This window comes from Miniopterus natalensis, chromosome 11, assembly GCF_054644295.1.
Source record: "Miniopterus natalensis isolate mMinNat1 chromosome 11, mMinNat1.hap1, whole genome shotgun sequence".
Lineage (NCBI taxonomy): Eukaryota > Metazoa > Chordata > Mammalia > Chiroptera > Miniopteridae > Miniopterus > Miniopterus natalensis.
This window is the reverse complement of record NC_142091.1, coordinates 69,100,880-69,238,029: the sequence shown is the minus strand read 5'-3', so window position 1 is coordinate 69,238,029 and position 137,150 is coordinate 69,100,880. Positions and strand designations below refer to the sequence as shown.

The following is a 137,150-nucleotide window of genomic DNA, read 5'->3' as shown; positions in this document are numbered from 1 at the left end:
GTTTGGGTGCGCGTGTGGGTGCATTTTCATGCGCATGTTTGATGTATCCTAAATGGGGGGATAGGAGAGGGCTCAAGCGTGGAGAGAGGGGCGTTGGCTTCACGCGAGCTGCTCCTACTGTCCTTTAGAGAGAGGTGCGTCCTGATGCCATCGGGGCCCCTCGGGGCCGCCTTCGGGGAGATACCAGACGGCCAGTGGTCCAACCGTTTGCTGACAAAGGCGGCAGTGCCGATCACCCTGGCCTTGACGCGGCCAGCGGACCCGGCCCCCGGCCCTTGGAGGCCGTTCCGGTGCGGGACAGGCGCGGGGCCTCGGGGGAGCCGCTTCGGGGGCCGTGACCAGCGGGCGCGTACCAACGGGCCTGTGCCAGAGCCATCTGCGCGCAGCCCAGCCGGGCCCGCGGGAACGCGGGAACCCCCAGGGCCCCTCCCCGGAGCAAAGGAAAGGAACCCCTCGCCCCGCCGCCTCTGTCCGGCCCTCCTCTCCTGAGTCCCGCGCAGAGCCCGGCATACAGTCGGCGCTGTGTAAATGCCGGTCTCACTTCCCCGCTCCCTCTCTGCTCCACCCGCAGTTCCGTTCTCCCCTTGTTCTCACGCGATTCTTCCCATTTCCCCCCCACTCTTACTCATATTTTATGGCCTGCGTCTCCCTGTCCCCTCCTTCCCTCCCTCCCTCTCATTTCCTCCCTTTGTGCATCTGCCTCTTTCTGTCGCTATCTTGTGTCTCTCCCATTGTCTCTCCGCGCCTCTGTCGCTCCCCGGGCCCCCGTGGCTCCCTGCGTCTCCGTCTCTGCATCTCCGCGTCTCGCGCGCCCCTTTCCTGCCTCTACTTCCCACCTCGTCCTTTGGCAGGCTCCTGCCCGCTCGCACCTCGACGCTCGCGCGCCCCCTGCCGGTCCCAGCCTCCGCTCTTCCCGGCCCCGGGCCTCTGCGCCCCGGGTTTCCTCTCCCACCCGCCCTCGGTGGGGTCCGGGACGCGCGGAACAGGGGCATCTCTGGGGCCCCGCTCTCCCTCCCATCTCTAGAAGGAACGGGCCCCGCGTTCCCGGGACCCACCCGCGGAGGGCCCGCGCGGGGGGGGGGGGGGGGCGCCTGGAGGGGGCGGCGGGGAGGGAGCGCCGGGGGGAGCAGGGTGGGATTTGGCGTCCTTCCCCGGAATGAGCGCGGCACAATCTGTCGCCGGGTTTGTTTGCCGAGCTGCCTCCGGAGCGCAGTGGGGCTGGCTCCCGGGGAGCGAAATATCACAAGATGCGTAGACAGACGCTGAGGGGCGGGTGGGCGGCGGGCTGACTCAGGTGCGCTGTCATCGGCTCCCCGGCCCGCGCTCTTCTGAGAGGGGTGCGGGGGACCCCGGGTTCCCAACACAACAGGGCACCGGAGCCCCCATCCCCGAGTCAGCTTCAGGGAAGGGGGTGCATCTGACAAAAGCCCTTGGCTCTAGGTCTCTTGGTGAGGCCCTGGAGTCCCAGGGCACACCCCAACTTGGGTATGCTCCTGAGGTCTAGGAACCCCTCTGCTCACATCCCATTATAGGGGCCTCGGTTTCCTGTCGTTACCTGCTGACTCTCCGCTTTCCCCGCACTAGACTGCCAGCCTTTTGAGGGCCCGAGGCTCCTCTAGTCCTTCTGTCCCCAGCAGGCGCTCAGTGCGTACTTGGGGACGGATTGATGGTGGCGGCTGGCCTGTCTACAGGAAACACCTCAATGCATTTGGTCTTCCTGGTACAACATGCTGACCCCTTGGCCCACATTTGTAGCCCCCCTCTCCCCCAGGCAGGGAACTGGAAACAGCTCTCCCCGGGCGAAGACTGGAGTTCTCCAGGTGACCCTGAGCAAGTCCCTGCCCTTCCTGGTGTCCCCGTTTCCTCACCTGTGGAGTGTGAACAGGCCACTCACTCATAGGCTTTGATAAATCTCCGGTCCCTCAAGGTATGAGAAAGCGCTTTAGTAAAATGAAGTTCTGACCAGTGTCTGCGGCGGTGGTGGTGGTGGTGGTGATGGTGGTCACCTTTTTGGGGGTGATTCTTAAGATTTTCACCCCAGTAGAACCAGACGCTATGTTTGAACATGAGTTGAACTTCTGCAATTAGACGTTTTGAGATCTGAGGGACTAAGCTGATGGCAAAGTGTAACTGAGGGCTGTGCCACAGGGCATCCAGGTCCATCCCCGGCTGGACGGCGCCCCACCCTGGGGAGTGGGGGTCCTTCGGACTTGGCCATAGAGCTGGCCTGCCCTCTGGTGGCCGTGGATGGACCGGCAGCCCCACGGGAAGCCAAGGATCCCCAGAAATGGCTGGGGGACAGATTTTCCCTGAGAAGGGGGAGCACCTGCTGTGTGGCGAACAGCGAGAGGAAGTCACGTAGAAGAAGCGGGATATTGGCACAAACTAGAGGAGTCTCGACTTCCTCTGAGTTTCCACTTATGAACAGCAGCCCTACTCTCAGTGTGACACCTGAGGCCTCCCTTCCCTCTGGGGACCCCACCTAGGGAGCCCACAGGACAGTCCTTTGCTCCCCCTACTTGGCAGCCTCACTGCTTAGGACACTTAGCAGTTAGGGTACGAGGTGTGGTGGCTCAATGGTCAAGAGCATGGGCTTTGAGGGGTTCACGCCCTGGCTCTGCCGCTCACCAGCTAGATGACCTTGGACCTTGGAGGTGTTTCACTTTCTGAGGCCCAGTTTTCTCATCCAGAAAGCGGGAGGCAGGCAATACTATCCCATAGGGTTGCTTGAGGATTAAATGAGATAAAACATGAGAGAACCTAACAGAGTAACTGACCCTGTGTCAATAAACACTAATAATATTATTATTAACTTTTCCCTTTACTCTGACAGCACCGGCCCAAAGAGATGTTGTAGTTTAGGGGCAGAAAGCACAGCTATGACCTGAGGACTTAGGGTCGTGAGTGGCGGAGCCGGGTGTGGGAGTCGGTTCCTAGTTATAACCTCCTACCCGCTGTGTGTCTGACCCCACGCTGGCCCCCACTTCTCCACCTTCCCCTGGCTCAGACGGGGCTGCCCATTGTGACGAAAGCAATCTCCACCCGAATGAGAAGTCTTGAGTTCCAGCCTGGACTCTGCCTCAGACTGGCTGGGTCACCTGGGACCGACCTCTCTCTTCTCTGGACTTCAGGTTCCCCGTCATTGGACTTAGTCAATGCTCTTGAAAGTCTCACAGAGCCATGACTTTGTGACACCCTTGTTTCTCTGTCTCTCTGGAATTGGAAGCTACCAGAAACAAAGCGACTCCGCTGGATCCTATGGCTCTCCCTTTTCAGCTCTGAGGGTGTGATGAGAGTTCCAGGGAAGATCAGAATTTCTAGGAACCTCCCAGGCCCCACTCAGGGTTCCACAGCCCCCCAGTGGCCAGCAGGCCTGCCCCTGAGCTTGTCAGTGACCACAAACTCTGGCAGCAGGGGCTGGGTTTGAAGTCACCCAGAACCTTTCCCACAGTGAGTTCCTTGTCCTACTTCCCCAAGTCTGGTGGAGACATGGCTCCTTTCCAAGTCCTTTCTAAAACGGAAGAAAGCCTAAGGCAGATTAGTTTAAAGGGCAAGAGTTTCAGAGGTGTTTTCTCCTTCCTGCTTGGTTTCTAGAGCCTCTGTCCATTTATATTCTTTATAATAATAACTGGCCTTTATTAACCACTTACTTTATGTCATGAACTTATGTGTTGACTCATTTCACAGAGTAGCTCTATGGAGGAAGGTCTATTAATAGGCCCCTTTTACAGATGGAGGGACGAACTCAGAGAGGTAATACTATGCTTAGATTTGGACAAGGAGGGTCTTGGCCTGGGTCCCATGCCTTGGAGGGTTTTGCTCTGGGTCCTCTCCAGCCAATGTTCCCTCCATGGGGTGAAAAGTCCCTGAGACCAAGGGGATGTGCCCTCTGGGAGCCTGTACCACACTTGGGGTAGCCCGGACATGGGAATCTCTTGCTCAAATGGCGCAAGTCTACTTCCAGGACCTGTGTGGACATCTTCTCCCATCTACGTTTCTGCCAGTGTGTGCACCCCGGGCCAAAGGGTGGCTGAGGGGCAGCTGTTTGGAGAGGATGTGGCTGAAGCTTGGACATGTGAGTGGGATATTCCCATGTGTGTCCATGAGTCTTGGCCAAAGGTCAGAATTTGAACTCCCTGGAGGCCTGCCTGTTGGTTAGGAAGCTGGGTCTCATCGTATTTGCTCGAGCTCCTTTCCCAGAGAAGACAGCCTCCTTTTCTCTCTAGATTGTGAATTCACTGAGTGCAGGGTCCATCTTCTCTTTGACTTTGTTTATTTTATGCACCTGGCCCAGCCTTGGCCCAGAGGAGGCACTTGGCAAATGCTGCTGACCTACTGGGCCCAGGGAGGAAGATGCTAATCATGTTGATGTCCTGCAGATGGGGAAGGTCTGGGTGTGGGGACCGATTAGGAAGCACCGCCTGGGGGCACCTATTAAATGAGTTGCCTTTGACACGATTAGCCTGGGAATCCATTTTATGGGCTGTAGGGATTCAGAATGAGTCACCCCAAGATGTGCCTCTGTAGTATGAAGAGTATTTTGAGCTAAAGGCAACCAACATCCTGTAGGCACAAGAGAAACTTCTGCTCCTCCTCTTAGATACCTAGAAGAATTAAAACTAGGGGTCTTGCCGGCAGTAAGAGATCACCAGAGATAACCTTTCCCACCTATTTATACGGCAGGGTAAACTGGTAATTACTGAACATTGGATCTGCCTGTGTCCTGCAATGGCCTTCCTCCCCTCCGAAGCCCCAAGGTGCCCAACCACGTCCTCGGCTCGGGATGTTATAAATACCTCCCTCTAACTTTCTGTCCCTGAGCCTCTCATGTATGCGGAGTCTCTGACTCTCTCATGTACATGGGGTTCCCATATGTACGTATGTAATTAAATTTGGTTACTTTCTCTTGCTAATTGGCCTCATGTAGACTTAATTATTAGACCAGCCAAAGGATCCCTGAGGAGTAAAGGACAGTTTCTTCCTCTGCCATGGGGGGAAAGGCTCTGAGGATTCCCCCTTCCCTGCGGCACTAACTCTCCAGGACTCCCCCCCCCACCTCCTTGGAGACACCAGATGAGGAAGGGGTGCTCATGGCGACGACCCCTCACTGCATGACCCTCTATGGCAGCACTTTCTCGTTTATATAGTAAATGGACTGGAGAAAACAACACCTTTCCCTTCTAATTCTGTGGGCCAAAGCTACTGAATCTGCAAGGGAAAGTGAGTACCTGTGTGAGGGGCGTGGTGAGAGGCAGGGTGGAGGGTCACAAGCTCTAGTTCCAGGGACATGGACCCTCCTGTCCATCCCCATCGTCACTGTACAATTCAGGCCCCACTAGGGGGCCGGTCTCAGTAGCCTCCTGACAGATTTCTCTGTCTCACAGCCCATTTCCCTCAGTTAATCTCAAAATTTATCTTCCCGAGGTGTAGATGTGATCATGTGCCTCACAAACCTCCAGTGGCCAAATCTGGCTGGTAAGTGATTAATATCTATCGATCTAAATGCTCACTCAAACTGATAAGAAAAGCCTCCCAGCTTCAACAGGGAAACAGCTGAAGGCCGTGGACAAGCACTGCCAGCAGGAAAGCAGAGAGTCAGCACATACTTGGGAAATGATCCAACAGATAACCAGGCGAAAGGTATGGATAAACACTTCACCCAGGAGGCTAAGCAGAGGCTCAACAGATACTTGGAAAATAGTTCTACCCATTCGCGAGCCAGGAGGTGGGAATGGAAGCAGCGTGGGGCCGCATTTCATACCTGCTAAATGAGCAGAGCTTATGAGCGTCGCCCAGCACCGTGCGCGAGGCTGCGTGGAGTCGCTGCTCCTGACATCTCTGGAAGCAGCGTGTAAAACTATGGGAAAGAATCTAGGAAAGTGTAATAAGAGTCTGGAGGATATTTTTACCTTTTTTTTTGACGTATTAATCTCACTTCCAGGAATGGATCTTAAGAACAGAATTCAACAGGAAAAAAGCTCCAGGTGTGATCCTTCTGTGCTCCAGGCAGCGGGATGGTTGGGAAAACCATGGCTAATCCAGCCAGTGCAGAAGTGCAGCCACAAAACTGATGATTAGGAAGACCCTGCTGGAGCATGGAAGCCGTGTGTAGCATCACGTTTGTTGAGAAGAAGAACACAGGATTTGCACGAACGCTGGGACTGCAACCATGAACAGTCCGTGTTCGTGTTGACCAAGTCTGGAGGAGAGGACGCAAAAATGCAAATTACTTAAAACTGGGGGAATAGTGAGTGGCTTTCCTTTTGCTTAAGAGTCTTCCTTGTTAATGTTGAAATGCTATTTTCACGACAGAATGAGTCCTATAAAGACAAAGCCTCTCTCATGGCTGTAGAATGCAGTCTAAACTCTTTGGCCTCCTTTCCCTATAATAATGACCGTGATTACGCTTGTTAAGAGTTCATTACATTCCAGGCAGTGAGGTGAGTCACGTATGCAATTTCATTGGCTCTTTGTGACAACCCTGTGAGTAAAAACTACTGTTATACCCATTTTACAGATTAGGAACCTGAGACCCTGAGAGGTGAGCCTACCTACCTGGCTGTTCACGGTAAGTGGCCGAGCTGGGCTTCCACCTCAGGCTGTCTGACTCCAGGACTCATGCTGATTTCCACGATTGGCTTTGTGTGTTGACGTTTAATGAACTTCAGTCATTAATGTATCACCATCACAATTTGGGGGTGACTGGCTCACACACCAGGTGCTATGATTTTTCTTAATCTTTATATTGAAATCAACTCACTTTTTAAATACTCGAATAGCTACTCCAGCATTATCCTAAGCAAGAGCTGCCTTGGAATCATCTCCTCAATGTGTTGGTTATATTTCCCAAGGTACAATAAAACATAAAAACATTAATAGTATATAAAAATCACCTAAGATCATCTGGTACACTCCCCTTTGGGAAAAACTGAACTATCTTATGTCCCAACCTCCCATTCCAGTCTTACTTCCTCCACACCCCCTGCCCACTCAGGTACAGTCATCCCTGAGGCCCGAACCCGTCCCAGCCAGATGCCCTCTCTGGGCTCTCCCAGCCTCTCCCAGCTGGATGCATTCAGACCCGTCCTGTGTCACCTTCCTGTCCCCAGGCTCAGTGCTTCCCCAAGCCTTCTGACTCAAATCCAGATCAAAGCCATTAGCGGACAAAGAGGACACTCAGATTCATAAAGTTGCCCACCACAATAATTAATTCTTATTTATTCAGCTCCTACTGTGTACCTGGCACTATACTAGATGCTTTATTTACAGAGTATCTCTATTGGCTTTTTCCCCACCTGTTGGCCCATCTCTGGGCCAAAGTACATACATTAAACAATCCTTTTTATTTTACTGTGGTAAAGTACTTTATATAATATTTACCTTTTAACGGATTTTTGAGTACACAATGCAGTATTGTGACCTATAGGCACAATGTTGTACAGCAGGTCTCTAGATCTTATTGATCTTGCATAACTGAAGCTTTATTATTGGCTCCTTATAATGACCCAGTGAAATGGATATGACTCTTAACTTCTTTATATGTTAGGAAACCAAGGCCCGTGCAGGGTGAGGCATTTGCTCAGGTGCCACAGTGGTAAGCCACAGAGCCCGATTTAAGTCTAGTGCTGATGGGCCCAGAGTCCATCTCACCACCCTAGTGCTCCCTCAGCTTTATTCATGATGAGGGATCTATTACAAGCCAACGGCTCCCTCCTCCATACCCTCCAAAGTGGGCCTATGGATGTCTTGCCTCTCCAGGGTGTGGGGAAAAGAGACACTCATTCATTCATTACGGGTGGGGGTCTTAACTGGTACGATCCCTTGAAAGACAGTTTGACAACAGCTTTAAATTTAAAGTGCACATGCTCATTGACCCCAAACTTCACTTGTTAGAAAATTACCCTGCAATTATTCTTGTGCACAAAGACACATGTAGATCGATGGTCAATGCAGCCTTGTTTGTAGCAGCATACGATGTAGCACACACAACCCAAATAATCGTCAGGAGGGGCGGGTTACTTAAATTTCAGCACACCCATACACAGCCATCAGAAAGAATGAAGGACTATATGTTCTTATATGGAACAATCTCAAAGATACGAAGTTAACCAAGAGACACAAATACACAGGTAACATGCACAGACTGTCTCCGAAAGGACATCAACAGAACAGGTAAGAGGAGCTGCCCAGAGCTTTGTTGGAAGGACTCTGGTTGAGAGGCTTTGTCACAGTGCTTGTCCAGCCGGCAGACTCTACTCGGGTCTCAGGGTCATTTGAGGGTTTGGGGTAGCGAGTAATAGAGGCTGCCCCACCTCCATGCCCACAGCAGCCGCCCCAGCTCTGCCCCAGGTTGTGGGAGACTTATTTTTTTACTCTGTAACCTTTTGTACTTTTTTTTTAATTAAAAAAAAACCTCCCACCCGTGCATGTATTACCTCTTTAATAATTTAAAGTTTAAAATTAAAAAAAGAGGAATGTCCTGCCTGAGGCAAGACCCACCTAAGGAATGGGGACTGTTGGGGCTGCAGGTGGACCCAGGCGGAGGAGTTGAGATGTCAGGGCCCGAAGGCCTCTCCCCACAGCACGTGCAGGACCCGAGACCCAAGACCCTCTCCCTCAGTCTCTTTTCAGTGGAAGATTTTATTCTGTCCTTTCTCCCAGCAGCGGCTGGTGATGGCTTCAGAGGCAGATTTGGGGTCGAGATATGCTTCGGGAGCTTCACTGAGCCGAGCTCCGCCGCCTCTCTGGGACGTATCTCCTTGTTTGTAAGGTGGGGCGAGTCTGCACCTCACAGGGCTACAGTGAGAGTGAAGCCTGCACTGGGTGGTGCAGAGAGACAGAAAAGGGGAGGAAGGAGGACCCTCTGTGACCTCGGCAGAAAGGGAGAAGTTGACCCATGAAAGGTCAAACCAATGCGCAGTGCGAGTGGGAGGAATTCCCCAGCAGTTACAGCACTTTAGGGTGCAAGTTATAGAAGCCCCCAAACTGATTCAGGCACGCCTCTGTCCATCTTCAGGGGGAGGCAGGCCTTCCCTATCATGGGGCAAAAGCCTTTCTCTTCTCTCCAGGATGTCGGAGGTCAAACCCCACTTGAGACAAATAATTGTCACTCAGAGGATAACATATGCTGATCGACTTATGTTGGGGTTCCCAAATCTGTCTCTGGCAAGGAGTGTGGTACCCCCACGATTATCTCGGACTCATTAGGGCAGCCCTGCGGATGGGAGCAGATCCCGAGCCACATTAATTCTGAACAATGGGGAGGGGGAGGAGAGATTTGGGGAGAAGGGTCAACCACAATGACTACCTCAGCCCCCTAGGTCCTAGGTAATGGTGTCCTAGGTGGACATTAAACATAGCTAAAGAAAGACCAGCCTTCCATTCATCCACCCACTTATCTCTTTTGTAATTTATTAAATGATGACTGGGTGCCAAGCCTGGGGCCAGGGGCTGGAGGTTTTGCAGTGACCACAGCCCTCTGCCAAGAGCTTGCTTCCTTCAGAGCTCAGTGGGGACCAGCTCCCCACAGTGGCCCTTTCTGGATCAATCTGCTGGCCCTGATTCTCGGACCCCATGTGTTGGCATTCCTCCAATCCCATCACTTGCTTTTCACCTCTCTGTTTCCAGATTTCACTACAGGACTCTCCTCCTTTGCACCTTAATATGGTTTAAAGACTGACCCTATGCAGGGGGACCCTGCTGATCCACAACTTTGAGGTGCACAAGTTGTAGGATGAGGCCGGTCAGCTACAACTAGCCCCAGCAGCCCAGTGGACGGAGGGAAGTGGGAGCTGGAGGAAGACTGGTGAGTGAGGCGAGAGTGTGGGAGGCATCCCCCCCCCAGTCCAGGCTGTCTGGCTGCCCTGGCTGCCTGGCTTGGGTAGATAGGAGGCTCTGTGGCTGACTTGTGGGCTTGTACCCGGGAGGCAGGGGGAGATTGCAGAGAAAGCGAACTTAGCCTTAGGCCACCAGCTGGAAAATGGAGTCTGGGCATCACCACCCCACCCCTGCCTCTCTCACCTACTCGGGAGCTGGGCCTGAGCCCAATCACTTAATCTGAGCCCAGATACCTATCAGGTGTGGGCTGCTGAACAGCTGATAGCGTCCGTGTGGTTACCTCTGGGAGGTATCAGCTTCTTCTCACCGCGGACTCTGACACCAAACCCTTCCCCAAGGACTCTGCCCTTGTCCCTGCTGGCTGGTGGGGCAGGCGCCCGGGAGGGCCTGGGGAAGTGCTTTGTTTGGCAGGGTGTAGAGAAGAGTGTACGTATGGGTGCGTGATTATCCTGTCTCCTGCTTGTCCTCCGTCGGGAAGCCGCATCCGTGGCCCCTGCTCAACTAGGAAGGATGGAAACAGGCCAGGAAGGGGAGATCGAGGGACAGCGTCTTTGGGTGGACATTGGCACCGCTGTCTCCTCCACAGGTAGGTCTGTGCTCTAAATGGGGGAATTATGCTCATGCTGAGCTGGGTAGAAACTTGGGCCATTTGCCTCCAGGAGCCTTATGACCTTCAGGAGTTTTCTGCCTGGGGAGTGAGAGAGTCCAGTGCCTAAAAGACCAGCCCCGTTCACACAGGAGAGGCCGGCTGGGTGGTGTTTGGAATGTGGGAAAGTATTATGGAAACAAAGCTACGAAGCTACTGGGCACCTTAAAACCAAGAGCGATTCAGCGTCAGAGCTGGTTAACACACCTCCGGCACGGTCACCAGGAAGGAGCGTTGTCTAAGTCCCATGTTCACGGTGATGTTTGGACCAGGAATTTGCTTTTTTAAGTCCCAGAGAAGTAGGATTCAAGTTGGATGTTCTCTCTCCTTGAAAAAGTTGGTTTATGGCGGAATTCAGAAATAACTGAATTTGGGGAGTGCATTCGAGAAGAAATGAGTCACAGGGCGGAGTTCTCCCCAGAGTGGTCCTTGAACTGAGTCAGGACCATCAGGGCTCAGGGCCTGGGAAGCTGCATTTCATTTTAAATGACTGTGCATCACATGCGCGGCGAAGGGCACAGGCCTGAAGTGTGTATGGTCCAGTGGGTTTTCACACGTGAAAGAACTGTGACTACCACTCCGATCAAGACGCAGACCACTTCCCAGCGCCCCGGAGGCCCCACCTACCTCTTCTCAGTAGAGGTAATTAACCCGCTTCTCCTTTCTGGCAGTCACCAACCACTGATGGGGTTTTTATCACTATCAGCGCATTTTCTCTGCTCCTGAACTTCACACAAATAGGACTGTACATTTTATACGTACCCTTTTGTGTCTTGTGAGAAACTGAGTGAAGGAATAAAATGGAGTCCCTCTAGTCAAGCAGCTGAATTACTAAAATCAAGTAGGTCGGGGTGTGAGGAAATGATTCTGTTCTTGTTAAAATTTTTATTAATCTATTCTTGTTCTAACTAGATTGGGAACTTAAACGTTCGAACTTTCCAGTCCAGGGTCGGTGCCCAGGATGGCCTGCCTCCCGTTATCCGGTCCACCAGTCGTCTAGAGGAAACACCGTGGACCATCCCAGAGGCTAAGCTAAGAATGCAGGGCCGGCTCCTCTCGAGAATGTCCTTTTACCTCTAAGGGCCCTCAGCTAGTCTGTCTTCCCTCCAGCGCTCTGGGCACTGCCTAGTTGCATTTCCGGTTGGCAACCCTAAAACCCCAAATCAGCCTTCATCGTTTCCTCCTGTCTAAAGCCTCTCGACAATTTCTGAGTACCTTTGGCACCTGTTTTTTCCTTGCTCAGCATCACGTCTGTGAAGTTAACTATGTTCCGTTGGCCTGTCCCTTTTACTGTGGAGCAGTTTCCCACTGTATGAATATAGGACAATTTGTTTATGCGTATACTTATCGGTGGCACTTGAGCTCTTGCTAGTTTTTGGCTCTTATGAATAAAGCTGCTGTGCGTGTGTACATCTCTCCTGGCGAACATATGCACTCATTTCTCTCGGAGACAAACCTGGGGCGGGGTTGCCTGATCGTAGGGTAGGTGTGGTTGCAGTCATGTGCCAACCTGGCCGGGCTGGATTCCCTTTCTCGTGCGTTTCTGCTCAAGGTTGGCCACGTGGGAGAGTCTTGAGGGGATTCGGGGGCAGGAAGGAAGCGAGCAGCTAGTTGGTGGCTGGTGCACGTTGCAGCTGATCCGCTGACCACCGTGCTGGCAGGAAGCAGCAGCTGGTTGCCTTTCGCTTCTCCTCCTGCTGAGCCAGGCGTGTATTTGTTTGGCTCCGTGGTAGAAAGCCCTGGCTTCCACAGAACACCCACATTGTCAATGATAGAGGCGAAAAACCAAACGAAACAAAACAAAACAGAAAACCTGACATGAATTTCAGGGCTTTAGCTTATCTTAGCGGGGTTCCAGTGAGGGCTTTTGGGGTCCAGCCTGCTCTTGATGTCCCCCACATTCCGTCTACCTTCTGCTCCAACTGCCTGACCTGTGGGATTCAGTCTTCAACGTGAGATGCGAAGACAACAGCCCCGCGAGGTTGCTTGGCCGGCTCCCACACTGAGTAAGGCCCGATCCCCGCGGCAAACCCGTGGGTACGGTGGCTCTGCTTCCCGGGCCGAACCTGGCTGATGCTGTAGGTGTTTGTTGAACTCGATCAGAAACCGCCCAGCACATTCCAAAGTGGCTATTCCTACTTACTGCCTCCAGGTGAACCGCATATTTGCAGAGACCTCCTTACTTTCATTCTTTAAAATTTCACCCATGGGGGTGGGGCAGGGGAGGCTGTATTTTTAAACAAGCTCTCCTTCGGATTTCTAGGAAGGATCCGGGATAAGGAACGGGTTCGGGGAAAGACCTTGGCACTTGACGGAAGCCCGTTTGACTTGGAATTATATCTCCACCACTTCCTGGCTGTGCGATCCCAGTTGACTTTTCATCTTCGTGGGCTTCGGTGTTTTCATCCATAGAATGAATTATTAATGATCGCTAACAAGTATTGAGTGCTTACCAGATGCCAGACACTGTTCTAAGCACTGTATGTGCATTAACGCCTTGAATTCTCTCGACCCATGATGAGGTGGGTGCTATTGTTATCTCCCATTTAGAGATGGGGACACGAGCTTACTGGGATTCACACCCAGACCATCTGGCTTCCCTGGTTTTCTCCATCTGCCACTCCTCCGTCGCGACGCAGCATGAGGACTAAAGGATATCAGGGGAGGGACGGCTCTGCACAGGACAGGCAGGGACAGCTAGTACATATCGATTCTTCTTCAGTGGGTCTCAGCGGGAAATTGCCTTTTGGTCTTATCAAATATGCAGAAATTAATCTAAACAAACAAGCGAACAAAAAAGCCAGCCACCATCATGACAGATGCAGCCCGAAAGGTAGGATCTTTATAGGATCCAGAAAATCAAGCATTATCCGGAGAAGAGGGCACCCGTATGGCTCCCCGCCTTGGATATTTTGGCCCATTGGCAGGTAGGAGGCTTTAGGCAGATGTGTCAGCCTTCACCTAAGTGTCAATCCATCAACTCCCTTCGCCCTGACTTTGTGATGAACAAAGAACCTTCTGGTATTGATTTCCTTTCCCAAAAGTCTATCCTTCCTGAAAGAGATTGTGCTGACCAGCCAACCTCAGGATTCCTGTCGCTGGGTGGTTTCGTTTCTCGGTGTAAATTAATAAATTGCATTTCAGGTTTAGCAATCAGTCTCTTGTGAGTTTATTTAGTGTAGGTCATTTCCCTCACACCTAATCACAGCAACTAAGCTCTCACAGGGAGGCTGGGGAGGAAACACCGCTGGGGTAGTATACGCGAGATGTCCGAAGAATGGTGTGAAAACGTATACTGTGAGACTGAAGCCAACGATCCTTATGACTTTGATTAAATTTAGCTTTAAGTCCTAGTCATCGAAATCACATTTCTCTATATACCCCATCAGAGACCTAGCCTTTTTTCTGATAATCAGCAAGCTCCGAGGCAGCAGAAGATAGCAGCCAGGACCTAACTAATGGTCCCATGGTCAGGACTTCTGCAGGCTAAAGATAACATCTCGACCTAAGATATGTTTCTGCTCCTGAGCTCTAAGGTGTAATGACCCCCCAGGCTACTTTTGCATGAAACCAGACAGAGGGACGCTGGACCAGACCTTAGAACTGTCTTCAAGGCCTAAAGAAAGGATTCATCACCCTCAAGTCACCTCTGACCAGTTGCTCCCAGAACGACCCTGAATCCGTAACCCACGGTGTCTTGTGATTTTGCCCTGTAGAGTCTGTAACCTACATGCCGTCGGGGAGTTCCAGCTTTTCAGCATTAGCTTCCCGTTCTCCCAGATGGCGCCACTCATAACGAAATAGCCAATACTCTCCACTGCAATTCTCGGTGTTGGCTTTGCTAGTGCCAGGTGGACAAACTTTCTGTTTGATAATGAAACCAAAGAGGACAGAGAGAGGACTTCTGTGCAGGGAAGGTGTGTGTGTGGGGAGGGCATCAAGGAAGGCTTCCTGGAGGAGAACGACATTGGCCCAGGAAGAGGGACTTTATAGCATAAAAGTGGTTAAAACACAGACTCTGGAGTCTGCCTACCTGGGTTGGGAGTCTCTCTCTTCCCACTCACCAGCTGTGTGACTTGGCCAAGTTGCTTCCGCTCTCCAGGCCTCCTAGTCCTCACTTTTAACGTGGGGCATAAAGACAGCAGCCACCTTAGGGGTGGCCGTAAGGATGAAATGCTTCTCTGAGCACAGTGCTTGACCTACAAGCTACACTCCGTACATGGCGCTTATTACCGCTCCGTTATTGATACCCAAATGATTTTCATTGAAGGGAATTCTAGGAGAAGGGGACACGTTCGGGGCAGTTTTATCTCGAGGGAGTGAACGCCGAGCCTGTGTTTGCTTTAAGACTCAGAGGGCAGAAAGCTCTTTGCAGTCATAGGCTCGTTCCTTGAGGGTGGTCACAGCCCGTCTGTGGTTTTGCAGGCCACGCGGAGAGCTGCCGGTACAATCTATGGGAACCCATCAGCCTTGGGAACTTCCGTGGTTTCTGAGTCACCCTCACGCCATTTCAGCTTCCAAGCAGCAGCTGTCGGGGCAGAGTCACCATCCAGTTCTCCTCGGATAGGGGAGGGCGCTGCCCCACAGCAGGCCCCTGCTCCCCTTCCAAGGGAAAGGTGCTCAAGATCACCCAGCCAGGGCCTTCCAGACCCACCTCTGCTTCTCGGGCCAGTGTCCTGTCTGCAGATCCAGATGGGGCCTTCTCTAGTGTCACCATGAATTCGATCAGGCCAGTGCAGAGAGGAAGGGTAGAGAGGGACAGGGAGGCGCGAGAGGGGTGCTGGGGCTTCAGTCATACGTGTGCTCTCCTGGCAGGTGGAGAGATTCCCTTTCTCCCCCGTTTCTCCCTCCTTCCAGGTAGGCCCTGACACCCTCACCCTTCCGGCTGTGGAAGCTGTTCCAGTTCTGCCCGGCCCCGCTTCGCCTTTCCCTATAGCAAGGAGGCCGTGCTCCATTGGCCCCAGCTTTTCCTCTTCTGTCTTGGGTTTGTTGTGTTCGCTCAGGAAGCCTGTCTCCCCCACCTGGATCCACTTCCTCTTTTCGTGAGCAGGAGTGTGGGTGGGGTGGGTGGTTAGAAAAGTCCGGCCAGAGACACAGCCCCATGGCTGAATGAGAGACAATGTTCCTCTCTTGTTTTAACCAATGACACCTCTGAAAGGGGTGCCCACCCCCATTCCTATTCCTGATCATTGCTGCCCATATTAACCCAACTCAGAGGTCATGGCTGTCCAGAGCCTGGGGGGGGGGGGAGCTCAGGGAGGCTGGTGGGGTCCTGGTTAAGAACATGCAGGCTTATATCCCAGCTCTGCCACTGACTACCTCTGTGATCTTGGGGGAGTTGCTTAAGCCGTCTGGGCCTCAACTGGCCCAGATAATGGATGTTAATAACAACACCTGTCCGCACAGGATTGTTGTGAGAGTTAGTGAGAGTCAGCACAAAGCGCTTAGAATGGAGCCTGATAGGTGGTCAGCGCTCAGTGAATGTTAGGTCCTACTGTAGGTGTTATTATAGCTCTCAGGGTGGGGCATGCTGGGTGCTGACAGCATTTCTCAGCCTGGTCCTTAGCTTTGGGGGTTCAGCAGCTGTCAGTGCCCCCAGGGCACTCTGTTCCAGCAAAGTCTATGCGAGAAGTCAAGTTACCAATGAACGGTGTCTTGGTAAACGTGGACCTAGAGCTGGTGGAGGGCAATGAACAGCAGGAGGCTCATGGGGCCTCATTTCTATCACAGGAACTGGCCTGGAAGCTCCCTGTGGCTGGACCGGAGCCCTGCCCTCCCGAAAGCACATGAAAGGGAGGCTGGTCTGGTTGAAAACATCTGCTGACTCCAACACCCCCAGGGCTGAGCTGGTTGACTTGACTGGCTGAAGCAGTCCCCTCTCCCCAATACCTTTAGGGTGTCCTTTTGGATTCACCCTTGGTTAGAGAAAAGTCTCCCCAGAGCAAGGAGGCCTCATCTTCATTCAGGGCTATGTAGAGGCTCCTCAGCCCTGTCAGAACTGCTGAGCACAGCAGAAGATACCCTGAAGGGCCCAGCTGTCAGACTCCCTTCCTGTCCTGTCTGTCCTCTTAGGCTCTTGAAGAGACTTCCTTCCCACAGCTCACAGTTCAGACAAACAGGCCCCTGCTTTGGACAAACCTACTGATGTGGAGAGGTCACCCTGCTTACACTGCCGTTTGCTTGGGTGCTCCCTAGAGTTCAGTTCCCTGGGGTGTGATTCCTGATCCAGATGGCTGAGCTCATGCGTTATCGGGTGATATTTCCCCTCATTTGTTTCTTTTTTAGGTTAGGAGCATTTTACGACCCTCCTCAAATATGACTTCATGATTTCTGTTGTTTTTCAGTTATTAAATACTTTTTGTTAACAACAAAAACTGCATTTATTAATTACCTAGTGATTTTCTTGCATTATTTTTAATTCACACAGCAACCCAATTCCAATTTTATAGATGAGGAGACTGGAGTTTGGAGGGATCCGTAAAATCAGTAAATTGACCCAAAATCTGTGGGTGGTTTTTTTTTGGTATCGCCTCAAGATGATGGGTATTTTTCTTCCCAGTTGAAATGAAAAAATATTTGCATTTCCCTTTTGTCTTCAAAACGAACTCTTAAAACCCCTTTGAAGACCAAAGCTGGAAAAACCAGATATTTTGATTTGCATGAGCCCAGATTTTGCAAGGACAAAAAGTTTGTTTTGTTTCATTTGTCTGTTTGCTTGGCATATCCGAAGTCCAAGTCCTTTATCAAATGGGAACCGTGGAAATCAACAGCAGAAAGCCGATGGTTCGGAAGCAGCTAATATCCCGGTGAGAGGTGCCGCCTGAACAGGGCAGTGGCCAAGGATGGGTAGGAGAGAGATTAAGGGGTAGAATCAATAGACGCGATTGATTAACTGATATGGGCTGCCGCCCAAACGCCTTCACTTAGGCGCTCACCCCAGCCTCAGGTGTGGCCCGTCCCCGGCCGCGTCTGCACCGGGGATTCCTGACGGTTGTCGCGCCCTTCAGTCCCTGTGTTCCAGAACGCGCTGCGCTGGCTTCTGTCCGGACAACCCTTCCGTCACTCCGGAAATTTTGGGTTGCTTTGTCTGTCTCCCCAGCTAGAGAACGAGCTCCTTGAAGGAAGGTGCTGAATCTCTTTTCTCTCTCGGAATCCCTGGCACAGAGCCTCAGGCACCACGGGTGTTTGTTGAACTGATCAATTTACTTAAAGGACCTCAGGGTGGAGAGGCAGAAAGGAAACAGGAGAGAAGGAATGAAGACATCGGGCGCCATCAGGCCCTATGGCACTCACTCCTCTCTCTGATGTTACCTATTAAGTGAGGCATGGGGGTGATCCGAACAGCAGGTGCCTCTGCTGGCTGCCGGGACTCGAACCGGACCAAGCGGGGATGGTTCCGAGAATATCCCAACATTCTGTCCGAGTTTCCGTGAGACTGTCCCTTCCCTAAAGGCAGTGCCTTCTGCAGACATTGACGTGGGTGTGAGCTGGGGGGCACTGAGAGCTAAGAGACAGGTAGCAAGATGCGGCAGACAGAGCCCTGATGCCCTGTCCTGGGCCCTGAGCTCCAGTCCTGGATGCCCAGTTAGCCCCTGAGCTGGGCCTGTCTGGCGGCTCCTGCCAATTTACATTCTACAACCTCTCTGCTCGCTTTGACTTTTTCTGTTCCTTCCTGGCTTCTTCCACACTCACTGATCCCCCAGGTCCTCTGGAGACCAAAATGTAAGCCAGAGCAGGAGATAGGGCTTGAATTAATTTCAGTATCTTTGTGTCTTGCAGTAAAATAGAAAATCTTAAGTCCCGTTTGTCCTAGCCTGTTGTATTTTCTTACGGTCCTCCCGCCCCCACCTCATCACTTGATTCTGAAAGAAAAGACTTGTTTTCTCCAATGTTCAAATATTCTAGGTTAAGTCTGGTGGAGTCAGCACATAGGCTGGGAGTCAGGCAGACACTGCCACTTTGTAGAGCGACCCGGCCAGTTCCTGTGAAGCCCTCTCCCAAAGCTGGCTCCCTCTTCATTCTCGAGAACTAGAAAGCCCAGTCCCATTGTCGGTCTGGCTGCTGCCCATTGTACCTGCAGCAACAAGCTCGCCTCATCTTTCTTTTGTGGCAGGTACTATAATTAGGACACCGCAGTTCTCATCTCACAGGTGGGTTAGGCAAAGAGCTTGCTCAGGGCTGTGTAACTGTGAGTACCTGGGGCACAGGACCAGAGCCACCTGCCCCTACTCCATGTGGTCAGTGGCCTGGGTAGCTGCGCTTCCTTTATCTTTTGTGTTTTGGTAGCGATCTGGAAAGTACTCCACTCCCAGGTTCTGGCCTTCCACTGTCCTAACCTCTTATTTCTTCCCCATTAAAAAGAAGGGAGGGCTTGGAATAGCTTGAGTCCCTGGGATCCCTGAGGTGGGGGATCCAGGAGGCCGGGTATGGGGGTCTGCTCTCCCCCAATTCAGCTTTTGGGGAGGAAATGGCCAAGCTGGCAGTTCACTTGCTCTGGGCCAGAATGCCAGCAATGCAGCTGGTTCGGCTGGTGATCTCATGCTGATCACAGGCTCCGATGGGCAATTATACATGTCTTTGATTAATAAAAAATGGGGCGATAATGAATACTTAATCAACGCAGTCTGGCCGGAAGGCTGTTTCAGAACCTGGGCTGGGAGGTGAAGCGGTAGGGGATCCCCCAGGAGGTGGTCCTGGAAAGCTGTCTGGTCCCGGTCATGGGGTCTCTGATGGGTTCTTTGCTGGCAGATCTGCTGTGCTTTGGATTTGCTGGCCACCCTGGGCCCGTGAGATGAGGAGAGTTGAGCTGGTGGTCAAAAGGGGACAAATGTGTTCTGTGCCCACCCACATGGTAAAGAAAGCACAAGGAATAGGGTGTGTGTGTCCGCGTGTACGCACGTGGCCGTGTGTCCTCTGTGTGTGTGCTGTGAGTCTGTGATGGGTTTGGTTTTCCGTCGGTCTGCCTGTGCCCACAGTGGTATTAAAATGAACGTGGTTGGGAGGGAGGAGAGGCCGGGGAGCTGGGAGGTCGAAAGAGCAGCTGCTGGGGTTAGAGGGAGAGACAGGCGAGAAGATCCAAGGGCACAATCCAAAAGGATGGGAGAGACTGCCAGCCCGGAGAAGGAAGTGATGGAGAGTGGGAGGTGTTCAACCTCCCCAGACTCGCCCCGCCTGTCCCGGCCCTTCCGGCCTCCAGCAGGGGCAAGGGCCAGGCAGGGAGGGGCTGCGAACGGAGAGGCGTGAATCTCCAACCTCCCACAGACAGACAGACAGACAGCGGGACTGCCAGCCGGCGCCAGGAGGAGGCGGGTAGGGTGCGAGGAGGGGCCGGCCGTGGCCACCGGGACAGGGGGAGAAGGGGATGGGATGGGGGGGTGATGGATGGTGAGGCTGCTGACTCCTGGGGCGCCTCTGCCGGTGGCGCTGCGGGGTGGGGGTGAGGGCTGTGCCTCTGGGCGCGCTTTCTTTCGGGGCAGATGGTGATTAGTGGAGGGGCGGGGGGGGGGGGGACATGGGGAGTCCCAGCCAAGGGTCAGGGAGGGAGGACTGTTGGAGTTGGGATATTTTGGGCATTAGACCTGCCCATGTTGTGACTAGCTGACCCTTGTGACCTTGGACAGGTTGACAAAATACCCTGGAGACTTTGCTTCCCTATTAGTAAAGGGAAGCTAACAAAACATGAGGTCTGCCAGGCTGCAGCGAGGATTTGTGAGAACATACATAGAGTCCCTTCAGCCCCTGCAACTGGGGCAGAGTTGCTGCTGTCATTTCCATGGACAGTGTCCAGAATTTGGGCTCGGTTCCCACTTTGCCACCTGCTGCCAGCTGTGGTGGGACAGGGAGGCTTTTTGCAGCTGTTTCCAACAGCTGGCCTGGCTCTCCAGCCCACAGGAAAGATTCTGCTCACCTCTGCCTTTCCCTCCGACCCCCCCACCCCCACCAAGCAGCCTCCGCCTTCTTTTACAGCAGCCAGAGACACATCCACCGATGGTTTCCGCCCAAGCCCAAAACAGCCAGGACCTGAGTGCTCCTTGAACAGAAGGGCCTGCCAGAGGAATTTCCCGAGTGCTCCAGCGCCAGGCGTCGCAACTCCTGCGGTCAGCCCGGAGGCCACCAGTGCCAGTGGGCTCTGAGGATCTGCTGTTCCCCAGGCCATGCTGGGTCAGGGACTGCCCCTGCGCGTGGCCACCCTGCTGACCGGGCTGCTGGAATGCCTGGGCTTCGCAGGCGTCCTCTTTGGCTGGACGTCCCTAGTATTCGTCTTCAAAACAGAGCATTACTTTGAGGAGCTGTGTGAACCAGACCCCAGGCTGAAGGGCAATGCCACAGGCCCACATGGTAAGGGAGTGAGGGCGTCTCTAGGAAGCTGAGTCTGGTTTTAAGCGGTGGGAAGGGGTAGGAAGGACACCACCTCCTGCCCACCCTGCCAGCCTCTCTGTGGAGAAAGGAAGGGATTGTCGGCCAGCCTTCCTCCGTGTCCCAGTTTTAGTCTAAGGGGTGCCTAGGGAGGGAGGTACCAGCTTCTGAGGGGTAGTTACTCACCTACGGGAGAACTTTCCACCAGGCAAGCTGTCTGAGATGGCAGGGGCTGCCCTAGAGGGGAGCCAGGTTGGGTGCCCACCTGGCAGGAAAACCAGGGTGGCTGGAAGGTTGGCCCACCCACCCTGGGCTCCTGAGCTCTTCCTGTCTCTCCTCCAGACTGCAAGGCCCAGGACGAGAGGTTCTTACTGATCTTTACCCTGGCGTCCTTCATGAACAACTTCATGACCTTCCCCGCCGGCTACATCTTTGACCGTTTCAAGACCACCGTGGCCCGCCTCCTAGCCATGTGAGTCCTGAAGGCCCGGCCGGCCTGGGTACAAGGTGGGCAAGAGGGGAACCCGAGCCAGGCAACTGAGCAGCCCTGCCAGGCCCTGCCCCAGAGGCTCTGTCAGGAACGGCCCAGGGTGTGGACTCACCTTCTTCCCACACCCCTGCCTCCCTTTCCTCAGGCCCTGCTTCTGCTCCTTGGGAATGTGTTTGGCAGGATGCTCAGCTGAGCGGGAGCCCAGGCCTACTTCCTGTGAGGGCTGGCCTGACCAAATTAGCACTACCTGAAATTGTCACTCTGCTTCATCCCGGGGATCCTGGTCCACATCTCCTCACACCCAGGGGGCTCTGGCTTCATTCCCCTCCTCTTCTCCATCACCCCCCGAAGGCTTAGCTGGTCATGTCTCATGGGGATCCCCAGTGGTGGAACTTCCGCTCCCCTCTGACTCGAAGGGAGACAGTGGAGATTTCTCATGCACGAGAGCCAGGGAAGGTCGGGGGCTTGACCTTGTTCACACGGGGTGCCCCTGCAGCTGGCCAGGCTCAGCGATAGGCAGCGGCCTGCTGGGGAGCTGATAGGGCCTGAAGCCAGCGCCTCCTGGCCGGCATGTGGGAGATTAGTTGTCAGGCAGACGAACGGGAGGGCGGGCTGGGCCAGGAGGTAGCCAGAGAGTGAAGTCAGTCCCTTGCTCTTTAGGAGTTTGGGTGCAGAATGACTTTATCTCAGTTTCTTGGTCTTTGTCACCGTATCCCCTTCTCTTCCCTCCCCCCTTTCTTTGCCCCTCCCCCTTCCCCAGCCTTAGCATGTTAAGAAAATCTCGGTTTACCTTTCTGTGTGTCTCCTTTACTTTCATACAGAACACTTCACTCCTGACACTTCGGTCACCAAGTGTGTGGGTTTCCCATGCACAGTAATCCTCCGATGCCAGCTGGGTATCCTACGTTGTAACTCAATTCTGACACCCTCTGCCTGGAGCTAGCGTCAGGGCTCACAGGCTAAGGGCTCGGTCCCATGAGACTAACCCCCATTTCAGATGCCTCAGGTGGCAGGTCCCTCGTGAGGGAAATTTCCCCTCTTTCTACTCTTAGTTCTTCTGGCTGGTCTAATAGTCAAATTGACAAGAGGCAGGTTAACAGGAGAAAATAACCGAGTTTAGCTACATCTGCGCATACACGGGTTCCATAAGAATATGGGGCCCAGAAGCAGGCGGTTGAGGCTTATCTGTCATCTTGAGCTAAGGGGAAAGCAGGGGTGGGTGGGAGCCGGTAGTGGTTTGGGACTTTGGAGGGGAGGAAGGCCATCCACATGGAGGTGGAAAGCAGAAGTTTGGTAAACACACGTTTGCTGGACCATCTTGAACAATGGGAACAGAGGGGACTTTGATCAGACAAAGTTTCTCAGTTCCTCCCCCTCACACCCCAGTTCAGTTTAAAGTGTATTTATCTGTAGCTCCCTTCCTGGAGCGAGTCCCCCTCTAAATTGTTTTAGGCAGTTAGGGGAAAGGTCAAAGGTCCTTTCTGAGTGTTTTGTTTCTTAAAAACAACCAGCTTAAAAATAATCAATGCCCCAGAGAGGCCTGTTTTGTTTGGGGTGGCAAACTCTGCTTCCCTTCACCAGGCTCCCCTCAGCTTCTGGCCAACTTGGCTATGGATCAGAGGTTCCTGTGAGCTTGTTGTTCCCTTTGGGTTTATTTGATGGAGCTGCTTACAGAACTCAGGGAAGCACTTACTTAGCAGCTGATTAAAGGACACGCTACAGGGTACAGATAAACAGGCAGATGAAGGGACACATATTAGCCATTCTCACAAAACATCCAGGTGAAGGAAGTACAGCATCTCTGCATAGAGCCGGGAGGGTCCCAAGCACAGGAGCTTCTGTCCCCGCGGAGTTGGGGTGCTTCGCCCTGCTGGCATGTGGATGTGCTCGCCAAGCCGGAAGCTCTCTGAACCCCGTACTCTTGGGATCCTGTGGAGGCTTCCTCAAGTTGGCACGAGCAATCGTTAAGTCCAATTTTAGCCCCTCCGCCGTCTCCAGACCAGTGAATGGGGAACCAGGCTGAAAATTCCAAGCTCCTACTTCTGGCTGCGACTTTCTGGTGAGCAGCCCCATCCAGGAGCCAGAAGAGAGAGTCACCAAATCAGAACAAGAGATGCTCCGAGTGCTCTCATCACTTGGGAATTTACGAGGGTTTTAGGAGCCCTGTGTCAGGGCCTGGGGACAAAGACCAAATATGTATTTATTATAAAATCGTAGTATCACGGCTCACCCCCTGGTGTGGGAGCATGGATCCCTGATAGCAAAGCGATCATAAAGTTCAAAAGATATGGCACATTACGAATCCCATCCAGCCATTAATAACTATCCAGTCCATCTTCGTACCGTATGAAAATGTCTCCCAGGGCCACTCATGTCTGCAGGCTTCTGTTCAAACCTGCCCAGTTCCAAAGGCAGGGGTGGTGTCAGCAATTTAGGACTTCACCCTTCTAGGCAGCTGGTGTAACTGAGCTAAGAGATCACATCATTTCTTGCTCGGTGCCTCTTTGGAGGTGCTAATGTAATATTGGACTCCCCTCCCTACATAATGCACTTACTCAGTCCCTTACCTTCAGTTCTCTCCATTTATACCCCGACATTTCCACTGTGCTGGTCTGGATTGCGGGCAGCAAGTGCCCTCCCCTGCCTCAGGGCACTTCTGTTCGGATCGGGCCAGGCTAGCAGGTGCAGAGCTAGTGGGCTGTCTTGACCACGGGTGGGCCGTCTAGGTGCACTCACTGTTAGCCCCGAGTTTCGCCAGATGGGCTGAAGGCACATCCTGCCCCATCGGGCCCTTAGAAGTTGTAACATAAACGTCAACCACAGTTACCGTTTCTCGCTTAGGAATCCTCTCCGTTCCCATCCCTTGTAGTGGTCCTGTGCCCACTGCATCGGGAGGAAAACAAAGGGGAGTTGATGTGGGGCCGAAAGAATGCCAGCAATGGCCCTTCCCTACCTCTTCTTCTCCAGATCCACTAGAAAAACAGGGACAGCCATCCAGTGGGGACACTCCTTTAAGCCCCCTGATGCCGAATATGAGCGCACAGTCGTGTAGCGCGTAAGCCAGCCCATGATGCCTTCATCGCTGCGCATTTTCCACAACCCGCGTTCCAACTGCCTGTTCCAATCCTCTGTCAAACCAGTACTCTGAGAGCATCTCTGTCCATTGTTGGACATTATGGGCTGTAAAGGGTGTTCCTTGGTCTGAGGAAATGATGGTCAGCCATCCAAATTGGTACAGTGTTGGCTCTTTTATAGCACACTGAGCATTGGCAGCTACCACCGGTCAACAAAGCCCAGTCCAGACTCAGAGTCTATTCCTGTCGGGACCATTTGTAGCTGCCCAGGGCTTCCAGCAGCAGTTTCTCTGGCCAGCTCTGTTCAGGGCCTTCCCCCCAGGGGATCTGCCACATGGCCATCTGCGGTCTTTGTCTCTTTTGTTGGCAGGCAGAACAGCTCTTACTGGACTTTCGTGCCTCAGAGATTACAAGAGGACAATGCCTAGGTCCGGCCCATCTGTGCATTGCTGCAGCAGCCCCAGGTCCCCTCATTTTATGGACCCAGGTGACCACCTTGAGCGAGCACATCGGGACATATGCTTGTTGATTTCAGTCATTTTCTGAACCTGGGAAGGTGCTCTTTGGATGGACATCGAAGTGCCCTGCTTTAATGCACCGCAGATGCCCTAGTGATTTCCAAGGGCTATCCCCCCCTACAGGCATCCCTTTAATAGGCCAAGTTTCATTTCCATTGCCCTCCGCCTGACCATATGGCCAGGTCATTGCCGCTGCCTGGAATATCAGGCTCCGGCTGGTGGAGGGCGGCCAAAAATCGCGGCCTTTGTGCTCGATGACGGTTGTTTGAATTTTACTGGATTTGGTTGCAAAGGTCAATGTGTTGGTTACATTCCTGGAGTCTGCTTTAAGGTTCTCAAAGGAGCCAGTGTCTCTTTGACCTTATACGAAGGCAGGGAGGAAAAGCCACAATCCTAAGTTTTGACGATGAAAACACGGTGCTTTACTCACCTTACTCCTTAAAAACCGCTTAAAATTTCTACCCTGCTGAGACCAGTCCCTGGATTCTCTCCTCTGCCTTCCCCCATTCTCTTGTTAATTAAGCTAATCTAGTTATTAACATCTGTGAGACCCAGGAGGGGAAGCAGAGACAGCAACCTCAATGAGCCTTCCAAAACTGTTTCTGGTTTGCGGCACTGAGGTTATGTGGGGTGCCCACGTGAAAGGGCCCCTTAACCGCAGCATTCACCACGACCTGGGGAGCGGGCATATTCAGGGGGTGACTATCCCGGTCATCGTTACAGCCACTCCCATGTGGCTTGCATACAAAGCATAGCAGCTGCTTCCTCGGGGGTGCTCCACTTGGCAGAGATGGGGGACGATGACCTTGTGGCAGCTTTTATCAAGAGCACCAGGCTGGCCACTCCCTCAGGAACAGCCTCCTGGGTCTGGATCACACACAGCCATCCGTGATCCACAGTGAGCTGTGGGTCCTGTATCCACCCAACGTGCTCTTCTCTGCAGCGTTCAAGACCAAAGACAGCCCCAAATTACTCCCCCCCACGGTCCGTTCCAGTAAAGGTTCCTTGGGAAGCTGATGATAGCCTCACAATGAAACACCTCGGTCACACTGTGCCCTCTGGGTTCATTAGCATCCTGCTTTTCTCTCCTCCCTCACTGCCTGCCTTCGTGGTGCCCAGAGGTCTTGCTTTCTGCTGTCCCCGCATAATTTTTCCCTTGGCGGGGTGGCTTTGAGGCTAGCGGTGGCAGCTCGGGCTGGCACAACCCTGAACTCCGTCTCGCCTCCAGGTCTGACCCAGCACTCTCTTTTAATTCCATCTGAGCTAATACAGCGAACGGAGACCAGGAGATGCGTATTTCACGTTTTCCTTACAGTCTGCATTTTCTTATGCACGCAGCGAACCAAGTCCCCGATAGTGGGGTCCATCTCTAAATTCTTTCGGTAATTTTACCTCTAGTAACTGACTGTAACCCAGCTGCTGGTGCACACCCAGGGGGCCCACGTGGTTGCCCAGGAATCAGAGCTTCTTCATCCCACACCCTCTCATCTTTTCTCTTCCCAAGCCACGCGTTTCCACGAGCCAGGGTGGGTCTGGCAAACCCTGCCTCGCTGATACCAGCTGGTCAGAGACACCTGTAGCTCTCCGCTCTCCTTTACAAAACACTTCACTTTCCGTCACCAATATGTGGGCAGCTTTCCCACACCAAGCAAGTCTGTGACACTAGCTGGGTGTCCTCCAGTGTAACTCAATTCTGACACGATCTACCTGGAGATAGCATCACATCCCACGAGACTGCCCTGCCAGCGTGGCCCAGCGGTGGACTATCAACCTAGCACCCAGGAGATTGCAGTTAGATCCCGGGTTGTGGGCTCCATCCCCAGTCGGGGGCGTGCAGGAGGCAGCCAATCAATGACTCTCTCATCATTGATGTTTCTCTCTCTCTCTCTCCCTTCCTCTGTCTGAAATCAATAAAGATATGTTAAAAAAAAATCCCACGAGACTGCCCCCCAAGTTAGATGCCAACCAAATGGTAGGTCCCCAGGTTACCCACAACTTCTGTCCCACTGGCTACAGATTAGAGGTTCCATGACCCCCCCCCCTTGAACTTAATTATTTGCTAAAACATCTCACAGAACTCAAGGAAACACTAGTTTATATTTACCAGTTCATTAAGGACATGGTAAAGGATACAGCCAGCCAGAGGAAGAGATGCATGGGGTAAGGTCTGGGAGGGTCCCGAGCACAGGAGCTTCTGTCCCCGTGGAGTTGGGGTATGTCACCCTCCTGGCATGTGGATGTGCTCGCCAAGCCGGAAGCTCTCCGAACCCCTTACTATTGGGACTCTATGGAGGCTTCCTCACATAGGCATGATCAGTCACTAACTCCTTCCTCCTCTCTAGAGAAGCTGGGGGAGGAGGGGCAGGGGGTGAAAATTCCAAGCTTCTACTTCTGGCTGAGTCTTTCTGGTGACTGGCCCACCATCCAGGAGCCCACCCAGAGTCACCTCATCAGAACAGAAGATGCTCCCAGTGCTCCTATCACTTAGGGATTTACAAGGGTGTTAGGAGCCCTGTGTCAGGCAGGGGCTGGGGACAAACACCAAATATATATTTCTTATTATAAATCCCAATATCACACTTAGCACTACCTTTATTACCCCACGCTTTCAAGACTGTCAAACTGCTTAGAGATCCCCGTAACCTTGGGGTGTGGAGCTGAAATTATAGTGCCCTAGAACTTTAAGCCTGGGGTTTAGTCAGTCCAAACATTTCCTTTTATAGAAGAGGCTACTGAGGCTCAGAGAAGGGCAGTGCGGGCCCAAGGTCACACTGCCAGAGGAACAGGAGTCAGGTTCTGACTTGGAGACCAGGCACTAACCTGCTTCCCTAAGGGATTGGCCTGTTGGGAGGTCCCCTGCTCTGCCCCTCCCGGTTTCTCTTTTCTTGACAACACTCTCCCTTTCCCATTGTGTATTCCAGATTTCTCTACACTACTGGCATGCTCATCATAGCCTTCACCTCTGCAGGTGAGTGCTGTCAGGCGGGCGGGGGGCACCTGGTGGACGGGGCAGGTGCAGAAGGTGACGGCGGGACACACCGACCCCCACAGTTATGCAGAGATCCACAGACTTTGAGCTCGAAAGAATCCCTGAAAGAATTACTCCTGGCCTATGGAAACAGTTTGGTCTACTGAGAAGTGTTTGGAGGCATCGCTTCAGGGAGTAGAATGTATTAGAACGATTGCATTCTCCCTCTGGTATGTGTTAAAATGCTCTGTCTCTTTTAGAAATGAAATGAGGATGCGAGTGACAGGTGCTTTTGAAAACAGCCTTACTTAGCAGGGCAAAAGCTGACCACCCTATGGTCGTCAAAAGTTGTCTTTTCAAAATTTTCTGGTCTACAAACATAGAAAATTCCCCAAGTCTGGGAATTCCAATCTGGTTCATTACCCCCTTCCCCCATTAGAGGAGAAAACTGAAGCCAGAGAGAGACCCCTGGCAAAGACTTGCCCTGGGCCCTTGACTGGCCAAGAGATTCCTTCCAGCATTACTCTCCGGTGTCAGATCACGTGGCTCCATTTTTGGGTTAGTAACAGCACATAACTCGTGTGTGTGTGTGTGTGTGTGGGGGGGGTACCTGTGCTGAAGCCAGAAGGCGACGTGGGGTCATCCCCATTTTGCCCAGTTCGGACAGGCTGGGTGTCTTTGTCCAAACAGATCTCATGCGATAGCCCGGCACCTGGAGCCAGTTATTTAAAACCACTTTCCTCATTCAACCGTTGGCTTCTTCTTTCCTAAAAGCCTGTAAAGGATTTTCAAGTGGCCAAATGTGGAGAGCTGGCTGGGGATGCTTGACTCGTTCACGAATCATTTGAGCAACAGTTCCTCCTTCCCCCATAACATAGAGCTTTTTTTTGGGGGGGGAGGTATTGGGACCATACCCAGCCTATTGTGAAATAAATCACAACCAACCTTTTGTGCCTTAGGAGATCTGTACCTTTTAGAAAGACAGAAATTGAAAGGTAAACAGTTCAAACACTGGGCAATGGGCACTTTACCTGCTTCTCAAGGTGGAGAACAATCATTAATTACTCCAGAGGATATCAGGAAACAGCCAAGAGGGATTAGGACTCAAGGTTCTGACTTGGAGACCAGGCACTAACCTCTTTCTCCAAGGGATTGGCCTTGCTGCATTAACAAACACTGGGTCACCCACCTGGTGGAAAAGTTGTTCCCCTTTTATTTCCCTCTCGGTTCTCTGATTTCATGAATGGAGCTCTTGACGTGGGGCTGGTGTGATTTTAACATTCTGGCAGGAGCTGGTTTCTGGCTGTGAGCATTCCGAGGGCAAGTGCATTCATGCATCCAGTTGTAATTTAATAATATTGTTTTCCTTTCAGTGTATTTATTTTTGCAGTGACTTGCTATTTATGACACGCAGCACAGGTTTCTTTTCACGCACAATAGTGATATGAAGTTTCCTTTAAAAAATAATAGATTTCTTTTGGGTAAAAGTGAATCAACTTAAAAAAAAAAAAGTGTTAACAAATACTAGTGTTACCGGATGGGGACCGGGTCTGCAGCAGGTCTGCCTTGGGCTGGCCTGTAGTGTGTGGGTTCTTGTCTTCCTGCAGGAAAGATATCGCAATACAAGTCCAGGTGATTGTGAGAGTACATTTATTAATGCTGGGGACAATGAAAAAAAAGGAAGGGCTTAGGATAGAAGCAACAGGAGATAGGCTAGGTGGGGCTGCTTTGGCTCTCTAGAAGCGTTATAGGAAAGAAGTGAGCCAAGGCGAGGATGCTGTTAGCTCACTGGGAAGTCAGAAAAAGGGGCCTTGGGAACAGGGTCAGAGGGTAAGCCCCAGACGAACTGCCCACTGCTCCCCTGGTGGAAAGTCTCTCGGGGACACTTAGAGTTTAGGAGAAAGAAAGTAAAAAGCTCATGCCTGAGAAGAGGCAGGGGCGTGCTCCAGAGAGAGCCCGCCCTGGCATCCTTTGTCTTGAGGGTTTTTTTCTCTCTTCTCCGGGCAAGAATCTTAGGGGAGGGTTTCAGCAGAATATTCATCAGCTTTCCATGTGCATTTTTAATATGCTGACGCATCAAAATGAGCGTATAGGGGAGTTTGGGATTATTCTTTGGTCAGCTTTACTGTTTTACTTTTATCTTGGATCTGTCTGGCTTGAGTCGTGTTTCTGTTATTTGTTCCCCTGACTTCATCCGTCCTTGGGTTTGGCTGGCAAAATTGGCATTAATTGGGTCTCTGTTCTCTCTCTCCCTGACCAGGATGATTTAAGCTGTTAATGCTCCAGTTTGTTCTCAGGTGTCCTTGGTTAGGGAAGATAAGGTCTTACAGTTCACTAGCTGTCTGTAAGTTGTTCAGATTGTTTGGCCTTGTTTAGTTATTTTATCTCAAAATTTTCCCATTCCCAGGAACTTTCCTAGCTTCTTACATCCTGCCTCACTGGGATGGGCATGGGTTATGGCCAAAATCATGAAGGTGGCCAGAAGTTCGTGGTTTGGGAAAGACTAATTATTAAGCCCCCTCCTCACCTTGGCATATTAGTAGTTTTGCTGTTATCCAACACTTTCCAGACCTATTGTAATGATTTTTTTTTTTTTTGGCATGTCAGTCTTTTCAAGGGCAAGGAGTGTTCCTTACCCAACCTGCATTTCCAATGCCGAGCACAGTGCTGGCTTGAAGGAAGCGCTCCAAGTTTAATGAACAAGGAAGGACACCCATGGCTATTTTCTCCCTGAGAGCTCACAGGACCCACTGAGGCAGGAGGAGCGGGGGACTGAGCCACAGAGTCAGAGTCCATTCAAGGTCCTGCAGTGAATGTGGGGCTGGCCCTGGGGCTGAGTCCAGGCTCCTTGTCCACAGTGTCAGGGATGAGTAGAGGGCTGGTCAGGGTCAGTGAAGGCAGGGAGCAGTGGCTTCACTTCGAGTCGTCTGTTTGTAGGGATCCAGGCCTGCCACAGGCCAAGGGCCATCTTTGGTGAGGAAAAGGTGGCTCAGGAGAGGCCCCTCCGTGGGGACCTTTGGGGGAGCCCCCAACCAGTATTCTAAGATCCCAATTTCTAGAAGCCTGGCTAGAATTGGGGCCCTGCCTCCAGGGCTGTCGGGAATTTGGAGCAGGCGGGAGCCAGAGTTTGAGGCTCCGTGTTTGGGCCGCACTGTGAAGCCACCCACCCCTGTCTCTGATTGTTCCAGGCTCGGCGCTGCTGCTTTTCCTGGCCATGCCCATGCTCACCGTCGGGGGAATCCTGTTTCTGATCACCAACCTGCAGGTAGAAGCCCACCCCGGTGCTCCCCGCATCCAGGGCACCTGGCGGGAGGCTGAGGCGGGATGAGGGGAGCGAACCGCTTTCCTGTGTCAGCTGCCTCAATGGGGGCTGACCAGCCAGGGTGGTGGCTGCTGGCGGAGGGCAGTCGGGGAGAATGATGGCCTGGCACAGGCTTTCACGAAGAAGTGAGTGACTCAGGCTGGTCCTGTGCTCGCCAGGTTGGCAACCTATTTGGCAAACACCGCTCGACCATCATCACCCTCTACAATGGAGCGTTCGACTCTTCGTCAGCCGTGTTTCTTATCATTAAGGTAAAAATTAGCAACAGCTAAGCTTTATTGAACACTTACATATGCCAGGCACCTGTCTATGCACTTGGTGTGATTTATCTCAACAACCCTTCTGCAGCTAGTAACGTGACATTTGAACTTGAAACCAGGCCTGTCTGGTTCTAGAGCCTGAGCTCGTAACCCTTAAGCCCCTCCTCTAAACTTACATTGGATTTTGGGGAGAGGCTAAGGGAAGGCATGGCCATGATGCGCTTGGGCCAGTACTGGGCATAGGGTGGGGTCCCTTTGGAATGGGGTGTTTGCACTTGTGAGTTTCTTGTTTGGACAGGGAGGTGGCAGGTGGCTGGTGGGGACTGCGGGGGCAGACAGAGGCCTCTCCAGCTCTCCTAAAGACCAGTGCTGGAGTTCAGGGGGGTGGGTTGTTGTCGGGCTGTTGGTGGACCATCCAACAGCCGCACTACCTTCTTCATTGCGCTAAGTTTCATCAGGGCAGTGATGCGCCAAGCCCAGGGGATGACTCTTGATTGATTTAAGCCAACTGGTAATCCCTTTCCCCCTTGTTAGTAGTGGGTAGAGGTGGTCACATTATCCAGTCTTTGTTCATGAGATGAAAGGGGTATATACTGGGAGACTTTAGGGGATATTTCCCTCTCTGATCGAAGATGAGAGCAGAACAAAAAGAAAGCCTTTCTCCTTGGTCCCGTTCCCACCCTTCCTCTTTGAATTTATTTGGTGGGATGGCGTGATAGTTAGAATTGTGGCAGCCATACTGTGATTATGAGGCAAGTAGCTGGGACAAAAGTTAGTGCATTAAGGATGGGTGAAAGGAACGAAAGAATGTGGGTCTTTGACACCCCAACCTGCCAAACCTGGGACTTCCTTTTGGGCTTTGTGTCAGGCCAGAGGCAGCTGGCATAGCCTGTGGGCCATGGGGGAGGACAAGAGGGTCCCTGGGGGTCACTGCCCAGACGTAAGGCTAGCTTAGTCCCATGAGCACCTTGGCTTGAAGGGTCACCCAAAGACTGAGCCTCTAGGGTACTTACTCAAGCCTCTCTACCCCTGGTACAAGAGCCGGTTTCTAGGTTGTCCCTCCTTCGCCTGGATGTACCCCCCACCCCCACCCCCTCTTAGGGTCGGAAGAGGAGAGAGTACTAGAGCAAGAGCTGGCGTTCTCAGTGCAATCCGACCTTGCTGCCGCTTACCCTGACCTTGAGCAATTTGTTGTTCCTCTCTGGATCCCTCTTTTTTTTTTTTTACCTTCTGTAAAATGAGGAGGTTGGGCTAGATCAATGGCCTTCAAACTGGGTGTTGAGGAGCCCTGAAGGGTGCCCTTGGACGTTATGTCAATCACCAAGGAGAATGAGGGGAGGATGACTGGGACCCTCTCCACTGATGAATTGAATTTTTGTGTGAAATTTGTTTAGACAAAAAGACTTTGCTGCTATTGAAAAAAAAAGCCCTGGGTTAGAAAACCTCTGAGAAGCCACACTAGGAGGCTCTACAAGGCTATGGGAATGGCGGCATGCAGCCCAACCCCACCCCACCCCACCCCACCCCACCCCACCCCCTATCCCCCGAGGCTGACTGAGCCTTGGGGTGAGGGTGAGGCTATGTGTGTACCGGGTCCCCTTGATCAGCTTCCAGGATGGAGGGCAAGAAGGCCCATTCTTGGAAATAGGGGTTCCTGCCCTTGCTTCTTACATCGACATTTTTTTTGTGTATGATAAAATATGCATAACATAAAATTTACCATCTTAGCCATTTTTAAGTATGCAGTTCAGTGGCGTTAAGCTCATTCATATTGTTGGGCAACCATCACCGCCATCCATCCCCAGAATCCTTTTCAACCTTGTAAAGCTGAGACTCTGTACCCATTAATCAGTAACTCCCTGCTCTCTCTCCACCAGCTCCTGGCAACTACCGCTCTATTTTTTGTTTCTGTGAGTTTGTCTACATCAAGTACCCTATATAAGTGGAATCACATACTATTTGTCTTCTTTTTGACCGGTTTGTTTCACTTAGCATAGTGTCCTCAGGATTCACCCATGTTGTAGCATGTGACAGAATTTCCTTCCTTTTTAAGGCTGAATAGTATTCCACTGTACGCATGACCACACTTTGTTTATCCATCTGTGGATGGATACTTGGGCTGCTTCCACCTTTTGAATGTTGTAAATAATGCTGCTGTGGACATGGGTGTTGCACTGACTTTTCTCTCCTTTTTCTGCAGCTCCTTTATGAGCAAGGTATCAGCCTGAGGGCCTCCTTCATCTTCCTCTCTGTCTGCAGTGCTTGGCATGTTGCTCGTACCTTCCTCCTGATGCCCCGGGGGCACATCCCCTACCCACTGCCCCCCAACTACAGCTATGGGTAAGGACTATGATCTGGTAATTTCGGGCCAGAGCCCCTCAGGTGACCTGAGTTGGAAGCAGGGGGCAGGACAGACATGGTTGTAGTGGGGCAGAGGAAACCTGTCACAGAAGAGGAGGACTGGAACGGAGTGTATCGATTAGCTATTGCTGCATAACAAACAACTCCAAAACTCAGTGGCCTGAAACATTAAGCATTTATTATTTTTCACAAGTCTGTAGGTAGCTGGCTAGCTCAACTGATCGGGGACAGACTTGGGTGATCTTGACAGGGCTCGCTCATGTCTCTGATCATCTATCTGGTGTCCTAGCTGGGGGCTGGCTGGTCTGGATGATGGTCATTTGAGGTGGCAGGAGGTCTGGGTCATTTGGCTCTCACCCTCCAGAAGGCTAGCTTGGACTTGTTCCCATGGTGGTTTCAGGGTTTGAGAGAGTGCAGAGGTGCCTAAGGTTTCTCAAAGCTGAGGGTTGGAATTGGTACAGCATCATGCCTGCTGCATCTCCTTGGCTGAAAGAGCTGACAAGGCTGCCCAGGTTCAGGGGGTGGGGAATAGCCAGGGCTGCAGAACCATTGCACAGGGTGGGGAACAGAGGCAGTGAAGGAATGTGACCATTTTGCAGTCCGTCGCCACCGGCAGCAGAGGGAGGGCAGGCGTTTGCTGCTCACTTACTTTTTGCAGACCCACCTGCTCTCTGGTTTTGCCTTGTGATCATCCTCTCAGTTAGAGCCTCATCTCCGTTGTCCAAATGGGAAAACATAAGCTCAGAAGGGTTAAGTCTGAGCCACGTTGCCAGCTAGGAAGAGGCAGGGCTGGGACTTGAACCCAGGCCTGCCCTCTTCTTCCCACACTTCCCACACTTTGCTGCATAGGAGAATCACTAGGATCGCTTGGAGATCTTTGAAAAATACGGAAGCCTGGCTCCCACGCCCAGGCATCTGATTTCACCGGCCTGGGCTGTGACCTGAGCATCAGGGTTGGTAAAAGGTGACTCCACTGTGTCCTCTAGCCTGAGTGTCACGCTCCTGTCACTGTCCCTGGGCTGGGCTGATGGGGCTTCTGTTTCCACAGCCTGTGCCCTAGAACTAGTACCAGAGAGAAGAGGAAAGAAATGGCTGAGTCTGAAAAGCTGGATCTACAGACCAAGGGGTTCCTGTCACCAAAGGAAGGTAAGCCCCGCTGCGTAAGCCGTCCCCCCTCAGAGCCTGGCCTTCCCCTGTGGCTGACCTGGCTCCTCACCTCCTGAGCTCCTCCCTCCCCCAGGGACTGGGACTCAGGAAAGGCCAGGTGGAGACAGGACCTGTAGGATCTTCTCAACTCCCTCATTTTGATCAAGGGTCCAGAGAGGGGCAAGACTTTTGTGCCTTCTCTGTTTTCTGCCCCTCTTTCCTCTCTCATATCATCTCTCCTACCCCCAGAGTCAGTCTTCCATCATTGTCTTCCTTTCCCCCCAACTTCTCAGCTCCAAGTCTGGCTTATTTGTCCCCATTTCTGCAGGCCCCCGGGGCCTGCCCTCTCTCACTGTCCCATCTCCATGGCCGCTTCCTTTCCCTCCTCTATCGGTTTTGGGTCTTTGGTGCAAATGTCACCAACTGGCTAAGGCAGAAACAAGAACAGGATTCTGGGAAGCTCACGAAATCAAGGGGAAATGAGCTTGCCAGGCGCCAGGAAGCCCAGAACCAGGGGTCCCAGTCCGAGGAAGAATGATCGATGGGTCCACATGGGCTGAGGCACAGAACACTGGACTCATAGTCCCATTGGGACCATGGAGAGACGTCCAGAAGAAACCAGGATCCTGGGACCGAACCTAAGGGAGGGGATGCAGGGCAGCTGAAACAGCAGCTGTCCGCCACTAACCCTCTGCTCGCCTCTCCTGTTCTCCTCTCCTTGCCTTTCTTTTTACCTTCCTGGCTGAGAAGGAACGGGATAAAGTGTTAGTGCAAGAAGTGGCGGTGAAGCCAAGCTGTGAAAGACAGATGAGCTTTCAGCAGACGGAGAACACAGGGAGGGTCATGCACCGTGGCAGGGCCTGACGACAGGGTGGAGAGGTGGGGATGTGCAAGTTGTAGGCAGCTTGGAGCGCTCGCCTGCTGAGTTCTGGGAGCCCAGAACAGAAAGTGAACTTGGACCTCAGGCTGTCCCACTAGGGCCTCCACATTCTTGCCCATCCCAGCCCTCCACTAGCCTTGTAATTCATGCCCAGACCCTCCTTTCCCCAACAGAGATCCCAGGACCAGAGCAGCGGGAGGAGCCCCGTTCTTTCAAGAGCTGTGTTCTCTCCTGGCGCTATGCCTGGCACCTGGTGTGGCTGTCGGTGATACAGTTGTGGCACTACCTCTTCATCAGCACCCTCAACTCTCTGCTCACCACCTTGACCGGTGATGACAGGAAACTGGGTAGGTGGCAGGGCTGGGAGGCAGCCCATCTGCACATCCCACTGGGGACTTGGAACCTCTGTGCTCCAGAGGCAGGTCTGAGCAAGGGTATGGGGAGGAGGGTCAGGCTGGGGAAGGGCAGGGTGAGAAGGGTCCTCTCCTGTAAGGAAATCCTGGAAGTGTCTTAACACCCAGCCCCCCTCTGTCCCCCGCAGTCAGCAGCTACACAAATGCGTTTGCCATCACTCAGTTCTTTGGAGTGCTGTGTGCCCCCTGGAACGGCCTGCTCATGGACCGGCTTAAACAGAAGTACCAGAGGGAAGCGGCCAAAACAGGTGAGCCCTGGTCTCCAGAGGATCAGGGAATCAAGAGGGGAGAGGTCTTCATTTACCTCCAGGCCCATCTTCTCTTTTGTTCTTAATCTTTTTGTACTTGTATCCATCCATCCATCCATCCATCCATCCATCCATCCATCCATCCACCCACTCTCCCATTGGTCATCGAGTGCCAATCATGTGCCAGCCACAGTTCCAGATTTCAACAGTGGGCAAGACAGATATGACCTTGTTCTCAATCTAGAGGTTGGAGAAAGGTAGGGGCCGGCATCGCAGTCCATGAAGTAAACCCACAGGGGGCTCTGGGGACACGAAGAAGGGCACGTAACCTGGTCCGAGAGGGGATGGGACTGGTGTCAGGGAAGGCTTCCTGGAGGAAGTGGCATCTGAGCCGAGACCTGAAGGATGGGTAAGAAGTGAGGAGATGAAGAGGAGGGCCGTGGGAGAGTAGTTCAAGAATGCTGTGGGGTCAAGACAGTGAAGGAGGGAGCAAAACATTGAAGAATCCGGGGAATTCCAGAAAGCGATTCAGACTTGCCAGGACACAGAGCCCTGGGGAGTGGTGGGAAGGGCTGGAGAGAGAGAAATAAGAAGGGCAGGCCGCGTGCCATGCCAAGGAGCTTGGACGGGATCCTTGGGCGTGTTGGAGGAAAAGAGGAGCGCTGAGGCATTTCAACCTGTGGGGGTGGAGGGTGGGGAGGGGCTAAACTGGGGAGCAGTGTTTCTCCTACAGTTTCACCCACAGCCCTCCCCCACTTCCCAGCACTGCTCCGCCTGCCCCGCCAGATGGAGTCTTTGAAAGCCAATCTCACACATCAAATAATTCCATCGGTAAACACTTCAGTTAGTATCGCTATCAAATAAGGCCTCTTTTTACTTACACATTACTATAAATCATCACCCCTAAAACAACCCCAATAGTTTCTTGCTATCATCTAATATGCGCTTCTGTTCAGATTTCCCTAGTTGTTTCAAATAGGTCTTTTTACAGTTGGTTTGTTCAAATTAGGGTCCACACAGTGTATTTTTGTTTGGTGTACCTTTTTGGTCTTTTAAAATTCGTGTCCCTCTCTCGCTCCCCCACCCCTTGTTGTTTATTTGTTGAAGAAACTGGGTCATTTGGCCTGTCAGATTTCCCAGTTTGGGATTTGGCATCCTTTCCCTGTCGTTGAAAAAAAATGTCTCTTTGATTGGCTATTTCCTGTAAAGAGGCAGCATGGAGACTTGGTGTAATATTTTCTGGTGAGACTGAGTCAGCGGTGGAGCTGAGGGCTCACTCAGCGGGCCCCTGGTGCCTACCGGTGTCACTGTTTTATGAAGTTAAAATTGATCAGTGGGTTCAGACATCGTCCGTCCGATGGCCCATTATAACGTTTCCCATCAGCTGCCTGCCTAATGATTTTAGCAACCATGGGTGATCAATGCCGGGACCCATTATCGTATTAGGGTTACAAAATGGTGATTTTCTATTTCTATCTTCCCTTCCGCTTTTAATAGCTAGAATTCCTCTAGAAAGAGAAACTTTCCCTTATGATCTACTTGTTATCCTGAAATAAATGCTTGGTTTTTCCTCTGTTTACATTTCAAAATAGTGAAGTTGCCGTAGCAACCTCTTGGGCGACTACCCCTCATTTGTCTTTAAAAGTTTCATTTTAAATATATTTGAATGTGTTTCAATCCATGTCTATCAAAATTCTTCTTGATGCTTAAATTGTCCCATCTTCGGCCATTGAGAATTTTACCCACCCAGTACCAGTAACCTTTAGATTAATCCTATCAGCTTTAGAGGGTGTCCTTACTTTCTGGCATAATCAGGTGTTCAGGTCCATTTCATTGGGTGTGTTTCCTGCACCAGACCTGAAACCAGCCATTTTCCAAGTAGCTCGGGCCCCTTTAATGGAAAATGGTATTTAAAGACTGTAATCTGGATGCTACTGTTTTAGTTATCCTGGGTTGTTATTGCTTTTAGGCCTCGGATAGAGGTAAGATAGATAGAATATTCTGGACAAAAAAAATACATCATGCCTGGCCGGGCATGGTTCAGCGGTTGAGCGTCGACCTAGGATCCTAGGCGATCGGGGTTCGATTCCTGGTCAGGGCACATGCCCGGGTTGTGGGCTCGATCAATGACTCTCTTATTGATGTTTCTATCTCTCTCTCCCCCTCTCCTTTCCTCTCTCTGGAATCAATAAAGATATATTAAAAAAAAGAAAAAAAAAAAAAGAAAAAAAAATACATCATGAATACCTAATTTTTAAATTATTATTGATTTTAGAGAGAGGGAAGGAGAGAGAGAGAGAGAAACATCAATGGGTTGCCTCCCGCACATACTCTGACCAGGGATTGAACCTGCAACCTGGGTATGTGCCTTGACCGGGAATTGAACCTACCACCTTTCGGTGTATGGGAAGACACGCCAACCAACTGAGCCACACTGGCCAGGGCATTAACACCTAATGTTGATATTTTAACTCAAATTTTACTTCCTTGATATTACATTTGTATATCTTTTCCCTTCCTCTGGAAATGATGATTTCTAACAATATTATCTATATACATATACTACATATACGTACTATATACTATATATATATAGTATTTAAAAATATATTTTATATATAATTACTGGTTTACCAATATCAATAATTTTTTAATTGTGATTTTTCAATTACAGTCAATATTTAATGTTATATTAGTTTCAGGTGTACAGCATAATCAATATTACTAATAATATAATTGCTGCAGGCTGTTGCTCCCCCCTTCCCTCCTTCCTTCCTTCTGTTCTTACCCCTACGCCCTCGCCCATGAGAGATGTACAGACAAATGACTGGGTGTTACAGGCCACCAACCTGATACCAAGTTATGTTCCTCGATTTCATTTTGCTTCTGATTTTTTGGGGATTGCTTTGCTTGCTTCCTTCCTATTATTTTTATTTAAAAAACCTTTACATATCACACACTGAGACAAGACCTATTCAAAGACATTTGGTTTCCCTTTGTTCCCTGTACTCCATTCCTTCCCTTTTTGGTGATTATTTTTATTGCTTTTTCCTTAAAGAAAGGCTGTGGACATATAATTTCTCTCTTTCTTACATAATAGGCAGCACACTGCACAACCTGTTCTGCAGTTTTCTTTTCTTTTTTTTTTTTTTATATATCTTTATTGATTTCAGAGAGAGGAAAGGAGAGGGAGAGAGAGATAGAAACACCAATGATGAGAGAGTCACTGGAGATTGAGCTCTCAACCCGGGCATGTGCCCTGACTGGGAATCGAACCCTGATTTCCTGGATCCTAGGTCCACGCTCAACCGCTGAGCCACGCCTGGCCGGGCCGCAGTTTTCTTTTTGTATAACTGTCTGTCGACCGAGCGTAAGTGAATCAAGAGACTTTTAGAATTAAATGACAAAGTTGTATTCAGGGGTCTTTTTTTTTTTTTTTTTTAAAATCCTCACCTAAGGATATGTTTTTGTTGACTTTAGAGAGAGAGGAAGGAAAAGAGAGAGCGACAGAAAAACATCGATGGGTTGCCTCCCACATGGGCCCAGGGCAGAGACCGAACCTGAAACGTAGGTATGTGCCCTGACCGGGAATAGGACCCGAGACCTTTTGGTGTACGGACGCCGCTCCAACCAACAGTGCCACCCGGCCAGGGCCTCTCCAAGGGTCTTAAGTGAGTGAACTCCAATTCTGGAGGCACCAGGAGGCAATAGCCAAAGTGATCCAAAGAAGAAAAGGTTGAGCGTCTGTATGGCACAGGCCCATTCTTGAGAAGAGTCTGCCCTGCATTCCTCTTGGTCTGAGATGGTCTTCCAGACGTCGGGGGGTGCGGACACGTGAACACGCTTCCCTAAGTCCTGCAGAGGGTCGTCTGTAGGTTTATACGCACCCAGGCACTGATGCGCAAATGGGAAGTCCAGAAGTTTAAGTTCCCAGGCTAGCGTAAAATGAAATCTCTCCCCTTGCCTTTCAGCCCGCTCTGCTTTTTGTCAGCTTGACTATAGTGACTCGTCGCGTCCTCCCTCCTGGCTCACCCCTGTCGCGCTCCGCAGGGACCTGCCCTCGCGCCCTGAGCCGCCGCCTGGTTCCCTGGTGCGAGGCTGCAGCGGAGCTGAGGCGCCAATCCCCTCCTGGCGGCTGTTTGGGTGGCTTCCAGTCTTTGGCTATTACCTGTAGCGCCACAGAGAATAACTGGCTTTGGGTTGGAGGGGCCGGAGCAGATGCCGAGCCCGGCCGGAGGCCATCGTAATAATCTGGAGCGAGTCTGTGGTGGCCTGCAACCAGCATGAGCCAGTGGGGAAGGGCAGGAGTGGGTACATTGGAATGGCATTTAAGAGGTGGGTTACCCACGTTTATTGATGGGCTGGAGATGGGGACGTGGGAGAAGGTGGCTTCTGCCTGGGTGGCTGGGAGCTTGGTGGCTCCTCTTTTTCCCCCCACGTTCTTGCCCCCTCCCTGCCCGCCCCGGTGCCCCCTCCAGGCAGCCTCTCCTCTTCCCCCTTGGACCAGGTTCTTCGGCCTCAGTGGTGGCCCTTTCCTCAGCGGCGCCTTCCCTGGCCCTGACGTCTTTGCTGTGCCTGGGCTTTGCCCTCTGTGCCTCGGTCCCTGTGCTCCCCCTCCAGTACCTCACCTTCGTCCTGCAAGTGATCAGCCGCTCCTTCCTCTACGGGGGCAACGCTGCCTTCCTTACCATCGCGTAAGTGGGCTTGGGGAGCGTTACATAATGGGGGACACACTGGGGCAAAAAGAAGTGCGCTGGAGGTGAGAAGTCAGGAGGTGAGCGCGGGCCTGGAGGTGGTCAGGGGAGGGAGACAGGGTCTGGGAGCAGGTGGAGGGGGTGACGCCCGGAGGTGGGGGCTGGTGGGAGAAATAGAGTGTTCATGGACTTGACATCAGCTCTCCCCTCTGCCTCCTCTGTCATCAGTCCAGCGAACTCCTCTTCATCCTGCAGAGCCCACTTCTGTTCCAACTCTGCCAGGAAAGAAAGTGTTTCTTTCTTTGTGCCCTTGGCACTCAGCCTAGTCTTGCCTCCTTGGTGCATGCATCGCCCGGCATAGAGTGATCTGCTGATGTGTCTGTCTTTTCCTTGAGAGCTCCCCGGGGCACAGCTCATATCTGGGTCCCTGCTATTTTCCCAGGGCCCGGCACAATGCCTTCCCTGTGTTCCCTGGTTTGAAAGGCTGAGCCAAGGCAGAAGGGGAAGGACTGCATGGGGTAGGCGGGTGAAGGCAGGCCTAGGACAGGGGAGTTGGGAGCAAGTGGCTGACAAAGGCCTACAGAGGCCAGACCCCTACCTAGGGGAGGGGCCCCCAAGCTCACCAGAACCCCCTCGTCTCTCCCCAGTTTCCCGTCGGAGCACTTTGGGAAGCTCTTTGGGCTGGTGATGGCCCTGTCAGCCATCGTGTCCCTGCTGCAGTTCCCCATCTTCACTCTCATCCAAGGCCCCCTCCAGAACGACCCCTTCTATGTGAGTACTTGGAGACATGGGGACAGGGGGTGGGGGTCCTGGCCTTAGACCAGCAAGGACATCCAGGCTGGGGCAACTCTGTGGGGCCCCAGCGGGGGCAACCCCAAACCTGGCAGCTGCCCGATCACTGCACGGCTCTGTGGTCCTCATTCAGAAGGATCAGCAAAGTGCAGGGCAGGAGTTCCAGTCCGTCACTGGGAGAAAAAAGGGCTGAACCCGCGACTGGGGAGAACTGCCAGGTTGACACTGGACACCCCTCACGTGACGGTCAGGGGACGTGTGTTCTAGCTGGGCCTCCACCCACCCTCCGCGTGACCTTGAGCAGATCACCGCAGGCTCTGGAGGCCTCTGTTTCTTCCCCCGTGAAATGGGCGTAAGATGCCCCCCCCCAGGGCAGAATGAAAAATAACCACTAGTCCTTCCTCGGGCACCCCGGGTCTGAGTGGAAAGCGGAAGATAAACCAGGCAGAATCCTGGTCCCTTGGCGGGCGATGGGTGCTGGGCGCCGGGGCTGCGCCGCTGCTCACCCCCCCCCCCCCCCGCAGGTGAACCTGGCGCTGGTGCTCCTCACTCTCCTGACCTTCGTCCACCCCTTCCTGGTGCACCGGGACTGCCGGCGGAGCGCAGCGGCCCCTGCGGCCACTTAGTTCAGAAGCCCCCCGTCCGGCCCTTCCCCTGCGGTCGCTCATCTTGCTTGGAGCACCCCGTGTCCGGGAAGAAGCTACCCGCCCAGGCTACTGGTATAAAGTAGCCATTGTAATCTCTTAAAAAGAAAAAAAAATGTGTGTAAGTACCAGCCGAGGCTTGATCAGCAGGAAGAGCATCTCAGTCGCCAAGCTGATTGACGTGGAGGAGACCCGGGCGAAGGCGGGGGCAGGTTCCCTCTCCTCGGTCCCAGAGCAGGGAGCCCACGGGGGAAGTGATGTGGGGCCTGGCCCCGGAGTGCGGGCGCTGGGCTCTGCTGGCCCGTGGCTTTCAGGCGAAGAGCAAGGCCGTTGTGACCTCGGCTATGCCACCTGCACCTAGAGGTGGCGCCCAGCTCGCCCACAGGCACAGCCTTGGTGAGAGGATGGCCGCCAGCCTGGGAGAAACAGCAGCCGACCAGAGAGGTGGGGGCCCTGGGCCTACGTCCCAGCTCGGCCACTCATGCTGGAGAACCTTGTGCAGACCCTTGTCTGGGCTGAGCACAGAGTCTTCCCATCTGGAGGCTCTTCCTGAGGTTCTGGAAGCTTTAAGAACAGTGACGGTCAGGCCACCAAGGAGCCTGGGGAGCCAAGGAGCCTGCTGGACCCAAGGATTTCAGGGCCTGTTTTTGCTTTCGAGAAGGGGGATGATTGTTTACTTTATTAAATAACAATTTTCTCTTGGGGGATAATTTTGAGATAAATAAAGCCATTTTGAGATAAATAAAGCGTCTCTGCCTAAGGTAGCTACTGCTCCAGCTCTCCGGGCTTTAGGGCCATGTGTGTGTGCATGTGTGTGCATGTGCATGCGTGCATGTGTGTTCCTGCCCCTTGCCCAGCCTGGGGCAGTCAGATTCCTCTACCTCTTCCCACATGGAGGTAGAGGAATCTGACTGAAGCATCCTGGTGTGGCCGCTGGACCCACAGGTGGGACAGAAGCCCTCAGGCTGGGATCCACCTGCCTGGCCCTAGGACCTGGGCTTGAGACCCCCCCTACCCCGAGGAACCTTTTCCTGAACCTCCCCTTCCCCTCCACCCCACCCCCACCTCAACACTGCACACCCCCTGCTGGGAACACTAGGTGGGGTCCGACAGTCCCTTGTGTGTCTCACTTCTGCCACACAGCAGCCGGGCAAGTCCCTGTACCATTCTGAATCACGATTTCCTCACCTGCCAAGTGCAGTTAGTCATTTCTATCTCTGAGGGCGGTGGTGAAAGTTTTAAGTAATTGCTTAGCACGTGGTGGGAGCACATGAGTGTTTGTTCCTTTATTTGCACATGGCTGGAGAGGAGAGGGTAGCAAGCAGGGAGAGGGTGAGGGACCCAGGGCGAGAGATGGCAGGTGGGTGAGACGGGAGAATCTGCAACACATTAGGTGTTACATTCCACTTAGCCAGGAGAGGGGCCTGGAGAGGGCAGCGAAGCGGGGGGGCTGGCAGTCATCCATCCATCCATCCATCCATCCATCCATCCATCCATCCATCCATCCATCCATCCATCCAACAACCTCTTATTGAGTCCCTGCTGCCTGGTTCTTGGGAGCCCTGTTCAAAATGCCATCTCCTCTAAAAAAAATCTTTCTTTCCTTGGGCTCTCCAGCAGCTCTGAGTTCCCTGCGCTTGGTCACACCCTTTCTGGTGACAGGCATCTGGCTCCTTGAAAGACAGCCTCTCCTAACCCGGGCAGCCAGCTTGAGGCTGTGGCTCTGGGTCTCATTGGCTCAGTGACTAATGCTTGGTGCCAGTTAGGGCTTGTGGAAAACAACCGCCAGGGGAGCGGATTCTTTCTTGTTCTGGCCTCAGAGCCAACTGGAAGGAGAGAGCAGAGCACTGGGTGGTGGGGCAGGGCGGTGCAGAGGGAGAACGTGGAAGGGCCAGGACGACCTTTTTCATCCTAGCTCTGTCACTCGTGTGACCTTGGGTGGGCCACTTCACCTCTACATCTCAGTTTCTTTGTCGGTGGGATGGGAGAAATAGACCCGCCTCCCTGGACTGTTGTAAGGATTAGAAATTAGGTAAAGTGCCCACAGATGGTAGGTACTCAACAGGTCACAGTTTTCATTGCAGTTAATATATTAAATTCAAATAGGATGCCGGATGCCCACCAAGTGGTGAAAGGAGAAATGAAATTCGGTAGATCCGTGCCATGGAACATTCCTCAGCAATGCAAAGGAATGGAGAACTGATACAAGCCGTGACGTGGGCCGACCTTGAGAACCGCATGCCGAGCGGGAGAAGCCAGTCACGCATGACTGTGTGATTCCATTACAATACGATTCCATTTGGCAGTGAAACGTCCAGAATGGGCACATCTCCAGAGGCAGAAAGCAGAGTAGGGATTGCCGGGGCTGGGGGAACAGGTGATGACAGCTGATGGGGAGGGGCTTCTTTCTAGGGTGGTGAAAACTTTCTAACATTGATAGTGTGTCTACAATTCTGAAATATGCTGGAAACTATTGAACCAAACACTTTAAATGGATGAATTGCTTGGTATGGGCATTATATCTCAATAGAGACGTTATATATAAAGCAAAAAGATGCCTGGATTCCTCAGGAAGGCCAGAGGACATATATCCAGAGATGCTTTCTGGGCAAGAGGAGTAAGCAGGGAGGCAGCCCACGTGCACGGTGGTCTATTTTTGTCCGCAGAGCCTGCCTCCCGTAACCTCTTCCTCAAATGGGACCAACTGCTCTTTCAAAGGAGGAAGGAAGCGACCCAGGAGTTTCACAAGTTTTGATCTCACTGGGCACAGGCTCCCAGTGCAACCCTCCTCTCCCCTACCAGCCTGGGCAGAGAGAGAGAGGAGCAAATGTGTCCCCTCGCAGGCCACCTGCCAGGCGGGGCCTTCTCTGGGCGCAGAGGACACTTCAGGAGCTGGAGAGCAACTGCCACTGAAAGGGCAGCAGAATCCTGGCCCGTGTGGCTCAGCTGGTTGAACGCCATCCCACGCACTGAAAAGTCACTGTGCATCCCAGAGGCAGTTGATCAGTGTTTTTCTCTCACATTCATGTTTCTCTCTCTCTCTTTCCTTTTCCCTTCTTCTCTGTCTAAAATCAATCAAAAAACATATATTTTTTTTTAAAAAAAAATAAAGGACAGCTGATAGCATGAGTGAGGGACTTTGTGTGACCATCCCTGTCATCAGCCCCAGTTTGCAGCTTGGGCTCTGCAGTTGGACTGGTCAAGACCAACTCCCAGCTCTTCTCTACGAAGGCTCTGGGATTTAGGTGCCTTGGTTTCTTCATCTGCAAAATGGGAATAACAATAGGAATCCATCATGGAGCTGTAAGGACTGAGTGAGTTCGTGGACCTAAGGCACTTCCAGTCTGACACGTGCCCCACCTGGCAGGCGGCAGGTGTTGTACCAGCTGCCATTGCTGGGGGTGTGGGGGAGCAGAGTGAGGGATGCCCACATTTCACCCCCGGTGGAATGTCGTTGCCTTGGTTCTGGGCAAAACCACCCTGTGAGCATTTGCCCCAGCTTGTTTCTGTTTAACAAAGCAATACAGATTCTCTGGTACTGTTTAGAACTGGAAAACATCAAAGGCAAAATTACCCAAAGTAGCCAAAACTGGTGAAACATGCCAAACTTCATACTCGGTTTTTGTGCCACTCTTTGTTTCCCCAGCAGTCCATGCAGACAGCCCGTGAGCACTGACCTGGCGATCACCAGGGCTGGGACTGTGTGATCCGGAGCCAGGGGCCAGGTGCAGAGGGGGCTGGGCACCTCTGTTCTCACCTCTCATGCTGTCTGTCCTTCATCGAGTCTAGCCTCTCAGTGCCATGTTCCCTCACCCGAAATGGGGGTTAGAGTACCTACCTCCTGGAGTGGTGAGGATAGATGGGTCCCCACATGAAAGGACTTGCTCCCGGCACACAGTAGGTCCTTAATTGACAGCAGCTATTAATAATTATAAAAAATGCAAATTCACATTAAAGGCCAAGTGTGCTATTTAAAAGTGAACTGGTCTGCCCTAACCTGTTTGGCCCAGTGGTTAGAGCATCGGCCAGCAGACAGAAGGGTCCCTGGTTCGATTCCCGCCCTTGGTTGCAGGCTCGATCCCCGGCCCTGGTTGGGGCTCGTGCAGGAGGTAGCCAATCGATGCATCTCTCACATTGATGTTTTTGTCTCTCTCCCTCCCTCCCTTCCACTCTCTTTGAAAAGCAAAGGAAAAAATATCTCTGAGTGAGAACTAAAAAAAAAAAAGTGAACTGGTTTTACTTTCTTAGCTGGGAATGCATCTCTCCCAACCACTGGTTAACTCCTACAGTTCCTTCTGCTTCCAGCTCAGATCTCCCTTCCTTTCTGGCCTCTTACCTAGTACAGGTTTTCAAAGCACTAGTTACCTCTCCCTCATAGAGCTTGTCACAGGGGCAGTTTACATATGATTTTAAAAGAAATTATTGTCTTCCATTAGGCTGAGAACTCCATGTGCACAGCAACTGTGTCTTTTATTACCCACTGTATCCCCAGAATTTGTCACCCTATCTGGCATAGAATGGAGGCTCAAGAAGTAACAGGCATATAAGAGAGAGGGGAGAGAGAGAGACAGAGAGAGAGGCAGAAAGGGAGGTAAGAAGGGAAGGAAGGAAGGAAGGAAGGAAGGAAGGAAGGAAGGAAGGAAGGAAGGAAGGAAGGAAGGAAGGAAGGAAGGAAGGAGGAAGGAAGGAAGGAAGGAAGGGGGGAAGGAAGGGGGGAAGGAAGGGGGGAAGGAAGGGGGGAAGGAAAGGAGCTTCCTTAGCCCTACCACCCTGAGATTTCTGGTCCCCACTCACAGGGACTTGCTTGCAGAAACTGCAGGGCAACTTGAGCCAGGAGGCCTTGCAGAAGGTTGGGTATTTTGGGGGTGTCACATTGGGGACGAGATGAAAGGATGGACGATTTGAGTGAGAATGCTGTTCCCCTATACCTGGCCAAGAGAGGATGGCCTACTGAGGAGGAAGCCCTGGGCTACCCAGCCCCTCCCCTATGGGTCCCCTCCGTCATCTCGGGAGACTTCCTGTGGTCTGGCAGAAGCTGCCTAGGGATGCTGTGTGTGGCCAGCCTGGCGCTGAGACCAGCAGGCCTGAGAGTCCAGTCCATCAATAACCAATCCAGCCTGCCTTTCCTATTCATTTCCACCTGCCTCCTCCAAATGGGCCAGTCAGCTGAAATCCACAGGCCCTCACTGAGCAGACACAAACCTCCCTGTTGTGTCTGTGCGATCCCCATGCCTGGGTTCTTCCCACCAATTGAACCTCCAGCCCCATCTCTGAGCTTCCAGCTGGGGGAGCAGACTTGTAATTCCAGGTGCTCATGACTTGGCTCCTCTTGGGGGGGGGGGGGCTGTGAATTGTCCCAGGCAGTGATGAGTATGTAGAATGTGCTCAGAAATCTCCCCTCGTGGATGACGGGTGTTTCCAAACCTCACCACTTGATAGTATGTGAAATTTGGAGCATCTCTCTCTCTCTCTCTCTTTTTTTTAAACATATATTTATTGATTTCAGAGAGAGGAAAGGAGGGGGAGAGAGAGATATAGAAACATCAATGATGAGAGAGTCATTGATCGGCTGCCTAGCCTGCAATCCGGGCATGTGCCCTGACCGGGAATCGAACCCCGATCTCCTGGATCCTAGGTCGATGCTCAACCGCTGAGACACGTCCGGCTGGGCTGGAGCACCTCTTAACCTTCCTAAGCCTTCCTCTCTCTGTTCCTAGAAGGGGGATAGTACTTAGGAGAGTTCGTCGGGCCTACCACGTGTCAGGTCTTTGCACAACCAGCTTCTCAATTCATCTTCCCCAACCCTGTGTAACTTAACTCTCACATGGGCAAAGGGAGCCTGGGCGGTGAGGGGCCTGCCTAGCCAGAGTCCTTCAAACTCCAGGAGGCGCGCTCTTCATGCTTTCCCCTCATCACCTGACCCCCTGACGTCCAGGGGCCCCATGAGTGTGCTGTCACCCATCCCCCCCCTGGGGAGTGGGGTGCGGACGGCAAGAATGCAGCTCTCCCCTCAAATCCTGCCTTCGCCGCTTACCTGGCAAGAGCCTTAACCAGTCTGAGCCTTGGGCTTTGTGTCTGTCATTTACGGATGAAAGTCCTACTTGCCTCAGAGTTGTTGAGAAGATTAAATGATGTGGAGAACCAAAAACACTTAGCATGTAAAAAGTGCTTCCGAAATATTAGCTGCTGCTGTAATTGTCATTAAAATTCCTGCCTGAGATCTCATTTCAGGGCGCATCTGCTCGGCATAGTCTGTGGCGATCTCGAACAAGAACTGTGCTCTTCCATCACTCGCTCCCCTCGGGGTTCCAGGGCGTGCTCTTTGAACCGTGGGGGTTCCTTGGTGGGAGCGTTGGCTGCCTCCAGGACATGACCGTGCGGGAATGGAGCACAGCGGGGAGCCAGGCAAGCTCCCTCACCCTTGGGTACATCTTGGGGCACAGGACTCCAGCCCAGCTGGAGATGAGGGATTCCCAATCCCAGGGGAGGAAGGAAGGCAGTAACTGTATTACCCACTGAATCCTCTAGGGAGATGGGCAGAAAGTCTGGGGTCAATGCCTGAAGCCCTCTTCCTCAGGGACTCCTCAAATTCAGAGAATTGGAGACGGGACCAGGGTGTTAGAGGCAAATGAAGAACTTTAATTTTCTGAGTGTGACCCATATCGGAGAACCTACTTGCTCAAGGCTGCACAGTAAGTTGGGAAAGAGATAGAAATCAAACAGGCTGCCCGTAGCTGCACAGCAAGCCGCTGGTTTCAGACGGTGGGGTTCTGAAACCAGAGCTGGGGTACGCCCTGTGCTGGGTGCTGTGCAGGGCGAGGCTGAGTACAGCGGCCCCCTTGCCCTCAGGGACTTCATATCTTGGTGTGGGGAGGCATTGCTTCCCTTTATTCAAATATTCATAATAAAAAGCAATAAAAACTCCCATCTATCAAGCATTTACAGGGTGCCCGGCTCTGTGCTAAGTGGTGGGTGGACTTTGCCTTGTCCCTCATAAACCTACTGCTGCGGGGGGAAGGTGTTGTGACAGAAGTGTGACTTCCAGTCCGTAAGGATCCCCTTTGGGGCATTAATGTCAAAAGGGGGCACGGCCCTGGCCTGTGTGGCTCAGTTGGTTGGGAGTCGTACCCTGCACCAAAAGGTTGCTGGTTCGATTCCGGGTCAGGGCACACGCCTGGGTGGCAGGCTTGGTTCCTGGTCAGAACACGGGCAGGAGGCAGCAGATAGATGATTTGCTCTCACATCGATGTTTCTCTCTCTCCCTTCTTCTCTCTCTAAAAATCAATTAAAAATCTAAAAGAAAAAGAAAGAAAGAGGCACGAAGGAGGCATCTGGGTAACATTCTGTGTCTCGATCTGGGCACGGTTATGTGGGTGCATTCATTCTGTAAAAATTCCCTGAGCAGCCCATCTACTTTACCGGATGCATATTATATGTCCACAAGAAAAGTTTAAAAAATGTAAAACTAATGAAATAAGGGGACCGGCCTTACATCCCTGAGTATGGGCTTTCCCCCTCTCCAACGAGGTGCTAAGTTCTGGAACTAAGCTCCATCTTCACAGCGGAATCCCTGGGGTTCCTGACGCCAGGCCAGCGCAGAGCGGGAGCGCGAGCGAACCCAGCGTTTATTTGTGGACCTGGGCCCCAGCTCCAGTCCTGGCTTCCTGACAGGGCCACCCCAGCCCCAGGTGCCAGGCACGGTCCTGAGAACGTCACTGGAGCCAATCAGAGGTAGGATCCGTCCTTAGCCTCAGTTCACAGTCAAGAAAGCTGAGACTTGGAGGGGCTGGCTCTGGGACGAGCCATTCATTTGCGTCACGCTGCGCTGCTTCTCCTTCATTGCACCGCATCGCTGCTCGATGTGGGGCTGAGACAAGAGGCAGAGGGAAACCCCTAGGAACATAAAAGCAAACAGTGAGCCAGGCAGGTGGAGTTTCACCGATGCTGGAAACGCCGGCATCATTGGACAGACTGGGAGTCATGTAGTCTGTTTAGGGGTATCCAAGACGCAAGGACATGGGAGTCAGACGTGCCACTCCTTTCTAGTTGTATGAACTTGGGCAAGTCATTTACGCTCTCCGAGCTTCTGTGGTAGGCATGTAGACTAGAGGTGGCAATCCCCAATTCACAGGATGAGAGTAAAGATTAAGTGGGGTAATGGATGTCAGAGCCTTCATGTGGCCTAGAGTTTGGTCTGTGGTGGACTTTCAAAAATGTTATTTTCAGTTTTAAATCAGACATCACTGTGGTCATTGAAACCATTGGAATATGTTTGGCTGGGGTTTGGGTGCAAAGAAGATGGGGGAAGAGGCAGGCCATAGAGAAAGGGAGTGAGTGAAAGGAGGCAGAGGACAGGCCGCCATGGGCGGGGGGCGGGGGGCAAGAAGCTGGAAGACCTGCGTTTAGGCCTGTCTCTGACTTGCTGTGTGACCTTGGGCACCTTGTTCAAGGTCTCTGAGGTACCATCTCCTCAACTATAATACACAGCTTTTCTTTCTTTCTTTCTTTCTTTCTTTCTTTCTTTCTTTCTTTCTTTCTTTCTTTCTTTCTTTCTTTCTTTCTTTCTTTCTTTCTTTCCTTCCTTCCTTCCTTCCTTCCTTCCTTCCTTCCTTCCTTCCTTCCTTCCTTCCTTCCTTCCTTCTTTCTTTCTTTCCTTCTTTCTTTCCTTCTTTCTTTCCTCCTTTCTTTCTTTCTTTCTTTCTTTCTTTCTTTCTTTCTTTCTTTCTTTCTTTCTTTCTTTCTTTCTTTCTTTCTTTCTTTCTTTCTTTCTTTCTTTCTTTCTTTCTTTCTTTCTTTCTTTCTTTCTTTCTTTCTTTCTTTCTAACATATCTTTATTGATTTCAGAGAGAGGAAAGGAGGGGGAGAGAGAGAGATAGAAACATCAATGATGAGAGAGTCATTGATCGGCTGCCTAGCCTGCAACCCGGGCACGTGCCCTGACCGGGAATCAAACCCCGATCCCCTGGATCCTAGGTCGATGCTCAGCTGCTGAGCCACGCCAGGCTGGGCAAACACAGGGCTTTTCAAACAAAAGTGTGTGTAAATCTCATTGTAGGGCTGGCTCTTGGGAGCAGCTGACCATCCCAACCAGCAAGTGATATGATGCCCCTGGCCTGGGCTCTAGGAGGGAGGACAATGCGGGAGGCATCTGTCCACCCCTCCCCCACCTGGCAGATCTCCAGCTTTAAACCCAAGACCAGGTTTTTGGGCCCCCAAATTGGCCAGTCCCCCAACTATCACCACGCATGTCAGGTAGATAACCGGAGGGTCTGGTCCGTTGGAACAGGGAGATAACAGCCAAGACGGTTACTCTGCAATCAGGCGCAGAGATGACCTCTCAGAAACTTCTCTATTTGTAGGTCCCCTGAGAGAGGAGAGGAAGGGTAGGAATCCAGGCCTTTTCACCCTCTGGGCTACCTGTCCCTGGTGCCCTGAGCCCTGGAGGGCTGGGCTGGGGTCTGGGGAAGAAATATGACTGCCCAGTGAGAAGATCACAGAGTCTGTCACCCACCCTGCCAGGGCCACTAGCTCCTGCCAGGGATAGCCAACAATGTCAAAGACTCAACACTTGCTGGCCTCTCTTTGGACTGCAGTGGATTTGGCTGGAGCTTGGTTGATTAAAGTTTTGACACGTTGTTTGTCACAGATGTTTTTGCATTTATTTTGATTTTCAAGAAAGATTGCATTAAAGTATTACTTATCTTGACTACTGAATTCTTTAGTGCCTCCCCCTTAACTTTTACACCTAAGGCGAATGCCTCCCTCACTGCCCCTAGTCCTGACCCTGGTGGTGACAGAGGGTGATGGGAGGTGGGGAGTGGGGGTGGGGAGAGGAGGTTGGCCCACAGGGTGACTGAAGGATTCTGTATGAAGCTTTCCATTGCAGCTGTCACCTCTTTGCCCGAAGATATTCCTTGAGGTTGGACAAAATGGCATATTCTAGACCAGTGATCCTCAATGGGGGCACCTTTGCTCCCCAGAGGACATTTGGAAACATGTGGAGACGTTTATGATAGTCTTTGGGGGACAATCAGGTAGACTGGTGCAGGTGCTCCTGACATCCAGTGGGTAGAGACCAGAGATGCTGCTAAACTTTCCACAATGCACAGGGCAGCCCCTCCTCCAACAGAGACTTATTTGACTCTAAATAGTAATAGTGAAAAGGTTGAGAACCTTGATCTAGATCCACAGTATAGAAGAAAGAGCATAAGTTTTCCCCACATTAAAGATGAAGAAAAGAAGAGGGGCAAGTAGAGAGAGAGAGGGAGGGAGGGTGCAGGGGGAGGGAGGGAGAGCGAGAAAGGGGAGGTTTGGGAGCCAAACAGATTTAGAAATCCCAGGTCCCCCACTTCCTGTGCAAACTGGGCAAGTGGCTTGCCCTCTCTGAATCCCATTTTCCATGCCTGTGATGTGAGGGCCGTCATGCATTCTCATGGGGATGAGGTGGAGGTGAGGCGTCTGGAATGCGACGCACATAAAGTCCCTGGTCTAGACCAGCACTCAGGACGTGAGGCCCCCTTCACCTCTCCCCCCTCTCCTCGTGGTCCCCCAACATCCTGGGACCCTCCATTTCACTGACTGGGACATTGGCCAGAGGAAGGCCGCTCCTGGGTTTAAGGCGGGGGCACTTTAGGGGTGCTAATAGTAAGTATGTCTGGGCAGTAGACATCTGGTGTCCTCCCCAGCACTCCAGGGGGTTGGGGACCATGTGTGTCAGTAGGCTCCAGGAGGCAGGTCCCTGCAGTCCCAGCAGGGAGCAGGTGAGAGAATTGAGCAAATGTCTGATTATCAGCTCCACTGCCTGGCACCCCAGCCTGGGGCAATCATCCTGGTCTCTTCCCACTTCCCCAAAAGCCCAGTATAAGGGCTGCTTCTGGGGCCCAGCAGCCAGAACCACAGAGAGTGGAGGCCACAGACTCTTGGGAGGTGAGTGCTCCCCCAGATGCCCACGGTCGAGGGGTCCAAGGCTTGGGAGGAAGCCAACGCCTATATAGCAAACACCCGGGAGGCCTCTCTCTAGGACCATATTGCCCCTGTCCTTCCCCTCCTTCCCCTGTGTGAGTGAAATCGGTCCTGACCCTGAGCAGACCTGTTTCTGCAGGGACAAGGGTCTGGGCCAAGTGCTGTCCCAGGGGTCAGTGATGGAGTGCTCAGGTAAAAGGGACTTTTCCTGACTCTCCAGGTCAGGGTCTGTTCATCGAGGGAGAAGGCAGCTCTCTAGTTTGCCCTTTAATCAACTAGTTAAACAAACATTGCATCTCTGTTATGTGACAGGGCTTGCGCAGAAACACAGGACACCCCCAAGGAGGAAAGGTGGAGCTGTGTCCCTGTCACAAGGCCAAGTGGATATGAAGCACTCCCTGCTTCTGCCCTTTCTCCTGCTGGGGACAGTTGCTGCTCTCCATCTGGGTAAGTCCCCCCTTCTCGTCTCATCCAGCTTTATCTTTTCCCCTCTTTCCTGCACCTCTTTGGCTCTCTTGGAGCCAGGGTCACAGCTTTCCTTCTTCAGTTGGCCCAGCTCTTCTTGGGGAAGATCTCCCCTGGACTCAGGACTGTGGCCTGAACGTTCTCTCAGGGCCCCTTCACAAGCAAACACCACCCGCCTTCTCAGAGGTGCTTCCCCCAGGCCCCGAAACACACACATCAGCCAGCGCCAGGGTCTCATCCCCGTGTATGAATTTTCCCCTCACCCAACACCGACACCACGGAGATCCCTGGGGGTCTAGGCTCCAGACAGCTGCTCTAGGAAGGCTTAAGGGTGGTGTCAGCTGTCCATGGTCCTGGAAAAAGGGAGCGCCTGACCTGATAACAGGCTAACTCCTCTTTCCAGGGAAACATGCCCCCCATCTGGACAGCCAGGAGACACAAGCAGACCTGAGCCAAGATCTGGAAGGTTCAGGGGAGCAAGAGGGAGAGTCATTCCTGCCTGAGGAGGAGATTCAATCCGAAGAAGAGCAGATGGAGGAGTCCCTCTGTCAAAATGCCCTTGAGGATGAGAAGATCATGGAGTCGGACCCAAGTGCCCTAGACAAGAACTTTCAGTGCCCTAGGGCAGAGGACACGGTTGAAGTTCTGGGCAGCCCTGGGTGCAAGACCTGCCGCTACGTGTTGGTGAACAGCCCCAGAGTGTTTTGGTCCGCTAACGTAAGTGGCAGAGAGGCTGCTGTGAAAGCAGGACCGGGGGCAGGAGAAGGGAGTGGATTCAATCTCCTGCTCCCTCTTCATTTAGACTAGTGGTTCTCAAACCCTAGTGTGCAGCAGAGTCTCCTAGAAGTCTTGTTAAAACAGATTTCTGATTTTGCAAGTCTGGGGTGGGGCCCAAGAGTTTGCATTTATAACAAAGTGCCAGGTGGTGATGATGTTGGTCTGGAGACAGTCCTTTTAGAATCACTGACTTGAACAAAAGGCTTTGGTATTAGACACAGCTGTGTCAAACCAGGGCTCCACCTGTCATTGGCTGTGTTACCTGGGCAAGTCACTCTACATTTCAGAGCTTTGGGATCTTCACTTGTACAATGGAGATGCATAGTACCAGCCTCCTAGGGTTGCAATGACGGTTAAATGAGATAATACATAGAAAGCATTTGGAGTAGTCCCGGGGTCATTGTAAACTCTCAGTAAATGGTGGCTAAGATTATTCTGAGTGCTATTATTATTTCCTGCAAGAAGTTCCTGATGACAGATAAAGGAGCAAGAGATGGGATTAAGGGGGCAAGTAGATCCCTGATTTCTGACCTGACAAGGCTCAGGGACTTGAGAGAAAACTGACTTCTCTACCCGACCTCTTCCTTCTGCAGATAGTCTGCAGGTGGTGCTACAGAGGCAACCTCGTCTCCATCCACAACGCCCATATCAACAGTCAACTCCAGGTCTTGGCTAGTAGAATCAATCGGCCCCAGGTCTGGACCGGAGGCTTCCTCGGGCGCTGTGTAAGTGAGGGGCCAACTCCCAGGTACAGGAAGTTCTCGCTGATTCCCTCGAGGGAGCACCTGCTGGCGTCAGACCTTGTTCCAAACGCCAAGCGACCTTAGTGTGGGAGGCAGCGGGGGAGCTGGCTCGTGCTGGCTAAAGAGAACCGGTGATTGTGTGCTTCTCTTCCCAACTCCATGTTCAGTGACTTCATGTTTGTAGCATGAAATCTGCCGTGGCTGGTGTATTTACACCAAGGAAATTGGCAATTGTTACAAATCAGGGTTCCTCCCACCTTCTGCCTTCTCGCCTTCCCCCAGAGCTGGTTGTTAAACATTTACCGGCAAACCACTGGAGTCAGGAGAGAGGTTCTGTGGGCGTTTTCTGGAACCTCTGAATCTGTCTATCTTCCCGGACCTCAGCTTCTGACCCAACCTATCACTTCTCTTGTTCCAGGGCCGGAAATTACGCTGGACTGATGGGAGCTGCATAAATTTTAAAAACTGGGCCCGAGGGCACCCTTGGGCTGGGCGCGGCAGATGTGTGACCCTATGCACCAGAGGTGAGGGCGACTGGGCACCAGGGCAAAGGGAAGGGATGGCGAGGTAGACTCTTACAGATTGTCCCTTTGAGCTGCCTGAACACGCCTCCCCAAACTCACAGCCTCCCCTCAACTGGAGAACCAATGTCCTGTCTGTGGGGAGGGCTGAGATGTAGGGAGAGGGGGTGCCCTATGTGTGGGCTGGATGGGGGCTCTCCATCCTCACAGACAAAGCTCAGCTGGGGGTCTGGGGGCTCCTTGCCTTCCTCTGCTGTGAGGAAGCGAGTGATGTGACAAATGAGAGTAGCCTATGTGAATGAAAGGTATTGGTGAGGGCTTGAGGAGAGATGTGGGATTAGGAGCGGCTCACAGCGTGAGTGCAGCCGTGACGGAGCTCGGGACTGTGGCTAAGGCCTTACGTGCTGGAGTAAGGCTGCCACAGTCTCACCCCGGCTCTGCCACTCGCCTGCTGACATACAGGCAGGCGCTTGCCCCTCGAGCCTCAGGCTCCTCATCTGTGCAATGGGAGGTTGGCAGCCCCTCCCCCTGGGAGTCACTGTGAGGATTAACTGGGGGCCCACCGAAAGCACTCAGCACGCTGCCTTCCCTGGGTGAAAGCTCAACACCCACGAGCTGGTGGGGATGTGTGGCAAACATACCATGACAATTGGTGACAGGCAAAAGGAGACATATGAGGTGCCTGAGGAAGACAAGGGGGGGCACGGCCGCACTCTGACAGGCGGCTGACATCACTGTGCTCTCTGTGCTAGGGGGTAAATGGCGACGACGACCATGCAGAAAGCGTCTGCCCTTCATCTGCTCCGCCTGAGCCAGCGGCGGGGAGACCGCTTCCTTGCCTCCTCCCCACCCCCTCCTGGCCGCCCCTGCACTGGGCTGGGCGCCCAGCCTCTCCTGGGAATAAAGCGATGCTTCCCGCTGCATCTCCTGACCCTGGTTCCTTCCTCGCTCACTGCAGGACTCGCCGGGGGTGGGGTGGGGAAATCCTGGACGCCCTCGCTCCTGCAGGGTGGGCTCTGGGGAAAGTAAAGAGGGCCCAGCGCTCCTCAGGGTGGGTGGAGTGGGGGTGGGCGCTGGAGGGTTGGCCTGCAGCACCGTCTGGGGGCGGAGCCCGGACTAGGTGGCTCTCCCAAGACCCCCTTCAGCCCTGGCTGGGGGATCCCACCCCTCCTCTCCATAGTGGGGGGGGGAGTTCTCATTGGGTGGGGCGTGGGGAACTGGCCCTCCTGCTTTGTTTGGATTTAGTAGGGGTGCAGGGTGAGGTGGGAGCGGGGCAGCTTTCCAAAATGAGGGCGAGTCACTGATTCAAGAACTGGATGACTGTTAAGAACCAAAATTCAACTGAGTACGTTTAAAGATGAAATTGGCTTTATTCAACGATTCATGAATCAGGCAGCATCCCATCCAGCGACTAGAAAGGAGCTGTGAGAAGCTGTACAAAACGGGAGGCGCTTATAGGCAAAAGGGGGCAGAAGGAAGGTTCTAGCAAAGAATGCATTGTTTTGGGTGAGGTCACCTTTCTTTGGAAGGGGTCTGTCAGGAGGATTACCTCACTAGTGCTGACCAGGTGATTTCAGATTGACTCCTTAAAGGCGACATTCCTGGGGGAGGCTGAGACTGCAGTGAGGTTAGGTATTAAGTCTTGGGTTGAGTGGCCTTAGCACAAGCGACTCTATTTTGGGCGTGTTGTTTCTTTTTTAACAGTAGTGAGATCCCACCTGTTGTAACCACATGGGAGGGAGGAGAGAGTAGCCTTGTCTAGCCCTGTGTCTTTTTGGTCTGATACTGGCCCTTACTTTCCATTCTCCCAGCCACCTGCGGGTGAGTTCAGAGGCCCCAACTTCCTCTGATACGAGTTCCCCATTCTTGGGAGGGTAACCCTACCCCCAATCCTTCTCCTCCCAAACCCCAAGCCTACCCTCCTGGAAGGGCCACATTCTCAGGGGCAGCTCCCTCCCACCAGGAGGGCCTTGGGGCCAAAGTCAGGGCACCTGGTAACACTGTGGGTCCCATCTCAGTTCTATAGCCCAGGCTTCCCCTCCTGTCCCTCACCCCACTTTCCCAGACCCTGGGGACATTGAGAGGGAACACTTGCTACTCTTTGTCCCAGGTGGGGTGCTGGGGTCCAGGAAGGCTCTGGAGTTGATGAAGCGGGAAGTTCAACCCGAGACAAGGTTTTCAGAGGGTAGGGAGCGCTGGGCTGTAGTTCTACGCGGGGCTCAGGGACGCCCTTGTGCATGTGTGAATATGTATCTTAGTGTGCACACAAGTCATTTTTGTATACCTGTGTATATGGGAATCTTTATTTGTAAATGTGCACAATCTGTGTGTCAGTGTGTATTTGTGTGTTGTTTAAGTGTGTGTACATTATATGCATCTCTGGGTATTTATGGATAGGCCTATATGTCGATGTACACCTGTGAGTGTGTATGTCTGTGAGCTTTGCACCCTTACACACTTGAATCTCTGTTCGTGAATCTGTGTGTACCTGTATGTCTTTGGCTAGTATGTTTGGGAGTGGTATATGGGCCAGTGTGTGCCTGAGCACATCTGTGTACTGGTCTATGTCTGTACATGTCTGTGCACAAGTGTGTTTATCTGTACAGGCATCTGAGGGGATGCGGAGTTTCAGGAACAAACAGAACAAAGGACCAGAGCACCAGACGTGCTTTGTTTCTAAGGCTGCTGGAGTTGATGGAACAGGATGGGCTCGGAGCACCCCAGGGGAAGGGGTGGTGAAGCAGCAGCAGGGACGAGTCCCTTGTACATGAGCAGGCCTCTGTCAACAGGATAGTGGGTGTTGGCATTGCCACGAGCCTCACCAATGCTGGGCCCCAGCGGCTGCCTCCAGGTGGAGACCTGTCCTCTGTAGAAGGTCTGTCCATCTGTCTTGGATGGAGGTTGGGTCAGGAAGCTCCTAATCACAGCATGTCAGTCTCCTCAACAGCATGGGAGGAGAGCTGCCTGGGGGGGGGTGTGTCAGCCCCCGCCCCCAGGCCCCTGCCACAAGCTAATCTCGATGTTCTGCTTCTAAAAGAACAGCAGAACCTGGCTGTGGGGGGTGGGAAGGATGAGCAGCTGGGGAAGCTCTGCATAGACAGCCCTGGGACTGGTATTTCAGCTGAATGGTAAACCCCCTTTTATCAGCTTCCGCGTATCTCCTTGATGGGAAGTGGGATCTAGCCATATCAGTAGCTCAGTATCCTGCCAGTCAAAACCAGAGATAGAGGGGGAGAGGGGAAAGGAGGCAGAGGTGGGGGGGAGGGGAGGGGGCTCAGAGCCCTTCAGTCTGAAGCTTGCATGAGGCAAGCCAGGGTAGATAAAATGTCCCTCAAACATCTTGTGCTATTATTGGTCCTCAACTTCAACCATTATATATTTATTCCTTTGGCTGTTTAAGGCCTTTCAGGATTGAATAGCCCTTGATTAAAAAGCAAATACTCTTAAAAGAAACTCCTGAGTGTGTTATTTATTAATACCTCTGGGAGATTGATTGGTAATTTGCCGAGAACAAGGTTTTGAGAGAAGGAACACAGAAGGGAAGGATGTTTGGGAACTGTCCGTGGGCATGGGGAGGCGGGTTGTGGAGCAGAAAAGCCATTAAAAAGGAGATAATGAAGCAGGGAGTGCTGTGTTCACCATTTCCTCTTCCTGAGGACTCAGGAAGACTATTATTTCCTGGAATTCCTTGTAGTAAAGTTGGGCTTTGCACCATGTGACTGCGTCTGGCCAGTGCCATGAGGTTCGAAGCGATGCAACCACTTCCAGGCCTGGCCTTTCGTGATCCCCTATGATCCACCCATTCGCACTTTCCTTGCCATGTGCCTCTGATGGCATAGCTACCCGATGGAGGGGGCCGCCTGACTTACTGTGTCATGTTAAACCTTGAGATTTTGCAGTTCACTTGTTACTGAGGCAAAACCTGGTTTAGCCTAACTAAACTCAGAGAAAAGACGGTGCCAACAAATGTCCTAATTTTTCCTAGGCAATGTAGCACAAAAGCCAAGATTGCATACTTGAGTCATAAAGCTCTGGGTTTGAGTCCCAGTTCTACCATATCAGTTTCTTAACCTTACTAAACCTTTGTTTCTTCTTCTGTAAAATGAGGGTTGAATTAGACAAATCCTATAGTGTATGGAGCCCATTGCTTGGCCATAGCAAGTTCTCACGAAATGTTAGCTTTTATGCTGAGTAATTAAAGAAGCAACGTAGTGTTAAGAATGAACATGGGTTCCGGTTCCAATTTTCACATATAGTAAGTTTCTTTTTCTATTAAACAGGATTAATGAAAGACCACAGCAGCCTCACCAGGGTGTGTGTGTGATTATGTTGGTGATTGAGCTGAGGACCCCATGAGGTGGCAACAATAGCGAGTTCGCTATTGTTGTTACTGCTGATATAGCCCTAAGTCCAGCACACAGAAGCGGTCACTTCCTTCAGCTGTGGGGAAGACAACGCCAGGCTCACACTCATGAGTTCACACAGCGGCTGGCAGGCCCAGGACCACCTCAGCCTGGAGGAAAGGGAGGGGTTGGAGGAGAGGGTTCCTCCGGGACACAGCTGCCTGGGCCTCCGCCTCAGAGGACATCCCTGTGACCCCAGCCTCAGCCAAGCCTCCTGAGAGCTGGGTGCACGGGGGTGGGAGGTGCCTGTGGGTCTCTGGGATGGAGAGCACGGTGCTGCCTTCACTGAGGTCTGTTGGCCAGATCTCCAGACACTGCTGATTCCCAAGGCTGCCCCTGGGGAGGTGTCATCCCACCATCCTTAGGATGGGACTGGGAATGAGGCAGAGTGGGGGAGGGGCCCCGTGTGGGGGAATCTTACCCCTTCGCCCCCTGGGGTGGGGGTGTCACTGGGGTGGATTCTTTGAAAGTGCCCACAGCCCTATCCTCCTAAACCGCTCCCAGAGCCCCCTCACTTCCCCGCACCACTGGGGAGGGGCCAGCCCTCCACCTACAGTTCAGCTCCTTTCTGCTCGGACCTCATGGTCCTGCCCACTCTCCAGTTCCTCCAGAGGCGGATTTGCCTGGAAGCTGGTGGAACATACTTCAGGCTGCTCCCTTGCACGAGCTCCTTCTAATACCTAATTTTACATTATTTTTTAAAAGATGCCCCAAGTTGTACATGCTCCAGGCTTCATAAAACCGAGGCCTGCCCCCGAGCTCTGCCCAAGGGAGGGGGAATAGAGGCTGGGTGGACCTGGTGCCCTCTCCACAGCCCTGCGGGCTTCCCGTCCTTGCCTCCTCCCCGAGCACCAAGGCACAAACTACGAGACAGTCATTTTCTGGTTCCGGCCTCAGCTCGCTCATCTGTAAATAGGAGAGTCAGACAAGATGGTTTCTAAGACCCTTGAGTTTCCAACATTGGAAGACTGGCCGCCTTATCAGGACCCTGTGGGGACAGGCCTGGCTGAGCAGCTGCTCGGAGGGCACCAAAGCTCACTGGGGCCTTTTCAGCAGGATTTTCAAGGAGGACAGCTGGCCTCCTGGAACAGGGCCTCAGGTCTGGAGGTCACACCCCACCCTGGGTGGCCAAATCCTGTTCCTGCGATGAGGTGGCCCAGATGTGGGCATGTGCAGGGTCCCGGAGAGAGAACAAGGATGGCCCCTGCCCTTGGGGACAGAGCTGTGTAGTGAAGTAAGGAAAATTCACTGACAGTCACACCTCCTGTTTCCTTCTGACCCGAGTCAGAGAAAGAGACCCCCTGCCACCGTCTCATTGGTCTCCCCTAGAGTGGGGCCTGAGTTCCTAGGGCCAGTGTGGGGCATAGTCTTTATTAAGCTGAACCTGATCACGGTCAGGGTGGAGGGGGCTGAAATGTGGGGTGTGGATGATGGAGACCTGGGTTCAAATCCCAGCTCTCTCACTGCCTGGCTGTGTGGTTTTGGGCAAATGACTCAGTCTCTCTGAGCTACAGTTTATCATCAAAACGGGAAACCTAATATCTACCTCCTAGAATTATTCTAAGGATTAAGTGAGATAGTGGTGGGAAGTGAGGTACTTGGGGGACACTCATTATTACTATTATTATCTCTACTCTCTGGAGAGGGGAAGACTCACATGCTGCTGCCCTGGGGGGTCCTGGGAGGCAGACAGGGGTGAGGCAAGGGGTGAAGGTGAGATTAAGGTCTCAACAGGGGGCACTGGGAAGCCCAGGCACCTTCTGGCTGTGGCCTCATGGGGTGAGCAGCAGAAATGGGAGCCCTTCCCCTCTCCCATCCCCCCTTGCTCTGGGGGGTGTGTGTGTGCCCTGTTGGGAGGCCCAGTGGTGAGCGTGGGGCCCTGGGCGGGGGCCCTAGTGGCCGATGGAGTAGGCCCCCGAATCTGTGGACTGCTTCTCCTCTGTGGTGTGGTCGCTGGGGTACATTGGGTTGGCAGAGGCTGTGACCTTAAGCGTCGTCTCGTTCACCTGCAGGCAGAAGGCTGGCATGACCCTGCTCTGACTATGGGCAGGACCCCAGTAGATAGACTCAGCAGTAGGGGCACACGGCCTGGTCTTTGGGGGGTGGCTACAGCTAGTCTGTGTGATCCCAAAACTCTACCCATGTATCTCAAGGGCAGACAGAAACCAGAGCCAGCCCATAGTACGATTTATCCCACCCAGAATAGAAAGGGGAGGATCAGTGGTTGGGGATGGTGACAGCAGCCACCCACAGAGCCCCATGGCCAAACTCACAGAGCCCACTCTTGGCCAAACTTACTCTTGTCTGGACCCCCAATATATACGGAGGCCCAGTGGACTTCCCTTCAGAAGCCCCTGGAAGGTGAGCCACTGAGAGTCCCTGGGGCCCAGTGGCCCTCCCTGCCCTGTCCCTGCTACCTCTCCTGGGCCCCACTCACCTCCTCAAACTTCTTGGCTTTGTACTGGTCGGCCCCCTTGAGGAAGTTGAGCAGGATGATGTCGCAGAGGACAGTCCCCTAGAGGAGGAGAGGAGAGGCAGGACTGGCCTGGGGCACACAGCAGCTCAGGGTCAGGGACACACGCCTGACTGAGGCTTCCTCTTAGAAAAATGCCCAGGGGCTTTGTGGAATGCCTTCTCCACATGCCTCCTCAGCTCCTGGGGTGACCCCAGAGCAAAATGCTGGGGGAGGACTTGTGGGAAAAGCGGAGGGACTAAGGGTAGGTCCCTGGGGACAGGGCTCTGTCCTCGTGGAGGCACTGCAAGTCTCCGTCCACCTTCATGGTAAAGAGCAGGAACCTTGCAGGCAGGAGGCTGCCGTGGAGGCAGGGAGCTCCCGATGACCCGGAGGTGATCTACCAGGGGCCAACCAAGCAGGGAGGCAGTAGAGACCGAAGCAGCAGGCAAGAGGCTGGGCTTTTCATTCCAGGCTGAAGCAGGGCTTACTTGGGTCATTACCCTGGCTTACCTGGCTCAGTCCCCCCCCCCCCCGCCCAGCCCTGCCAGCAGGGTCCCTACCCTGATTGGCCACCTGTCTGAGCCCGGAGGGGTGGAACTCACCACTCCCACGGAGGTGAAGGCTGCCACAGAGCTGATGATGGTGGGGATGATGTTGAACTTGCCAGCCTGTGTACACAAGACCAAGGCGGGTGGGCAGAGAGTCCAGCAGGGCAGGGGGGAGGCCAGAGGCTGAACTTGGACTCCCAGCTAGAGAGACCTTGGAGCAGTAGGCCCCACCCTTCGTGGCACAGCTGAGGAGACTGGGGGTGTGACCAGCTGAGGGCCTCAGAGCTGGTCAGCGGCAGGACCCTGCCCATCCCTCCAAGGAGCCTCCTCCGGCCCAGGGTGGGTCTGGGCTTCCTCCCCTGCCCACCCAGCTGCCAGGCCCGAGCACTCACGTTCCCATACACCAGCACATCGAAGCGGATGCCAAAAGCCTTCAGGAGAGTGCGGTATTCGCTGCCATTCTCCAGCTTGTAGTACTTGGCAAACCTGGGGCCAGAGGAAGAGGTGGGTTCCACTGTGGGCTCCTGCCTGACCCTACAGGGTCCTCTGGAGCCTGCGACTATCAGTTCCTGAGCAGCCCTCACAGATGGTTCGGTGGGACACCTGCCAGGGTCCTCCCTGTGTGACTGCCGACCCCCTGCACAGGCCACATCTTGGGGGCTGGTTAACAAGGCAGATTCCCAGGCCCCCCCCTGAACCTATGGAACCAGCATCCCTATGGGTAGGGCCCAGGATTCCGCCTTTTAAATAATTTCCCTCAATAATCCTGATGGTTTCAAAAATTTGAGCCAGGCTGGACTCCATGCTTCTCCAGTTCTATCTGTTTGGGTGCCCTGGGGCCTGGCTCACTGCAGGTGCTCCCTGCTCCACAGGCTTCTCAGCCTGCTTGGGTTCAAAACCTGGCTCCGCCACTTACCAGCTACCCGATCCTAAGAAGCAAAGGCTTGGAGGAGAGGGGCTAAGCCATCCACATGAACATGGTCAGGAGGGTCTGGGGGTGGTGGTAGTGGCAGAGAGTGCCCCAGGCCAAGGCAAATGGTCCAAATTCAAGTTGCACCAGCAGGAGAGGAGGGTGGAGCCCAGAAAGGAAGTCGCTTCTAGAAAGATGAGGCGACCCAAGAGCACAATTCTCCAAGGAGGCCTCTCAGGAGAGCTTAAGGAAGTTTGCAAAACCAGCATTGGGCTCGGGCGGAAGGCTCCGGGAAGCCCTGCTGGCTTCAGGTTGACCTGAGGCCTGAGTATGACCATCACCACCTGCACACGCACCATGGACAGAGCACCCAAAACATGAGCATCTCAGTGAATATCAGGGAGAAGACACCTGTGACCCATTTTACAGGTGAGACAGGTGAGAGGTAACTGGCCTGAGCTGGGACTCTGATCCATGTCGGCAGCTCCAAAGTCCTTGCTTTTAACTCCTGACCGTCCTGCCTCTGAGCGCCCAGTGGCCACTAGGGACCTGGGCAGCCCTGGCGCCTGACCTCAGAGCCCTTCTACGTCCTGTGCTTTGGAGAATCCAGGCCTGGAGGAAGATCATGCATGGGCAAGAGTCACGCCTGTCTGAGATGTGGCAACAGATGCCCATGAGCACCAGGCAGGGGTGGGAGGGTGAGCCTCAGACGTCTGGGGGGGGGGGGCAGGGCAGAGGCCAGGACTGCACGCCTGAGGTCTGTGCTCCTGGCCACAGGCTGCAGCCACGGAAAATGCTCTGACACCTACCAGAGAACAGAAAGCCGGCATCCTGGGCACTGCCTCTCGGAGCGAGGGCTGGCTAAATTTATCTTGGGAAGCAATGGGGAGGGAATGGGAGGAGAACCGAAGCAGGCTTGGCTCTCCCCCAGCACCTGCCTTCCAAGAGCCAGTAAGCGTGATAAGATCATTATCTCACCCACCACCCACCCTCGGAGCAGGCTTGGCAGGGCCCCGCTCTCTTCTTGGTGGGATGGAGAGAAGGAACTTCCAGCAGGGAGGGAGGGGAGAGACAGGCTGCAGACAGAAGGACCCAGGAGCCCTGACTTTGGAACTCCAGGGTGGCCAGTGGGGGTGTGTGTGTCACAGAACATGACCTAACCTAAGGCAGTGAAGGGCTCAGGGATCACCGAGGCTGGGTCACCTTCCCTCGTGGCTCACGGCCTGACCATGTTTTCCAGCCCCCTTGCATCCAGCTGGGTCCCCAGGATACTTCTTGCCAAAGGAATGTGAAGGCTGGGGCAGCCTGTGACCTCCAGGCAGGGCAGTGGATCTTCCTCACCCCCTTTTCCCCCCAGGGCTAGCTGCTCAAGAGCCAGGGGAGAAGTCAGGGCCATAGGGGCGAGGGAGTCAATAGGTGGCAGGGGCCCAGATTCCTGAAGACTGCGTGGAGCCCCCGCCCCCACTGGCCCGCCGTACACTGTGCCAGGAGCAAGCTGCCAACCTCCGCTGGCCCCCGGGATGGGGTTGTTTGTTACGCAGCGAGCAGTATTTACCCTGTTGCAAACTCCCGTGATTCTGCAGCCAAGAAGCCTGCGCCCAAGAATGAGTTAAAACTGGGGAGTAATTAAAGATGAGAGAGGGAGAGAATCCCGATGACTCTACATCCCTGTAAACCCTCTAGGGAAGTCCTAGGGGCCTGGGTGCGGGTCTGCGCTGGCCTTCACTAGCTTTTGGCCCCACGCACGTCACTCAATATCCCTGAGTTTTTTGTCTCAACTGAGAAGTGAGAGTGAGGAAGACCAGACAAGATAGTGCCCAGATAAAGTAATTAAAGCAAGATCTGGTAAGTGCTTAAAACGTGGTTTCTTTCTTACCCTAAGATCAAGATAGAGTGAACTAAAAATCACGTTTTCCTTCACTACCATCCCTGCCTCCTGGAGATAACAGCACTAGCAACAATAACAGACTGCAAACACTGGGTGCTTACCCTGTGCCCGGCATTGTGCTAAGTGCGTTGCGCATAGTAACTCAATTAATACTCACAGCAGCCCCAAGGAACTCAGCGCTGTTGTGATTCCCATGCTACAGATGGGTCATCAGGATCAGAGAGGTTAAGCAACTTGTCTAGGGTCACAAAACCAACAATCAAGTGAGCAAGGCTGGGATCCAAACTCAGGTGGTCCAGTTCGACAGCCCGGACTCTGGGCCACCATTTGAGATGGTTCTTTTCGTTGCCTGATTTCTGTTAGGTCCTGGCTCATTTCTTTCAGTTCTCTAGCTGGGGGTCCCCTTATGCATTTGCAGGGTGGGTCTCTCCACCCAGAGTCATTGGTTGGGGGCAGAACAGAAAAAGTAGGAGAGCCATGATGTGTCATAAGGGGGACCCCCAACCTCCTCATCTGAAAAGGGGAAAGGCTGAGCTACACCTGTCCAGGCTCCGATTTCTCCCAAATGCTCCGATTCCTACCTCTCTAGCTTTGCTTTTCTTGGTTGAGAGATGGGGTTGGTGAAAATGACACCACCATCCCACACCTTGGCTTGTACTACAAGGCCCCTGCCAACCTGGCCCAGTCCACCCTCCTAGCTCGTCTGCAGAACGCCCTCACTGCCATGCCCCTCAAGTGCCAGCCACACCACCTGCCTTACTGTATCTCCTGCACATACTTCCTAGATGTAGACTTCTGGGTCTTTGCCCATGCTGTTCCCCTCTTCCCCTCTTCCACCTTGCAAACTCCTATTCACCCATCAGGGCCCTGCTCAGTGACTTCTCATTCTTTCAAGATTTAACAAATATTTAGAGCACAGCGACTCTATGCCAGGCACCGCATGGTAGGCACTGCTGATACACCGGCAAGCTCTGCTCTCATGAGAGGGGGAGAAATATTAACCCAACCACCCCATGAGTAGCTAAAATTGGACTTCAGGGCTGGGAAGGAGAGGAGCACCTTTCTCAGAGCACAGCTAAGGAAGACATTGACCTAGGCCGGTGGGTCAAGGGTGTAGAGGGTGGAGAGTTAAAAGTCAGAAAGCCAGAGGTGGGGGCCGCTTTCCTACCTGAGGGATCCATAGGCCCTCTCAGAAGGGCATAGTGTTTCTGGGGAAGGGACAGCACACCGGTCCTGGAGGGCGCAGACTATGGAAGTGGCGCGTCTGGTCGGCCTCAGCCCGGCTGGCAGAGCCACGTGTGTGTCTCTTCCCAATTCCATGTGCAGTGATTTTACACTTGCAGCTTAAAAATGTCCATGGTGGAGTATTTACACCACAGAAATTGGCAAACACTACAAGTTGGGATTTTGTTTTCTTTTTTCCTCCAGAGAACTGGTTTCCCAGAGCTGAGGCTGTGAAATTCCTCTGGCTTCCTTTCCTGTCTCTATGAGGATCTGGCCTCTCCTGCAGTCCCCGCCACACCAGATTGCAGCTGATAACTCGGACTTTTGACTGCTAGCCAGCTCTCACTGTCTCTCTTTGCCCAAGGGCCCAGCACAGTGAAAGCTTGCGGGAGGAATAAATGAGTTTTCAGAGAATCCTGACGTCTCCCAGATTGAGTTGAGCAATGCTGGCCTCCAGGGTTCCTCTCCCTGACTGGCTGCTCCGATTTCACCCTGTGTCTCAGGTGGAGCTAATCTACGGGGGTAAATGACAGGCTGTTTGTCTCCCAAACAGAAAACATCTGGATCTGGCAGCTGGCTGCGTGGGAAAGTAGCTGCTATTGGTTCCTACCACGAGGAACCAGCCCCTCGGAAGGGAAATGGGGAAAAAGTAGGGACAGATGGATGTGGAGCCCTTACTCCTGCTGGGCCCCCAACAACTCAGCTGAGGCACTGGTGGCTTAGGGCCCAGTTCTGGGCTTGAATCCTGGCTTTGCAACTTGAATTCCTTTACTGACCTGGGGCAAATCACTTCACCCCTCTGTGAAAGGGAGAGGATGGCAGTAGCTGAAGGGCTGTTGAGTGGACTCAGTGAGTGGCTGGATATGAAGGCGGAGGAGCAAGTGCCAGGCACAGAGCTCTCAGTGTATCATCTAGTGATCATCAGGTAACATTGTCAGACTATAGGCTGAAGAGAAGCACAGCTGGGACTGGAACTCGGGCTACTTGAATTCCACCCCTGCTGCTTCCCTGCAGAGGAGCAGGGCAGGGCCTGTGGAGACACCTGAGCAGCTGAGGAAAGCACATGGCTGTGACTGCGATCAGGCCAGAACTATCAGAGAGAACAGAGCATATATATATATTTTGGTATGGACACATTTGTTATTTGGGTTCAGGTTTATCATTTGCGCTAGATTAAAACTTCCTTAGTCATAGGATCTGATCTCGGTCATCTCTATATTGGAAGAGCTCTTCAGAGCCCTCCTCACAATAGCCACAAGAGGTTTCCCGCCGCTGCTTGATTACCTCCAGTGACAGGGAACTCACTACCTGTATGAGTGGCCCGGTTTCAGCTTTGGGCAGCTCCAACTGTTAGAAGAGCTTCCCCACGCTGAGCTGACATTTGCAGCAGGCGGCAGCCCTAAACGTTTGCTGAATGGAGGATAGTTTTTATCACGATGTACAAATCCCTTGGAAGCTCTCAGACATCTGTTTAGAAACGATCCCATAGAGTGGTGGCAATTCCTTCCCAAAGCAGGGACACGTAACTGTTACAGCAGCAGGGAAAACAGCAACATGCTTGGGGGATCGGGTTGGACTTGCAAGGGAAAACTTGGGCCTGGAATTTGGGTTTCTCAGTAAAGGAGGTGGTGTTCTCAGCAAGCTTTTTGCCTGGTGGGGAATCATTCTGCCAGACGAAATATACTTTTACAGCTGATTTTCTACTGATAGGAAAATATCTCCTGGCAGACTCACTGCATGGGGGTTGGGCAGCATCCCTGAGCAAGCTGGGACTCCTCCGAGAGAGAAGGGCCCCAAGCCATATTTATTTACTCATAATCTAGGAACCGATCAACCTCAAAGACACACACTTCAAAAATGGTTTGTCGTTGATCTTTTTTTTTTTCAATGTTTACTATTAATTTATCTTTAACGAGGCAGGGAAAGATCAATGGAAGCAGAGCTAGAAGATGTGCCTGAGAGTCAGATTACTAGCTGTCTACTCCACTGAGTCATCTTTTTGGCCTCAGTTTCCTCATCTGTGAAATGGGGGCAACCACACCCGTCCTAGCAGAATACTTGTGGTTGTGAGCACAGGCTCTGGAGCCAGGCCACCAGGGTTTGGGTTCCAGCTCCAGCATTATTTGCTGTGTGGCCTTGGGCACATACGTGAAGCCTCTGAACTTCCGATTTCCAGCTGTGAAATTCTCCCTCTCCATTCATTGAGATAATCCACACAGAGCATTAAGTCCCTGGCTCAATAATGTTGGTTGTTGTGAGGACTCGATAGCCATAAAAATGATGAAGGGCTGTATAAATTGAGGTTTGTTCTAATGGCCTGGCCCCCCACTGTAACCTAAAGGAAGCGAAGAGGAAAACAGATGATGGGGAAAGGAAGGGCCTTGGGACGCTCCTGTGGGGTGGGGGGAGCGGCTGCTTTAACAGGCGCCAGGGCTCCTGGAAGGAGAGGAGCCCCGGCTGCAGCAGGAAGGCTCAAAGCTTCCGCTCCGCCTCTGTCGACTGGCCTAACATCTCGCTGATCGGCACTTTTCCGCGTGGAAGCTGCTCAGCTGCCAAATCTCGGCGCTTCGGGGAAGCTGCTGTGGGTACACTTCCAACGCGGAATGCTCACCACAAACCCGCACAGCGCGAGGAGCACCTAGCAGCTGAGCAGCTGAGCAGCTGGCAGGCGCCAGGGGAGGAAGGCCAGCCCGGCATAGCCTTTCAGGAGCCGAGCTGTCCCAGGAACTCTCGGGGTCACGGGAGTCAGACCAGGCTAGGTGCCCAGGGTGCTCCTCTCATCATCCCAGCAGGCACTGCTGGCTTATCTCCTATAGCTGCCTCTTGTTTTGTTTTTTTTGCAAGTGATGTGATGGTGGGAGGTTTGCTAGAAGCAGGGGCTATAGATCAGGCTCCTGGGTCTGAGTCTTGATGAACCTCTTAATTGGGCTGTGTAACCTTGGGCAAGTCGCAAAATCTTCCTCAGCCTACTGGGGCCTCAGGGCGGGGTCAGAAGTGAGCTGTCAGTCCTGCCAAAAATAGGCACGAAGGGGCTCTAGGGGCTCCAGGGGCTCCTAACCAGAGGTCCAGGGATAGGCTTTCAGAGGTCTTCAAAGTCTTGGGATTTTAGGCCGCATAAATAGAAATGGAGAAGGAAACTGACCACACTGTCCTGGATGCTAATTTCCTGCAAGGGAGCAGCCAGAAATGAAAAGAGTTTCCATGTCATTACTCTATATTTACCTGTTTTTCTTGGAGTTATTACTCTGAGGATGTATTTATATCTTATTTGTAAAAATAAAGTATCCTTTAACAAAAGCAATTGCCTGCGGCATTGCTCATGGCTGTGAATACCTGCATTTTTCTTGGGCCCTCAGTGGCGCCTGCTTCTGTCAGGGGTGTAACGAGTGGGAGACCTCCAAGAGTTAACGAGGGGCTGTCATTTCAGGAATGAAGGTTTTGGGGGCTGGTACTGGACATTGGTGCTCCTCCCTTCCTTCCACACTCTGCAAGGGCTGCTTCCGCCTGCTGCCTGGATTCTGGCTGCTGATGGGGTCCGACTGGGTCACAGTTTTTGACAGCCTGTCCTGTCCTGTCTCTGTCTCTGTCTCCGGGTCCCAGTAACTGCTTCCTCTCCTCACCCCTTCAGACCTGAGCAGTCACCAGGGTCCTGCTACGGGCTCCAGGCACTGCAGGATCCTTTCATGGTCTCCCTGCACCCTGCCCACACTTCAGCAACACTCCCTGTATTAAACTCTCCTCAAATTACCCAATTTGCATGTGCCATCTGTTTCCTGCTGGGACCCTGGCTGATACAGTATTTTTAATTTGTCTTCTTACCATTTCTGCCTGAATACTCACCCCCCCCCCCCATCTATTCCCTGACACACACACACACGCATTCACCTGCTCACACAATGGACACTCACAGCCACTCACAAACACATTCCCACACATTCCCACAATACTCACAACAGTGCCTGCTCCCAGCTCTGGGAATGGAGCACTCTGGTCAAACTCCTGTTTTGGTGAACTGAGGCCCACCTGCGATGCAGGACCCGACCCCTGCGGGGATGCCTTTACTGGGGTGCCCATCACCTGCCTACCATAGAACTGGTGGCTTTTGCTAGTTCTTATTTATAGAAATGCTGCACTTTGCCCACTAGTAACCCAGGCAAACACACCAACTGCACACTCTCAGGGTACTTGGAAAGAGACTTCATAAAAATACCAAGTTTTTAAAAAACTCACAAGTTAAAGCAGCCCCAGGCATCGTTAACCATGCAGAACAGACTTAGGAGTAAAATAAAACGTTTCCAGCAAATTTTAGGTGGGTAGGGATGATGGAAACCTTCAGATCACACAAACAAAGGTCAGTCAGATGGAATGACACCAGGTCCTTTGGGTGGGGGTTGGAGGGAGACATATTTTGGCTCAATACAAGTCATCTTTCCAATAATTGGGAGCCATCCGATGACGTACAGGCTGTCTTGTGAAGCAGCCCCTAGTCTAGGGCTGCGTTACAGAGAGATGGATGGAGGAGTTGGGAGCAAATGACCCCTAAGGCAACTCTAAGATGCACTGTGACCTTGGGCACTTCACTTCCCCTTTGAAGTTCCCGCTTCCTCTTCTGTAGAATGACCACCTCCCTCTAGGTGTCTCCAAGGGGCTTTCTCCAGCTATAGCTTCTCTAAATCTCTGATTCTGCAGGCACAGAGCCTGGAAAATGGGGGTGGGGTTGGAAGGGAGCTGCAGAAGTAATTAGCGATGGAAATGCGAATCTCTAGCTGCCTCTGGATGTCTGAGTTTGCATATTAAAACAAGGCTGAATCTTGGCTGAAGGATTCCAGTCCCTCCAGAGCAAAAGGCAACGAAAGGAAGGTAGGACGTTAATAAACCCTGGCCTCTGTTGGAGAGGCAGATGCATTTGTTTGGGAAACAAAGGGCCAGGCTGTGACCTGTGCCTCCAGCAGACGCTAGCCATTTAACCAACAGTCTGAAGCACACAGGCCTGTTTCTGAGGACCAACAAGTGCCAACGTCCCTAGCCTTCCTGGTTGGGGTGAAGATCGTTTGAGAAAATTTGTCTGCATGCAGGCTCCCACGCTTACTGGCTCTGTGACCTTGGGAAGCTTATCTAAGTCTGCAAGCCTCAGTTTTCTCACCTGTGAAGTGGGGGATTGCAGCACCTCCCTTGCGGGGTGGGGTGGGAAACAATGAACCAAAGAACACAGACACATGGCACTAGGTCCCGGTATCCTGCCTGCTAACAGGGAGCGTGTGGGATTCTCAGGAGCAGCACACACTGTACCCTGTCATGGGAACTGCCCGTGGCCCACACTGACCCTGGCTGCGGTCCTTTCCCTCTCATTCCAGGATCAGGAAGGTGGCCCCACGTGGGCTCTTAGCTTAGCCTCAAGTGTCCATGTGGTGCCAGTAGCTTGAAAGCAACGTGAAGGTGGGTGGGTGGGCACCCAAGGGAGGGACTTCCAGGATCCTGGGCAGAGCCCTCTGCTTGCCAAGGCCGTCAGATGCTCCCCACACCAGCGCTATTCCTCTGCAAAGTCTTTTAAACCCCGAGAATCAAATTGAGCAGCTCTGCCCCCTCATATCTGGCCTGGGGGCCTTTGGTTGAGGGGGTCACTGATGTGGGGCCCACACTTCTCAGATGGTTTCCGGAGGCCCCCGGGGAACTATGCTCCCAGGATCCTTAGAGATCCTCTGATCTGTCTCCCCAAAGACAAGCTTACTTAGCACCAGGTCTACCGCATGTCCTACTGTGCCCAGGCGAGGTGTGCATGCGCGTGCGTGGGTGTGCCATAGCACACCAAACTGGAGACAAAGAACTCCAAACCGATTCTTTACATGAAAGACGTTGCTCTAAAACTGTATGACACCGCTAGCCGGGGTCTTCCTAACAGTTACATTCTTCATAAGCTTTCCTGCCAAGTAAGTTATTTGGAGGATTGGAGAATTCCCAGTGGCCAGAGGGAAGTTATGAAGATGAAAACTTGCAGTTTAGATCATGAGGATTTTATTAATATGTTTCTATTTTAAGCCGTCATACAAAATCCTTTGTATTGATTTCAGTGTGATGTACCCGACTGAATAAATATGCCAATTTCTGCCAGGGAGCCAAACAGTATTTTTAAACTACTTTAAAATACGTGTTGTTTCCTATGATTTTTTAGAGTTTGGAGTTGATTATGAAAGCACTTTCAACTTTTAAAAAATCCTTCTTTCCAGAGATTATACATGCATGTTTTTTTAAACTATTAAATATAAAGCTTAATGGGGTGGGTAATTACCTTCTCAAGCTACAAAGAAAGGTAAAGAAAACAAAGAGGTGACAGGATTTTTTTTGGCTCATGTGTGTCGTTATATTGGGAAATACCACTACAACAAAGGAAATTTGAGTAGTGGTTCTTTGAACATATAACTGAAACATATTCTTACACGGGTTTTTTTCCCTGATCACTGCCTAGTTAGTTAATTAGCCTGTTTAGTGTATAACACTGTGTCCTTAGGGCCCTGCCAAAAACGTCAGGATCTTCAAAAATTAAGGGGAAAAAACAGAACAGAGCGCTAGAGCTTTTCAGATGTTGACTGATAGGATCCTGGAGATGATAGCAACACCCTTGCCCTTTCTCCGTGGGAATGTGGGGAGGAGGAGGTCCTGGGCTTGCTCAAGGGCTCTCAGCTGGTTCCAAAGAGCTTATCCCAGATTCTTCTCTTTCCCTTTCTTCAAAGTGGGAGGGGGGAGGGGGGCGATCCCTTGAGTCTCAAGGCCATGGGGGATATCACTGAGATGGTGTTAGAGACTGGCTTGAGATCTTGTTTGGAAACGCACTGAAGAGCCAATGACTGCTGTAATTGCTATTTGTGGCTCCTGTGAAATTTCCTAGTTCTGGACAGAAATACAAAGTTCCGTCTCAGAAGACCATCGCAGCTATTGCCCTCGCTCTGCCAAAGCCCTTAGAAGATGCAGGCGCAGAAGGGATGCGGCTGCCTGGGAGTGGCTGAGGCACATTACAGCCTCAGAGCCGGAGGCGCAAACGGGCTCAGAACCACAGAACCCGGCACCCCCGGAGACCTTGGCCACCTGGCCTCACTGCAGACCGCCCGCCAGCATGAACCCTTGGCGTGGTCCCTCCCTGCGACCGGAGCCACGGTCTCACAGGGTGCCGGGCCCGGCTCCGAGAAGCTGCCTGCTGGAAAGTCCTTCCTAATTTCGAGCAGAAACCTGATGGGGGAACGTGGGACCTTTTCTCCCCAATACGCATTGCTGCTTCAGGTGTAGCTCTTTAGAACAGCCCTGGCCTCCTTTCCCCGGTGCCCCGGCATTACCTGAAGTTGTAGCCTGGGGAGACGCTGCTCTTCTCGGAAACACCGTCGAGTCGGGTGAAGGAGTACTTGGGGATGCACTGGTCCCAGGCCTTGTCCAAGTCGCACACCCAGCCGATCTTAATGCCTAGGACTCCGCCCTGGAGAGAGGGGCCAGGTTTGAGCTCTGCCACAGCCCCCCAAGTCCCTGTCTTCACCCAGGGGCGGGGAGTGGGGGACGTGGCAAATAGACAAGTGATTTCTTTGCATCCTCGAGGAGCAGGACACAGGTGGGAGAATGAAGAGTGATTTGTCATCACATGTTGCTTAGTAAAGAAGTCCTGTAGCTCAGGGTGAGCGCCCTCGAGCCACTAAATCCTGGTATCTCCAGTCCCTTACTGACAAGACGGGAGAAAGTGGCCACAGATCCAGTGCTCAGCGCCCCATCTGGAGGCCTCTCTGTCTGCTGGTGGAGTGTGAAGACCCGAACGGGGCTCGGGGGGAACCGTGAGGAGCCAACACCCCTCAGGACAGGTGGGTTCTGGAGCCAAGCCCGTGGCAGGACTGGGATGCTTCCACCAGGTGGCGCTGCCTCCTGCCGCTCCGCTTCCCCGGCATCCCCACCGCCCGCTAGAGGGTCCCCAAGTCCCTGGAAGGGTGTCTAGGTCCTCACCGTGCTGGCCAGTTTGGCAAAATCCTGCCCCGCAAACTTGACCACATCCCCCACCCGCAAGATGGGGCAGAAGGGGGCCTTGTCGGGGTGGAAGCGACAGGTCTTCATGTCGGCAGCGGTCAGATTGGGAAGGAGGTTTCCCCTGGGGGGAGAAAGAGAGAGGCGAGGCCCAGGGCTGAGGGGAGACACTCCTGCTCAGGTTCTCTCCAGCCTTCCGGGGCCCAGGGCCCTTGCACGCCAGGCGGGGGATCTGAGACCTGGTCTCCTGGACGCTCGCCACCTCCCTCTCCTCTGTCCCTGCATCATTCTTGTAGCTCCCGTCACCCTCTGTCCTATCTCAGGGTCATGAGTGCTCATGTCTAATGTCCCTCAGCTCCCAAGCTGGGGCTGGGGGTGGGAGGGGGCTGGCAGAGAAACTGCCCCCGGAGTCCACCTGATCCTCGGGGGTCAGGGCTGGCTGGGAGATCGGGTCGGGAGAAGGGAAGCAGGAGCCCCAGGGAGACGGAGGCGGTGGGAACCCTGCGACCGGGCACCTCTGCTCCTGAACACGCGGCCCGTCGCCCTGCTTCTTGGCTTCAGGGAGGAGCGACCACTCACTTCTCAAAGTCGAAGAGGGGGAAACGGATGCTGTTCTTGATGAATATGGTGAAGTTCTCGGCTTCCCTCATGATAGGCCTGCGGGGGCACAGAGGAGGAAGGGGCCAGGGAGCTTTCACCCTGGGGCCGCCCTTCCTGGTGGACAGCTCCCAGTGGGCATGTGGTCAGGAGGGTGGGTCTCAGGGTCAGAGGACAGGAGGGCGGCAGGTGAGATGAGCTGGGGAAGAGGCTATCCCGAGGCCACTCCCCGCCCCTGGTGGACACGACTGGGGTGCCCGCAAGACCCCCTGCAGGCTCAGAGGTGCAGAGCTCCCCGGGGTGGGGCCTCTCTCTCCCCGGCGGGCTCAGGTGCTCACATTTCCACCGTGTCCACCTCAGCCGGGCACCAGCCCTGGATCTCACAGGTCCGGATCTCAGAGCTGTAATTCACGCAGCGGCCCGTGAGGATCCCTGCGAGGGTGGGGACACACTGCTGGGTGCTTGGCTGGCCCTTTGCCACGTGCTTCCCCCACCCCACCCCTGCTCATCAGAGACACCCCTAAACATACACGCAGGGATCCTGCAGCTGGACAGAAAGGAAGGCAGGGCAAGGGAGGCCCAGCGGTGGCACTTTAGCTCGGCAGAGCTCTCCGCCATCATCCCCGGCCCCAGGCAAGCCCAGGGAGGTGACAGCCCTCCTCTCACAGGTTCCACGTGTCCCGGTCACAGCATGCTCTTCCCGGCCTCAGAGCCTTTGCCGCCTCTGTTCCTTCTGCCTAGAATGCCCCCTTTTAAAGCCCCTCTATCCTGCCAAATCCTACCCATCCCGCGGGGGCCATCTCAAATGTCGCCGCCTCTAGGAAGCCATTTGAGACCAATCTCTCTCCTCCTGGCTCCCACAGTACCTCCCAGACATCACTCACCACCTCATTGCATGGCTGTCTGTCACCCCCATCCCTGGATTGGGCACCCCTCTGGGGGTCCCACTACCACTTTGGGGTTGTGAGGGGTGGGGAAGGGGTGCCACTCACCCCCACCTGGGAAGCGCTCGGGCCCACACTGGCTGTCTGACACACAGCGGTACTTGTCCTCGCTCTGTGGGGAGACAGGTCCACGGGTGGGTGAAGGACCCAGGGCTGGCGCTGGGTGAGCCCCTCAGAGCCCACCGCCACCCCACAGCCGGGGACCTCTGGAGGGTGGGAGTCGGTCCCAGGACACAGCTCCAAGGCCAGACCTTGCACCTCTGCTCCCCCCCCCCGCCCCCCTCCCCCTCCAGTGTCTTCTTCCTTGACCTGCTCCACCCAACCTCCCATTCTCCCTCCCTCCCCTCACCTCTGGGCAGAACCCTTGCATCTGATTTTCAGTAACGATCATCTTGGTGATGATGACAAAAACAGAGGTGCCCTTGGGAAAAGAATGGAGAGAAAGATGCCCCACAGTGAGGTGGGGACTCCTGTTACCCCCACTCTGCGTAGGAGGAAACGGAGGTTCCGGTTAAGAGATCTGGCCAAGGTCACAGGGCTAAACGGGGCGGTCGTGGGGTCCAAACCAGAGTCTTCCAACTACCCACCTGGCCCCTGTGCTCCCCCGTGTCGTACTCGATTACAGGACAGGTTGTGGCAGGACAAGAAAGGACGCCCAGTGCTGACTCAGGAGGGCGGCCCGAGCCCCCATCCCGCACCCCGGCCACCCAGGAAGGGCTGCGCTGGGTCTGTCACTGATGCCCAGGCTCTGGCTTGGGGATTCCCACCAGCACTCTCCCCAACAGCCTGCCCAGGATCTGGGCATCTACACAGCCGCCTGCCATGGGGGGACCGTACCTGGGGTGGCGTCACATAATCAGACACATCCATGACTCTGTTGGCATAGCGTCCAAAGCCCTTCACCTTGGTCACCACGGAGGACTCAATGGCTGTGTCCCGCACCTGGTATGCCTTCTCGTGCAGGAAAACCCACCTGGGCAGGAGAGCGGGATGGAGAGCGAGAGAGAAGGGGGTGGGCCCATCAGACAGAGGCCCAGAGGAGTTGCTTTCCTTCGGTCATGGGCCACAGGGGCCTGGTGGGGGCGGCCTGTGCTGGGGGGGTGGGACTCCACAGTGAGCCCTGGCTTGGCGGAGATACTACGTCTCCATCCTTCCCCCCAATTCCTGGCTAGAAGCGTTCTTAGGCTTTTTGCCTAATTGTCCCCCCTCCATGAAATTTTAACACTGTACACACCAGTTTTTGCACTGTATGTATACTTGTGCTTTACACATAGAGTGAGATATTTGTTATTCTTCAGGAACCGATTTTCACCCCTTGAGGGCGACATCACCCGTTGAGGACGCATTATGGTTCCTGCTGATGACAGAGGCCACCTCTCCGGCAGGAATCCAGAGACGGAAGGGGCCGAGGCTCCTAGACTCTGTGCACCCCAGGCTTTGTTCAGGGCTGTATCCTAAGTGCCCGCGCACAGTAGGTGTTCGATAAACAAGTCAGTGAAGATGCTTGGGAACTGGGCACCTGGCAGAGTGCCCGTCTGTGCCAGCGGCGAAGGCTGCGGGAGGAAGGGCGGGGCAGCAGCTGAACCCGCACCTGGCAGGTAGAGGGAATCTGGCTGCGAGGGAGGCGCCGCCAACTTTATTCCTTGGATTGTGCTGCCACCTAGTGGAAGCGCAATTCACCTGTATTGGCTTCTTCTCGCTGCTTCCAGCCATTAGGGGGTCTCTGGGATCAGGGAGGGGCGGGTCTCCCCAGACTCTTGCAGCCTTCCCAGCAGCAAGAAGGGCCTGCAGACGACTCTTCCCTCGGCCTTTCTGGGAGGTGCCCACCTTTCCATTAGAAACCACCCATCACAGCCCTCAAGGCTCAAGCCACTGGGCCTCACTATGATGCTTCCAGCAGGAGGCGCAGTCCCGTTTGTCCCTGACAGCACAGTGGGAGGCCGAAGCTGTTCCTGTGCCCATTGTACAGATGAGAAAACCTCATCTGATATGCTTGGAAATGCTGCGAAGTCTCAGTTCTGGAGAAACACTGGTGGCGTCTCGTGGAACCCAGGAGCGTGCTTTGGGGAATGCTAGGTTAGGGTCATTTTCTGCATGTTAGCCAGGGTGGTCCAAGGTGAAGATGCGGGAGATGCTGGAGGTGGTGTAGGGCAAAGAAGACAAAGCTGGGGGCCAGAAATCTGCTGAGGGCAACACTGAGGACTTTATAAGGAGGGGTCAGGACTTCAAGCCCAAGAGCTTTCTCACCCCGAGAGTGGGCTGAGCGGGCTGCTGTGGGCGGTGGTGAGCGCCACAGGCTGGGAAGCCTCAAGGAGAAGCTTGCCCTAGTTGGTTTGCCCAGTGGTTAGAGCGTCAGCCCTCGGACTGAAGGGTCCAGGGTTTGATTCTAGCCAAGGACATGTATCTCGGTTGCAGGCTCGATCCCTCACCCCGGTCGGTGTGGGAACAGGAGGCAGCCAATCGATGTGTGTCTCCCCCACATCAATGTTTCTCTCTCTCTCTCTCTCTCTCTCCCCCCCTCCCCCCTTCCACTCTCTCTGAAAAGCAATGGAAAAAATATCCTGGTTTGAGGATTAAAAAAAAAAAAAGAAGCCTGATGCCCATCTTCCGGGGGAGGTTGGACTGGATGACCTCTGGGGTCCCTCAATGTTGGAAGATGCCAGGGTGGAGGGGGTGGAGAGCAGCTCTGGGGCTATGCTCGGGGTCAGTCGCTTGTGGGATGGCACCTGCCCATCAAGCTTATTTGAACACAGGATGACATTTGCAAGCGGCTACCTGTTCAGTTCTTGGGGAGAGGGTTCAGGGTTGCCCCACACCAGGCCCCCCTCATGGGCCTGAATCCTGCCTCTCCCTCTCCGCCTCCCTTGGGGGAGGAAGGGTGAGTTCCCAGCCGGCGCTGGCAGATGGCTCCCCGCCTGTCACCTTTTTATTGTTGCGGCCTTACAGCAGGCCGCATCCTGATTAATGCCAGTTGAGAGCTATTCGCAGCTTGCGAAATGCTCTTACGAACGCCACGCCTCTGTGCAAGTCCAAGGAGCTGTGAGCTCTGCTTCCTCAGCAGTTTCTTCTTTTCCTTCTGGAAGGAAAGGGGGTGTTCATCAAGGTCCGGCGAGGGAGCGTGGCTCACGCCGAAATCCCACCTGCCGGCGTGTGCCCCAGCGGAAGGGAGGGGGCACCCTGTTCCAGAAAGCTACCAAACGAGCTTCCCTCGCTCCTGGCCTGGGCCCTGCGGAGCCGAGTGAGGGAGGTCTCAGCCCAGCTCTCCACTCCCAGCTGGGACAGCTGCTGTCACTGCTGTCCCGTCACCCGAGTGGACGTCACAGCCACAACACACCCTCGGGAACCCCAGTGTGCCTGCCTGGCCACGGGGTGGAGACATCCCTGAGCGTTGATCTAATGAAATGGTTTCCTGAGCCCCCACCCCCGTCTTTAAAGTACGGGAACATTTGCTGATGGGAAGCAGGGTTCACGTTATTAATATCACACAATCAACACGGCACGCTAAGTGCTGTGTGTGTGAAGGACTCACCAAATCCTTACTGCAGCCCAAAGACACAGCTTTGTTATCACCATCACGCCAGGAAGAAGGAAACCGAGGCACAGAGTGGTGTCCCGGTTCTGCAAGCTGGCACGTGGGTTCCGACCAGGACAGGCTGCTCCCAACAGCCTCTCCACAGGGTCGCCAGCTGTGTCCCAGGTCAGGGCCCAGCCACGCTGGCCCCCTGAACTGGACCCTGGTCATTGTCCTGCTGGTCCCTGCCTGTCCCCAGGGGAAGCATCTCCTAGCTTAGGAGCGTCTCAGGAGGAAGGGCCCAGGGCTCGAGGGCTCGGGGGAGCAATTAACCGATGTCTCTCCCCCTCCACCTCCTTCAGGGCTCCCTCTTGGGCCCAGTGGGGAGGCGAGGCCACATCAGACTTTTCTCTACGCGTTAAATAACAAGCGGAAGAATTCTAGTGGCCCTGTGGGGCCCAGGACGTCATCAGGGCAGCTAGAAATAAGGGTTGCTTCATTTCCAGAACGGAGGCCTGAGTCCATCCCTGGGGGCCAGGGCTGAGGCGATGGGGCAGGACAGAGCCTTTAATTCTTGGCATTGATTCTGCTGCTCTGACTTATTTTTTCTCGTGTTCCTGGTTTATTATTTATAGAGCAGAAGGCGGTGGCATCCTTGGCAGGTGGGGTGTGCAGGGAGGAGGCCGGAGTGGCGTCCCAGCACCCTCCTGTCCACCCCCAGGGAGTCGGGGGAGGCCAGGGGGTGGGTGTGAGGAGGGTGAGCTGTGTGTGCCAGTGTGTGGGGGGCCGGGGTCTCTCAGGAGGGTGTGAGCTGGGCAGAGGGAGATGGGGAGGCGTGATGGGGAGTCTTTGCAATAATAACAGTTACCATCTATTACTGAGTCACCCAGCTTGGGCAAGGAACCAACACAGGTTACCTCCCCTCTCCATAACTCCCTGGGAGAGGCATTCCTGGACCCGTTTTCCAGATACAGCGACTGAGATTTAGAGACATGAGGCGACCTGTCCGGGCCCCACTCCTTGCTAGTGTCAGACGAGGCTTCTAACCAGGTCCCTGTCCCATGGCCTCCCCATCACGGGGCTGCAGTGAGGGGAGACAGAACAAAAGCCACTCCTCTCTCTAAACCCGCGGTGGGTTCCCCAGCATACGGTCAGCTGGTGTGCCGACCAGGTGCCCCAGGCTGCTACCTTGGGCTGAGAGGGTGGGGTGGGGGCCAAGAATGTGGAAATCCTTTTCTTTAAACTGGAGTGGCTCCCCATTTTAACAGCTCTATGTGTTGTGCTTGTATATAAGATTAGACAGGAGGCTGAATATTACGAACCAGAGAGGGTGGCTCGGGCCTCGCAGGGGGCGGAGGGCGTGGAGAGCAGGGCTGTGACCCGTGAGAGGCACCATCAGCCACCGCAGGTCCTTCCGATGGCTGGAGCATCAAAGGGCTGGGACCGCCCACACCATGAATTTGGGGAAACCAAACTCAGGCCTTGCACCTGTCAGTGTTTCTGGGGACTCAGGCCCCAGGGATGTCCTTCTATTTCCTCCTCAGGTCCCCACAGGATCCAGAAAAGAGATTGGCTCTTAGGAAGTCCCGCCCCATAGAGGAGACTGGATTACCATCCGGGCCCAGGAAAGACAATGGGAGAGACAGCAGGTAAGTCCCGGCCCCTCTGTGCACCTGGGTGGGTGAAGAAGCTGGCGCTGAAGTGGTGCCAACCACAGACAGGCAGCCGGGGCTGGAGGCGGGGCGAGAGCATGCGTGGGGACGGCTAGGCGGTGTGTTGCTGTGAGCGCACAAGAGGAGCAGCGGGCTCCTGTCACCCCCGGCCTAGGTAAGGCTGTGCATCTGGTCTACCCCCAGGCACACCCCGGGAGAGATTCAACCAGTAGTGTTAGTTAAGTATTAACGCCACAGCTTTACAAATCCTTTCACGTTCTGTTGAGCCCAAGCCACAGTTGTCGCTCTCCATTGCCCACCTGTTAACACATTTTGCTGCGTCCACTCCACCTATTCCAATCCCTTGGCGGATCAGCCGCCAGAGCCGTCTTCCCAGCACGTATCTCATCCTGTCTGTGTGTCTCTCTCAATCTCTCTCGCTCCCAATCAGTCGCCCTCAATCACTCACACACACACACACACACACACACACACACACGTATGCTAAAACGTTTCAGCAGTTTCCCATCCATTCCTCTTCTATAACAAGGAAAGATCTGAGGTCTGGCGTCTACCCGGGACCCCGCCCCATCTTATACCAGTGCCCCTTGCTCCCTCTGCTCCAGCCATGGAGACCTTCTTTTCTCCGCCCCATCGGCCAGGCCCTTTCCCTTTGCAGAGCTGGGCTCCTCTGACTTGAACTCTCTCCCTTCCCTGGGTTGCTCCTACTTGTCCTTCAGACCTTGGCTTGAACACATCTGCAGAAAACCTTCCTCAGTTCCCCGACCAGGTTGACTATCTGTGTGCTTGCTGCTCCCCTCACACAGAGTGCCTCTTCTCCGAACCCTGACCCCCAGCTGGAATTTTACATTTGTTTGCAGAGATTATTTGATTAATGCCCATGTCTTGCACCCACGCTCCATGGGAGGGAGGCCCCCGTCTGCTTTGCTCACCGTTCTTGCCTCGGTGCACAAGCCTGGCACGAAGAGGCGCTCAGTCACGTTTTGCTAAATTAATGGACCCACGAAGACCTAATAGCGCCCGCATGGCTCAGGTGCACAGAGCTGGGGCACAGGCCGGGGGCTGGGGGGGGGTGCCCAGCGCACTGATGCAAACGGAAGGAGCTGCTCTTGGGGGAGCTGTCAGGCCGGGAGATGGATGGGGTTGGGTACCAGGACGCCATCTCACGCTGGCTCCACAGGCCAGGCTCCAGCACCGAGGGTCGGCGCATCAGACTGGATGGTGATGCGGGACAGACAAGGGCAGTGGGTTCGAGCAGGCTGGTCCAGGAGCCGGCTGTCTGGACCCTCCCTCCATCCATCTCCTGCCTGGAGCCAGCAGAGCCCGGCCAGGCTGGGAATGTGCTGAGGCAGCTTCTGGCACCCACCTGGACCAACATACTGTCTCGTGGCTACGAGTAAACAATCACAGCGTCACACGTGCCCGCGAACGCGGACCTTTAAGAACCAGCTCTGAGCCAGGCTCCGGAGATGCGGACGTGGAACATTTGCAAACATCTCACCAAACCTCAAACTTGGAAGGTTACGCCAAGGCCCTTCAATCCTACCCCTTGAGCCCCATCTCTGGTGTCCCCCGGGCAGCACTGGATGTGCAGCCTTCTCCACAACATCCGTGTGACCAGAGTGCCTGGCTCTCACCAGGCACGCGGAGCCCCAATCCCTTAATCCAGGCCGGCCCATGCACACCCTCCTCCCGCTGCAGCGACCCTGGGCAGGGAGGCCCCTCATGTGCAGCTCCAGCCGCGCCGCGCAGGATGTCTCCTTCGACTTGCTTGAATGAACTCACGACAGCCGTCAGTGGCCTTCTGTCTCTCACACTCAGACCCATTGTCTCAAAGAACAGCGTGAACTAGACACCCGCACACCAGGAAAGAAAACCCTCGAGGTTTCCGCCTGTGTTTCCTGGTGCCCGCCAGTGTGTGTGAAGGACCATGAGAAAGACTGGACCTGTGTGTCTTCCCCAGTTGTTGTGTGTTCTGTGGCCTTTTGTGCATGTGTGTGCGCGCATATGTGTGTGGGTGTGTCTATGTGTGTGTATGTCTGTGTATGTGAGTATGCATGTCTCTGTGTGTGTGTGTATGTCTGTGTCTGTGTATGTCTCTGTGTGTCTGTGTGTCTGTCCGTGTAGGTGTTAGTTGGGGGTGCCTTAAAGAGGTGGGGGCCGAGAGGGGTGTTCAGACCTCTCTGGCTCTGAAGTATCTCCCTGGGTGGGTTACATGGTACAAAGTCAGGTAGAAGTAGGGAATTGACAGCTTCTGACAAGGGGTGTATTTCTCACTTCGTGGTGAGGGACACCACACCATGCGCAGAACAGCCACTTTGCTCCTCAACAACTCTTCCTTGAGTGTTATTGGTGTCCGTATTGCTCCCCTCCAAGGGAAAGATACCCCTGCTTTGTCTGACCCTCCAGGAGCAAGGGTTTCCCCCCTTTCCACGTTCTCTCCCCCCCACCCCAGGAGGTGATCCCTCATTCTAAAGCCGGTACAGTTCTCTCCTTCCCTCCCCCACCTGCCCTCCTTCCCATCCTGCAACCAGCCTGTCACCATCTCCCTTGTTTCAGTGACTTCTATCCCCTTCTGTCCCCCTTGTCTTCTTGAGACCCCGGAGAGTTGATCAAGGTCAATGGGCAGATGTGTGCTTGGGGGGTCTGTTTTCTGGTTGAGGGTGGGGATGAGAGAAGGGAGAGGGGAGGCGGTCCCCTGGGTCCTCTCCTGGCGGAGGGTAGTGCCCGGGCAAGGACTCCCCTCGGAGTGTGCGTCTAGAGATCACTCTCCAACTCTGGGGGATTTACTGGGGGGGTGTAACTCATCTCAGGACCAGATCCTTGATGAGGGCGGCGGGGGCCAGTCCTTGGGACACGGCTCCACCAGAAAGACCGTTTCCCCAAGAGAGGAGAAGCTTAGGAAGCTGGACAGCAACACGGAGGGGAGAGGGGGGCCAGGACTGGGCAGCCCTCCCCTCCTGGGACCTGAAGGGCCGCAGACTCACCCCACAAAGTAGGAGATGATGAGAAGCTGAACTGCCCGGTTGATGATCCCGATGGTCCAGCTCTTCACAACCACAGACTTGGTGGTCTCGTAGGTGAAGAAATCTGACACGCAATTCATGCTGAAAGTGTCACGGGCTGCTCAGAGGGACCCAGTGGTGGCTCACAAGGCAGAGGTCCCCAGACAGGGAGATGGGGCTCAAGGGGGCCTGGAGTGGGCAGCTTAGAGGGGCTTGTAGAATGGGGAGCTTGTTCCTTTAAGTCGGGCAACCCTAGCCTAGTGCCCAGGCTCCCTTTGCTCTTGACACTCTGGGCTGCCAAGAGTCCAAGACCAGGGCGGGGGACCCCTTTTTGTTCGTCTCCACCCTACTCCCCTGTGATGTCACTGCAGGGGTGGGGTCTCCAATCCCAGGCTCCTGATTGCCTGGGATCCAGCTGGCGAGGGCCCTCTGGGACTCATGCTTTATCTGCACTCTGTCTACCGTTTCTGTTCCGTTCTCTTATGCTGCATCTTCAGCCCAGCTCACCAGCTGCTTTATGCTCTCCTAAAAGCCCCTCACAATGCCCCACCCCCAGCCACCTAATAGCCTGCCTGGTCTGATTACCCCCTTCACTCCCGTCTTCCTCAAGCCACTCAGTTCTGCAGCCACCCTCTCCCTTCCCAAGTTGCCTCCAATAGGATGGGTCAGGGGAGGGGTCTCAGTGCTCTTGGTCTCCTGGGAGGGGGTGAGTAAGGAATCCCAGTTCATATGTCTTACTCGAGTTGGTAGTGTCTGAAGCTCTACCTGTGGCATAGCACCATCACATTGCGGGGGGGGGGGGGGGGGGAGAGGGTGTGTATGGTCTTTTTTTGGTTGTGTGTGTGTTTTTTTGTTTTTACTGTCAGCTTACTTATCTGAATCATTTGTTAAGAGTGTACGCTCCTGGAAGGCTGGGGCTGCTTCCATCTTACTCACTAGTTTCCTTAAATCCTAGAACTCTGTTGTTGCTCAATGTGTATTTATTGAATCCCGTTGAACAGGTGTAGCTAGTGCTGCAGAGGCCATTACCCAGAGGGGAAAGCCAGGCCAGTCCCGGGAGCAGCCGTGCGTGCTGGCCGCCTCTCCCCCCGGTTCAGTCGACAAGCTGGCCTGGCTGCTTTAAGTCGGATTGTCAGAGAAATCTTGAGTTTGAATATTCTGTCCCTACGTCTTCAAACGGACACATTATCAATCACCCTGGACGGACAGTCACTGTGCTTACGACAGAAGAGAACTGGACTGGGGTTTGGGTTCTAGGCTCTGGCTTTACGGCCAATTCACTGAGACCCCGGGCAATGCCTCTTTGGGCCTCAGTTTCCCCACCTGCACGAGGAGGTTGGAGTCGACAAAAGGAAATGTGTCTTCCAGGTCTGGCCTCCTTTAATGTTCAAGGCGCACCCCAGGACTATCTGGGGGGGGGGCATGGCTTCGGCGGTGCCAGGCTGATGCGGTTTCAAATCAGTGTTGGCTCCAAGGTGCGTCTGGTGCCTCAGACGCCAGCACTTGAACTTGACACCGGCTCCTCCAGGGGCCCCCACGTTGCGGTTGGAGAAGGAGGCGCTGGGTGCAGACGGTGGACTCATTTCCAAAAGGGCCAGGCCCACGTGACCAGGGGGCGGGGCGGGCAGAGACTCCAGCACCTGCGTGCACCTCGCAGCCGGTGGGTGGCAGGGGCCCTTTCCCGCCGCGATCCTAAGTGTTTCTCCCGGTCCCAGGGACCCCTTCCCACTCCGCAGAAGCCACTACTGTGCAGGAGAGGGGCCCACATCCATCTAACGCACGTACGCGCGCATCTGCGCAAAGTCCGCTAAAAGAAAACCACACGACTTCTCTTTAGACCCTCGTCCTCCAGGGAACAAGTGTGTAATTTTTAAAGAGTCCCACGCGTTCCCATTTCCTTGTCCGATGCCACGCGGGTGGGACGTCCTCGCCGGCCCGCTGCCCTCAGGTCCTCCAGAGCCGCCGACGCTCTACGCGACCGCCTCGCAGCCAGCTCGCGTCTCTCTAGCCAGCTCGTCCTCTCTATGGTTCGAGCACAGCTTCCGGTGGCGGGACCCTGGGCGGCGCACGCGGGAAAAGCTTCCCCAGTGTTCCCCCCTCATCCCCTGTGTCCCCGCCCCCCCTCCCCCGCGTCCCTCTGTGCGCCCACCGCCCGCACCCGGGCCGTCGCGAGGCTGCAGCTTGAGGAGGTGGGTGGTCACCGTCCCCGTGCCCAAGGAGGACCGAGTCCCGCTCCCCCCGCGGGACGCTCCAGATGGGCCGTTCCGCGTTCGAATCCGCGGGCAGCGGGCGAATCCATTTTAGGGGGAGGGGGGAACCCGGGTCTGGGGTCGCGACGCGCGGGGAAGCGCTGGGAGGGGAACCCTGCGCTCTGAGCTGGGCTTGGGCGCGGGCGAAGTGCGGGGTCCGGGCAGGCCCTGGGGTGCCGCTGCTCGTTGCCATGGCGCCCGGCGGAGCGCCCAGGGTCTGCGCTTGGTTGGGGTGTAAGCGCTGCTCCGGGCCCGGCTCTCTCGCAGGGGCTGGGCCCGCCCTCGGGGTCGGCAGCGCCCGCCCGCAGGCGCCCGGGCGGCGGCGATCCCGGCGGCCCGGCGGACCCGGGGCGGCCGCCCGCCCCATCCGCGGGCAGAGCGCGCTGTTGTCTTTCGTGCTCACGTGTCTCCCTCTTGAATTCAGATCCCCAGCCTGCCGAGTATCTGCACACCCATCCAGGAGTTGGGGCCCAGCTCCCAGGTGAGGCCAAAAGGGGCAGGTCAGCATGGCAGAAACGCTGGAGTTCAACGACATCTACCAGGAGGTGAAAGGCTCCATGGTAAGCAGGGCTTGGGCTTTGGACGCGGGTGGAGGGAGGGGAGGGGAGGGGAGAGGAGTAGACTCTCTGAGGGTGTTGCTACTTTGGAAGAGGAGTCAGAGTATCCCATGTATTTGGTGTTTCCCCAACAAAGGCAACAGTGAGAAGAGTACAAGAGTTACAGGCTCTCAGGGTTTGAAGGGACCCTATCTGCTGCTCAGTCCTGAATCGTGAAACTGAGGCCCTGCAAGGGTTCTGGATGCCAGAGGCAGGAGTAGAATCCAGGCTTCCTGGCTACTTGTCCCGTTTCACTGGCCCCCGCCACTTCAGCTGTTGTTTCTGGATTGATATCTGGCCAGCCTAGAATAGGGTGGGTGCTGGGCGGCACCATACCCCATATGGACTGTGTGCCTTCCTTGTGCATTTGGTCCTATTTTTCCAATAGAATGATGGTCGGCTGCGGTTGAGCCGCCAGGGCATCATCTTCAAGAACAGTAAGACGGGCAAAGTGGACAACATCCAGGCTGGGGAGCTGACCGAAGGCATCTGGCGCCGCGTGGCTCTGGGCCATGGACTTAAACTGCTCACAAAGAACGGCCATGTCTACAAGTATGACGGCTTCCGAGAATCGGTGAGGTGTCCTGTTGCCATAAACTCCCTTTTAATGGTGCCATCTTGTTTAATTTTAATCTTCCAGAGAGAGTTGGGCCTCCTTCCTCTGATAACCGTGCGGTTACTTGTTTGGGCTTCGTAGAGCAGAGCCATTGAGGCCATTAAGCAGTTGGCGGTGTTCAGCTTTGGGTGTCAGTCTCGGAGTGTCTTTGTGCCTTGACTTCCAGAAGATTTTCTGCCATTTTGGTTTTTGGGTGGTTTCTGCTTGTTGCCTTTAACCAAGTGCAGTCTTAGCTTGATGCTTTAGTTTGGGTTTTGCTTTTCCATTTTGAACTGCTTGAGTTAAAGACTTTACTTAATTTTAATGTCCACTTCATTTTAATGTTCACTTTCATTAAAGCAATACCTACACAAAGACAGCACTGTGAGGCCCATAACCACAAGCTGTCAGTTCCTCACTCTGCTCTTCCCCTCCCAGAGATCCAGTCCCCAGAAACAACCTCTTTCAACATCCTTTTAAACAGTTTTATAGCTGAGACCCTAAGTCAGCATGGATTTCTGATAAAAGGTATATTGGGGCAATTTCTCAGAAATAGATAATCCCAGAATGTTCAAGTTTGTGTTAAAACCACCAGGGTTACTGGGATTGCTCTCCCCACTCCACCCGCAGGAGTTTGAGAAACTCTCTGATTTCTTCAAAACTCACTATCGCCTTGAGCTAATGGAGAAGGACCTGTGTGTGAAGGGCTGGAACTGGGGAACGGTGAAGTTTGGTGGTGAGTCCTGGGTCAGGTTGAGGTTTGGGGAGAAGGTAGGATAAAGGGTGTCAGCCTTTAACTTCTTTTGTTTTCTGTCACTTGTCTCTAATTTACTCTCTGTTTATAATTCATCATGTATTTATTGAGGACCACTGTGCCTGGTCTTGGGGGTACAGTGTGAACAATGTGCCCCGTCCTCAGGGCACCTACGTCTGGTGGGAATGTGGTTTATGCAGACTCAAGGGGAGGAGCTGTGGCTTGATAGTCCTTTCCCCACAGGGCAGCTGCTTTCCTTTGACATTGGTGACCAGCCGGTCTTCGAGATACCCCTCAGCAATGTGTCCCAGTGCACCACAGGCAAGAACGAGGTGACACTGGAGTTCCACCAGAATGATGACGCAGAGGTATCGCTCATGGAGGTGCGCTTCTATGTGCCTCCCACCCAGGAGGATGGCGTGGACCCTGTTGAGGTGAGGCCTCCCCTGGTCAGTTTGGGGGCAGATGGTGCCGAGCAGGCCTGGCTGGCCCGGGAGTAGGATCTGCCGCTCCATTTCCGGTGTGTGCTTTTGCAGGCCTTTGCCCAGAATGTGCTGTCTAAGGCGGATGTGATCCAGGCCACTGGAGACGCCATCTGTATCTTCCGGGAGCTGCAGTGTCTGACTCCCCGAGGTCGGTACGACATTCGGATCTACCCTACCTTTCTGCACCTGCACGGCAAGACCTTCGACTACAAGATCCCCTACACCACGGTGCTGCGCCTCTTTCTGCTGCCCCACAAGGACCAGCGCCAGATGTTCTTTGTGGTGAGCAGACACCACCGGGGGTGGGTTTACCTGGATTCTGCCTGAGTCATTGGCAGATGGATTTCACTGGAGTTTAGTTAAGCAGCAGGTTCCCGTGGGGCACCCCCCGGTGCTCAGGCTTGTCGGCCCTCCCTTCCCAGATCAGCCTGGATCCCCCCATCAAGCAGGGCCAGACGCGTTACCACTTCCTGATCCTCCTGTTCTCCAAGGACGAGGACATTGCCCTGACCCTCAACATGAACGAGTGAGTGCTCCTTGGACTCGTGCCCCCTCTGTCGCCAGGAGAAGGCGGCTGTGCTTGTTACCGCCTCTTTCTGTTTGTAGGGAAGAGGTGGAGAAGCGCTTCGAAGGGCGCCTCACCAAGAACATGTCGGGGTCCCTCTATGAGATGGTCAGCCGGGTCATGAAGGCACTGGTGAACCGCAAGATCACGGTCCCGGGCAACTTCCAAGGGTGAGCGTGCAGCCCCGGTCCTGGGCTGTGGGGGTGGGGCGTGCCACGTCTCCTTGGCAAATCCCTCTGGGACGGGAGCGCAGCCCCTTACGGGCCTGGTCGAGTTGTATCTTGATGGGGTCAAGTCACCCGCGTCGGAGCAGCATTAGTGAGGTTCACTCGCTTGAGGGCCTGAGCATACGTGTTCCTCCCGAGAGATATACCCTGCGGCTCCGTGACACCTGCTGCTAGGCAGGCACTGACTGGGCTTCCTGCGCCCTCCTCCAGGCACTCCGGGGCCCAGTGCATCACCTGCTCCTACAAGGCAAGCTCTGGATTGTTGTACCCGCTGGAGCGGGGCTTCATCTACGTCCACAAGCCACCCGTGCACATCCGCTTCGATGAGATCTCCTTCGTCAACTTTGCCCGTGGCACCACCACCACGCGTTCCTTTGACTTTGAAATCGAGACCAAGCAGGGCACTCAGTATACCTTCAGTAGCATCGAGAGGTGAGAGCCTCTGCCAGTCACTTCCTGGGCATCCTGGTCTGATCCAGCCGTGACTGGGAGGCCCAGGCCCCCTCCTGGCCTGTGACTTGTCCCTGACTTCAAGCCTTGAGCAGAATTTGTCTCTTGCTTCCCTGGGATTTGGTTCTTCTCCTTGAGCTGCTCAGCCTTTGGAAGCCTCTGTGTTGCTTTCTCTCTGTACTTAAAAAAGAGTTGTTTTCCTTATTACTAAAGTTCTGTGTTCAGTACTAACCCTCTCCACTCCCCCCCATGATGGAAATGCTATCTCTCTCTTTCCTGGAATGAGCTCGGTGCCTGAGAACACAGCAGCTGATGTTTATCGAGTGCTCACTGTGGGCTAAGCATTTCACAAACATCTTCACGCTAAGTCCTCATAACAACTGTGAAATGTGAAATGGACCAGTAAAAAGATGAAAAGTCCCCTTCTCTGCCATCCTCCCCTGCTTGGTGCATGTTTGGTAACTAGGTACACACCCCTCCCCACTTTTTCTTCTCAGACCTCTTGAGAGCTGTACAGGTTCCTCTTTGAAGAGCAGTGTCAGACTCTACCACTGTCTTCCTAGGGTCTCTGAGCTCTTGGGTTGGATAATGTGGTCAAGAGCTTCAAGCCCCACAGTCTATCCCGGCCCATGGTGTCAGAACAGCGTGCAGTCCCCTCTTGTTGGCCCTTTCCGTCTGGTAACTCTGCATCTCCCCTCACAGGGAGGAGTATGGGAAGCTGTTTGATTTTGTCAATGCAAAAAAACTCAACATCAAAAACCGAGGATTGAAAGAGGTACCGCTGTGTGTGGAAAGGAGGAGCCTCTCCTGTTCTTTCTGTGGTGGGGAAAGGGGCAGGGATTCTTCTGGCTTCTTTTTCACTCTCTCTTCTTTTCTTGCCCTTATAGAAGAAAGAGGTGCGTGTGACCCTTCCCCCTCCTGGTGCAGGTTTCCTCAGCATGACCTTAGATCAGTCTCTGCAGCCCCTCAGGAGCCCCCAGTGGGATTGGGAGAGGGAGGGGCTTGGGCTAACCCAGTTGGCAGGAAGTCTTCGGGGCATTGGCCCTGCACGCTGGCTGTGTGTGGACAATTCAGCCCCAGAGTCTTCTGGGAGCTGCTGCTCTGATCTTACTCACAGGCATGGGGGAGCGCTTTTGAGTGTGCAGGGGCTCTCGCACCAGGGTGAGTTGGCCCTTACTCCCATCTCTCCTCTGGGTAGGGCATGAACCCAAGCTATGACGACTATGCCGACTCTGATGAAGATCAGCACGATGCCTACTTGGAGCGGATGAAGGAGGAGGGCAAGATCCGGGAAGAGAATGCCAACGACAGCAGCGATGACTCAGGAGAAGAAACCGGTGGGCTAGCCTGGCAGTGCCGGGGTGTGGGGGTGGTCAGACTTCCCAGTGTCCAGAGCCGGTGTCTGGGTAAGCGGGCGGGATTTCCACGGGTAAAGCTGATGAACCCTGTGTTCTTTTTCAGATGAGTCATTCAACCCAGGTGAAGAGGAGGAAGACGTGGCAGAGGAGTGAGTTTTGGTTCCACCTCATAGGGGTGAGGTGGTGGCATGTGAGCTTAAACGAACCACAGATTTCTGCACATTGCTTGTGTCCCAGCATAAGCTACTGACCTTCAGTGAGGTGATAGGTGGAAATGCTTCAAAAATGGTCAAGGGCTCTGTAAGTGCAAGGCATGTCCTGAAGCCAGAAAGTGTAGTGGGAGAGGCTGGGCTGAGACTTACCAGTGGGAGTTCCTGGGCCATCATTGAATTTTAGCTTTTTCACCTGTGAAACAGCAGTAGTGCCCCTGTATGGATTGAGACTTTTGATTGCCAGTGTCAGAAATATGACTCAAGTTGACTATAGCATAAAAGGGAATTTTGTGAGTTCATGTAATGGCAGTCCAGGGATAAGATTGACTTTAGGCATCTGTATTGAGGTGCTCAGCAGCTGTGGGGAATCTGTTTCTGTTCCTTTGGATTTCCTTATTTTTAGGTAGGTTTACCCCATGCAGTGCCAAGTTACCCTCAGGAGCTCTGGGCAGGCTTAATCCAATTGGTTTGACACCAGGAGTGCCTCTCTTCTCAGGGCAGTAGTAAGCAGCCTGGTTACACAGCCCTTCCGAGTCTGAGTTACGAGCATGTGCTCTCATGGGCCAGATTTAGGCCATGTATCCACCCTTAGTGCCTACGGTTGGGTGAGCCTGTCCTGAATGGTGGCACAGTGGTTTCCAACAGAAAATTGGGACTCTTTTAATCCAGAAGAATCAGAATAAATGTTGGGGAGAAACAGAAAAAATCTAGAGGAGTCCACTATCTCTCCTTGCCACATGCTTGTTCATAGTGAGTCAGTAACGGCTTATGAAAATGCCTTGAAAACTGTTCAGCACCATGCAGGTCTAGGTAGTCCTACTTTCTGCGGAGTTCTGTATGTATCAGATAGGACTGTTAATTACATGGTTATGTACTGGGTTAGGCTGGAGCTCTTTCCCCCTACGTTTTTTTAATAACTATCTTTTTACCAGAAACACTATAGGGTAGACTAAGATGGGTAACTCAAAGGAAGTGGTGAAGTAGACTTGGAGCATGTTGATGAGACAGAATTTCTGTCCCCAGATGCTTGGGGATGGAGTGGGACCTGGGTTAGACTGTGACTAAGGAGAGCAGCTGAAGCCCGTTTGCTTTTCTTTGATGCATCAGAGAGCCCATTGCTGTGGCTGGGTCTGGAGAAGGGATGGTGGAAGCCACCTCCGTGAAGGGGAGGAAGCAGAGTTGGGGATGGTGGTGGAGGCTGTGTGGTCCTCCTCCCACTTCCCTTTCTCAGGAGGTGTCTTTGGACTCATTTTCTACCCGTTCTGGAGCCATGGGGTGCCATCCTCCCTCCCTGAGTCTCAGGCCCACTCCTCTTGGCAGGTTTGACAGCAATGCCTCTGCCAGTTCCTCCAGTAACGAGGGTGACAGTGACCGGGATGAGAAGAAACGGAAACAGCTTAAGAAGGCCAAGATGGCCAAGGATCGCAAGAGCCGGAGGAAGCCTATGGAGGTGCGGCCTCTCTTCTGAATGGGAGGTTGCTGGGTGGCCATTCTCGGCCTTCTGCTTACCACCAGTGGGGCCTGTCGATTGGTCCTCCTGGGGCTGCTTTTTGTAGCCAGTGATTTTGGAGTATCTGCTTGGAATTGCTCCTCTCTGGTGCTTGACATAATTAGCTTCTGGGAGGTCTGAATTAGGGGACAGGCTTCATTTGTTCCAGGAAACCAAAGAAAGGGGCCCCTAATGAGCTGGGCACTGGGGTGCAGAGGAGGGGAAGACATGGGTCCCCGCCCTTAGGGAGCTCTCAGTCCAGCTTGATGCTGTTTAGTCCTTTCTCCATTTCTTCACCAGGTAGGTGATCCAAATAATTCCTTTGGGAGAATGTAGGGGTCTGTGGGATATAGATGGCTGAAAGCATTTGGGTGGTTACGCAGGTGAAGAAAGGCAAAGACCCCAATGCCCCCAAGAGGCCCATGTCTGCTTACATGCTGTGGCTCAATGCTAGCCGAGAGAAGATCAAGTCAGACCATCCCGGCATCAGTATCACAGATCTTTCCAAGAAGGCAGGTGAAATCTGGAAGGGGATGTCTAAGGAGAAGAAAGAGGTGAGTAGCAGCAGAGAGGAGAGGTGGCAAATCTTGTAGCTAATAGAGGGGGTAGGGGGCCATTGGTAGAACTTTTCTGTATAGGTTTTGCCTGCATCAGGGAAGAAATCTCATTCTCTTCTCTTTCTCTCTCTCTCTCTCTTTCTCTCTCTGTGTGTGTGTGTGTGTGAGAGATAGGAGTGGGATCGAAAGGCTGAGGATGCCAGGAGGGAATACGAAAAAGCCATGAAAGAATATGAAGGGGGCAGGGGTGAATCTTCTAAGAGGTGAGTGTTGGGAACAGAATGGCCTAGTAACTGCTTTTTTGGCAGATATTTTTGCAGGTCCAAGTTGAGAATTGAGATGTTAAAGATAATAGAGATGCCTCCTCTGACTGCAGGAGAGCAGTGCTTCCCAAATCTGGCAGGCAGTTGCCTAAGTATGGGTAACATGCTAGGGAATTCCTGGTCACTGGATAAATATGGCCCATTTTCCTAGAGGGTCAATTTTATTTGAAGGTATGGGATAATTAAATATATATATTACTATTGATCATCCTTCATATAAATTTTTAAAGGTAAAGTAAGAGATGTCAAATATAAATGTTTTGCACACGACTAGGACATGACCCGAGTCTTCTGGTGGTTCATTATGATGCTTTTCTTTGGAGCACTTGGGGTTGGCATGACTTGCTGTTGACATTTATAGTGCAGGGGGCAGTGTGCCTGGGACCTAGAGAGGCCCTGTTGAAGCTGGGGGGAGGTTTGGCCTTGATGATGGGAGCCTGAAGGCCCAGCCACTGGGCCCTCTTGCTAATGTAGGGACAAGTCGAAGAAGAAGAAGAAAGGAAAGGTGAAGATGGAAAAGAAGCCCACACCCTCTAGGGGCTCGTCATCCAAGTCATCGTCCAGGCAGCTCAGTGAGAGCTTCAAGAGCAAAGAGTTTGTGTCCAGTGACGAGAGCTCTTCAGGAGAGAACAAGAGCAAAAAGAAGAGAAGGCGGAGCGAGGTACAGCAGGTGTTTGGGGGCTGTGGGCCTGGAAGGGTGAGGGGCATCTGAGTTCAGGGTGGGAGGTGGCAGGTATTTCTGGGTCGAGGTTTGTGGCTGGTCCGTAAGTTATAGGATGGAGCAGATAGGCAGAATTCTGGGTTCTGAAGGCTAGTGTTGGTTTAGGGATGGGGATAGGGAACTGGGGGTCCTTCACCACTGAAAAGCACTGATAGGGCAACCGGGATTATACCTTTCCCCTTAAGAGACACTTGGTTTTCAGGACTCTGAAGAAGAGGAACTAGCCAGCACTCCCCCCAGCTCAGAAGACTCAGCATCGGGATCTGATGAATAGACCGGAGGAAAATGCTCTCTCCTTGGGCTTGTCCTGTCACACCCCCCGTCTCCTCACCCATGTTTTTGTACTAGTTTCTCATACGAAATGTAGCCTTTGGATTCTGTGCCATCTGAACAAGCTCTCCTGGGGGTATGCACTTTGCTGGGACAGTAGGGGAGGTGTCTCACTCCACTACTGCTTCACAAGGATGGCTCTTTATAGTTTGTGGAGAGATGGGGTGGGAATCAGGGCAGTGGGTATTCAAATCCTTGTCCTTTCCCGACCCTTAGGGATATGGCTGCTGCTTGTCCTGTTCAAGTTGCTGCAGCAGGGGTCATGTGAGGTCAGGCCTGTAGCTCCTAACTGGGGCCTATTTCTACTTTTATTTTGTATTTCTGGTCTGTGGAAAAAAAAAAATCAACATTTAATAAAGGGAACTGACTTTGGAAACCATGTCCTTATGCCTTCTCTCTAGCCCTGTTGTATTGCCTTCACTGCTCTTGGTGGTGTTTACCACACCACTCTGGGCGGGGCCCTGCTGGCCAGCCAGGAATCAAGTCTTCAGGTACATCCTGTTCTGTTCCCGGCTGGACAAGCATTGGTTTTCACCCTCTTCTGCCTGGATGGGCCACCTGAGAGTCTAGAAATGGGAGCTGATCTGATTAGGAAGTCTCTCTCACAGTTTCACTCCATTAGCCAAGCTAAGGGGAGGCAGCTGCTGGCTCCATCCTTAATCACCTATGAATCAAGGGTCTTCCAAGGCTTTAGATAATAGAATCAGGATTGACTGGCCTCTGCAACCAGGAGAAGGGAAACCTGAGCCTGGAGAGCGGGGAGGATGAGCGGGGTGGGGGTGGGGGTAGTCTGATGGGGGGCAGGAAAGGTGTGGAGTAGGGGTGAAGCTTGGGAGGAAAAGGGGTGCACCAAATTTTGAGGTCAGGGAGAATTTGTATCTGGGAAGAGGGCATAACGGGAGGTAAGGAGGATTAGTGAGGAAAGCAGAGCTTCCAGTCTTTCTCATGGTGGCTCTAAATCCGAGTTTACACACGTGGGACGGCCACGTTGCATAGGCTCCCAGGTGTCGGCCACAGGAAGTCTCTCCAGTCCGCCGGTGGTTACCTTCTTTCTCGCCTTGACTCTATGGTGCTGCAATCAGTTCGGGCCGCTGCGCCTGAGTGTTGGGCCGTCCGCCTTAAGTTTCCTCTCTAGGCAGTCGTCTCGGTGGCCATTTTGCCCCAACGCTATTAGCGGCTGAATTGCGTCAGTTTCACCGGGTCGGATCCTGGGGCGGGCCCCTCATTTGCGAGGCTCATGAATAATTGAGTACCTGGGCTGAGGCTATTTGCATACGGTCAGGCGAGTTCGGCACGGGCTTCGCACTCCGGGTTTCCATTGGCTCATGGATATTCATGAGGCGCTCCGGGGGCGTGGTCCCGGGCGGGGCCGGGGGCGGGCCCCCCCGCGGCTCGTACTGGCTCGGTCCGCGGTGACGGCGGCTGCAGCGGCGGCCGTGGCGGAGACGAGCGTCGGGGCGCCGAGCCCGAGGGGAGCGGAGCCGGATCCCGGGGGAGCGCGTGAGTGCGCGGGAGCAGGCGGGAGGGCGAAGGAGGGGGCGGGGTCCAGGGTTGGGGGCGGGGGAGAGGCAGGGAGGGAGTGGGCGCTTTCCAGGCGGATCTCGGGTTGAGGTGGGGGGGCGGTGAGCAGGAAAGTTTGCAGGGGCCAGGGGCGCGGAGGAAGCGAAGGGCACGCGGGAGCTGGCGCTGGTGCGCGGGGGCGGAGGGCGCACGGCCCGTGGCTCGTGCTGGCTGAGCCAGAAGAAAGGGGGGAAGGGGCGAGGGCTTGAGGCGGGGCCGGGTGGCGGGCGGAGCTGCCGGGGGGACTCCTGCCTCCCCCTCCTCCTGGGTCCGCGCGAGCCCCCTCCCCCGGATCCCTTGGCACGCCCCCAGCCGCCCCAGCCCGCCCCCGCCGGTCAGCGTCCTCAGTCCCGGGTCTCCTCGCCCGCTGCCTCGCATCCCGCGCCCCGGTCTTCCGCTTCTGCCCCCGCCCCCTCTCCTCCTCCTCCTCCTCCTCCTCCTCCTCCTCCTCCTCCTCCTCCTTCTCCTCCTCCTCCTCCTCGGCTGCCGCCGTCCCTTCTGTGTCCCGAGCTGCCCACTGGGCCCCTCCTGACGGCCCCCAGCCGGGCTGTTCCGCCTTCCCGCTGGCCCGCCCTCCTCCAGCAATGCGGTCCCCGCCGATCTCTCCGGGTCTGGATCCGGCGGGGGATCCTCGGGTCCTCGGAGGCGACCCCGCCCGCGCCGGCGTCTCTTGGGGCCCCTGCCCCGGTTTGCAGCCACCCCACCTCTCCCCAGCCCTTGTGGCAGCCTTTGCTCCCGGGGGTCAGCTAGTCTCCCCCTGATTCCTGGGGTGGGGAGCGCTCAGAGCCGCTGTGATTCTGCAGCTTTTGGCTTCGGCCTCGGGCACCTGGGTTTCCTGGCTGGGGCCCTGGAGCTGCTGGGGCACCTCCTCAGTCGGGGAAGCCAGGACCCCACCTCATTGCTGAGCCCTCTCCCGCTGCAGAGGCGTCCGTCAGGCCCCACGGTGAAAGACTTTCCGGTCCTGGGCCAGCTCGCTTGCATTTCTAACCACACCGTATTCCTTGTAATAATGTTCAAGGACAAGGAAACGGTCGTGTGTTTTAATTTTGTTTTTCCTGTCGCGCCCCTCCCCCACGCACACTTGGACTGGCTCTGCACAGTTATTCACCCACCCACAGAGAGCCGTGCTCCGTGGAAGTGGGCAGACCAGGGGACTGAGGGTCCTGGGTTTCTCTCTACCCTCTTCTCTTGACTGTCTCTCACCTTTGAAACAAGCTGGGGCGGGGTCAAAGGTGAGGAGTGGGTGGGAAGGTTTTGCAAAGGTTGGGCATCCGAGGGCCCTTCTTGGGACTTGGCCCTGCCTTCCCGGGCCAGCTGGAGCGGGTGACTGAGGAAGGCAGTACCCATTGCAGGATGGAGGGGGTTAGATTGTCCTCAGGGGCTCTGCATGCCATGTGATAGGAAACGTCCCCCTTCCTTTGGAACTAGAGGGACCAGCACTCTGTCCCCCAGGCTGGCGGGCCTGGGGGTTCGGGGGTGTTGTGGGTGGGATGGTGCTTCGGGAGCCAGGATGAGAACTGAGGAGGTGGTGGAGTGTCTGAAGAACAGGTGACTTGACTGGGCCCTGTGGGAGTGGAGGAATGGTCTGGGGAGAGGAGGTGGTTACCAAGGAAGGTGGCTCATTGGTGACACTGAGTGGAATTGTATTAATAATGGCCAACATTTTTGGGCACTTGGTATGTGCTAGGCATTATGCTAAATAGTTTGCAGGCATCTTCTCCCGTAAGCCTCCCAACAACCTTGGTAACTCTACTTTTCACATAGGGAAACCGAGGCTTAGAGAAGTAAGCATGGTGCCTAAGGGCACACAGCTAAACAGTGGTAGACCCAGCAGGCATTGAATCAGACCCCGGGCTTGCTCCTGGTACAGGCTTAGAGGAGGGACACCCATTGGCTTCTATTGTAGGGCTGTGTCACTTGGTTTAAAATTTTCTTCTGCCCCTCAAAACCCCTCAGGCCACTCCTAGGCCGGTGCCGGCTGCCCAAGCATCCCCAGTTCATAGGCTGTGGCTGTCTTATCCTGACTGTCTGAGGAGGGGGAACCCCAGGGAGTCCCCCCCCAGGCCACCCCACCCCCTGGATGTTCTGGGGCCCTGTCCCATTCTCCCAGCCCAGGCCTGGGCCCTCCTCCTTTCTCTTGGCGAGGCTCTGGAAATCCAGTGGGAGGCCATTGCTATGGCAACAGGACTAGGCCCTGGCTTTTACCTCATCAAATTCCGAGCTGAAGCCAAAGCAATTGAGAAATTAAAGAAAAAAAATGTATTCCAGATGTTTACTTCTTATTCCTTATTTTTCCGTGTTTGGATGAGACAGCTCTGAGGGAGGCGGGAGCGGAGCGGGGATGTGGAAGGAGGGGGGGAAGGGGGAGACGGAACCACTCCCAGCTGCCAGAGGGAGGGAGGGAAGGAGGGTGCGCGGGAAAGGGAAGGCTGGCAGCGGGGTGGAGCCCCAGGTTGGGGAGGAGCGGGTTTTTCCCGTCTCCCATGAGGTGATTCACGAAGAGGCTTCAGACTTTGGGCCCTCTTGCTTTGCCCTTGAGTAGATACCTCGAGCTGGCTGCTGCACCCAAGGGGTGCCCTGGGAACAGTAAGTGGGGTGTCTGGGAGAGCTCAGCAGGGGAGGGAAGAGTAGGCAGCTCCCTGAAGCTCCAGGACTTTGGAGTTAGGAGACAAGAGTTGGAGAATGATCTGGGAAGAGCTGAGGATAGGCTGCTGGGGACCTCCCTTGACCGCCCCACCCCCTCTGGAGTTACCTCTTCCTGTCCCACACTCTGCCTCTGCTGGAAGTAGCAGATTTCCCTTGGCCAAGCCTCCTGCCAACGCCCAACCCTCTTGCCTTCTCCTCCCTCTCATTTCCTGGGTCTTTGGCTGCCGGGGCTCACACCCCTCTGCTTCCAATTCCCATGCAGGTTCTGCCGCATGTGATGAAAGTGTCTGCTCTCAGGGAAGGCACAGCCATGGCTTCCCCACCACCCCGGGAGATGGAGGACGAGCTGGTATCTGCTGGCTCTGAGCCAGGTAGGTGCCTATGGGTGGAGTGGGGTGGCTGGGAGGACAGTGAGAGGAGCAGAGGCTGAACCCCCATTCTGTCTGGGAAGGAGTGGGCGAGGGATGATTCTGTTGGGGTGGAATGAGGGAGGGAGGAGTACAGGGTGAGTATGAAAGGGTCTCAGTTCCTGGTGAAACTCTTTAGAACTGTTTGAAGTCTTAGATCTACAGCCTAACCTTCGAAATGCTGTGGATAAAGCCGAGTGTTTTAAGAGGAGACTGGGGCCTGGGTGAGACATGACGTGCACCTTGGGGGTTTGAACCCAGGCCTCCTGGCTCCTGCCTACACTCCTTTCTTAGGCTGAGCTGAATGAGTGAGTGATAGAGGTTTCTATTAGAAGGGCCATGGCAATGAGTAATTCCAAGGTCTTTTATTTGGCTTTGGAATGCCTTACATAGAAGGCAGGTTCCTGGTTTGTTTTTTTTTTCCTGTAGCAGATTTACTTCTGTGTGGGTTAGGTCAATAGTAAGTTTGCATTCCTCATCACACACCGGATGACAGTGGGGAGGTGGCCTGGGTGTGTACTGGGGGAGGGGCAGCCAGGAGGCAGAGTGGGGAGGCTCAGCTGGGATAAAAGGTTTACTGTGGGATGGTAGGATGGTAGAGTGTCCTGTCAAAGGACAGGACCAGACTAGGGAAATGGTGGGCTGAGTGCTTGATGTGGGTAGGTAGGCATTCATTTATTGGCTCATTTGCTCATTCATTCATTTATTTGATAAGAACATGTATTAGATGCAAAGTAGGGTACAGGGAGAAATAAGGTGCCAGCTGGGCCCTCAAATAGCTTTAGCTTATAGGAGGGATTGACTAAACATTTTGGGAATTTGGAGACAGAAGGTGCTTCTGGGATATGTATGGAAAATCAAGGAAGGCTTTGTGGAAGAGGTGACATTTGGCTTGTACCTAGAATGTTGTCAACATTTTGAGTTAATAGGGTGGTAGATGAAGTTCTGCTTCCTGGTTCTTCTGACAGCCACCCCAACCAACCCTTTCCTTTTGGTAGGTGACCCTCGGGCCAAACCTCCTGTCAAGCCAAAACCACGGGCCCTGCCCACCAAGCCAGCCCTGCCTGCCAAGCCCAGCCTGCTGGTGTCTGTTGGGCCTCGGCCCCCCCGGGGTCCCCTGGCCGAGCTGCCTTCTGCCCGGAAGATGAACATGCTGGCAGGACCCCAGCCCTATGGTGGCAGCAGGCGTCCCCTTCCCTTTGCACCGAGACCAACAGCTGAGACCGCTGCTGGAGGAGAAGCCACCCAAGAGCCTGGAAAAGAGGAGGCTGGGAAAGAAGAGATGCCTCCCTTGACACCCCCAGCTCGATGTGCTGCCCCAGGAGGTGTGCGGAAGGCCCCTGCCCCCTTCCGTCCAGCCTCCGAGCGCTTTGCGGCCACCACGGTGGAAGAGATCCTGGCCAAGATGGAGCAGCCGCGGAAGGAGGTCCCCGCCAGCTCTGACCGCCTCTGGGGCTCCCGCCTCACCTTTAACCATGATGGCAGTTCGAGATACGGCCCCAGGACCTATGGCGTGGCTGCTGGTCCCATGGATGAGGGTGGTGGGACCCTCTCCAGGGGATGGTCCCAGGAGGGACCTGTGAAGTGTCCCACAGAGCGCCAGTCCCCCGGGGAGAGGTGAGGGCTGGGAGGCGTCTGTTTTGTTGCGTTCTAGAGGACTACGTGGGTGGCCCCATCTGGGACTGTGACCTTCACTCTTAGGTTAGGTGCGTGCTGTGAGTGCAGGCAGACCCGGTCTAAGACAAAGCTTTCCGCCAGCAGACAGCGTTGCGACTGTATTCTCTTCACAATTACAATTTTCTTTACAGAGCTGATGCACGTTTATGATAGAGTACAAATGCACAGTATGGAAGTTTATTATTATTTTTATACCAAGAGCTGAATTTGCCTCATTTAATCCACAGCCATTCTGTTTAGTGAACGGAATATTAGGTCTATTTTAGAAAGGAGGGAACTGAGATTCAGAAGTGACTTACCATGGTTCCTCGGCAACTAAGACAGAGCTGGGGCTTGAATTCAGGTCTGTTTGATTCCAGAGCGTGTGCTCTTAACTTCTGGCTCCTACTGTGTGCGGAGCAGTGTGCCAGGTGCTCGTGAGTGATGGGAAGGGCATAGTCTGCCCGCAGGAGACCGATGAGAGAGATAAGATGTGAACACACCTTGATGCCAGGCCAGCTAGTGTCACCGAGCAGAGATTACGGCGAGGCTGGAGACACTTCTCCAGAGCTGGTGCCAGTGTAAACGAAGGCTGGCTAGGAGGTGCCTCTTGGTGTGGTAGGCACAGGGCCTTGGAGGCAGAGGCTGAGGGATCTCAGGTGCTATCAGCTGCATAGAGGCCATCCCCAGGGCAGGGAGAGCCCTCTTGAGGCGCAGTTGGCCCCCTGGGCCCTTGGGGGCCCTGCTGGGCCCAGAGGCCCCCCTCCACTTCCTGCTGCTGTGGGAGGGCTGGGCTGCTGTGGTCTGGGCTGAGCCCAAAGCTGAAGGCCTCTGCCCTACCTGGCCCTCCAGCCTTGCCCTTTTCTCACCTGAAAGTACCTAGAGGGTAGGCTCCCAATTAACCCTTCTTTGTCCCAGGCCCGGGCTCCCAGGCTGGGTTCAGCCCTCTGTCTTCCCTTCCTGTGGCTGCAAGCAGAGCTTAAGAGGAGGAACAACTTGAGCCTTGGAAATTCACTCTTTCCCCCTTTCCCTCCTCCTGTGAGCCTTCAAGAAGTATTGGCAGAGCAGTCCAGCCAGCTGTACTCCCTGGCTGGAGGAGAACATTAACCCCTTGGGGGCTAGGGGAAGGAGGGATTATCTTTGAGGGAATCATTGAGGGAATGCTTTTTCTAAAGGTGTGGGGGACTTTAACCCTTGGTGTGCAGGTAGGGAATAGGCACTATCTCCTGGGCCATTTTCTCCATGGAAACTACAGCTTCTCTGTCCCCAGTGGCCCCAGGTCGGGCTCAGTCAGAAATGCCTGGGGGTGGTGGTGGTAGTTATTCATCTGTCATAATTCTGTGCCTCCATTTCCTGTCTGTCTCCCTCTCAGGAGCCCCCCTTTGGACCGGGCCTTCAACGGGGACCTGGCTCAGCCGGCCAGCTCTGAGCCACCTACTGACGTGAGTTATCCTCCTGTTATGATTTGGAATCAGAGTGTTGTAGAGCTGGAAGGGTCATCTGAGATCATCTGTTCTATCTCTTTGTAGTTCTGATGGGGACATTGAGGGTCATGGAGGAGGTCACTTGCCCAAGGGCTGGCCCTGGGACTCAGATTTCTCAGACTCCCAGGCCAGTGCTCTTGATCAAGTATGGTTCAGGCCATGAAACTGCTTATTTTAAAGAGTAATTATCCGTGACAACTGCTGTTGTCATGTACCTACTGTGTGCTGGGCATGTTCGAGGAATGCTAACTAGCTCGGTCCTTGGGATCACTCTAGCTAGTAGGCCTGTTGTTCCCACATGAGAGGCTCACCGAGGTTAAGTAACTTACCCAGGGGCTGAGGCGGGATCTGCATTGTCTGACTCTAGTGCTCTCCTGTCTGGGCTGCCTTCTCAGGGTTCCAAGGAAAAGTCCTTCCTTGGGGATTTCTTGTTAATCCCCATCTCTCCCCACAGTGTGCTGGGAGACAGTCAGCCTGCTTTCCTGAGTATATGAGCCCTTCTTGCTCATAGAAGCTGTCCTGTCTGTTCACTGATGGAGACCTGACTCCATTCATCTGTCTAACAAATATTTGTTGAGCACCTACTATGAGCAGGGTGCTGGGGAAATAGCAGGGAGCGGAACAGGCACTGTCCCTGTTCTCTGGGAGCTCATCTTCCAGTGCAAGAGGCCAGCATGAACCCAGACAACCCTGTGAGCTAGCAGCTATGTAGTCAGACAGGCGCTGAGGAGACTGAGAAGGTAGTGAGATCTGGGATGACGGTAGTTGGGAAGGCCTTGCTGTGAAGAAGGTGAGGGAGTGAGCTGTGTGGATGTTTGGAGAACAACATTCTTGGCAGAAGCAGCTACAAGGACAAAGGACTCAGGGCCTTCTTGGCGAGGAAGCCAGGCTGTCCGGATCACTGTGAGAGGGGAGGAGCTGGGTGGTAGTGAGGATGGAGAGGCGATGAGGGATCCTGTGGAGCCTTGTGGGCCACTGGGAGGACCTTGGCTTGAGAGAGGGGCAGAGCCGTTGAGGGGTTTGGAGGAGAGGTGTAAAGAGGCTTCTTGCCCTCTTGGTTTCAGGGAGCTAAGAGCAGCAGCAGGGGCCAGATGAGGGGCTGTTGGAATAATCCAGGGGTGAGGTGGTGGACCCTGGAGGTAGCCTGTGGTGGGATGGTGAGAAGTAGTCCCTCTGGGTGGAATTTGAAGGTGAATTCGGGGACAGGATTTGCAGATAGATTGATGGCAGAGAGAGAGAGAATGCATGCACAGAGTCAAGGATGACACCAGGGCTTTTGGCCTGAGCAACCGGAAGGATGAGGTTACCGTTTAGTGAGATGGGGACTTCTGGGGGTAAAGCAGGATGGGAGGAGATGTGAGGAGCTTGCTTCTGGATTAGTTGAATTTGAGATGCCTTTTAGACATCCATATGGAAATGTCAAGTGGGCAGCTGGCTTTTTGAGTTTGGAGTTCCAGGGACTCATTGGAGTACAGATGTAGTTAAGACCAGTTAAGACCGGCTGAGATCGCTGGAATGGGTGAGGCACTGGAGGGGAGATGACTGGGGCCCAGCCCAGCGTCCAGGTGGGAGGAAGGCTGGCGAGGGTGGAGTCCTAGGCCCGGGAAGTCAACCCCCCTTACCGGGAGGAGGGCCGGTCAGCCAGGGGGCGCGTCCGCTGTCACACGCTGCACAGGTCAGGGAAGGTGAGCCCTCAGAGTGGGACTTAGCTACAGGGGGACATCGTCACCTTTTCAAGAGCAATTAGGTGGTGAGGTGCGGGAAGAAGCTGTTTGGGACAGGTGTGGGAGAGAATGGGACAAAGTATGGGGAGAGATAGTAAATGCAGACATGTTCAAGAAAATGGGTGGTAGAGACATAGGGGAGGGTAAGAGTGCTTTTCTTTTTCTGGGTGGCGGAAGAACTGAGAGCAGTTTGTGTGCTGATGGAAATGATCCAGGAGAGGAGGAAAAGTCAATGACACAGAGGCCAGGGGTGGGGTTGGCCTTAGCTCCGAGCAAGGACAGGTCACTGTCTGGGATCACTTCAGGTAGCAGGGTGTGGGTGGTCTCTGCCTTAGCTTCTGTGTTCTCAGGGAAGCAAAGTCCGCAGCTGAGAAGCCAAGTGACCACCACATGGGAGATCCTGCAGTTTATGAGAGGCAGTGCTGGGTGACTCCATGCCAGGGCCTTTCACGTCCCCCAGTGCCTTTGCCTGAAGCCCGAGGCCTAACCACTTCCTTGGGCAGCACTGGGACCTGTGGGTGCACCGAACAGGGTGGGCAGCTCCACACCCCACTAAGCTGCTCCTGGGAGCTGGTCTGGAGCTGCGCTGGGCTTGGAGTTCTGCTGTGAGGCAGAATTCCCACATGCCCAGAGAGTTAGATTCCCAAATTTCCTTTTCCCTTTGTAAAGCAAGTGTTCTTGACTGTGAACCATGGACTCTTAGGAAACCCTTCGATGAGCTTTGGGGTGGGTGGGTGGGAAGTGATGTGGGTCATACTACCTGAATAGGGCTATGGGTCATACTACCTGAATAGGGCTATCCTGAAGTGATGTGGGTCATACTACCTGAATAGGGCTATGTGTGTTTTCTAAAGGAGGGGGCCGAGAACCCTGAGAAGCTTAAGGAACCCTAACTAATACTTGGGGCCTTTCCCAACTGTCCTGAGAGGCATCCCAGTTTTCTCCTCCTGTCTGTGGAGTGAGAGGTGTAGAAGCACCTGACCTGTGGTCCATGTGGGGTTGGCAGGGGCTTCCCCCACCCACCTGAAGGCGAGTGATGGCTCTCAACATTTCTCTTGCAGGTTTCCAAGCCCTGGGTCCCCTCAAGTCCAGGCCCCACCGCAGAGAATGGAGGGATCACCAGCCCAGGCCTCCCTGCTGAAGTCTCGGGCCCAGCCCCTGGGTCTCCCCGACTTCACTCACCCGACGAGAGCCCTCTCCGCCGCTCTTATCTTTCAGAAGTCCAGAGTCCTGCAGCTTCCGGGCCTCCTCCCTGCCTCCCTGCGACTCCAGCATCCCCAGCTGTGGCCCTCCCTGATGAGGGCTCCTGCCATGCCCCTAGCCCAGGGATCCCTACTTTGGAAGCCCCAGATGCCCCCAGACCCAGCAGCCCTCCCATGGAAAAGGTCTCAGGGCGCCACAGCCCAGAGCAGCGTCCAGCCATCTCGCCCCGTCCCCTGATGGAGGGGGGTGAGTTGCTTGATCCTGATCGGACGTTGCCATCTGGCGAGGAGATGGCCAGGGGTGAAGCAGAACTCCGCCCCACTGGCCTGGCTCAGCGCCGATTTTCTGAAGGTGTACTCCGGCTCCCTGACCAAGACCAGAAGCTGGGGGGCTCACTGGCTGACCTGCCCCAAACCCAGGGGAGCCAGTCAGCCCTGGATCGTCCCTTTGGAACTGGGACAGAGTCCAACTGGAGCTTGTCACAGTCCTTTGAGTGGACCTTCCCCACTCGGCCTTCAGGTCTAGGGGTGTGGCGGCTGGACTCCCCGCCTCCCTCTCCCATCACTGAGGCCGCAGAGGCTGAGGCTGCAGAGGCTGAAGCCGCCGCGAAGGCTGAAGCCGCCGCGAAGGCTGAAGCCGCGGAGGCTGCTGCTGCAGAGGCTGAGGCTGTGACTGCGGAGGCTGGGGCCACTGAGGCTGGTGACTGGGCTGTATCCAAACAGGAGGGAGTGTTCCAACAGGGGCGAGGGGCCTGGTCAGCTCCAGAGGGACCAGGAAGGCCTGGTTCTTGGGTGCAGTCAGATGATTTGGGCATCTCCCCAACCCAAGAGGGTGATGGGGAGAGTCTGCCTCCATCCCCAGCTGTGCCCCTCAAGCCTCCGCCAGCAACAGGAGACCCACCTGAACTGGCCTTGCTACAGGCAGAGGAGAGGTATGAGGAGCGGGAGCCCTTGACCAGACAGGAGTCCCTACTTCCTCTGGCCACCAGGGAGGCTGCCCTGCCCGTCCTGGAGCCGATCCTGGGGCAGCGGCAGCCAGCACCCGCTGACCAGCCCTGTGTCCTCTTTGCTGACACCCCTGACCCTGGGCAGGCACTACCTGCTGAGGAGGAGGCCATGACCCTGGCCCGGGCTGAGACTACTCAAGCTAGGACAGAGGCTCAGGATCCCTGTAGGGTGTCCCCCGAGCCTGCAGGCCCTGAAAGCAGCTCCCGCTGGCTGGATGACCTCCTGGCTTCGCCACCACCCAGTGCTGGCAGTGCACGGCGGGGAGCGGGATCTGAGCTGAGGGACACACAGGCCCCCAGTGCCTGTTCCGAGGTGAGGACAGGCAGAGGGAGGGCGGGGCCTCGGGGTGGAAGCCGGGGCTTCGGTGGGCTTCAGTCTTTCAGCATGGACTTTATGTGCCAAGAGCTTGGGGTATGGCTGTGAGCGAGGCACCTATGGGTGTGCCCCTCACGGCTGCACAGTCTGGCAGAGCTGACAGCAGGGGCTACGGGATGGTGCGAGACCTTGTATCTGATTCCAGCATCCGCTAGCTGAGTGGTTTTGGGAGTGTGCCCTAAGCTTAACCTCTAAGTTTCAGAGTCCTTTCATAACAACACCTGCCTCTTAGGGTTGTGCTGCAGGTAAAGTGAGATGTGGAACTCACTCAGTGCTTGACATAGACTGAGTGTTGAGGCCATTATTAGGGCCAGTGTTGTGAAAGGCAGTGGAGTGAGGCCACTTAGAGCGTGGGTGCTGGAGCCTGACGGCCTGGGCTCACCTGCTCTTTGCCCAGGTGTGACCTTGAGCAAGTTACTTTACTGTCTGTGCCTCAGTTTCTGCATCTGTAAAACGGGGACAAAGTGATGAACTCTACCTCATAGGGTGACTGCAAAGACTAAATGAGCGATGATACCTGTAAAGTACTGACAATAGCACCTGGTTCGTGAGTGCTTAGTAAGTGTTGGCTTTTATGAACATTATTGCTGTTGAGCTCAAGACCTGCCTTGTAGACAGAGCTGGCGAGCCTTGTGCAAAATGACCTAGTGAGTTGGTGGCTGGGCTTGGGCCCTTTCTCCTGCCACACTTCCTCTGATTTTAAGGGCTGGGGTCCAGGTGGCTTTTGAAATGTATTTTTCAGGCCCAGCCTGGGCTGGTTGGGGCTGGGCTGGGAGGAAGGAGGAGCTAGGGGCCTCTGGGGGGGGGGGGGGAAGAGGAGGAGCCGGAAGGACTTAAGACCCAGCTCGTTCCTGCAGTAGGTGTGTCTGTCCCGGGATGTGGGTGACTCAACTGGCTTCTGGGCGGGGCCACGAGAGCTGCAGCTGCTCTAGAGGGAGCAGGGCCAGGGTGAGCCCAGAGCCAGAGCTGTCGGACAGGTCCAGGCAAAGGGGAGCAGCGCCCCAGCCCTGCCCGGGGGCTCCTGCCGTCCCAGCTGCCTGGGGTGGGTGTAGGGGGCAGGGGCCATGGCCCAGCTGGGGGACGGGGAGCACTGCATGTCCATCTTGGAGAGGCTGCTGGCCAACGCGGCGCTGCGGGATGAAGCCGGTCGGCTCCACAGCCCTGAGGCCGGGGCTCGCCCGCCCCCAGGAGTGAGTCAGGGAGTGTGGGGTGTGGAGCCCTGGCTGGGAGCTTCGCTAGCCTGAGCCAGAGGCTGTCCCTCCTGTCTCCCTCGGGGGCTGAGGGATGGCTGTGAGGTCTTGCTGGGAAGGGCTGGGCAGAGGGTGCTTTCCTTAGGGAGGGAGGGGCTGGGAACTCATGGGGACTAGATGGGCTGGGGTGGTGGTGGGGTCTAGCAGTGGAAAGGAGGTTGTGGGGGGGCTTTGAGTCTTGTCCTGTCCCAAGGAAAGTGTGCTTTACACCACTGTGAGACCACTGCCCCAGGCCAGGCCACCTATCTCCAGGCAGGTAGCCACATATTGCCCAAGGGCTGTAAACATGACCTCAGGGTCATCTATTGAGAACCCATTGCTGTGGCTGAGTGCTCTGTGTGCCTGGCACTATGCTGAGTGCTTGGCTTAAGTGATCTTGCTTAACCCTCTCTTAACCGCCCTTGCAGTAGGAGTTATCCCTGTTTAAGGATGAGGACCCTGAGGCCCAGAGTGGTTAAGTGATTTGCTCAGGGTCTCACAGCTGGGACATAGACTCAAGCTTTCTGGTACCAGAGTGCGCTCTTGGGCACCAGACGTGCTGACTCTCATTCTGGAGCGACTCTAAGCATTGTTTCTTTGTCTCTCTCTTTCTGGTTCCCAGGGACTTCTTGGCTGGGCCCAGAAGGATCTGCAGAGTGAATTTGGGATCGCAGCAGACACACAGGCCAGCAGATTTAGCCCTTCCAGCTGGTCCCAGGACACTTCCCGGGACTACGGCCTTGGGGGTGCGAGCCCTAGAGGGGACCCTGGCCTTGGAGAGAGGGACTGGTCCAGCAAGTGTGGGCAAGGAGTGGGGGAAGGGAGCACCAGGGAGTGGGTCAGCAGGTGTGGCATCCTCGGCCATGAAGAGGTGGAGGTCAGCAGCCCGAAGGGGAGCGGAGTGTCTGCCCCAGGGGGGCTCATAGCCCATGACCGGGTGATTGGAAAGCCAACCCCGCTCGGCACTCAGCAGAGTCAAGAGCCGGATGTTCAGGACTGGGAGTTCAGGAAAAGGGATTCCCAGGGCACCTATTCCAGCCGGGATGCGGAACTCCAGGACCAGGAATTTGGGAAGAGAGATTCGTTGGGTTCCTACAGCAGTCAGGAGGCCAGCCTTCGGGACTGGGATTTTGGGAAGAGAGATTCTTTGGGGACTTATGCTGGCCAGGAGGCGGACAACCCAAGCCAGGAAGTGGGGAAGAAGGACCACCTGGGCAGGTACAGCAGCCAGGATGCTGACGAGCAGGACCAGGAGTTCGGGAAGAGAGATTCGTCGCTTGGCATCTTCAGCAGCCAGGGTGCTGAGCAGCCGGACCAGGATTTCGGGAAGAGTGCCTGGATGAGGGACTACAGCAGCCGGGGCAGCTCCACGGCCCTCGGCTCGCAGGACCGAGGCTTTGGGACGAGAGCCCTGAGCGCTGGGTTCGGCCCCGAGGAGGCCCACCAGCAAGATGAGGAATTTGAGAAGATTCTGAGTGGGGGAGATGGCCCGAGCGAGGACAGCGGAGACGCAGGCCAGCCAGAGAAGAGAGAGTCTGGGGGCTTGTTCAGCCCCAGCACCCCTCAGTCCCAGGATGGAGCACTTGGACAGAGAGACCAGAGCAGCTGGCAGGACAGCGGTGCCAGCCAGGAGGTTGGAGGGCTGCATGGGAGACAGCGGGCAGGGAGCCAGAGCCCAGGCGATGCTGACCCGGAGGACAGGGAAGTGGGGCAGCGAGGCTGGGCTGGAGACTTCAGCCTTGGTCTTGTCCCCCAGCCAGAGGTGGCCTTCAGCCCAGAGCAGCGAGACTGGAGTGGTGACCTCTGCATGGAGGCTTCTGAGAGGAGCCATCATTTTGGCGTCATTGGCAATGACCGAGTGGGCAGTGCTGGCCTGAGCCCTTCCAGCAAGATGGGAGGTGGCCACTTCGTGTCTCCCGAGAAGACCTTGCCTGGGCCTGTGGACTGGACTGACCAGCTGGGCCTCAGGAACTTGGAGGTGTCCAGTTGTGTGGATTCTGGGGGCTCAAGGGAGGCCAGGGAGGATGCCCTGGGACAGATAGGATGGTCAGATAACCTGGGCTTGAGAGACGTGGACCTGGCCAGCCATTTGGAGACTGGGGCTTCTGAGGAGCCCAGGGGCATGGGAGTTGGGGAGAAGGACTGGACTTCCGATATTGGGGTGAGGGCCAGAGATTTGGCTGGGGTGGGGGAGGCAGGAGGCCACAGCCAGGCCAGAGAGAGTGGTGTGGGGCAGACCGACTGGTCAGGTGTGGAGGCTGGAGACTTCCTCACATCAAGGGAGCGTGGAGTGGGACAGGCAGACTGGACACCGGACCTGGGCCTGAGGAACATGGCTGTGGGGGCAGGTAGCAGCTCCAGGGAGCTGGGGGTGGGCCAGGTGGACTGGGGTGATAGTCTGGGCCTGAGGAATTTGGAGGTGCCATGTGATCTAGAGACTGGAAGTTCTCGGGAGCCACGAGGATGTGGAGTGGGGCAGATGGACTGGACCCCAGACTTGGGGGTCCGGAATGTGGAGCTCTCTGGGGCCCGGAGTGAAGCCAGGGAGCGTGGGGTGGGGGAAGTCAGCCAGTGCCCAGAGCTAGGTCCTAGGGACTCTGGCATCTTGTGCCCTGGTCTGGAGGCCAGAGACCCCATGGAGGCCAGGGAGCTGGGGGTCGGTGAGACGAGTGGACCAGAGACCCAGGGTGAAGATGACTCCTCGCTTTCCTTGGAAACCCGCCCTGAAGACCCCGGAATGGAGATAGGAGAAGCCCCCGGCTTTGGAGCCAGGTAAGGGGACAGCCATCCCATCGTGGGAGGGGAGGTGTGCCAGCTGTCTGGGAAATTGCAACCTGTCTGAGGAGGGGAGAAACGGCTCTCCCCAGGATTTTTACTCTTTGGAAAATTGTGTCAGTCTGGATTGTGAATTTTGACTTTTTAAAAAAGTTGAACCATCACCAGCATACAGGTTGAGTTCCTTTACTGAATGGTGAGTGTGATGTGTGAGGTGTTACTGTCTTGCGGCCCATGCTTTAAGCTTCCTTGGTGAGGTTACATTGTGACTGCTGGAGGAAATGTCCCATCTCTGGATGGTTTCTGGTGGCTTCCGCTCGAGCACAGCGGCTGTTCCCCAGGCCTCAGCTCTGAAGCCACAGGTGCTCCTGGGCCAGGGACTATGGATGCTTTCCTGGGTGTAGAAAGGAGGGCTCTGTCTTCTTGGCCGTGGCCACTCTGGTCTGGAGTGGAGTGGATAGTGGCACTTGTCTCTTAAGAGGATAGGAATGTGGTGCTTCTTGCGTGCCCCGTTTTAAGGCCCAGGAGAAGCAATAGGTTAGGAACCCTATTGGGACATTGGTACCTGGCCTCTAGCCCGATGACATTGGCTTCCATGCACAGAGTGGCTGAAAAAAGAACTTTCCAAAGGAGCACACTGGCAGTTTCACGAGCCACCCAGTTTGTCTTGGGGATTTTATGTTCTAAAGCCAACTGACGTGATCTCACACCTGGAAGGGTGCAAAAAGGCATTGCATCTCTTTTTTAATTTTTATTTTATTGTTCACACTGTTACAGATGTTCTCCACCCCACCCCCCCTTTGCCCACCTCCACCCAGCCCCCACCACCCCTCCCCTGGCCTTCACCACTCTGTTGTCTGTGTCCATGGCTGTGTATATATGTTTTTTGGCTACTCTCTTCACCTTTTATACAGTCATCCTTTCCCCCCACCCCAACGCATTGCATTTCTTGTTAACATTTCCATCCACTGAGATTTGGTTTCATTGTCTTGACTGAGTAGAAAGGTTGACCTTTTCCAGCCCTGGAGCTTCTCACCAGCCAAGGGAGTAAGGGAAGGGAGGTGTGGGGTGGGGCTGTGTTCTAGGTGGAGGGGTTGATGGTAGTGGGAGGGCACAGGAGGGACCAGGAAGGGTATAGAGGGAGTGGGGGTGGTGTTGGAGGGTTGGGAAGGCATTTGGGACTTGGGGTGGGCGGGGGGTGGTGGTGGTGTAGAGAGTATGGGGCCAGGAAGATGTCCAGGGGGCTGAGGAGGGAGCCTTCTGGACTCAGGCTGTAGAGGGGGGGATGAAAGAGCATGAGGAGGAGGTGAAGATTGCAGGGATGGGAATGGGTACACGGGACTGGGAGTCCAGAGGCTCCTGGACCTCCCCGAGCCTCACTCTCTAACAGACTCAGGAAGCTTTAGCGTTCCTGGTGCCCGTTCCTGGTGCCAGAGGAGTGTGGGCGCTCTGGTTTCTCCTCCTGGGACTCAGAACTCTGCAGTCCCCAGTGCTCCGCTGCGTATCTGACCTCATTGATCTTCACAGCTGCAGGTGAAGCAGGAAGGGAAGGGGTGTTAAGGTCAGAGAGTCAACGGTGTGTTTTTCTTCTCTATTTTAAATGATTTTGCGTGGTCACTGTGTCAGTACTCTGACTACCGAGCAGTGGGGCCCACCACCCTCCATCTTTCCCCTCCAGATCGGATGGCTCTTAAGAAAGGGAGTATCTTTCCCTTTGTTTAGGATGGAGGGAGAGGCTGGCCAGTGGGAGACTGTGGGAGAGGTGAGGGGACTGGGTTGGGGAACAGGAGGTTAGTGGCAGAGGAGCAGAGTCCTCAGCTGCCTGAGCTTTGGTCTCCATCACAGGTTTTCTGGCTGTTACAAGTTTGGAAAGTGCTGGGTACTCTGTGGCCATCCTGGAGACTTAGAGTACATGTGTGTTAGCATGTATCAACCCTTTAAAGCAGAATAAGGAAACATGTTTACCTTTCTTCAGCAAAAAATGCAACACCTGACTCTTTAGTCAGGGGTACTGACCTTTCTCCCCTTGAGATCGTCAGATAAAAAAATGACAATGGCCAACGCAACACTAGCTGTCCAGTGTGAATGAATCAGGATTATACCTATTTTTGCGTGGCTGGCCCGGCTCAGTGGTTGAGTGTTGACCCATGCACCCATAGGTCCCTGGTTCGAATCCCACGATGCGGGCTGTCCCCAGTAGGGGGAGTGCAGGAAGCAGTTGGTCAATGATGTTTCTCTCTCATTGATGTTTCTATCTCCCTCTCCCTCTCCCTTCCACTCTCTCTAAACTCAGTTTTCAAAAAGTGGATTCTTTCTTTAAAAAAGAAGTATACTTTTTTTTTTTGGTCAAATTGGCAAAAAATATATGTTTTGATGTGCCATGAGATGGAAAAGGTTGAAAATCACTGTTCTAACAGTGTTTTCCAAACGTCAGTAGTATCCAAGGAGCTCGAGTTCTGAGCAATTGGTTTAAAGAAATTCTACGTTCTGGAAAGTTCCTCTTTAAAGGAAACTTTAGAGGTTCCCATGGTAATGAGAATTCCTTGAGGGCTGTTCAGAGCAGGTTTGGGCCTGTCTGGCAGGTTTGGGTCTTGATTCCTGCACCATCTCTGTGACCTTGGACAAGTTTCTTCTCAGGGTCCCCGATTCCTCGCCTGGAACTTGGGAGTAATTTACTCCCAGTACTCAATGGGTTGTGGGAGTTAACACGTGGGAAGTGATAGAGATCTATCTGGCACCTGGTAAGCACGGAAAAAATGCCTGCTACTTGTAGTTGTACCTGTTTTGCAGATTTGGATGGATGTGTTCATAAAGTGAAGCCGTTGGGGACATTTTTTGTCACCGTTCCTGTGTGGGACAAGGGTTCCCCCACAGTGGTCATTGGCTGGAATGCTATCTAGCATAGCTGTGACAAGACCCAAATGGGGATGGGGTGAGGGAGAATGTTGGGAGAGCTGAGCCCCCCTCTGTGTCTAGGCCCACACTGTCTGGTGGGAGTGGTGCTCTTGGGGGCATTGCCCCCTCCCCTCTCTGGCCTCCTGGTCATCTTTTGCCCCTCCCCCTGGGCCTGTAGAAACTTGCAGTCATTTGGGGCTCTTACAGAATCTGAGGACCCTCAGAGATCACTGAGGCAAGCTCCCTCCTTCCATGAGTGGGTAAACTGAGGCCCAGGGAGGCAGTGAGACTTGCACATGACCCATGGCCTGTGACAATGAGCTCTTTCTTGTTCCCTTGGGCCCCAGACTTGGGGTCATCTCCCTGCATGCTCTTTCTGTCTCTGGGTCAAGACCAGCTGCTTCCACTTTAGACACAACATTCCAGCTCCAGCCCTGATCTCCTCAGGACTGGAGCCTAAAACACTGGGAAGCCACTTTTTGCAGATCTACTATATACCATACCCTAGGTTTGCACCTGGAGTCAGGGTGGGCGATTGTACAGAGTCCAGCCCTCAGGAGACTCAAAGTCCAGATGGGGTGAGGGGTGCAGATGGTTTAAGATGAGACAGGTCCTCAGGCCAGGACCTGTGTTGAGGATGTTGATGATTATCTTAAAAATTTATCAAGTGTTAGCTATGTGCTGTGCACACATTGTTGCCAACAAACCCAGCAAAGTCTAGGTACTTCTGTTATCCATCCCCATTTTACAGACAAAGACACTGAGGCCCAGAGTGGCTCCACAGGCATAGGAGGGGATGGAGCCCAAATGTGCCCTGGAGTGGCAGCGCTCAGCACGGGTTCCTGGCTACTCCTGTCTCCCTTTCCTGCCAGGGAGGGGCTCAGGTTACCGGTGTTCTGGGTGCTCAAGAGGCAGGAAAGCTTCTCCGGCGATGAAGAGAGGGGTGAGTAGGGTTTAGACAGGCCAGCAGGGATGATCACGCTGTATCCCTGGCGTCCCAGCTCTCCACTCCCCATCGCCTTCCGCCGGGCCAACGCAGCCTCGACTGCCCTCTGCCCACCAGGTGTGGGCCAGGTCTTGCTCTGGATGTCGGTCTTTCTTTTTTTTCTAATTATTGGTTTTTAGAGAGAGAGGAAGGGAAAGAGAGAAATGCTGATGTGAGAGCAAAACGTCTGTTGGCTGCCTTCTGCCCGCCCCCTAGCGGGGATCGAGCCCGCAACCTGCCCTGGGCATGTGCCTTGACCGAGAATTGAACTGGCAGCCTCAGTGCACTGGATGACGCCCAACCAGCCGATCCACACCGGCCAGGGCTGGATGTGGCCCTTCCATCCACCCATTGCTGTTTCACATCCCCTCAGCCCTTCCTCAGTCTGCTCTCAGCCCCACCCTGGGGAGAGGCTTGGAGCAGGGCCTCCTTGGGCTGGGAGGGGTGCCGTTGGCACTCCCTCCCACCCAGGCCTCCCTGACTTGAAGCAGCAGGGTGAGCTGGCTTTGGCCCCCATCCAGGGCTGCTGCACTTCTGCTGCTTCCTCCGCTGCCTCCCTCCCTCCCCAGACTGCTTTAATTTCCATCTGTCAGCAGCTTGTGGAAGGACAGACTGACACATGTCCTCTCCAGCCCTCCCCCTTCGGCCCTGGTGCTGCCTCACCTGCCTCACTCTTCTCTCCCTCCAGGGAGGTGGGAAACTCAAGGCCTGGCTCCTGTGCCCCACCAGGCCTTCCCATGCCCACCCGTGTGCATGGCGTGGGGGGGGGTGCACATGCTCGTTGGGGTGTGGCTCTGCTTGTGGGAGTGGCAGGTGAACAGTGCACACCGTCCCGCATGAGGTGTGCTGAGAGTGTGTTGGTGTGTTATGCGTGTTAGAGTACATGTGTGTTTGTGTTGTGTTTTGAGGGAGCAGCAGGCAGGAGATGCCTGAGCTGCACTGAGATGCGAGGTGACTCAGCTTCTCATTCACCTGGCAAACATTTGCTTAGTCCTGCTCCTGGCCAGGCCCTGGGCCAGGTGCTGGGGGCACAGAGGCAAAAGGGCTGTGTCTTTGCCCTTGAGTTGCTCACAGACTAGCAGAGGGGACAAAGAACCTCAGCTTCTGAGGCGGGGTGGGGGGTGGGGGGGGCTGGCACCAGTGTTGGCACCAGTGTCCCCTGGGCTTGCAGGGCTGAGGAGGGCGGGGGCTGGGGGAGGGAGCAGGCCAGCTTCAGCAGAGGCATTAAGCTTCAAGGAGAGAGAGTGGAGGGGCAGCGGGGAAGCTTCCCGTGGAGGGCGAGGGAACAGCGTGTCCAGATACACAGCAGTCTGCAGGGCTGGCGTGTTCTGAGACGGGCGTAGGGAAAGATGACCTGGGCGGGGAGCGGGGACTGAAGAGGGTGCACGGCTCGTCCCAAGGTGAGTGTGCGCCCAAGCGGGCGCCCCTGGAGGGACACAGGACAGCATCAACAGCATGGGTGGCAGTAGTGACAATAGCTGCTGTTCGTAGGGCACATGCTGAGTGCCAGGCATGGCGACTCGTGCTCCTAACAACACTGTAAAGTTAGAAGCTTTCGTAGGTGAAGGAACTCACCCAAAGTTTTATAAGTAGAGGACCCAGGATTTGCACCTGCCAGGCTGGCCCAGCTCGTCCCCTCTGCCTTATTGTGTGTGGCCTTGGCCATGTCCTCCCTGAAGGAGCCTGGGAAAAGCATGGGAATGAGGGAGAGGCTGGGGAGAAGGGAGACAGACCTGTGAAGGGGGCTTTGGAGGAGGGAGATGTGGCCCCACGATGACCTTGTCCTCTGGTCCGTCTCCTTTGCAGCCCCGGCGGCGGGTGCCTGGCCCGCTCGCCGCCCTCTGCCTCCCAGGGCCTGCTGGAGGAGATGCTGGCTGTCAGCAGCTCAAAGGCAGTGGCCCGGCGGGAGTCAGCAGCTTCAGCTTCGGGCCTGCGGACTCTGTCGGAAGAGGAAGGAACCACAGCAGGTGCTGATCAAGGGGAGCCCCTGGAGCCCAGCAGGGACCGTCTGCCCTCCTGGAGGCCCCAGCCTGATGGTGAAGCCAGCCGGACAGAAGAGGTGGATGGCAGCTGGGGCCCTGCAGGGGCTGGGCGGGGCGAGCAGGGCCCGATGAGGCCCCCTCGGCGACCCCCACCCGGCCCTTCCCCCAGTTCCCCGAGTCAGGACTTCTCCTTCATTGAGGTCAGTGGAGGGTGAGCCCAGGGCAGGGGCAGTTGATGGGCTTTGTGGGGGGCTGGTGGGGGTAGATCCAGAGCCTGATCCCTGGGGCTCCCTTGGCTGCTCAGAGCCCTGGGTGGTCTCACTCCAGGAAGCAGAGAGTGGTTGGTAGGCAAAGGGTGGTGGGCAAGTTATATGAATAAGGGGCCCCGAGCTGCAGGAGGCTTCTGCTCATAGCTAGCTGCTTTTGAAGAGCTCACGTGGGATGGGGCAGGACCACAGGACAGTGATGGCAGTGGTGTTGCTGTTGTCCCAAGCAGGATACTGAGGTCCTCGACAGTGCCGTGTATCGGAGCCGTGCAAACCTGGGGCGCAAGCGTGGGCACCGGGCACCGGCCATCCGGCCCGGCGGTACCCTGGGCCTGTCGGAGGCGGCAGACTCGGATGCACACCTGTTCCAGGACTCTACAGGTAGGACCAGTGTGTTTGATGTGTGGACCGATGTGTGGGGGTGTGCCGGGTGGCAGATGTCTGTGCTGAGCCCTCTCTGGTCCCTTGCAGAGCCACGAGCTTCTCGGGTGCCATCTTCAGATGAGGAGGTGGTGGAGGAGCCTCAGAACCGCAGGACACGGATGTCCTTGGGCACCAAGGGCCTGAAAGTCAACCTCTTTCCTGGCTTGAGCCCATCAGCCCTGAAGGTACCATCTGATTGTTTAGCAAACACATCCAGCCACCTGGCCAGCTGGCCCCTTGCATACAGCTCTCTCTCCATTCTCTCTATTCATCTCCCCACCCCCTTCCTCCCATTCCTCCTCTCATTCTGCCCCAGTGAGGGCCCGACTGGGCCCTGCGCTGTGTGCTAAGTGATGGAAGGAGGAGCAAAGCTGTGCTATGTCCCGGAACCTCAGGGGATAGTGGGGGACATAGCCATGTCCATAGTTAGTGCTGGGGAAAGGAGAAGGTTAGGGGTCATGGGGAGTTCAGATAAGGGCTGGGCCTGTTCAGAGAGAGAAGTTATTTCATAATAGGTGCTGCGGGGTGGGAGGCTAGATTGGGAAGGCCTCATGTAACATTTGCCCTTAGCTGTGAGGCATGCATAGGAGTTGGTTATTGAGGGTGGGGTGGTCGGAGGCCTTCCAGGCAGAGGCAACTGAATGACCAGAGGCATAGGGCTGGAAGTCACCACTTTGTCCAGCTGAGTTAGCCTGAGTTCAACAGTATCTCTAAGGGGCTACTGTGGAAGGCAGTGCTTCTCCGGGAAATTTGTCATTAGGTGACTTCCTGTCCACCTGGGTGAAAGGACTGCAGAGGGGTTTGAGCCTGACTCTGGGGACTGCCTGCTCTTCTCTCAGTTCTCTCACCTGTCCCACTGACATCTGTCTGCACCCGAACTTGTCTTTTAGGCCAAGCTGCGCCCCCGGAACCGCTCAGCTGAGGAGGGGGAGCTGGTGGACAGCAAGTCGAGCCAGAAGGAGTCTGCGTTCCAGCGCTCCAAGTCCTGCAAGGTCCCGGGGCTGGGGAAGCCCCTCGTGTTACCTCCGAAGCCAGAGAAATCCTCAGGGTGGGTGATCTGAACTCAGGGCATTGACGGACCTCACTGTCTTGGGCTGAAAGGGGAAACCCCACTTCCTGTGGAGGGAAACCGAAGCTTGGGGAGGAGGCCGATGTGCCCCAGGTTCACTGTAGGAAGTTGATGGCAGAGTCCTCGTCTCTGCAGCCGGGCCCTGGGCTGCCTCTTCTGGTTGGAGAAGGGGGTTCCTGTTCCTACTGCTCCTCATTTAGCTCGGCTTCTCTTGGGCTCACTTTGTAACCTTTGCCCTGTGCCTTCTAGGTCAGAAGGGTCGTCGCCCAGTTGGCTACAAGCCCTGAAGCTGAAGAAGAAGAAAGTCTGAGAAGTTGCTGAGGTGAGGGCATGTCCTTGGGGCTCAGGGCTGGGGTTCAGGGGTGGGCAGGGTGTGCCCTGTGGGACGCAGGAGTCCGGCCGCCCACCCCCGCCTTTGCTCTCCATCTCCTTCTCTGCTGGGCTGGAAGCAGGCAGATGGAGCCAAGTTCCAGAGACTTGGTGGGTCCCTCGGCTTCCCCTCCGTTTTGCCCACTGAATAGGGTGTTGTCATCTGGCCTTTGATGGAGGAGGAGGAGGGCTTCTATCCCAGCCTTCCTCCCTGGGCTCAAGGATGGTCCCTGGGCCCTGTGGCTGTCCTGAGTGTGCTCCACCAGCCTTCTGGTCTGGGACCCTGGGGACATGTGCCAGGGACCTTACAACGAGGCTGAGTAGGGGAGACAGGATAGGCATGGGAAGGAAGCCGAAGCCTCTCTACCTCCACGGTCGGCTCCCCTGAGCTCTCCTCTTCCTTCCTGGTGCAGGTCCTTCCATCCAGCAGTCTCAGGCAGTGCCCGTTCCTGTGGGGTCCCCGGCGAGGAGATGGCTGGAGCCCCAACCCCATGTCCCAGGCTACAGCCTCTGTCCCCCTCCACCTCTGAGGAGCGTCTGGGGAGGCACATTTATGCACTTTGTATCACCGTCCCAACTTTTTCCCACACCTTCCCTCCTGGCCTGGTTTCCAGCCTGGATTCCATCATTAGTGGTCCAAGGTTCTGGTCCTCCCTCCGTGTGCTCTCTGCCCGCCTCCCTCTCTGCTTCCTCCTCCAGCCTCCCTTGGGTTTTCTTTTGATACCAATTTATAGCATTTTTTATAAAAGCCTTTGATTTTTGTAATGGATGGAACCCAGCCCCACCCCAGGTCTCCCTCTGCTCTGCCAGGTGTCCCACAGAGACCAATAACATTTTGCCACTTGAAACAATAAAGTTTTTTGGGAATTGGTGCTGTCCAGTTGTGGTGTGTGGTCATGGTGCCCCATCCCCCTGTCCAAGGTTATGGCTGGGAAATGCTTGTTCTAGCCCTGACCCACCAGGAGCTCACTCTGCTGTTGAACGTGCCACTACCCTTGTACTCCTTGACTTGGTGTACCTGAGGAAGGTGTATGGGTTCTGAAAGGTTGATTGCTGATTCATATAACCCCCAAATCTCAGTAGCTTAACATATAAAGGTTTATTTTCCATAAACAAACTTGCTCAATCCGGGTGGGTTGGTGGTGGGGACACTTTGTTCCTCAGAGATCCCAGGCACCTTCCCTGTTGTGGCTCAGCCAGGTATCTACAGAGGCCTTGGAGTCCTCCACAGCATTCAGTGGAGAGAGGGGAGCATGCTGTGGGAAACTCACATTCCACTGGCCAGAATTCAATTCATGGCCCATGCTAACTGCAGGGGTGACTAGAAAATGTTTAGCTGTGTGGCCAGAAAGAGAACTGGATATTGGTGACAATTCACCCTTCTCACCAGTGGGTTGGTTTCTGTAAAGGATCCTTTTAGCCTTTCAGCCCATGCATTCTGGGATTTCCCTTGGATTCTGGCCTTCTCCACCCAAGCCCCTGCCCTTGTCATTCTACTGTCCCTGAGTATAGCTCTCTGTAATGCTGGATTTCCCCAGACTTGCCCTGAGGTTTGGTAAAAGGAGAGGCTCCTGTGGACTCACCTTGATGGGACCTGAACAGAGTCACTGAATTCAGACTACAGCTGCATTTTGAGAAGTCACCCCACTGATTAGAGCTTCTTAGCCTTCTTTTTTAAAAAATGAGGTATGGTAGCTATTGACTTAATTTGAGGATTTGACCAAACCTGTGGACTTGCTAGAAAAATGCATGTATACAGAATTTCACAAAGCAACTGGAAATTCCCATCATTGACTTCCTAGAGCAGTGGTTAACCTGCACTGTGCATCACAATCCTGGGTACTTATTAAACATGCACATCCCTGAGCCTGCATTCTGGGAACCCCCCTGAAGTGGAGGGGAAAGGCAGGGGGCTTCAAATGGGTGCCTGGCTGCGCCCCTGGGTGGGTCTTTGCCACTCAGCCCTTGTGCCAGCCCTCTCACAGCCCAGCAGCGTCAAGCTGGCGTGAGCTTTGTTCCATTCTCTCCCACCCCCTCCCCCGTAGGGGTAGGACTGGCAGGAACCCAAGCCAAACACTTAAGACTCATTAGTGGGGCAAATGGAGCCTGGGCTGGTCCCAGTGCCTGGGCTCTGCTGGAGGGAGAAAAGATGGGCCCACTTCCAGGGAAGGCAGAGCCAGATCTGGTGCGTGGGTGGGGGTGTCCCACACTCCCTCTGTCAGGAATGGGAGGCGGGGGGAGAGGAGAGAACACATAGGAGCTTCGGCCATAAAGGCAGGTGGATGTCAGCAAACGCAACTGGGAATGGGAACGTGATTCTTACCACGCAGCCGTTTCTCAGCCTGTGCCTGGGTTCTTGGGAGTGACCTCAGAGGGGCAGGTTTTGGTCTTTTGAACCTGGATTTGGATTTTGGAAACAGTGGAAAGTCCCTTGGATGACTGTTTGGGGAATACTTGGGGCAGTCAAGCAGGCTGGTCAATTTTGGTCAAAGGTGGCTCTGAAAGCCATTTCTGAAGAGGAATGCACCCAGGAAGAGAGGTTAGAGTAAGGGCAGCAACTCAACGTGTTTATAAAGGAATCAAGCCCTTTCCCACGTGTTAGAAAGCTGAATGGTCCCTTCCCAGGGTATTTGTTGATAACTTTCAGGGATCTGGTCCCAATCCCATTACAGTTAGAAATGACTTCACATGGTTTCTCCCTTATCCATTGCTTCTGATGCCCTCACCAAGGGCCTGTCCATGTATGAATTGGATACCAGACAATGGAGGAAGCCTCGGAAACAATAGGAGGGGGCCCGGGGAGCAGGCCACATTTCCTTCGATCCCAAGTGGGAATTGCTGTTTGGGGTGGTTGAGCCTGACAACAAGCTGGCCCTTGCTCATGGCCCTTGGTATTTGGGTGGTAGTGGTGGGGTATTGTGGAAAGTCTCGTGGTTTGCTGTCCACCATTAGCACTTCCTTCCTCCAGCATCCTGTCCCCCAAAGGTGGTCCAGCTATCTGCCAAGGTCACAGCCCATCCCTGAAAGGATTAGAGGCAGGCAGTTCTGGTGTAGGAGTGAGCAGATCAGGTTATATTCTGCTGCTGACCTTCAGGGACCCCCTCTGAACCTCAGCTTTAAAGGGCGTAGTAATAACAGTAGTCTCCACTTGTCCAAAGGGGATATGTTCCAAGGCCCCCAATAAATGCCTGAAACCACAGATAGTACCAACCCCATATGTATATATAAGCTATGTTTTTTTCCTATACATACATACCTGTGAAAAAGTTTATAAACTAGGCACAGTAAGAGATTAGCAACAATAACAATGAAATAAAGCAACTATAAAAATTGTAATATAAGTTGTGTGCACGTGACTGGTCTCAAAAAATTTTGCTGGCCCAGCCGGGGTAGCTCAGTGGTTGAGTGTCGACCTACGAACCGAGAGGTCACTAGTTCGATTCCGTCAGGGCACATGCCCGGGTTGCAGGCTCGATCCCCAGTAGGGGGCGTGTAGGAGGCAGCCGATAGATGTTTCTCTCATCATTGATGTTTCTCTTTCTCCTCTCTCTAAAATCAATAAAAACATACGTTTAAAAAAATATCTTGCTGTACTGTACTCACCTTTTCGTGTACAGGAAGCACTCTGTGGCCCCTCTCTGGCAAACCCCAATCCCCAGCATCACTACTGTTGCACTTTGGGGCCATTGTTCCATAAAATAAGGGTGACTTGAGCACAAGCACTGTGGTACCGTGACACTCCCTGTGACCAAGGAGATGTCAGCTAAGTGGCTAACGTGTGGGGGGCACACACCGTGTGGGGGCTCGGGACAATGGGATGGATGCACGTTGCGTGTGAGATGAAGCAGGGTGGCGCGAGATGTCACCATGCGGCTCAGAATGGGTGTAGCTGAAAGCTTATACATTGTTTACTTCTGGAATTTTCCATTTATTATTTTCAGATTGTGGTTGCCATGGAAAGTGAAACTGCCGCTGAGGGGTGACTACAGTATCTGCTTTACAGACTGTTTGAGGTCTAAATGATGCTGAACGACCTTACCTGGGACAAAGCAGGTGGTCCTGGCTGATCTTGTCTTTCTTTTGTATGTATGGTGGGAACAGAGGACTTTATTTGGTTTTCTTGATTCCTAGGCCAGTGGCCTGATGCAGGCTGACAGTGGCCTGGAAGCTGGGGAACAGGATTTTCTAGGGGCTGGTTGGCCTCAGGGACTCTCTGAATCAGCAGTATCTCCTCACCTGGGACAAGCCCTTTGGCCCTGCAGCAGCCGCCCTGGCTCCTGCCCCTGCCCTGCCAGCCAGGGAGAGCCCAGCACTGACAGGAAGAGTGCTGGCAGGTTCCAGCACACCACCCACCCCTGGGACAGTGCCAGGCCCTGGTGGCAGAGCCTCCTGCGAGCAGCATGCTAAAGAGGGTTTTAATCGCTGCTCAAGGAACGGCCCTAATTATACTTATATTTATATAGCACTCTGTCTCCAAATGGCCAGACACCCATTCATTCATTTTTTAAAAACCGAGTTTGTTGAATTTTTTTCTGATGACAAAAGCAAAACATATTCATCACAGACCACCTAGAAAACACAGGGAAGTAAAATTAAGAAAATAAATTGCGTGTAACCTCACCATTCAGATATAATGTAACAGTTTTTAGAAGAATACTTTTTATTTTAGAAGAGATTTAGATTTACAGAAGAGTTGTAAAAATTAAGCTCACATCCATGAATGTTATTATTTAACATAGTATGTATGGTACCTTGTCACAACTCATGAAGCAATATTGATACATTAACATTAATTACAGTCCATATTTTATCACATTCCATAGTTTGTTTTTAAAAATTTTTTTACCTAATATCCTTTCTCTTCTAGGATCCCATCCAGGATCCCATGTTACATTTCATCATCACGTCTCCTTAGGCTCCTCCAGACTGTGACAGTTTCTCAGGCCTTCCTTGTTCTGGTGGCTTCGATAGTTTCGAGACGTACTGATCTGGTGTTTTGTAGAATGTCCTTCAATGGGAGTTGGATGTTTTTCTTGTGACTAGACAGGGGTTATGGTTTTCAGGAGGTAGAAGTACCATTCTTTTATCAAAGGGACATGCTATCAGTATGACTTCTCACTGTTCGTTTGACCTTGATCAGCTGGCCAAGGTCGTGTCGGTCAGGTGACTCCTCTGTTGCATTACTCTCCCCTTTCCACACTGTCCTCCTTGGAAGGAAGTCACTAACTCTGCCATTGTCATAGATTTGCTTCCAGTTTTAGCCTTTCCCCTTCTTCCCCAACACGAAAGCAAAATTCCACGGGCACTTGTTAATTCTCGGCACCTATCGATCTTGCCAGGAACTGGGATCTGGCTTTTAGCCTTTTACTTTATTCATTTCTGAAGATTTTAGCACATAGGTGCTCATGACCATTTTAAATGGGTCTGTGCCTTGGTTTCATCAATTGGAACAAAATTACCGAGCAGTTGCTCGGTGCCAACACTATGCTTAGAGCTTCCCACGCCTTATTCACCCACACAGACCAAGGATGGAGATGCTACTGCTCTCCTCCTGATGTGCGTGGAAAAACTGTGATGTGTGGAAGAAGAGAGCATCGCCCAGAGTCACACAGCTTGCGAGCGGCAGAGCTGGAGTTCAAACCTTGGCCTGTGACTCCAGAGCTCAGCACGAAACCATGCTCACCCGGACCGGTTAGGAGCAGTCAGAGAGGGGGGTTCAGCATGCAGGCTCGGGGGTTTGAGTCAGCTCTTCCACTTATGAGCTGTGTGACCTTGGGGAAGTCACTTCACATCTCTGCGCCTTAGCTTTCTTACCTGTTTAACGGGGACAGTAACATTATCTTCCTCGTGGGGCTGTTGTGAAGATTAAATTATGTAGAACAATGCTTGGCTCAAGGTAGGCAGCCAATGGGGGTTAGCACTATTGTTATTGCTGTGCTATTTTTCATGTTCGCATCTATCCACCCACCCAGGGAAAGCACTGCCTGCTCTGGGCTGCAGTGTCCCCAGCTGCAGTGGGTGTTGAACCAGAATAGGAATTTTTAACCCTTTTTGTGTCATGGACCCTTTGGGCAGGCTGGTAAAAGAAAATGCATAGGATAACTTATCCAAGTATAAAAGACACAGATCTGAGACATAGGAATATGTGCATTTATTTACTAATGCATTAAACGAGAGGCAGTGGCAGGTCTCACCAACCCCCGCATTTGGAGGTAGGCGTATTAATTGTGTTTTGAGAATTCTGCTATGGTCATTACTCTTAGTGACAAAGTCTTAGGGACTCCTAGTTCCACTGTGGTTTGATGTCTGTGTTCATAACAGAAAGAAATGCTAAATTCCAGCTACAGACTAGTGAACATTTTTTCCCCCCTCAAAGTTCACAGATGGCTGAATTCCTAACATGGATCCCAGACTAAGAACTGAGTGGGAGGAAGCCCGGGTCCCTTCCAGCTCTAACACTGCAACTGGAGTCAGGTCCCAGGGGTACGGGGTAGGGGAGGGAGCCCTGTGCTAGGGGGAGGTTGACCCCAGGATACACATGCCGCAGGGCCTTTCCGCCTCAGCCTGGCCTTCCCGGATGGCCCTGCTCTGATGTTTCAGAGAAACTGGCTGGCAGCTCCCACAGAGCCTTCGCCCTGGCTGATCAATGGCTGCCTCTGTAGAGCTATCGACCCAGCCTTGTGCTTTTCAGAAACAACCAGCCTTTCTCTTGTTAACCCCTGCCAACCTGGCCCTAAAGAGGATGCCTTCTCTGCTCCAGGCTCCGTGCGGGGGCAGGACAGACATGAGGAGAGGGCAGCATCCATGGGTGCAGGGCACCTACCAGGGGCCAGGAGCCGTGCGGGGGCCTCCTGCCTAAGCGTCCAGCTCATTTAACTGGCAGTGGAGGAGCTGCCCCTCAGACCCCACACCCCGGGTCTGTCTGAGCTTCGAACACTGTGCTGTCCTCAGGGTGCCAGAGCCCCTACACCTGCTTCCCCACACAGGTGAGTGTGGGGTGTTTTTCACCCCTAGATGCACGCATAACACCCCCTGCCCCAACACACACACACACACTCACACACACACTCGCACACACACGCGCGCGCACACATACACTCACACACACACACTCACACACACGCACACTCACACACACACACTCACACACACACTCACACACACGCACACTCACACACACACACACACTCACACATACACTCACACACACGCACACACACACACGCACACGCACACTCACACACACTCACACACACGCACACGCACACTCACACACACACTCACACACACACACTCACACACACACACATACACACACACTCACACATACACTCACACACACACGCACATGCACACTCACACACACACTCACACATACACTCACACACACGCACACACACACTCACACACACACACACACACCCCCACACACACGCACACTCACACACACTCGCTTCACAGGTCTGGGCAGGCTTCACCAGCACTAGAAGGAGCCATTTCGGCCCCTGGCAACCTCAATGTCATCCGTCACCACCCATATATTGGGGGTGCGCATTGCCTTCCCCGGGCTTCTGTTTTAGGACACACAGTCTCTCAAGCGGTGCTAATTCTTCTGACCTTAAAGCCTTCTTAGCTTTTCCGTGTGGAGCAGGACAGAGGCCCTGAAGGAGAAGCTGTGGGTCTGAGGGCCGGGCACCCGGACGGGGCTACGCTGAGGCGCTCAGCAAACTCCTCGATGCACCGCAATCGGTCGACAGACATTTTATCAGGCCATCTGTTACTTGTGCTGGGGATGCAGAGATGAGTCAGGCGCAGCCTCCGGGTCAAAGTCTGGCGAGGGAGGCAGTCACAGGACCTAAACCAAAGCATGGCGTCACAGAGCTTGGAGTGGTGACACAGGTGACACAAGACTGTTAGAGCAGTTAGCTGACCAGGACTGAAGGGACGTGCCCTCGGCCAGCAGCAAGGCCGGGAGGTGGAGCTCTCAGAGGGCAGGAGGAGGAGGGAAGGAACAGTACCCAGATGCCATGAGGGGTCAGCCTGGGCAAAGGCCAGGTGTGAAAATGGGGGGCATTCTAATGATGGGAGTTGTCTAGTCTGCTCCAGCTGCCACAACAAATTCCACGGCCGGGGGGCTTAAATAATAGGTTTTATTTTCCCGCCGGCCTGGAAGCTGGCAGTCTAAGGTCCAGTGCCAGCAGGGTGGGTTTCCCCTGAGGCCTTTCCCCGGGCTTGTGATGGTCGCCCTCTCCTGCGTCTTCACAGGGCCTTCCTCTGCTTAACTCTGTCTGATCTCTAATCTCCTCTTTATTCAGACACCTGTTCTATTGGATGAGGGCCCGCTCATATGACCTCATTTTAGCGTGATTACCTCCTTGAAGGCCCTGCCTCCAAACAGACTTGGGGGTTGGGTGTTGGGGTTAGGACTTCAACATGCAAATTCAGGGGTGTCGCACAATTCGGCTATAACAGGGATTGACTGCGGAAGAGGGGAGACATGGGCCTGGGTGGGACAGTGGGGGGTGGGGTGGCGGGGTGGATGAATCAGGAAAGGCCTTCACTGGGACTTTCTGGGTTAGGACTTACAGGGTTTAAACAATAGTTTTATTTGCTCATTCGTCTGGCCTCAGGAGGCTAATGGAAAATGAAAGGTCTCTTTCTGCCCCCAGGGCTCTGGGAGTGTGTGACCTCTCAGGTCTACAGCTCTCAGGGCTGGCCATGGGTGAGCCCCAAAGAGGAGCCAGCCTGGGCCTTCTGCGCCAACTCTGGGAGCCCCGCCTAGCTGGGTGGGCCCCAGACACTTATCAAGTAGGAAACGTTCGTGCTGTCCAGAATCCTCCATCTGGATGGGCCTGATTGTACAGAGGCCTCACTAAGCATAAACGGCTCAGCTGCAGGGGGAGGGAAAGGGGCCCTTTCTGCTGTTGAGGCTTTTGCCCTGACTGGGTGTCAGAGGAACCGGGTCCCCGAGGTGGTGCCCATGTCCTTCACTGGGAGTCAGGGGTCCCTCCACCTCTCTGCTTCCTGCTTTCCTGCTCCACAAAGTGAGGGGTCAGAATAAAATCGCTAAGGTCCTGGCCCTTCTGGCACTGACTTTAGGGCCCTGAAACTGAGAAGGAAGTGGGGGTGGAAGGGCCAGAAAAGGGGGTGGAACCGTATCCTCTACTTCTACCCACTGGCCAGCTTGGGGAGGCCTGGGATTTGCTTTTCCAGGGCAACGCCAGCTGGCTGGGGCAGGGATGGGGGTGGGCGGCTCTGCTGGAAAACTCTTTTAAAAATTCTTTATTGACCAGGGCGTGGACTTTAAGTGCAGAGCCTGATGGACTTCTAAGTATGATGCATCTGTGTAACCACCGCTGGGATCCAGGTATAGAACGGAGTGGAGCCGGGGATGCTCCCTTCCTGGCACGCCGTGCGCCCCCCTTCCCCCGGGTAGCCGCCACCCTGACCGTCCATTAGTCTTGTGTGGCCTTGCCCGTCAGGTAAACGGAATCGTGCAACACGCACCCCTTTGTGCCTGCCTCCTCTCGCCCCTTGCTGTGCCTGAGAGACCCTCTCAGAGAATTCTGCGGGAACAGGGAAGCTCTTCCTGAGGCAGGCTCTTCCGCATGTGCCCCTGAGTGTATTGAGAGCATCATCAGTCCCCTGTCACTGCAGGTGTCCTCTCTGTGGCCTCTGGATGGGGACACCACTTGGAGCAGGACTCTGGCACCTGGCTCCTGGGACTCTTTTCCAAGGACCCAGCTCCTGGTCAGGCTCTGTATCTACATTATGAAATGTCATCCTCGCTGTGTGGATGGAGTATAGCACAGCACCTAAAATGGTAGTTCTGGCATCGTGGCTCCACCACCTGCTGGCTGTGTGACAGTAAAGAAGTGGTCTGACCTCTCTGAGCCGTAGTCCCCAGTTTTGTAAAAAGGGCATAATACTAAAAAGTCCCGGCTTTGTCCAGGGCTGCAGTGAAGACTAGAAAATACGATAATACATAATAGACAGCATTTGCTTAGGACATAGTAAGCCTTCAAGAAATGTTAGCCAAACAAAACAAAACAAATGGGAGGAGGGGAGCTTATGAGAGAGGCATTATTATTGAATTTTTTTACAGATGAAGGAAAGGGCTGAGGTCATGGAGCTAATAGGCGGAAGAGACCTGGTGCCAATTTGGGTCTGTCTGCTGCCAAAGCTCATGCTCCTTCCTCTCTGTCTCTTTGTCTTTAGATCAGGTGCCTGTGGGTCTGGAGCCCATGCGTGACCTTGCAGAGCTCCGCGCCCTGCCCAGGCTCGTAGCCACGTCCGAGGCTAGGAGAGTGGGTTAGTTTCCTTGTGCACGATGGCAGCCTCTGGCCTCAGTGAGCCTGGCTGTGCCTGAAGGACCCTCTGGGCTTGGGGTTTGCAGTAAAACTGCCCCGCCTTCCAGGAGGCTCCCCCCTCCCCCGGCCCCGTGAGCTAGACGATGCATGGGCTTAGAAACTGCCCTCGCCTCAAGCAGGTGTCCAAGGAAGAATCTGATTTATTTTATTACTTTAACAGCTTTATTGAGATATGATTCACATACCATACAAATCACCCATTTAAGCATGCAGTTCCGTGGCTTTTAGTAATAGTCACAGAGTTGTGTAACTCTCACCACGATCAATATTAGAACATTTTGTTCACCGTCCAGATACCTTGCACCCCCTTGGCCATAATTTCCCCCCTCCCCCCACCCTCAGCACCAGGCAACCACTAATCTCCATTCTGTCTCTATAGCTTTGCCTGTTCTGGACATTTCCCGTCAATGGAATCATATAATACATGGCCTGTGGCCTTCTTGTCTGGCTTCTTTTACTTAGTATGTTTTCAAGGTTCACCCATGTTGTAGTGTATATTTTTATTACCAGACACTATTCCTTGCATGGCTAGACCACATTGTATTGATAGGCACTTGGGTGGTTTTTACTTTTTGGCTGTTATGAATAACATTTTGAACATTTGTGTACATGCTTTTGTGTGGACATAGATTTTTATTTCTGTTGCATATATAACGAGCGGTGGAATTGCTGGGTTGTAGGTTAACTTTATTTTTTATTTTATTTTTTTAAAAAGAGTTCATTGATTTTTAGGGAGAGAGAGAGAAACATCCATGTGAGAGCCACACGTTGATTGGCTGTGTCCTGCACACCCCCTACCAGGGATCGAGCCCGAAACCTGGGCATGTGCCCCAACTGGGATTTGAACTGGCCACCTCCTGGTTCATGGGGTGACGCCCAACCAACTAAGCCACACCAGCCAGGGCTCTAGGGTACCTTTATGTCTAACCTTCTGAGAAACTGCCAGGCTGTTTTCCGAGCAGCTGCACCAGTTTTCGTTCCCACCAGCAGTGTGTGTGGGCTCTGACTTCTCCACAGCCTCCCCGCACCTGGCTTTTTGATTCCAGCCATCTGGTGGGTACGATGTGCTGTGTCTTCGCTTTTGCTTCGGATCCCCCTGATGGCTAATGAATGTCGGCCATCCTTCCCTTTGTGTGCCAGTCTTTGTATATCTTCTTCTTCGGAGAAATGCCTGTTCTGACCCTTTTCTGATTTGTCTTTTTGTTATTGAGTTGTAAGAGGACTTTACGTATTCTCCATACAGCCCCTGAGCCTGGTTTATTTTTAAGAAGCCAGGAAAGGCCGTTTCATCACTCCCCTGTTCCCGTGTTTACTGGCTAGAGAATTGCACCAGAAACAAAACATTGGTTCATCCGTGAGGCAGAGCTGACCCCCCCTTGGAAGCAACAGCTCACACGCATCCCTGGCGCTGGTGAAAACGGACAGGATCCTTCTGGTTCCTTGTTTCTGTCATTTTTGTTTTCTTGAGCTTTGCCTAAGTCAGTGGCGTGAAGCGGCATGAAGTGGAGTCACACATCAGAGGTGCCTGAGGGACTCTCGCGACCCTCACGGCCTCACCTACCCCCAGAGTGGATGTGCTTTCTGCCCCCACTTTCATTCTGAGAACCACTGTCCTCGCAGGGACACAGGGCAGCCGTGGCATGGCATGAAATGGCTCCTAGAGGGCAGCAGGGCCATCCCCAGACAAAGACAGTAATAGAAGTCCTGTGTGGCGCAGCAACCCATTTGGGCCTGTGGCCAAAGGAACTGGAATCAGGATCTTGCACGGCCAGCCATGCTCCCATGTTCACAATAGCCAAGATGTGGAAGCAACCTGAGTGTCTATCGGCAGATGGATTGATCAAGAAGATGTGGTTAGCCCTGGCCAGTGTGGCTCAGTTGGCGGGGCGTTGTTCTGTGCACCAAAAGGTTGCTGGTTCGATTCCCAGTCAGGGTTGTGGACTCGATCGCCTGATGTTTCTCTCTCTCACCCTCTCCTTTCCTCTCTCTCTCTAAAAAAAAAGGTCAATTAAAAAGAAAGAAAATGAGCTTACACATACAATGGAATATTATTCGGCCTTAAGAAAGGAAACTCTGCTATTTGGAACAACATGGGTGGACCTGGAGGACATTATGCTAAGTGAAATAAGCCAGACACAGAAGCACAAACAAATACAGTACCGCATGGTCTCGCTTACGTGTGGAATCTAAATAGTCAACCGAACGGAAGCAGAGGGATGGTGGTTGCCAGGGGCCGGGGGAGGGAGAAATGGAGAGGTCTTTGTCAAGGGCACAGGGTTAGCTTAGAGAAGGTAACTAGTGCTGGAGATCTACTGTATGGCATAATGCCTGTAGTTAACAATAGTATTGCAAACTCGAAACTTTGCTTAGAGGGTAGACCTTGTGTGAAGTGTTGTTATCGCACACACAGAAATAATGAGGTCAGGAGGAAGCTTTTGGAGGTGGTGGATATATTTATGGCATAGCGGAGACTGTGATGATGGTCTCAGGGAGACACACTTATCTCCAAGCTCCTCAGGTTGCGTACATTAAATACACCCAGCATTTCGTCCTATGTCAATCACACCTCAACAAGATAGTTTTAAGAAAAGAAAGGAAGAAAGAATGCTCCTTTATTGCAGCAGCAGCATGTGAAGCTGGGGGAGGGGGGCAGATTGTCCTCCGGCTGAAGCCAAGAGGGTGAATGTAGTGCCCCATGATCGTGCCCTGGGGAGGAAGGAAGGGACGGGGGCATCGTCTCGTCTCCAGGAAGGATCTGGGCAGCATCGTTGAATGTTTATTAAGCTCTAATGTTGAGCCAAACACTGAGCTAAACATTTCATATTTCCTTTCTCATTAAGCCCTCACCGTGGCCTTCTGGGTTAGACATAGGTTGGGTAGATTCGCTTGCCAACCATCGCCCAGCTAGCAGGCGGCAGAGCTGGGATTCCAACCCCCGCGCCTGCCTGCAGCACCTGCCCTTTGAAATTCCTCCTCGATGCCCAGGACACCGAGCTCCTGAATCCAAACCACGCTGACGTTCATTTCCACAGACATTTCCGTGGGAGGCGGTGAGGGTGGAAGAAGGAGCTCTGAGTGCGGATTCAGGAAACGGGCGCTGAGCACGCATAGATTTTGTGTGACTTTGGCCCATTACATCATCTTTCTCTAAATTTCCTCACCACACAATGGAGATAAAACACCTACGTCACAGGGTTATTGTGAGGGGTATGAGATTATGGCTGTGGGAATGATTCGTAAACTCTCAAGTTTGAGAAGTCAGGGACTGTTATTCTTATTACACTGTTTACTTGATTCAGGTCAAATCCTGTAATTAGCAGCCCCAAACCCAGATAACAAGAGCTCTGAGTCTTGGCCAAGAAGGTCGGTGTTGGCTCAGTCCTTCTGAGCAATATTTAAGACAATAGAAACGGGGCACCCCCCTGCCTGCCCCGTGCTGGGGTTTGGTGTTTGCACGCTTGGTTAATCCCAGAATCCTAGCCGGGCCTCCCCACTTCCCAGCCACCAGCCTGCACGTTGGGCCTTTTGCCTTCCCCCCACCCCCTCCCTCTGCACTGGGTGGCTGAGCCGGCTGAGTGTTTACCTGTCACGGAGACGGAATGTATTCGCCCAAGGTCCACACACTCATTGGCTGGGTCAACAAAACGCAAGCAGCAATGACGTGTGTTTCTTCTAGACTGAGGTAGTTAAGAGCCAACTTTCCGCATCGCACCTCTCCCTTCCCCTGTGGGCGGCCACCCACAGGATGGAGGAAGGCCACTTGATTCAGTCTGCGACATGAACAAGAAAGAAATCTTTGTTGTGACAAGCCACTGAGGTTTGGGGGTTCATTTGTTAAACAATGAAGCCTAGAGTTGCCCAGACAAAGGTATTTCCTGCTCTCAGTCTACATAGAGGGAAAGGAGAAAGACTCCCTTCTAGGCACAGTGGCGTGAGTAAGGAAAGATATGGCACGTGACAGGGAGAGCCAGAAAATTGGTGTGGATGGACCTGAGGTTTCTGGCTCACAGGCCCTATAACAGCGGTGAAGGTCATAGCTCTGAGTCTTAGCTCTGCCATCGACTGGCTGTGTGCCTTGGACAAATTGCTATCTCTGAGCTTCGGTTTCCTTAACTGTAAATCGCAGATAATAACAGCGCCCAGACCCTGGTGTTGTTGTGAAGACTGAACAAGGGCTTAGCTCAGTGCCTAAAACAGGGTGAGTGCCTGATAAAAGTTAGCCATGTTACATATCAGTCATGGCTATGATAAGCGAAGACTGATTTCAGGACAAATAAAATGTGCTTTCTATTTTTATAGTAATCTGGAGTCCAAGATGGTAAATAGGAGGAAACAAGGAGATAGGGTTTTCTGAGGGAACCTGGAACTAATTCATCCACCTTGCATTTCATCTCTCCATCTGTCCATCCATCCATCCATCCATCCATCCATCCATCCATCCATCCATCCATCCATCTGTTCATCCATTCATCCATCTGTCCAACAGACTAAAACATTCTAAAAAATTAATATCATTCTCTAAAGCTGTGAGGGAGTCTCTAACCAACAGGGAGATAGAGCCTGAAACACTGGTATTATTGGAGAAGCCCTTTTATGGTCCTGCAGCCTCCTTACTAGGAACTGGAAAAAATAGAAGTCAGGAAGGGAGTCAAGGCCAATGACGTCTTGGTGGGAAGGGCAGGGCAGGAAAGCAGCATCAAGGCTAAGTGCCTCTCCATGGGGTGGGTCCTCCCCGGTGTGAGGGGCTTGGTGGGGAGGGGAGGGACCCTCCATCCCAGAGGACCTTTGTTCGGGGCTCTCTGGTTTGCACTCCACTGGGTCTGGCCTGGTGCGGGGAGAGCAGGATGGTGGAAAGCCAGGCTCTGGTTCATTAAAGTTGAATTTCTGTGACTGGTTCAGGAGTGGGTATGTGACCAAATTGGTCCAATGGGATTTGGTTTGTAAACTTTTGTTTGAACTATTGGGGAATAGAATTTCTCTTTTCACTGGACCCCCATCTGGGAGATATGGGCCTGGAGCGTTTGGAAGCTAGTGAGTTCAGGGAGCAAGTCTAAGAGCGAAGCTGACACAGCAGAACACAGTCCTAAGAGGAAGACACAGGACACATCCTGAGGCCATTGTGTGTGAGCCCCTGGATCCAGCCATTCCTGAAAGCTGACTGAACTTTCCAGTGATGTGAGAGTCCTGGTTCTTCCCAAAGGCGTCTTGGGCTCTCTGAACAACCATCAGATGGAGAACTCTTACCACTAGGGTGCATTTCCACTCTCTGGCCTTCCTCTCAGTCCACTGTGGATGACTTACTCTGTACTACCTTGTGAGCTGGGCTTCTGGATACAGGCATGTCAGAGGGAAGACCATGTGAAGACACGGGGGAGGAGGCCTCCAAAGGAACCAGCCCTGCTGACACCTTGATCATGGACTTCTTGCCTCCAGAACTGTTACAAAGTAAATTTCTGTTGTTTAAGCCATCCAGCTGTTGTATTTGTTATGGCGGCTCTAGTAAAGGAATACAGGGTGATAGTGAGAGAAACAGAAAGGCTCCTAGATGCTTTACCTCCCACCTCCCTCCTGCAGTGTCCTGAGGCTGGGAGAAGAGCCTGTACTCTCCTCTCCTTGGACACAGGTGATAAAAGAAGACAGAGGGAGAGAAAAACAGAGGCCTTGGGAACAAAGGGACTTTGTCTCCCTCCCGCTTCCTTCACCTGTATTGGGATGTGGGTGAGGGAAGTGTGAGATCTCTCAAACCAGGTTGGGGTCAGAATTCCTGGGTTCCCGTGTCTTGACTCCAACACTTCCTGGCTGTGTGACTTACCCTCTCTGTGTTTCACCGTCCTCATGGCTAAAATGGAAATCATAAGTGTACCTACTCCATTGGGTCGTTGTTTAATTGAGATTAAATGAATGTTTAGAACAGTGCCTGGCGCGGAGTAAACGCTGTGGAAGTGCTAGTGAGCATTAGGATTGCTTTCCTCTCAGAGCCCCACTCTGACACTATTGCAGATGTCCCTTATTCCTCCCTTTGTCCACCTGAACCTCACTCTTAACATGGGAGGAAGGTTCCTGGCCTTGTGAGGTTAGGCTAAGGCCAAAGTAGGACATTTCATGACGTTTCAAGACATTGGACATGAAAGAATCCAGAAATGTTGGTTGAATTATTAACTTAGTTCCAATCCCAGTCTCACTGCTCATTCGGGAAATCACATGACTTCTGGGTCTTGGTTTGTCTTTCTATGAAATGGCTCAGCTGACTTCATGTCCCTGCCTGCCCCATGGAGTCATGGTGAAACGCAAATGAGACAGCCATTGTGACATCGCCTTGTAACACGCAAGCCTCCTGTCAGTGTGAATCCACACCCCAAAGACGCAATCTGGGCTAGTGTTTGAGAGCTCACCATTACTTGGCACTCTTCTAAGTGTCATACACATATTTCTCACTTAGTCTTTACAACTGTGTGAGCTGGGCCTGTAATTCCCTTTTTATAGATGAGAACACTGAGGATAGAGGGATTAAGTACCTGCCTGAGATGACCAGTAAACTGTGGTGCTG

At 53.8% G+C, this 137,150-nt stretch overlaps 5 protein-coding genes across 12 annotated transcripts; 4 read left to right on the top strand and 1 right to left on the bottom strand.

Moving 5' to 3' along the window:
* Window positions 1–19,285: 19,285 nt before the first annotated feature.
* SLC43A3 (solute carrier family 43 member 3) lies at window positions 19,286–42,631 on the top strand. The gene is made up of 13 exons (XM_087822373.1): window positions 19,286–19,334; window positions 20,450–20,821; window positions 21,182–21,311; window positions 27,843–27,889; window positions 31,078–31,154; window positions 31,370–31,462; window positions 33,672–33,811; window positions 34,881–34,978; window positions 36,032–36,205; window positions 36,400–36,519; window positions 41,027–41,213; window positions 41,861–41,984; window positions 42,530–42,631. The coding sequence occupies exons 2-13, from the start codon at window positions 20,638–20,640 to the stop codon at window positions 42,629–42,631; spliced, it is 1,476 nt and encodes a 491-aa protein (XP_087678499.1). The 5' UTR covers window positions 19,286–19,334; window positions 20,450–20,637.
* An 11,327-nt stretch (window positions 42,632–53,958) lies between these two features.
* LOC107527611 (proteoglycan 3) lies at window positions 53,959–56,928 on the top strand. Its single transcript, XM_016200389.2, has 5 exons — window positions 53,959–54,058; window positions 54,480–54,793; window positions 55,447–55,578; window positions 56,015–56,120; window positions 56,870–56,928. The coding sequence occupies exons 1-5, from the start codon at window positions 53,998–54,000 to the stop codon at window positions 56,926–56,928; spliced, it is 672 nt and encodes a 223-aa protein (XP_016055875.1). The 5' UTR covers window positions 53,959–53,997.
* A 5,484-nt stretch (window positions 56,929–62,412) lies between these two features.
* On the bottom strand, window positions 62,413–85,407 carry P2RX3 (purinergic receptor P2X 3). Its single transcript, XM_016200451.2, has 12 exons — window positions 85,250–85,407; window positions 77,916–78,051; window positions 77,428–77,499; window positions 77,127–77,190; window positions 76,473–76,566; window positions 76,117–76,194; window positions 75,520–75,661; window positions 74,871–75,007; window positions 63,916–64,009; window positions 63,578–63,643; window positions 62,958–63,035; window positions 62,413–62,526 (listed from the first exon to the last, which is right to left on the bottom strand). The coding sequence occupies exons 1-12, from the start codon at window positions 85,366–85,368 to the stop codon at window positions 62,413–62,415; spliced, it is 1,194 nt and encodes a 397-aa protein (XP_016055937.1). The 5' UTR covers window positions 85,369–85,407.
* A 1,984-nt stretch (window positions 85,408–87,391) lies between these two features.
* Window positions 87,392–96,554, top strand: SSRP1 (structure specific recognition protein 1). Its single transcript, XM_087821884.1, has 17 exons — window positions 87,392–87,456; window positions 87,941–88,076; window positions 88,501–88,686; window positions 89,338–89,443; window positions 89,705–89,895; window positions 89,998–90,228; window positions 90,369–90,472; window positions 90,553–90,681; window positions 90,949–91,170; window positions 91,891–91,963; window positions 92,387–92,525; window positions 92,650–92,695; window positions 94,079–94,208; window positions 94,631–94,801; window positions 94,979–95,067; window positions 95,602–95,788; window positions 96,051–96,554. Exons 2-17 carry the CDS (start codon window positions 88,023–88,025, stop codon window positions 96,120–96,122), a joined length of 2,130 nt encoding a protein of 709 aa, XP_087678010.1. The 5' UTR covers window positions 87,392–87,456; window positions 87,941–88,022; the 3' UTR covers window positions 96,123–96,554.
* A 1,043-nt stretch (window positions 96,555–97,597) lies between these two features.
* Window positions 97,598–125,627, top strand: CNOT12 (CCR4-NOT transcription complex subunit 12). 8 transcript variants are annotated; one of them, XM_087821883.1, is made up of 12 exons: window positions 97,598–97,678; window positions 100,647–100,755; window positions 101,790–102,408; window positions 103,820–103,889; window positions 106,717–108,177; window positions 110,092–112,241; window positions 117,931–118,306; window positions 118,600–118,753; window positions 118,844–118,980; window positions 119,686–119,843; window positions 120,114–120,186; window positions 120,647–121,105. In XM_087821883.1, exons 2-11 carry the CDS (start codon window positions 100,662–100,664, stop codon window positions 120,172–120,174), a joined length of 5,280 nt encoding a protein of 1,759 aa, XP_087678009.1. In that variant the 5' UTR covers window positions 97,598–97,678; window positions 100,647–100,661; the 3' UTR covers window positions 120,175–120,186; window positions 120,647–121,105. The 8 variants fall into 8 exon arrangements, 7 of the variants coding, with proteins under 7 accessions (XP_087678009.1, XP_016056026.2, XP_016056027.2 ...); XM_016200540.2 differs by lacking the exon at window positions 97,598–97,678 and adding an exon at window positions 98,228–98,970; XM_016200541.2 differs by lacking the exon at window positions 97,598–97,678 and adding an exon at window positions 98,995–99,286.
* Window positions 125,628–137,150: the final 11,523 nt, after the last annotated feature.

Excerpts from the sequence above, each read along its gene's own strand:
- SLC43A3 (XM_087822373.1), top strand. The coding sequence starts at position 20,638 with ATGCTGGGTCAGGGACTGCCCCTGCGCGTGGCCACCCTGCTGACCGGG. Across the intron at positions 20,822-21,181 it reads CAATGCCACAGGCCCACATG|ACTGCAAGGCCCAGGACGAG; the intron begins GTAAGGGAGTGA and ends TCTCTCCTCCAG. Across the intron at positions 36,520-41,026 it reads GAGGGAAGCGGCCAAAACAG|GTTCTTCGGCCTCAGTGGTG; the intron begins GTGAGCCCTGGT and ends CCCTTGGACCAG.
- P2RX3 (XM_016200451.2), bottom strand. The coding sequence starts at position 85,368 with ATGAATTGCGTGTCAGATTTCTTCACCTACGAGACCACCAAGTCTGTG. Across the intron at positions 78,052-85,249 it reads ATCATCTCCTACTTTGTGGG|GTGGGTTTTCCTGCACGAGA; the intron begins GTGAGTCTGCGG and ends TCTCCTGCCCAG. Across the intron at positions 76,567-77,126 it reads CGAGCGCTTCCCAGGTGGGG|GGATCCTCACGGGCCGCTGC; the intron begins GTGAGTGGCACC and ends CCACCCTCGCAG.
- SSRP1 (XM_087821884.1), top strand. The coding sequence starts at position 88,023 with ATGGCAGAAACGCTGGAGTTCAACGACATCTACCAGGAGGTGAAAGGC. Across the intron at positions 94,209-94,630 it reads GCCGGAGGAAGCCTATGGAG|GTGAAGAAAGGCAAAGACCC; the intron begins GTGCGGCCTCTC and ends GTGGTTACGCAG. Across the intron at positions 94,802-94,978 it reads TGTCTAAGGAGAAGAAAGAG|GAGTGGGATCGAAAGGCTGA; the intron begins GTGAGTAGCAGC and ends TGTGAGAGATAG.
- CNOT12 (XM_016200544.2), top strand. The coding sequence starts at position 100,641 with ATGCAGGTTCTGCCGCATGTGATGAAAGTGTCTGCTCTCAGGGAAGGC. Across the intron at positions 100,756-101,789 it reads ATCTGCTGGCTCTGAGCCAG|GTGACCCTCGGGCCAAACCT; the intron begins GTAGGTGCCTAT and ends TCCTTTTGGTAG. Across the intron at positions 118,754-118,843 it reads CCTGTTCCAGGACTCTACAG|AGCCACGAGCTTCTCGGGTG; the intron begins GTAGGACCAGTG and ends GGTCCCTTGCAG.
- LOC107527611 (XM_016200389.2), top strand. The coding sequence starts at position 53,998 with ATGAAGCACTCCCTGCTTCTGCCCTTTCTCCTGCTGGGGACAGTTGCT. Across the intron at positions 54,794-55,446 it reads GAGTGTTTTGGTCCGCTAAC|ATAGTCTGCAGGTGGTGCTA; the intron begins GTAAGTGGCAGA and ends TTCCTTCTGCAG. Across the intron at positions 56,121-56,869 it reads TGTGACCCTATGCACCAGAG|GGGGTAAATGGCGACGACGA; the intron begins GTGAGGGCGACT and ends TCTCTGTGCTAG.